This window comes from Oryctolagus cuniculus, chromosome 1 (assembly GCF_964237555.1).
Source record: "Oryctolagus cuniculus chromosome 1, mOryCun1.1, whole genome shotgun sequence".
Lineage (NCBI taxonomy): Eukaryota > Metazoa > Chordata > Mammalia > Lagomorpha > Leporidae > Oryctolagus > Oryctolagus cuniculus.
In genome coordinates, this window is record NC_091432.1 from 57,126,171 (window position 1) to 57,243,520 (window position 117,350).

A 117,350-nucleotide genomic window follows, 5' to 3' on the forward strand; every position below is an offset into this window, starting at 1 on the left:
GCGCCCGGCGAGGTGTGGGGCGGCGGGTGTGGCGCGGGGGCTGCGCAGGGCGCGGGCTGGACGCGGGGCACGGCCCGCCCCGCGGGGCTGACAGCGCCCTCGGGCCCAGCGGCCGCGCCCTCCGCCCGGCCTGGGAGGGGCGCGGGAGGGGGCCGAGAGGGGCGGCACTGCCCTCCGCGCCGCCCGCCCCGGCCCGGGGAGGACCGTGTGAAAATGAGGCCGGGGCTCCGGGGGCGGGCGGGGCCGGGCCGGGGGTGTCGGAGCGCGGCGGGCAGGGCGCCCGCACACCTCCCCGAGCCGCCGCCGCGCTCGCTGCCCGCACTCTGCCGCCGCCGCCGCCTCCGCGCCTGCCATGGGGGTCGCGGGCCGCGGCTGTCCGGGGCCCGCCCGGGCGCTGCTGCCGCTGCTGCTACCGCTGCTGCTGGCGGCCGCCGTCCCGCCCCGCCGGGGCCGCTCCGCGGGGCCGCCAGAGGGTGAGTGTCCGGCCCGGGGCGCACCTGGCGCGGCTCTGCGGTGCAGGGAAGGGGGTCCTGCGTCCGCTCGGTGTGGCCCCCGCGCCCTCGGAGCCCTCGCCCCCGCCGGCCAGGCCGAGGCGCCGCCACCGCTTGGGCCCGAGGCGCAGGGCCTGAGTCCCGCAGCCTGGCCTCGGACCCGGGCGGTTGACAGTTCCCGCCCCGGCCCCGCCTGCCCGTCCCGGTGTCCCGGGCTGAGCAGAGGTCGGCGGGGGGACCGAGGGCCTGGCGGGCGCTCCGCCTGAGGCCCCGCAGCTGCGCTCCTGGTTCCCCCGGGGCCGGGAAGTTTCTCCCGCGGGCTTCGCGGTCGGCCCCAGGGCTTCGCGATCCGCGGAGCGCGCGCAGCGGCCGTCTGAGGGTCTGGGAATGCCCGAGGCCGCCCGCGGTCTCCGGGTTCCGACTCGCACACACCCTGGAGTGGTGTCAGCCCGGGAATCCTAATGCCAGGGAGGGTTTCCAGGTTGAGAGGAGGGGTAGGCGGGGAGGGGGGGGGACCGTTGCCCCCGGAGCCTGGGGCCGGCTCTCCCTACCCTTGGGCCCTGGGAAGGCTGGCCGCTGCTGGCTTTGCGGAGCGTTTGCTCCCGTTAGCGGGCTTTCACACGGCTCCTCGTGCGCGGGGTCGCGCTCGCTTGGCGTCAGGGTCTGACTCAGTCTGCTGTCAAGACTCTGCCAGGTAGGAAAATAAGGCGAAAGCCCTGTGTGGTAAGTGCCCTGAGAGGGGGACTTCCTCCCTGTGCTGGAGGTCCTGGCAGGCTTCCTGGAGGAGGTAGACTAGAGCTGAGTCTGGAAGGCCAGTAGGTGATGGTGGGGGGAAGGCCTGAAAGTGGTATGGGTCAGCCTAGGGCTCCGTGTGAGGTGTGAAGTGCGGTGGGAGGGTGGGAGACAGGGCTGGGGAGGGCCGGAGGGCAGCTTGCACAAGGCGTGGGGCACCACTCCGGGGCTTGCTGCGTTCCCTTGCAGATGTGGATGAGTGTGCCCAAGGGCTGGATGACTGCCATGCGGACGCCCTGTGCCAGAACACACCCACCTCCTACAAGTGCTCCTGCAAGCCTGGCTACCAAGGGGAGGGTCGGCAGTGCCAGGGTGAGTGACGTGGGGACCAGGGTGGGTGGGCCGCAGGGCACATTCTACCTCCTTAGCTCTTTTATTTGAGATTTATTTATTTGTTTGATACAGAGAAGAGGGTGAGGGAGAGAGCCAGAGAGAAAGATCTTCCATCTGCTGGTTCACTCCCCAGATGGTGACAACTGCCAGGGCTGGGTCAGGCCAGAGCCAGGAGCCCAGAATTGCGTCTCGGTCTTGGGCCATCTTTGGCTGCTTCCCCAGCTGCATCAGCAGGGAGCTGGGTTGGGAGTGGAGCAACTTGGACCTGAACCAGCACTCATATAGGATGCCGGCGTCCCAGGCGGCGGCGTAACCTGCTGTGCCGCAGTGCCATCCCTGCTCCTTAGCTTTGGTTGGCAAAAGTGCCACTCGTGTTGGTGACAGTGCTGCCCTCCTGCCGAATCCCATCGCTTACTCTCTAAAATGCGTTTCAGGTCCTTAAAGCCGGCCGTGCTTTCTCGTCTGGCCGGGAAATGTCCTTTGTTGCGCTTCTGGAGGAGAGAGGTGTGCAAGTCTTTGGTCCCGTTGGTTTGGGGCAGAAAGTAAATAGCCACGTGTTCAGGAGAGTCCTGCAAGCGGGAGCAGCGCTGATGCTGGCCTCCCTGGGCAGTGCGCACTCTCCCCTGGGCCGGCTGCTCTCCGGCCCCTTCCTGGCTTCAGGCTGCTTGGCATTGGGATGTGCAAAGCTTTAGGGCTACACCAAGGGCTTGCCTCATTTGAGCTGGGTGTTTACACTGGAAAGATGTGGGTGAAGGGGGTATTTTAGCCCTCAGGGCTCCCTATCTGGGAGTCCAAAGTGTGGACTCCACCCAGTGGCGTGAACACTGGCGTTCAGAACTAGCCAGAGACTGGGCACGCACAGGGGGAGGCTGAACCGGGGAATGAAAATCGTGGCACCTGGTGCGAGTGCGGCTCGTCCGGGAATGCTGAGCCATCCTGCCACTCGTGGTACAGATGGCGGCACTGAGGCCCAGGGCACTTGGGACACCACGGTTGCAGTGAGCCTGCAGGTTGAGGAAGTCAGGTCTCCCCCTCCCCCCACCCCCCGGCTCTGTTCTACCCCCACGTCTCTCAGTCTCTTGGTGTCTATCTTTGGTTGGGTGAGAACTCCTACTATTGGTAGTTACCCAGTGCAGGAAGAAGCTTCTAGCTGATGGAGTGTGTTGAATTCATCTCTGTGACTGCCTCCTTGCCTCTGCACCTGACCTGCACAAGCGTGCTGGTGGCTCCTGTGGCTTGAGAGGTTTATAGCTCTGTAGCTTGGGCTCAACCATGAAGGGAACCGATCTGAAAATAGGCAGGACCCAAACCCACCTAGTGAGCAACCAAATTCCTTCCAAACACTTGGACTAACACATTAGCCTTTTTAGATTAGGAGGAGCATTTTTAATAAATACTTGGTTTGTTGCCACTTAATGACCTAGTCTTGAAACCCATCTGTTTTATCTTGTGGCTTCTGAGTAATAAAGATTCTTGGTATTGGAAGAGTGTATGCTATCCAGTGGTGCCTGGTATGTGGTAGTCACTCAAACATTCTTTTAATTTCATTTTTTAAAACTTATTTTTGTTTTAAAAGCAGAGAGAGATAGAGATAGAGAGATAGAGAGAGAGAGAGAGAGAGAGAGAGAGAGAGAAATCTTCCATCTGCTATTTCACTCCCCAGATGCCTGCAACAGCCAAGGCTGGCTCAGATTGGGTCAGCCCGAAACCAAGTGCCGGGAACTCGGTCTGGATCTCCCACTTCGGTGGAAGGGATCCAAATACTTGAGCCACTGCCTGCTGCCCTCCAGGGTCTGCATTAGCGTGCAGCTGCATTGGAAGTGGAGCCCGGATGTGAGCCCAGGCACTCCACTATGGGCTGTGTAATACCAAATGTCTGCTCGCATTCTTGCTTTTTAATAAATCACTATGAAAGATAGACTCAATCACTGGCACCCTGATACAAGATCTTTACCCACAGATGAGCTATCTAGATACGAAATGTGTAGATGACCAGATAGGTGGGTGCCTCTCAGATGCCTTTGTACTCTCGAGCAATGACCCAGTCCTCATCTTAGTACAGCTGAAACAAGCTGGGATTTTAAAAATTACTTGTTGAGTTAGTTAGTTAGAGAAGATGGCACTATTTTCTATCTTCTGGTTCACTCCCCAGATGCTCCCAATGGCTGGGATTGGGTCAATCAAAGGCTGAGGCGGGGGATCCAATCCAGGTCTCCCCTAGAGAGTAACGGTGTCCCTGTTAGGTTTGGATTTCTTGATAGGGGAGTTCAGAAATGGCCATTGGTGGCAGGGACTTAACTACTTGAGCCATCTTCTGTTGCCTCCTGGGGTCTGATTATCAGGAAGCTGGAATTGGGAGAAGAGCTGGGAATTAAACCCACGTGTTCTGATGTGGTTTGTGGGCATCCTAAGTGCTTAGCCAGACACCCGCCCCACACTGGGATTTTTGAATCTCACTTTGCTGAAAAGGAAAGGAGACCAAAAGACAATGTAGACGGCAAATTTGACTAACAGATGGGATTCTAACGGGCGAGTCTGTGTCTGGTGATACCCTTGGGAAGTCATTCCAGAAGCTCTCCTTTGTGTGTGGACAGCAGAGCCCCTGCCTGTCCTGTCCAAGGAGGTGCGCTCCCCGGCAGGTTCACAGCAGGCGGGCTTGGTGGTCCCTTCTGAAGACTGTGTCTCTCTGGGTTTAAACTTGCCCAGAGACAGTGTTTTCTTGCTCTTGCTTGCTAGCCATCCCCCCTCCCCCATGTTTCGGGAATCCAGAAAGTTCCCTCTTCTAGAATGATGTATTCCTGTGTCTCTTTGCTGATCCCTCCATGCAGGCTCTCTGGAGTATGGGGGCTCACACACGTGGGTAGCCTGCTTGGGGAGGTGCTCACTTCTTCCCCATCTGAGTGTTCTCTGTTCTCCAGTTGCTGTGCACTCCCAAAGGGCACAAATCACATACTGGATTCTTAAAGTATATCTTTAGTCAATGTTGTTGAATGATAAGTGCCAAGAGTTTCCTTACTTGTTTTTGGGTTTGATGTACTACAAGTGGAAATTAATTGCTATCAGTTTATGGGTGAAAACCATCTACTATTTAGTTTAATTATTTATTTATTTTTAGGATTTATTTATTTATTTGAAACTCAGAGTTACACAGGGGGAGAAAAAGAGACAAAGAGAGAAAGAGAGAGAGAGAGAGAGAGAGAGGTCTTCCATCCGCTGGTTCACTCCCTGACTGGCTGCAATGACTGGAGCTATGCTGATCCAAAGCCAGGAGCCAGAAGCTTCTTCCACGTCTTCCACATGAGTGCAGGGGCCCAAATCTTGAGGCATCTTCTATTGCTTTCCCAGACCATAGCAGAGAGCTGAATCAGAAGTGGAGCAGCTGGGACTTGAACTGGCGCCCATATGGGATGCCAGCACTGCAGGCCACAGCTTTACCCACTATGCAACAGTGCTGGTCCCAGTTTAATTTTTTAAAAATGATTTATTTACTTGAAAGGCAGAACATCAGAGAGAGAGAGAGGGAGTGAGAGAGCAAGAAGGAGAGAGAGGGAGGGGTGAGAGAGAGAAAGAGAGAGAAAGATCTTCCATCTCCTGGCTCTCCAAATGGCTGCAATAGCCAAGGTTGGGCCAGTCTGAGGCCAGGAGTCAGAAACTCCAGTCTCCCACATAAGTGGCAGGGACCCGAGTACCTGGGCCACCATTCTGTTGCTTTCCCAAGCGCACTCGCAAGGAGCTGAATTGAAAGCAGAGCAGGAGGACTCGATTTGGTGCTCTTCTTTGAGATGCCGCATTGCAAGCTGTGGGTTAACCTGTTGCTGCATCACAATACCAGTCCCTAGTATTTAGTTGGTATTATTCCTTTTATATATTTAAATTATTTAAAATAGTATTTGATTATTGCTACAAAAAGCCAAATAGTATAAAATAGAAAATTAAGCACCTCCGTGGGGCCTGCACTTGGTGCAGCTGGTTAAGCAGCTGCTTGCAATGCCAGTACCCAGATGAGTTCAAATCCCAGCTGTTCCACTTCCAGTCTGGCTACCTGGTAATGCGCCTGGGCAAGCAATGGAAGGTGGCCCAAGCACTTGGGCCCCTGCCATTAGGGGGATGAACCAGCAGATGTAAGATCTGTCTCTCCCTCTATCTCTCTCTGTAACTCTGCCTTTCAAATAAATAAATAATCTTTTTTTAAAGCACCACCATCACTATTAGTTGTGAACATATGTCATTTATACTGTCATTTCATCTTTAAAAATTTTTTGGATGTTCAGCTTGTGTTGGAGTATTTGTTTATTTGAAAGGCAGATAAGGCAAGGGGTGTGGGAGAGAGAGATGGAGATCTTATACCTGCTGAGTCACTCCTTAAATACCTACAATAGCAGGAGCTGGGCCAGGCCAAGGCCAGGAGCCAGGAGCTCAATCTGGGTCCCCATGTGGGTGGCAGGGGCTCACCCATTTGAGCCATCTGTTGCCTCTCGGGGTGTGTGTCAGCGGGAAGCCGGCGCTAGGAGGGAGCTAGGCCTGGCATACGGGGCCTCCGGCGAGGATGGGAGCACCCTCAGCAGCTTCGTCACCTCTGCAGCAAGTTCAAGTCCCTGGACCATCCTTTCAAGCTGAAACCCTGCAAGGACTTGATCTTTTGAGTGTTTATAGTGAGTATAAACCTAGAGAGTAACGGTGTCCCCGTTAGGTTTGGATTTCTTGATACGGGAGTTCAGAAAGGGGCATTTTCTCCTGAGAAGGAAAACGAGAGGCCAGGAAGACTGGCAGGATTCGGGGATGGAGTCCTTCTTCTGTGTTTCTCGGCTTCTTGAGTGTTGGCACTACTTGTGTTACAGGCATCGCCAGCTTCGCTGGATGTATTTAAATTCAAGGACGGGAACTGGGTTTGCCCAAAGTGGTCGCAATTTTATCCTCCACAAAGTTTGTCCTGCCAAAGCTGGAGAAATGAAAGCGTGGTCTCTGGATGAGTAGTTGTGGCAACACTGTGACTCAGAAGTGGCTTAGGTAATCGCCGCGGGCTTCCAGGCCTGGCCAGGTGAGGGGTGTCGCGGTCAGCACGCACGTGCTCCTTACTTCTCAGTTTAAGGAATGAGTCGAGCTTAACAGGGTTGAAGCTAAACTTGGCCTTTGTTTAGGGAACTTTATTTATTTTGGTTGTTAAAAATTTTTATCTTTTTTAAAGATTTTATTTATTTACTTGAGAGGTAGAGTCACAGACAGTGAGAGGGAGAGATAGAGAGAAAGGTCTTCCATCTGATGGTTCACTCCCCAAATGGCTGCAACAGCTGGAGCTGGGCCAATCTGAAGCCAGGAGCCAGGTGCTTCTTCCTGGTCTCCCATGTGGATCAGGGGCCCAAGGACTTGGACCATCTTCCCCTGCTTTCCCAGGCCATAGCTGGATCAGAAAAGGAGTAGCCGGGACTCGAACTGGCGCCCATATGGGATGCTGGTACCAGAGACGGAGGATTAACCTACTGCGCCACAGCACCAGCCCAAAAAACGTTATCTTTTGAAGTAATTTCAGACTTCTGAAAAGTTGCAGAAACAGTGCAGAATGCGCATGGGCTCGTCATTCACCTACCCTCTTGTCAGCAGCTTACGTAAGCACAGCAGGGTCAGCGCCCGGGAAAGTAACCTTGGCACAGGGTTGTTAGCTAAGCCGTAAGCGCGCTCACATGGCACCCGTTTTTCCTCCTGAGCTGTTTTTGTCCCAGAAGCCACTTCAGGATGCCACACTCTGCTTAGTGCTTGTGTCTCTTCCGTCTCTTCCGTCTCTGCCTTCCCTGTTGGTGACACTTGAGGAGGACTGCTCCGCCCACTTGTCTTGAGCTTTCTCGTGATGAGATTCGGTAGAAGAGGGTGCCTTGTGTTTTCTCTTGGTTAGATTGCCGCTGTGCGTTTTTGTCAAGGCCACCACAGACCTGCTGTTGTGTCCCTCTCAGTGTGTCACATCCGAGGGCACATGGCGCCACCGTGTCCCATTGCTGCTGGAGGTTAAGCTACTGAGCTTCCCCACTGCAGAGTGGCTGGTTTCCCTGTTTGCAATTAAACACGTGTTTTGGGGAAGATATTCTGAGCCCACGCCAAAATTCTGCTTCTCCTCAAGTCTTTGCCCACTCGTTAGCATCCAGCTGTAGACCTTGCCTGCATCAGTTACTACTGTGATGAGTGCCCATGGAGACGGTGCCTTTCCCTCATTCCTGTGTGTCTGTTGGGTGGTATTCTTTTGTAAGCCAGATCTGCCCCTTTTCAAAACCTCGCTTATTTATGCATTTGTTCATTTATTCCACTATGGATTCATGGGCATTGACTTTATTTTATTTATAATTGTTTACGTTTGGTTCAAATGCTTCCGTCTTGGGCCATTGGGAGATCCTTTCCATTGTTTCCTGTGTCATTTTGGCATCCTTTTTTAGAAGCTCCTGATTTTCTGACACCACAAGATGCTCCAAACTCATCTTGTTTTTTCTGCTCCCCAACCCTGGGAGTAACCACTTCTCCAAAAAGCTCTGGCTCCTTGGGTTGGAGGGTGGGACACAGAACCCAGAACCCTGAGGCTTGGTGTTCTCTTCGCTGCATGTGTGTGTGAGAGGGGGAGGCTGTTGTTCCTAAACCTTGTCAGCACAGAGCGAGGAAGCACGTGTGTCCACATCCACCTGTGTTTATTCTCTGCTTCCAATCCTCGGGGCAGGTTTTACAATGAGTTACTGATACTTTGCATTTTAAAGCAATGCCACAATATTTATTCCAGCCTCTCCCTTTGCATCTTTCTTCCCCAACAGAGAGAAACTTGGCTCTCATTGTCTGCGATTCCATGTACCTCTTTGGTTAGTCCTAGAATACACATAAAGTGTGTGTAGAATTGCTGTCCCCGGCCCTATCAGATTTGGGAACTAGAGCACAGTAGGCAGTATTTCTGTGTTCGGCTGGCAGCATCCAGTGGAGATATTGTTTTTCAGTGACTTAGGTTAGTGCTTTCCCTCCCCCTCCTTTTCACAGTGGTTGTGTTACTGATTTATAATACAGTTTTATTTCTTTTTGTATTCCATGTTTTTCTGTATCTTCTCCTGTCCCTTCCCACCCCGGCTTCCTGGTTGATTGTGTGTATGGATGTATGCACGAATGGATGTCGTAAGTTACTTGATTCTAAGAGGCAAATACAGAAAGGTATTCTCAGAGATGTGTTGTTCCCTCCGCAAGCCCGTCACCCACTCTCTGCACTCTCTTTCCTGTGGGTCACCTATGTCTAAAGTTTCTGGTTTATTCTTTTTATATGTCTTTGTACAAATAAGCAGATGTAGGTTTATTTTTTTCCCTTTAAGATTAGTTTATTTACTTGAAAGGTGGAGTGTCAGAGAGAGAGAGAAATCTTACAGCTGCTGGGTCACTCTCCAAGTAGTCATAACAGTCAGGGCTAGGCCAGGCTGGAGCAGGAACCAGGAACTCTATCTGGGTATCCCATGTGGGTGACAGGAACTGAGGCACTTGGGCCATCTTTCACTACTTTTCAGGTGCATTATCAGGGATCATGACTGGAAGTGGAGCAGTGGGGGCTTGAACTGGCGCTTGGATATAGGATGCTGCTGTCACAATTAGTGGCTTAACCCTCTGCACCACAATGCTGGCCCCTGTGTTTAATTTCTTTTTCTTTTTTAAAATTTATTTATTTGAAAGTCAGAGTTACACACAGAGAGAAGGAGAGGCAGAGAAAGAGAGGTCTTCATCTGCTGGTTCACTCTCCAGTTGGCCACATCAGCCAGAGCTGCGTCGATCCGAAGCCAGGAGCCAGGAGCTTCTTCCAGGTCTGCCATGCTTGTGCAGGGGCCCAAGGACTTGGGCCATTTTCTACTACTTTCCCAGGCCACAGCAGAGAGCTGGATCAGAAGTGGAGCAGCCAGGACTCAAACCTGTATCCATATGGGATGTTTGCACTGCAGACAGAGGCTTTACCCACTACGCCACAGCGCCGGCCCCAACCCTGTATTTAATTTCAAAGAAACTGCCAAACTGGTGATTTCTTGGATGTACATGACACCAAAGGCCCAGGCAACAAAAGAAAAAAGACCAACTGGACTTCATGAAAGCTTAAAAAATTGTGCAACAAAATATGATACCAATATAATATAACGGCCATTCGGGAACTGAGGGGAAAGGTTTGTAAATGATGTATCTGGTAAGGGATTAACATTTGGAATTTATAGAGAACTCCTAAACTCTAAAAATCAAACCCAATTCAAATATGGGCAAATAACTTGAATAGACATTCTTCTGAAAAGATACACGTGAAAAGATGCACAGCGTCACTAATAAGCAGGGAAATGTAAGTCAAAACTACTGTGGGTATTGGTCACCCTACTGGGATGGCTACCATCCAAAAACACAGACAATAATGAGAGGAGAGGAGAAATTAGAACCTTATAGACTTTGGGTGCGAACGTGAAGTGGAGGATCCACTATGAAAAACAGTATTGTGGTTCCTTAAAAAATTAAAAATCGAACTATCATATGACCCAGCAAATCCGCTTGTGGGTACATACCCAAAAGAATCGAAGGAAGTGTGGGGAGCAACTCGGACTAGACTAAGTTACTGGAATTAAGACTTATTCTATGCATCTGCTCTCCCACAATATGGCGCTGAGAAGGGAGCAACAACTTCTATGCAGCTGCCTCTCGCCAGCTTGATTGACTGAGCTGCAGGAGCTGATCTTGCTCCTGATTGGAGAAGAGCAGCGTACTCGGCGTGTGGGTAGCAGAGTTGGGATTGGTGAAAGAGGACTATAAAGGAGGAGAGAGACAACATGCACCAGAAACATCTAAGGGGAACATCTAAGAGGAACACCTGTGCAGCCCCCGAGAGAGCCGGCCGGAGGTGTGCCTCTCCCCCGCGGAAGTGGGGAATGTGGCAGGGGGAACCGCCCTTCCACGGAGGTGGAAGGGTCGGTAGCCAACCCGGGAAGAACCAGCAGCAAACCCGGGGAGGGCCGAGCAGACGAAAGAACAGCGCAGGGTCCTGTGTCGTTCCTCCACGAAGAGGGGGAGCGACATAATGGTGCTGTGACTTGGATATGAAGCCTAGGCAGGGTTTAGTGTCGTTCCTCCACGAAGAGGGGGAGCGACAGGAAGGGCCTTGAAGAAATATTTATATTTATATACCAGCAGTCACAGCATTATGCAACAGTCCCCAAAAAGCTGAAGCAGTCCAAGTGCCCACCTGATGATGAATGGAGAAGCAGAAGGCGGTACCTGCCTCACTGGGGTGTTACTCAGCCGTGGAGAAGACGGAGAGCCTGCTGCGTGGTGCATAGGCACGGCCCTTTGGAACGCTGTGTTAAGGGAAATAACAAACAGTGCGTGATTCCTCACATATGAGCACTGAAGTCCCACAGACAAGAAGCAGCTTGGTGGTTGCCAGAGTCTGGGGTTGGGAGATGAGGAGTTATTGTTTAATGAGTTATAGAATTACAGCTTCACAAGATGAAATACTCATGGAGCTGAAAGGTGGTGATGGTTGCATAACTAAGAATGCTTTAATAATACTGTGCACTTAGAAAAAGAAGTTTCCACACTGTTTCTGAAGTGGCTGTGTTATTTGTTCCCACCAGCAATGTCTGAGGGTTCCTGTTTCTCTACAGCCTTGCCAACATTTGTTACTGTCTGTCTTTTTTTTTTTTTTATGACCTTTGAGTGGGCACGAGATGCTGTCTCATGGTGTTAGTTTGCATTGCTCTAATCCCTTATGGATCTGAGCATTTTTTGGTGTTCTCATTAGCTGTTTGCAGTTCATCGTTGGTGAAATGCCCTTTTAGATCTTTGCACATTTTAAAAGTGAGTCAGTTGTCTTCTTATTGAGCTGTAAGAGCTCTTTGTACATCCTTCCTGAATTACATGATTTGCATTTTTTTCTACCAACCCATGGCTTTTTTCATTCTTCAAAATAATTTCTTTTGAAGTGCAAAAGTTTTTAATTTTAAGAAAGTTAAACTTACTGATTTTTAAACTTATGGATTATGTGTTCACTTTTGCTGCAAAGAGATCTGCCTGGACCAAGGTCTCAATGCTTTTTCTCATGTGTCTTCTCTTAGAAGCTTTCTGCCTCTGCCTCTGACATTTGGGTCTCTGGTCCACTTTGAGTGGATATTTTGTGTATGGTTTGAGGGAAAGGTCTAAAGTCATCTTTTTACGTATGGATATCCAGTTATCACAGAAGCATTTGTTGCAAAAGTTGTCATTTCTCTCAATGAAGTGTGTTAGCACTCTAGTGTGACATTGACTAGCCATAAATACAAGGGTTAATTCCACCACGCTCAGCCTTGTTCCATGGATCTGTCTGACTGTCTTTATGCCCATGCCACACTGTCTTGAAAACTATAGCTTTGGAGTACAAAGTCTCCAAAATTTGTTTTCCTTTTTCAAAATTGCTTTGACTTTTCTTAGTCTTTTGTGTTTCCATATAAGTGTTAGGAAACGTTTGTTGAGGTCTGCCAACACCTCCAACCTTATTTCTTTCAGGAAGGTAGCATACTATAGATACTCTTTTACATTTTAATGTTTCCATGTCCTAGAATGTCCTAGAAATCACTCCAAGATCTTTTTTACAGCTGTATAGTACTCCATCAAGCAAATATGCCATAATTAACTGCGTATGCAGATTTCATTAGTTTTCAGCATTATGTAACCACAGACAAACAATGCTGCTTTGAATAACGTCAGGTGCATTTATCTTCCTGCTGTTGGGGATGCATCTGCAGGGCAGTTTCCTGGAAGTGCGTGGCTCATTCAAAGGTAAAGGCTTGGGTCTGCACCGCAAAGAAATAGCGCCTGTCTGGTTTATTCCTCTTTTTTCCTCAGACATTGATGAGTGTGAAAATGAGCTCAACGGAGGCTGTGTCCACGACTGTTGGAATATGCCGGGCAACTACCGCTGCACTTGCTTTGATGGCTTCATGCTGGCTCATGACGGCCACAACTGTCTTGGTAAGGAGAGCAGGGAAGGGCAGTTCTTCACCCATCCCCCAGCACCCTCAGCCCTTTCTTGCCTTCAGTAGAAAACGTACTGGTGTGAAGGCAGAAGGAGGCCAGAGACTTGCCTTTCTGCTCCATGTCAGAGAAGTTTAGGCTTTTATGTGGTCCGTCCTGATGGAAATCCCTCAGTCCAAGGAGGAGGCTGAACACAGTCAGGACTCCTTGCTGATGTTCGAGCACCGATCTGTCACGTTGAGATCTTTGCTCTGGCATGGGAAGGTCCCTGACTCACAGCCGTTGTGAGTTCCCTGGGAGATGAGGCAGACTGCTTCCCCAGAAGGCTGCGGACGTGTGCCTGGGTCACAGTCAGGGCGGTGCCCACGTTGTTTCTTGAAAGAGAGAAAATCAAACGGAAAACTTCTGTGAGCACCCTGCTGGGGTTTCAGCCTGCGAGTGAGGGCTGCAGGGTGTGTTTGTGCTGGCTCCTTGTGCCAGCACTGGAAAGCGCTGCGTAGCAGCAGCGAGCTGTCGGAAGGGGCTGCGTTGGGTGGTTTCAGAGGGTGCAGCACACCCGGCCGGTAGGTATTTGGTGTAGGCGGTTGTGCAGGAGGCCAGCATGAGAGACGCCTTTGATGCTGGTGAGCCTACCTGTGGTTGAGCCTCCAGGTCCACGTGTGGGGACCACTCAGCCTTCCAAGCCTGCTGATGTCCCCCTGGCCAGCCAAGGGGCAGCCGGAATGGCCACTTGATCAAAGGCTTTGAGATGGCCATGAAAGATGCTAAAGTGCAGGCAAGGCCTGTGTTTTGAGTGTGGGGGTCTATAGTGCCTGAAGGGAGCAATTCCATTATGGACTCAACTCTGATGTAGCGTTGATGCCCGTCAGTGTCACCTGGGGCTCTACCCTGCCAGACTGGGTCCTTCCTCTCCTGCTTGTGCCCTGTGGAGGAGGTCGGGCTCCAGGTGCCCAGACCACTCAGCCATCAGCCAGGGGTGATGGGGGCTGCAGGGTCCGTGGCCCCCTCTGTATGCTCCCTGGGCAGCTGAGATCAAAAAACACACATCTGAGAGCAGGACTAGATGGAGAGGACTTCAACTCTCAGAAAAGGGAGATGGCTTTCCGCACGTAATTTGATGGCAAACAGACAGTACGGGGTTTTGTTTGTTTTCCATTTTCAGGGGGAAGCTCCCTCTGATTTGCCAGCAGGGGCATCTTGAGGACTCCCGGCTGGCAGCAGGACCACTCACTACCGTTGTGCTCTGATCCATGGCCAGGGCGGAGGTGGGCGGTGCGGGGAGTGTGCACTTCCAAAGAGCAAGCAGCAGAAGCCCCCAAGGGTTAGGACCGGGCCGGGTGAGTGGGGTGGGGCTGAGTCCTGCTCGTTGGAAATCTGGAGGCCTTTGCCTCGATTGCTCTGCAGGCATAGATGTTCAGTGGGAGCTCCCTGGACCCTCCTGGGGTCTCTCTGTGGTTGCCGGCATCTGCCCTGCGGAGCGACCCTGAGCATCCACTGTGCGTGTGTGCAGCGGCTATGGAGCCTGCGGAAGGAAGGGCCCAGGGAATCCAGCCACAGAACTCTCTGCCAGTCAGACTTGAGAGGGCGGTGGCACTCCTTCCTGCCTCTCGGGGAGGACCCCTCTCTTGGCTCGGCCCCCTGCCCCCACCACAGCCTCACTTACCTCTGCCCCCATAGCAGCCCTATGAGCACCGCTTAGCTCTGGCGCTGAGCCTTGCTCAATGCAAGACCCGCAATGCCTGCGAGCCTGACAAACCGGGCGCTGCCCTGCCGCACCTGCACCTGCCCTGTGTCCACTTCCTACTCACGGAGCACCTGGAGCTGCCCTAATTTACGCAGCTTTGTACCTTAGACGCACCTGTGCAGTTTCCCCACCACCATCGCCTAGGCCTCAGCCAGCACTGGCTGAATCCACAGGTCTGGAGGTGGCCTCCAGGCGCCAGGGGTCTCGCCTGCAGCCAGGCTGACAGCCATTGCCTTACAACCTTAGGGAACCCGCCCGCCTGGGATCTGTGCCTGTGCAGGTGGGCACACACATGGGCAGCGGTAGTCCTCCGCACAGAGGGCTAATGAAGCCCTGCCCGTGGCTGTGCAGAGAAGGAACAGAGGGTTAAGCCAGGGGTGGGGTGTGGCAGCGCAGAGAGGGGCACCCCTTGGCTCACAGCCAATCCAGGATGCGGCGCTCAGGGAACGGGCCTGTCCCGCTCACTGTGGGGCGCCCCCGCCAGGTGTGCTCCAGCTCACCCTCTGGAATGCGCTCCCTTGACTCTTTGGCACGGACCAGAGCCGGTTTGTTAGGCTTGGGGGGATGGCTTGAGTCCCATCAGTTTAGTCAGGCATCTGCTTGGTAGTGTGGGAGGACAGATGACTGCAAGATCTGAAGCTTGAAACCAGATAACAGATATTTAAATGTGAATTTTCTTGTTCCGAACCCGCCCGGGAGCTAGCGATAGGCACGTGAGAAATTAGGCTGGAGAACGCAAATGGCTTTGATATCAGCCTTCTCCGGGAGCCTTTGTTGTGTCTGAGAGTGTTCTTGAAGTTTCCAAGTCTTCAGCTCTGGCAGCGCTGAGCGTGCCTGACTGGGGGTGAGCACCCGCTGTGCTCTCTGTCCCCACAGACACTGCAGCCGGGTAACGTGTGCCAGCAGCCGAGCACAGGTGTCAGAGAGTGGGTGCGGGAGGACAGGTCAGGGAGGACCTGCTCTCTGCCTGCCTCTCTGCTGCCTCCTTCTCTGGGGTTCCTGGGGCTCCTGCTGTGTCCTCCACCCCCTCCCTGGCCAGGCATCCTCCAGGATTCCACCTCTGCCCACCCCCACACCCCTGCCTTTGGCACTGTCTGCATCCACCACTTCATTTGGCAACTCCAAGTGAGTGGTTTTCAAAGTCACCCTTACAAACCGGATTCTCTCCCTGTCGGTGGACCTAGCCCTGAGTCAGCATTGCAGACAAGCCCCCGCCTTCCTGGGGTGGGGGGACAACCACATCTCCATCCCTGTTTCTGTACCCAGCGCTGGATGTCAGCTTTCCATCTGACATGGTCTAGCAATGTCCCACCCCCGTCTCCTTCCACGCCTGCCTGCCCCAGTTCCGTCCCCTCCTGGTGTTGGCCCGGCCATTTCAGGGGCATGTGTGCAGTGGGCTCCCAGGATTTCCATTCCTCTCCTTCCCTTTGTCCTACCCACCCTCAGCTGCCTCCTTATTTTTCTCCCAAAGTGGGGCCTGCCCTTGTCTCCCCTGCCCCGGTGGCCCAAAGTCCCAGACAAATCAAGTAGGCTTCCCCTGGTCTCAGGATCCTTCGGCATGACCCCGGTCTGTCTTCCCAGCTGCATCTCCTGTAAGGTGCCTCCGTGAACCCCTGCTCAGCCAAGGTGAGCGACTCGCAGCTGGCGATCCCCTCTCTTCTGTAAGGGCGCATCGTTCATGAGCTTTCCCAGAGCACCCTAGCCACACGGCCAGGCTGGAAGTCGCCCACTCTCCTTATGCCACCTTCACCTGCTGTCGGAATCCTCTGTGTCTCGGCCTCTTTCCCTCCACAGAAGGGCAGGCTCCCAGAGGAAACAGCTTTTCTCCTTCTCTGCTCTGTTGCTGTGCCCTCCAGCACATGCTTAGGAAAGAGAAGGTGTCCCAATAATATTGACTGCACTGACCACCTTGCGTCCATGCCCCGGCCTGGTGAGTGTGGCCCGGGGCCAGGAGAGCTGGGCCAGTGTCTCTGGGCCCTGGGGTGTGAATTCTGAGCACTTCTGTGATGCCAGGACCACAGGAGAGCCCGTGTTGCTCTGCAGGGGTCTCTGCGATATGCGACTGGGCGGGGCTCTGAGACTGTCCCCAACGCAAAGCCTGACGACCCTCTCTCCTGCAGACGTGGATGAGTGCCTGCAGAACAATGGCGGCTGCCAGCACACCTGCCTCAACGTCCTGGGCAGCTACGAGTGCCTCTGCAAGGAGGGGTTCTTCCTGAGCGACAATCAGCACACGTGCATCCACCGCTCAGAAGGTACCACGGCCCCGCGGCCGGCCGGGGCACCCGGGAGGGGGTGCGGGGGTCAGAGCGGCATCTGGGAGTCCCCTCCCCACATGCGTACACACTGAAGCATGGGATAGGGAAGTAGTTAGTGCAGACTCTGCGGCGGGGCAGCCGCCGCCGGCGCCGCCAACATCGTCTCCTCACCCGGCGGACCCAGTGCGTTGGACTGGGAGTGCCCCGGGATCCTTCCCAACTCCAGCAGCCTCTGACTCTGGCCTTTTCATGGAGTATGTCCCACACGTGACCGCCGTCTCGGGAGGAACAGAATGATGGTCTGCCAAGGTTTTCAGAAAGGGACCACTGGGCAGTGGCGACCGCTCCTGGCCCCAGGTCCTTCCTGTAGACACTTCCTGTGCACACTGTTCTCAGCTCCTGGCCAGGTCTGGCCTCCCCTAGGGTTTTGCATTTTTGAAGCTGAGCCTGCGGGGCTCCAGGGGTCCGAGGACCCCTCCCTGCGCCAGGGCCGGGCTATTTCTCCATCAATTTGCAGGGACTCTTCCGTGGCCACCCTTCCATTCTCCAGGCTTTGACTTTACCCCTTCTCTTAATTCCTTTGTTATTTTAGTGGGTCCCTGGGATGGAGATAACGTGGCCAGTATTTTAGTTACTTTTAACTGAACGGCAGCCTTTCAATCCTTTCCTGCTCTTGCTTAAGCCCATGAGCCCTTCTAGGTGGCTGTAGCCGCCCAGGGCTGAAGCTGCCTGTTTTCAGGGAAGAGACCAAACACGGGCTTTTTAACTCCTTTAGGCATGCGCTGCTTACTCATTCCTGTAACTTAAGAATGAGACTGAGGCCGGCGTTGTGGCACAGAGGGTTAACCTGCCGCCTGTGATGCTGGCATCCCATATGGGTGCTGGTTCTTGTCCTAGCTGTTCCCCTGCCAGTTCACCTTCCTACTAATGTGCCTGCAAAAGCAACGGAAGATGGCCCAAGTACTGGGCCCCTGTCACCCACTAGGGAGACTTGGATGAAGCTTCTGGCTCCTGGATTCTGCCTGTCCCAGCCTTGGCTGTTTTGGCCATTTTGGGGTGAACCAGCAGATGGAAGCTCTTTCTCTCTCTGTGTCTTCCTCTGTCTCTGTAACTCTGACTTTCAAATGAGTAAATACATCTTTAAAAAATAAAATTCTTTTTTTAAAGAAGATTTATTTATTTATTTGTAAGTCAGAACTATATAGAGAGAAAGGGAGATAGGGAAAGTGATAGAGAAAAAGAGAGAGGTCCACTGGTTCATGCCTCAGATGGCCACAATGGCCATGGCTGGGCCAGGCAGAAGCCAGGAGCCAGGAGCTTCATCCAGGTCTCCAAGTGGGTGGGAGGGCCCAAGCACTTGGACCATCTTCTGCAGCTTTCCCAGGTGTGTTATCAAGGAGCTGGATCAGAAGTGGAGCAGCTGGGACTTGAACTGGCACCCATTTGAGACGCTGGTATTGCAGACAACGGCTTAACCTACTACTCCACAGTGAAATTCCCCATGAAATTCTTTTTTAAAGTTTTATTTACTTATTTTCACTTTATTTGAAAGACGGAGAGAGACAGACAGACAGACATCTTCCATCTGCTAGTTAAATTCTCAAATGCCCATACCAGCCAGGGCTGGGCCACGCTAAAGCCAGGAACCCGAATTCAGTTCAGGTCCCCTACAAATGTGACAGGAACCCAAGTACTTGAGTAACCACCTGCTTCCTCCCAGGGCATGCATTAGCAGGAAGCTAGATTGAAGCAGAGGAGCTGGGACTTGAACCAGGGGCTCAAAACAGGACACAGGAGTCCCCTTGGTATCTTAACCTCTGAGCCACAGGCCTACTCCTTGGAAGATGATTTTTGTCTCATTTTTCAAGAGTGATGTCTCATGCCTTATACCTCATTAGAATAAATGGTTTTTTGAGGACTAAGAAGAACTGGGAGAGAAATCAGGGTTGGTGGCTTCAATGGCTGTCACCTCCTGGAGTTTGTGCATTCTCAGTGTTAGGGGCCGGGGAGTGAAACCCACACTGCCGGCGAGCCCGTGGTTTCTCAGGCCGGCAGGCAGGGCCTTGATAGAGCGGCAGCCGGGTCTTACTTCCCTGCCAGGTTCCCTGGAGGCCGTGCTGTGGTGCTGTGTGCCGGGGTCTCACGCAGCCCGAGCTGTGCTTGATGGAGCTGGCGGTGAATTAAGATACCAGTGGCGCAGAGTGGGCCGAGTCTCAGGGCATCCCCTTTTCGCTTGCTCAAAGTTGCTGCTGGGGAAGCCCCTCTGCCCTTTTCTTCAGGTGCTGGGGGTTGGTTGGGGGGGGCACCTATAGGCAAAGCCAATGCTTGGACGTCCCCCGTGTGGATCCCCCACTCACAGAGCAGCATGGAGGATGGTCGCCCAGCCCAGCCCCTCCCCTCCTGCAGGCCCCAGCCCGGTGCGAGACGCAGGCTCCTTGTAGCAGAAGCAGACACCAAGGCAGCGCCTTTCCGCAGGCAGAGTTCTCCGAACTTTCCGCAGCTCAGACATTTTTGGATCCCCCAAAGAGTATTTAAAATGAGCATATTTGTCTGGAACTCAAACCACAGTCCAAGCATCTGCATCGTGGCCTGGAAGCGCTCGCTGTGATTTTTGGTTATGTTTCCACCTGATTGCTTGGCAAACTCCTGGCCACGGGAGCCAGCAGATCGTAGCGGTTTGTAAGGGGCACCTTCCCTTTTCCCAGCGGGCAGCCTCTGCCCACCATTCCTCCAGGGCTCCCCTGTGTGCTCCTCGTTAATCCTTTAGGAACCATAGTAACATAGGGTAAAGTGTTTAAAAGGAGGCCAGCGAGGCACTAGTATTTTCTAGTGCTGCTGCTGCTGTTGGTAATACTTACCTACTAAGTGCTTTTCCACACGGGGGTCCTGGCAGCCGGTTCTGAAGGAGAGCTGGGGCAGGGGATTGCATCTGTCCTGAGAGCCCTGAGCCCCGCTGGGGACCCCGTGTGCGGGTGGGGTGGGCTGGAGGGCAGCGGTCACCCCAGCCTGCCTCTGTTCTGTTCCCGGGTGCTCAGGCCGCCATGGTGAGCGCTCCTCCGCTAGTGTTTCGTCTGCTCTGAAATGTTTAGGCGGTGTCCTGCTGGCCGGGGAAGGTGGTGTCCCATCTTATGAAATGCCGCTCAGCCCCACCTTGAGGTGTATTTTTATTTCATTTTCGGTTTCCAGAAGCGTCCTTCAGTGGAAGCCGGGGCCTGGGGAGCGCCAGCGTGGGGTATTTCCAGTGTTTCTAGACGTGGCTGCCAAGCCGGTGTCTGGGACCTCTGCGGGGCTCCTCCCAGTCTGGAGCAGATCCACGTGCTTCCCCTCACGGGGGCCTCGTGTGGAGCTGGCCTTGCTTGGGGAGACGGGGGTCGCTCCTTGAGAAAGCAGCAGCATGCCAGAGCAGTGAAGCCTCCGTCGCCTCTTGGTAACCTCAAGTCTGGCTCCATCTGATAGGGCAGCAAAGGGGGGCGATTTGTCTCCGAATCCCTGTGGCATTGGATCTTCTTAGGAAATATCTGTTGCGTAAATAAATCGCTCTGAGGTGGTAAAGGTCACCCTGCAGATGTCTTAACAGACTCGGGACCAGAGTGAAACAGACGATGCTCAGGAAGCCGACCCGTCTAGGGAGCGCTCTTTGCTGGCGTGACTGCCGCCCTTTCTGGGGCCCTGTGGTATTTGCCCTAGCCTGTTCCTGCCCTGGTCATCTCAGTTGCTCTGCAGAGCCCAAGACAAGCACAGTGCACGCTGAGCCCTCCACAGGCCGCTCTCGCTGCCCCGGGGAGCAGATAATAACAGCTTCAGAAAGTTGGGCCAGAGAAAGCAGGAGAGCTTCCCACCAGTCTGCGAGCCTCTTTCTGTGTTTACTGGCAGCGGCCCTTGGCATGCGTGACCTCCAGCAGACTGAGTGCTGGAATGCACACGACTCATAATTGCCAGATAAAAAGCAAAATGGTTTCAAGAGAGACTCAGGGGAGCGCGGCACGTCTTAACCATTGGGCTGCCTGTTGGAACTGGAATGGCCACTGTGTCCGGACAACTCTCCTGGTTAAGCAGAGGTCAGTGACTCTGTGGTGAGAGGTGGGGAGAGGAGACTTCAGGGGACCCATACGGGACAGTGTTGGACTCTCATGCTCAGAGTGGCACAGCTTCCGGTGTTGGATGGGGTCTTGCTAGTAGAGAGCCAATGGGAACCGAGTCCCTGTTCTGGAGTTGCCTTGCACAAATGCGGACTGTGCAATACACGGACAGGCCCTGATACTGCGGCTCACATGCGGCAGGTGTCCCGAGGATCAGTTCCTTCAGAGCGCAGGCAGGCAGCAAGTTCCCAAAGGACGGGTTTCAGGGATGAGCATTCGGCCTCGCGGTTAAGGGGCCTCTGTCCTCTTGGGTACTTGGGTTTGACTAATGCATCTGCTTCTAACTGCAGCTTCCTGCTAAGGCAGACCTCAGGAGGCAGCAGTGACAGCTCAAGTGTAGAGACTCGGATTGAGTTCTTGGCTCCTGTCTTCGGCTCTGGGCCAGCCCTGGATGTGTTGTTCACTGGAAAGATATCACATGCAGGAGGCCCCTCCCTCAGGCACCCTCCCCTGCCCCCCGTTGTGTGCTGTGGTTGTGTGATGCTGTCAGTCAGAGCTTGTGCCAAGTCTGCAGAGGGAGAGGCGGAGGGACTCACTCAGGGCGGTCATGTGACAGAGGTCCCTGGCACCTCTCTGCCAAAATGCAGTTGTCACACTCACTTCCCAAGTATGGATTTGGTGGAGATGGAGAGAAGGGTTGGAATTCTTTTGAAAATTATCATCTCGAGTTAGACATTGGGTGTCATCATTGTGGCATAGCTGGTAAAGCTATCTCCTGCAGTGCCAGCATCCCATATGGGTGTCGGTTCACATCCGGGCTGCTCCACTTCCAATCCAGCTCCCTGCTAATGGCCTGGGAAAAGCAGTGGAAGACGGCCCAAGTGCTTGGGCCCCTGCTACCCACATGGGAGACTCAGATGAAGCTCCTTGCTCCTGGCTTTAGTCTGCCCCAGGGCTGGCCCTTGTGGCCATCTGGGGAGCAAACGAGCAGATGGAAGATCTCTCTCACTCTATCTCTCTCACTCTATCTGTCTCTGTCTGTCTCTCTCTCTCTGTAACTATGGTTTTCAAATAAATAAATAAACCTTAAAAAAAAAAGAGTTGGATGTTGTCGCTGTTATATCTGCACCTTTCTTTTAAAAATATTTTATCTATTTATTTGAAAGGCTGAGTGACAGAGAGATAGAGGGAGAGAGATAGTGAGCGAGAGCTCTTCTGTCTCCTGGTTCACTTCCAAAAGGGTGCCATGGCCAGGAGTGGATTGAAGTCAGGAGCCAGGAACTCCATCCAGGTCTCCCACATGGGTAGCAGGGGCCCACGCACTTGGTCCATCTTCCACTGCTTTTTCCAGGTGGATTGGAAGTAGAGCAGCCTGGATGTGGGCGTTACTAGCAGCAACTGGGCCACAACACTGGCCCCATCTGCATTCTTGGGAAGTCTCATGGCCTCTTTGCATTCTTAATTTTTTGAAAAAGATTTATTTATTTACTTATTTTGAAAGAATTAGAAAGAGGGAGAGACACAGAGAGAAAGAGATCTTCATTTGCTGGTTCACTCCCCAGATGGCCTCAAGGGCCAGTGCTGGGCCAGGCTGAATCCAGGAACCAGGAGCTTCATCTGGGTCTTCCATGTGAGTGACAGGGGCCCAAGCACTTGGGCCATCTTCCACTGCTTTCCCAGGCGCATTAGCAGGGAGCTGCATCAGAAGTGGAGCAGCCAGGACATAAACCGGCACCCATATGGGATGCTGGCACTGCAGTTGGTGGCTGTACCTGCTAACCACAACACTGGCCCTGCCCTTTGCATTCTTCATCAGCCAATGTATGAAGACGTGGCAGAGGTCAGAGTCTGAGTTCTGGTTCCTGGGGTCAGCACACGCAGGAGAGAGCTCCGGCTAGTTGCAAGGGCTTCTACCTCTTTAGGGAAATTGACGTCGTATCTCCTTCATGATATAAGAAATTTTCCACATCTCTGTTAATTAAGCCAGCTTGATTTTAATGACATTCTTTTCGGGGGCTGCCAGAAATGCCAGCGGCTGAGCCGCGACGTTGGGACTCGGGGTTTTCATCACAGCCTGGTCACCTGCTGCGTGCTGCTGTCTTGCAGAAGGCCTGAGCTGCATGAATAAGGATCATGGCTGCAGTCACATCTGCAAGGAGGCGCCGCGGGGCAGTGTCGCCTGCGAGTGTAGGCCTGGTTTTGAGCTGGCCAAGAACCAGAGAGACTGCATCTGTAAGTATGACCTTCCCTCCTGCTAGGAACACACCCGGACACTGCCTTCTGCAGCCTGGCTTCGGAAACACTGTGGCAGGGCCTGGGAGCAGCAGCAGCAACAGGGAGGCAGTGGCATGGAGACTGGCCACTGCACAAGTGAAGTTCCCCACAGGGAAGGCCAGAGATGCTTTAAAAGGGCCTCACCTGGAGGGAATGAAATCCGGGAGTCAGGCGTGTGAATGCTGGGGGCAGGGCCCCGCGTGCCCTCTGAATAAAGTCACGTTGTCGCATCTGGCCAATCACAGCTCTTGGTCCTTGGTCCCTGTGTCCTTTCACAGCCCCGCTGCCTCCCTTCTCCAGAGGTTAAAATCTTCGCCTCTCCCATTCTTTGATGCCTCCGATCCTTTTCCGAGCCCTCCTGCCCCCCTGGCTTGGTGAACCTCACCTCAAATCCAGGATAAAGTCTTTCCCCAAAGGCCACGTTATGCGCACAGGCCTGTCTCAAGATGCTCCATGTCCCAGTAAATTCTTGCAGGAACCACCCCACCTGCTATGGATTGCCCTTCTCATTTTGAGCAGAACAGGCACAGTTTTGTAGTCACAGCAGCAGGCAGTGGCCACGAGGTCTTCACACCGAGTTAGCCGCCTGCCTGACCACCACGCTGTAGCGCCCACAGTGCCTGCCCAGGCAACCTCACACAGGGCAGCTGTTTGGTATTTTGGCTCCCACATCACTTTGTTTAACTCCTCAATTACAGTGCGTGACACTCCAGGTTGAATTGTGTCTCCCAGGCAGGAGCTACCCCCTGGCAGGGGCCTTGTGCCACTTTTGCCTCTCAGTCTCCCCCTGGAGTCCAGCATGGGATGTGCCCCCCGTGCACTGGCTCCATGAACAAGTGGACGCATGGCAGACACCAGCTGGATGCCGCTATCACGCAATGCTTATATCACGGAACTCCGAAGTGTAGCGAGTGGTGTTCCGAAACCAGTGTTTACGCGGAAAAAAATACTGGAGGTTTCCCTTGAGCAATCCAAAGGTATGGACAGTCTGCCAGCCATCGTGGTTCACAGCCAAGAGTTAAGAGAGGAGGAGACCACTGGGCAGCCGGAGGTCCTCCCTATTGTTTCCAGGCCTGGGCGGAGGGCAGCCGAAAGCCTGGCTGCCCAGGGCTGCTGCTCAGGTCGCTCAGTGTGCATTGCTGGAGGTGGAACACCTGCCCGCTGACTTCTAAAAATGTAAAATGTTTTAGAGATGTCGCTACTCAAATGATATGGTTATTAAAAAATGATAAAAATGATAATAAAGAAGGAACCGCACCCGTGACCAGCTGTTGGGGTCCTCTGGCATTCCTGTTTGGTTGCTGTGCCCAGGCACCTGCAGTTTTTGCATAGCTATCGCCACAGACCACTTTCTCACATCCCCAATATGTAATTAGGTTTTCTTCTTAATTAGAAAAACTACAAAGGCTTGTGGAAGAATTCAAACGCTCCAAAGTGTACAAAGCAAACGTGTGGTTTCCTCACTCCCAGTTCCATTGCCAGAGGTAACCACTGTTCACTGTTTGATGAGTAGATAGTTTTGTAGTCGGCTTTTTCATTTTTTTGGCCTGTCATCAATGCGTTCGTATGTGGTCTTCATAATTATTGGTTAAGGTAGCATTAATTGTGGGCGAAGAGTCATCGTTTCTTCTGATTATCTTCCCTTCAAACTCATCCAGGTGGGATCCGGTGCGAGAAACCCGGATGTGTCAGTGAACGGATGACTTCAATATGGTCTGTTTATTCCAAACATAAGGCACTGTGGTGTTTCCCAAAGCCCCAGTGCAGCTGGATTATAGGAAAACTTCTCTAGGGTAGAGCAAGGCAGTAGTTGGAATCTCAGTTTAATTCCCCTGAAACTGTGAAAATCTCCCTCGCTGCTCCCGTCTCTGTCTCCTGTACAGCTCTGCTTAGCCAGACATGGCGGGGTCTGAATCCGCGTTGTCTGTTTTATGTACAGCGCCTGGCACGGACTAGGTGCTCAGATTCTCGCAAGATGAAAATCCAAGTTCCAGTTCCTCTGGAGCAAGCACAGCCCTGATCGCGGAAAGCTCCGAGCTTTATGTATTGATCCCTTTTGCTCTCAGTGACCTGTAACCATGGAAACGGTGGGTGCCAGCACTCCTGTGAAGACACAGCTGAAGGCCCAGAGTGTAGCTGCCATCCGCAGTACAAGATGCACACAGATGGGAGGAGCTGTCTTGGTGAGTGGTCACCACCATACTGGGCAGGCCTGCCCCAGCCTGCCCATCCCCAACCCCAATCCCAGCCCCAACCCCAACCTCCACACCAACATGCACCCCAACGCTAGCCCTAACCCTTAATGGTGTGTAGCATCAAATGCTGGTGATTCTGGTGCGTTTGCGCCCAGACAGGCCCCATGCTGGCTTACCTGTTGCCGTGGGCGTGGTCTTAGCCTTGGGGTGGAGGCCCCCTCCCTGTGCAACCTTGGAAAGCCCTGCCTTCCTTCCTGAAGCAGGTGCTCTTGAAATGGGGACAGTGCGTCCCAGGGCCCAGGGTGGCGTGGGGTTGGAGTTAGCCGTGGGAGGCCCGTCCTGCCCTTCGCGGGTGCCCCCTGCTAGCTCCACCGTGGGAGCTCCTAGGGCCACGGCTCTCTTTGTCCTGGACTAGGGGCTCGGAGCGAATCTGAAGCTGGCATGCCCTGATGTCTCTTTGGTTGGTAGCGGGTACTTCACAACCTCTTGCCATATTTTATGTTTCTAAGGATCTGCGGCATTGAATGTGCTACATTTTCCCGCAGATTCTTGTGACAGCACCCATTGATTGAGTGAAGAGAGTCAAATAGTCTACCTTGTTCTCACGGCTGGGATTTGTGTAGGGGGTAAATAGCCCGGCTCATTCGGTCCGAGCCCTGTGGTCTTTGGCTTCTGTTGTAGAGCGAGAGGACGCAGCGCTGGAGGGGATGGAGAGCAACGCCACGTCTGTGGCCGACGGGGATAAGCGAGTGAAGCGACGGCTGCTCATGGGTAGGCGCCGCTCCCCTGCCCCGCTCACTGCAAATGGCTTGAACGTGGGGCACCTGTGCCCTCAGATCAGCCCCACGGGGCGAGCAGAGCCAGGGTGTGTCTGTTTTTCACCCACGGCTGCTGCCTAATCACCATCCAAGACCCCAGCCAGGCTGTCAGAATAAGCAGGTTAAAGACCGCGGGCTGCCCAGCTACCTGTGACACTTGGCAGACTGCCCTGCGCCTCTGTCTCTTGGTCTTTCTTTAAAAATCTACCTCCTAGGATTATTAGGAAGCTCAGTTCAGACAGGGAAACGGCCAAGGGGTGGGGGTCCAGCACCTGGGACTTGGTGGGTGGGCTGTGAGCGTCAGTTCCCACCTTCCAGGTGACCGGAGCGCGGGAGGCGCTCTGGGGAGCCCAGGCTCAGCCTGGCTGGCTGTCTGGGGCTGTGCCCATCCAGCCTTCTATTTCTGGCCCAGCTGATCGTCATGGCACCAGAGCTGACTGGAGGGGAGCAGCTGCTGGCTGAGGGCCTGGGGAGGCCGGAGGGCGGGTCCAGCAATGGGGCCGGGGACAGGAGCAGCAGTAGAGGCAGTGGCCGCGGGGTGGGAACCAGACAGAGCCCTTGACACACTGTTATTCTGGAACAAGACGGGCTGGACCAGAGCAAACCTGTCTCTTGTCAGCTTCTGGATTTAATAGTCAAGTTGGATGTGGGACCATCTGTGGTTACCAAGCAGGTAACTTTCCGGAGCCTTTTCAAAGTTATTATGTTTAATTGTATTAAATCAAAATCATACATATGAATACTTCAAAAAGCGAATTATCGCTCATAATGAAGTACATCAGTGTCTCATAACTTTCAGTTACGGTTTGCCAGAGGCTCCCTTCCCCCAACTTGCTGAAAAGCGAAGTGCGTGCAGTGGTCTCCTGTGTGTCAGTCCCGGAGAGTAGCCTGTGACTCCCAGCCAGGGATGACCAGGTTTGACCTTTCCCAGCTCCGCCTACCCTGGTGCACACACACAGGCATCCTCGCTGCCATACCCCGGATGCAGTTGCATCACAACTCAAATCCATCCTGTGTGTTCACGCTATTGTCGCTGTGAATACCTACCTATGACTCGCCTTGCGTCATAGCATATGCTACTCTTGTATTTTCTGTGTCTTCTTAGTTTCTTAGTTTTCATTCATGCTTTTGCACACTTCTGACAGAGCTCTCAAACCCACTTGATTATGTTTAAATATGGCAGGTAACATATTAATGCATTTTTCTGCTTTTAAGAGCCTCTGCTGAGGCTTCTACCCAGCTCCAGTTGGCCTGACCTGTTGGCTGGAGGCAGGCCCTGCAGAGCAGCCGAGGACTTGTTTCGTGCACCCTAAAACCTGTGCACGCTTGGAAACGCCCTCATCTTCTGCCCTCGCCGTTCACGCAGAGCCCTGCTCGGTGTGGCCGTCGGAGCTAGGAAGAATGTTCCAGCAGAGTTTTGTTAGCACACCGTCATTTCCAGGCATGCCGTGTTGTTTTGAAGGGTCTCAAGTCGTGTTTATTCTCGATGCGTCGTGTGACCCTGTGAAAGCTTCTCTCTGGAGGTTTTCAGGTCTCCTCGTCCCTGGTGACCTGGAGCTCCACGCTCGCACTCTCACTGCGGGACTCCGCCCGCCCGTGGTGCTGAGTACCTTCGTGGGGCCAGTCAGGTTCCTCGGCTTTTGGAAATTTCCTTGTACTTTTTCTTTGACAGATTTCTTCACTTTATCTTCCCTGCTGCTTCTCTCTGGCGTGCCTGTCAGTGGCCGTTGTAATTCCTGGATTTACTCTCTCTTTCCCTCCTTTTCTCTGTATTTTTGTTCTTTCTAGAAGGTCCTTCATTTCTCTCTCTCTCTTTTTTTTTTTTGACAGGCAGAGTGGACAGCGAGAGAGAGAGACAGAGAGAAAGGTCTTCCTTTGCCGTTGGTTCACCCTCCAATGGCCGCCGCGGCCGGCACGCTGCGCTGATCCGATGGCAGGAGCCAGGAGCCAGGTGCTTCTCCTGGTCTCCCATGGGGTGCAGGGCCCAAGCACTTGGGCCATCCTCCACTGCACTCCCTGGCCACAGCAGAGAGCTGGCCTGGAAGAGGGGCAACCGGGACAGAATCCGGTGCCCCGACCGGGACTAGAACCCGGTGTGCCGGTGCCGCTAGGTGGAGGATTAGCCTAGTGAGCCGCGGCGCCAGCCCATTTTTCTCTTCTAATCTTTCTACAGGATTCTTTGTTCATATCTGTTTTCAAATCCTATTTTTTTTAATCTGACTTTCAGTCTTTTGCGTTGAGAACTTGTTCTTATTTCCTGGGTGCTTCTCTTCCCTCCCTGAGGAAATTAGTTGCAAGAGTTTAACTTCTCGTTTGTAGTGTTTACTGTTTCCTCCAGGTTTCTTTCCCCCTGTTTGATTTGCTGTGTCTGTTCCACATCAGAGGCTTTCCTAAAACACCTGATGACTCCTGACTGCTTTTTCGTGTTCACTGCCGAGCTAGTGAGATGTTCTCCTGCCTGGTGGAGGTGGGACTTCCTGTTTGGATGACTAGACAGCGACTCACCATTCGTCTGGAGAGCCTCTAAACCAGTACCTATGGGTCTTTTCTCTCGGGCAGGGTGGTTTAGCTGGCGGGAATCCTTCGGGAGAACAGGAGGTGCCCAGATCTCTCGGGCCGTGGACTGCACCTCCCTCTCCTGCTCTGCTGTTCTGGTGCACCCGAGGCCGGCACCCCATCTGGTCCAGCTTCTCCAGTGGGTGTGCTCCTTTGCAGCAGCAGCCGGCATGGGGAAGGGAGAAGCTTGGGGGTTTGTTTCTTACCCAGACTCTCAATCCGTCTTCCTCTTTTTAACTCCGTCCTCAGGGCTGCCTCTCAGGTAGCTGGCTCCTCCATCCCTGGGCATGTCCGGGTTCTGTGGCTCTCACGAGCTTGCCGCCTGGAGCACCCCTTCTGAAGACTCCTAGGATTCAGCTCTCTGCTCGTCAGCTGCCGTTCCCTCACTCACGTGAATGGGTCACATCCTCCAGCTACTGTATTTTCCGTTTTCTCTGTCCTTAAGGATTTATCCTTTAAAAAGTCTCTCATTTTAGTGAGGTTTGGAGAGGAAACATACTAAGTTGCAACCAAGCTTGTTTCCCCCAGCTGTCAAATGAGCCAGCCTCGGAAGTGAATTCACACGTCTGAGTACCCAGGTGCTAGTGATTGAATGGCTCTGCGTGGCGCTTGTCCGTTGCGGGAAGGCCATTTGCTCCTGTTCCTTGTCTCCAGACCCTGGCTTAGTGTCCCGGTAGCTTTGATGGGGCTCCTCCGTTCAGGGAAAGGTGAGCTCTCACCTGAGTCAGTTGGCTGCTGTGAGGATGACGGCCCTAGTCTGCAACTAGAGCAATGCTTGGCCAATTGCTCGGATTGAAAGAAGGTTCATGGCTGAGGACTGGGAAAGGGACATGTCCCCTTGCCTGTTCTGCACTCACATCTCACCTGCTGGGTGTGACTGTTGTCAGCAGGTGGCTGTCTGTGGACCGGCTGAAACTTGTAGTGGCTTGAAATCTGCCAGCAGCGGGGAATGGCTCTGCAGGCCGGGTGACATCTTGACCCCTGTGGTCACCCTGACCAGCTGCCTCATTGAGGGCAGGTGCAGAGCCTCCCGCCCTCCCTCTATCTCACCTGCAGGTGGCAGAGATTTGGGGTGTGACTGTGAGTACCCCTGCGAGTGTCTTGGCGTTCATGGACTTTGGCAAATATTAACAGCAGTATCAGCACTTCTTTAAGAAGCTAACTGCCTTTCTTCCCGCTTGTCAGAGACGTGCGCCGTCAACAATGGAGGCTGTGATCGCACCTGTAAGGATACTTCGACAGGTGTGCACTGCAGCTGTCCCGTTGGATTCACTCTCCAGTCGGATGGGAAGACTTGTAAAGGTAGCCTTCGCCTCTCCGGGGAGGCTGGGGGCGGGGGGCGGCTTCAGAGGGAAGCCCCGTGCTGCTGTGGCTAAAGGGATGAAGGCAGCTCTTCCCCTCGCACTCCCTGAGTAACTCGAGGTTTGCTCACGATTCGTACTGAGCGAAGCTTTTCTTTCCTGGGCCACTGGACGGTTATAACTGAGTAAGCTCCATTAGAACCAGCTTAATTATACTCCCTGTTGACGAGGTCAGCCTCTGTGAGCATTAAGTAATTCATTTCAGGCAGTGGCCTTGTTAGAAAAAGGCAGTGCAGCGAACATTCATTTGCAGGAGATAATATCAACATATCATAAATAATAGCCTAGAGATTATTATGTAAATAACAGCCAAGATTATTATCCGGAGAACTTAATTAATAACTGAAATATTAACTTTTACTGATGAAGAGAGACCCCAGTGACTGCTAGTATGTAGTGGGCAAGAGTACAAAGGATTGGTTCTTCAGCGTGATAAAGGGAGATAACCGGTTACCAGATGAAACTGAGAGGAGATAAGATTGAGAATCAGCAATCATTTAAAAGCATTGGAGCTATTTGATCATTGTGTAATTCTCCAAAAGGAATGCTCTAATCCCTCAGAGATTTAATCATTAAACTAGAATAGAAAATATACGACAGGGAACCATCTTATCTGGAGAGAGTAACACCAGGATGAGGACATGAGGACGGGACATTGCCACCCTTTCCCGTTTGCTTGCTTCCTGCGAGTCAGGGGCACCCTAGCCACAGTTCTCAGGAGGCTGAGGCACTTGTCTTTCAAGACTGGCTCAGTCAACAGGGAAACGTGTAGCTTCAAGATATCAGTAAAGGGTCTTGAACGCTGGCCTGGGTCTGTCTGCCTTCCTGAGGGGCGTGGGGGAACCGGGAGAGTGCTGCTCTCTGATTGGCCGATGCTTGCCTGTTCCAGATGTTGACGAGTGCCAGACCCGCAATGGGGGTTGCGATCATTTCTGCAAAAACACCGTGGGCAGCTTTGACTGCAGCTGCAGAAAAGGATTTAAATTATTAACAGATGAGAAGTCTTGCCAAGGTATGTGCTGAAAGCATGCTGTGCTGTGTGGGGGCTCACACACGGGAGCAGAGACGCTCAGAGACGATGCAGCCAGCCCCTCGCAGAGCCCAGCTCGTGGGGCGTCCCCGTCCAGCCTCCAACTCGGGCTTCACTTCCCTGGGACACACACACGGATGTCGCTGGCCGATGTATGTTAGAAGTCAGCCGGTGCCGCGGCTCACTAGACTAATCCTCCGCCTTGCAGCGCCGGCACACCGGGTTCTAGTCCCGGTCGGGGCGCCGGATTCTGTCCCTGTTGCCCCTCTTCCAGGCCAGCTCTCTGCTGTGGCCCGGGAGTGCAGTGGAGGATGGCCCAGGTGCTTGGGCCCTGCACCCCATGGGAGACCAGGAGAAGCACCTGGCTCCTGCCATCGGATCAGCGCGGTGCACCGGCGGCAGCGTGCCGGCCGTGGCGGCCATTGGAGAGTGAACCAACGGCAAAGGAAGACCTTTCTCTCTGTCTCTCTCTCTCGCTGTCCACTCTGCCTGTCAAAAAAAAAAAAAAAAAAAAAAAAAAAAAGAAAGAAAAGAAAAGAAGTTGAGCTGTCAGCCATCAGAGAACCCCTGGAAGCACGCGTCTGGCGTGATTATCACAGAGCGCATGGCTGGAAGGGAGCGTGGCAGGCAGCCCAGCCTTGGCGGGGGCTGCGGAGGAGGTGATGAATGATTTTCCTCTTCTGAAATTTCTTTTAATGTTATTAAAACTGCAACAAAAGCTGATGGAAAAAATCTGTAGATTTACCTTCTTAGCAAAAGGCAGGGATCAATTCATAACCAAGACCAGGTCCCCTTTGGTCTCATCCTGGTCCTTGTTTTGAATGACCTGTTGATGCCGGGGGAGAGGGAGGCAGGGGTGGTGAAGAGATGCTAACTCATTCTTAGGTAGTTTGACAGCCCCTTCTCAGACGCATCCTCCCCATGTACAGGGGTCGAGAGGTTTCCTCTGGACAGCCATTGGTGTAGTAGTTGCTGTGAGTGGTGGGAGGCATCACTTATTTTTAGATAAGCACCTTTTATGTCCTATCGATATACGGCAAGAAGCTCTCAGGGAAAGCATACTGTCCCGCGTAATTGCTCCATTTCTGGGAAAAAGGACTGCCTTATTACTATTATATTAGGAATATCAGAACTAAATCCAAAGCAATATAACATCTGATTTTACTTCAGATAACAAAGATGAAACATTACATCTTTTTAACTTCACAGCATGAATTATGTCTGTCTGCTTTCTGGGTTTGTCCTTCAAATGTAATTTGTAGATTCGCCTCTAAATTCAGTGAGTTAATTCTGCATGATGATTGTGTGGTTTCTGCAGTTTGACTTGGAAAGCAAATTTGCCGTTACACATAATGTTTCATAATGTATAGGGCAAGCAATCCTGTTTAAGCTGTGTAAACACATTAAAAAGGAATTAGAAAAGTGATCTCATTATTTTTGGCAAACCAAAAACCCCAAGTGAGCCGCCAAAATCAGCTACCGAATGAGTCCATTTTCTCAACAAGTGGCTGATATTAAAAACAGATTTCATAGAATGGCATCGATTGCTAGGAAAGAAATTGAATTTTTCTCATTTTTCACTGATCAGTCTTGGGAAAACAAATATTTGCACAGAACAAGTTTACTGAAGAGATCGCCAGGATTTCTGGGAAAAGCTAGGGTTGAAGACGTTTTGTAAGAATTGCCCTTTTTCATTCCTCCTATTCCACCCAAATGTTTGCTTTTTTATTAGTGCAGTTTCTCATGGCACATTCAGTGTTGAAAGAATGGGCTGGCACTGGACTAGTTGGCTGCAGCCGAGAGCTGTCCTGGGCCCTCTTTGTCTGTTTGCAGACACGAGTTGTAGCTCTGTTAAAACCTTCCCAAAGAGCTGGGTGAGTGAGGCGCCAGGATTCTGGTCTGCAGGAAAGATGTGCGGGCCAGGCCAGGGAAGAAGAGGTGGCCAGATGGACACAGCAGCCTCCTGAGGCTCGTTCGCTTGACCCTAGCAGCAGCCAAGGACGTGTCCATACCAAACCAGGAAGATAGGGACACGTGGGACCCCAGGGGAGGAGCGAAACAAGATGCTGGCCAAGAGGATCCAGTCTAAAGCTTGATCACCTGTTTCTGTGTTCATGGTGGAAAATGACTAAGGATATTAACTAAAAGAATGCTCATTCTTTTGGCGCAGAGGACATTAAAACTCATAATTCACTAGCCTATTGAGGACAGAAGACTAATTTTGGGAAAGATCTGAAAGCAATGGGAACCAGATTTAGCTCCAACCCAAGTGTTTTTGTCTTTCAGTTGTTTATAGCTTATAAAAGTGTTGTTGTTTTACCAATAGTAACACTCATAGCTAACATTGTTTTTAAAGATTTATTTATTTATTTGATAAGTATAGTTACAGAGAGAGAGGGAGAGATCAATCTTTCTTCTGTTGGTTCACTTCCCAAATGGCCCTAATATCCAGGGCCCGGCCGAACCCAGGAGTCAGGAACTTCATCCAGGTCTCCTACATGGGGGCAGGGGTCCAAGCACTTGCAGGGAGCTGAATCGGCAGTGGAGCAGCTGGGACTCAAACTGGTGCCCACATGGGATGCTGGTACTGCAGGTGGTGGCTTACCCCACTGCACCACAGCGCCAGCCCCTAGCATCGTTATTTATAATAAAGTTTATAAAGCCCTTCTTAAGTATATTAGCTCATTTGCCTTCATGTAAATGTTGTAAAAATTTTTATTTATTTGAGAGGCAGAGAGAAACAGAGAGTGAGCACTCCCATGTTCTGGTTCACTCCCCTCCAAAGCCAGGAGGCCAAATCCCAGGAGCTGGGAACTCACGTCAGGTCTCCCTGTGGATGACAGGAGCCCAGTTACTTGATCCACCATTGTTGCCTCCTGGGGTCTGCATTAGTAGGAAGCTGAAGTCAGGAGTCAGAGGTAGGTGTTGAGCCCAAGCATTCCAGTATGGGACACGAGTATTCTGACTGGCATGTTAGCTACTAGTCCAAATGCTGGCTCCATTTAAGTATTTTAAACTACTCAGCCCTGCAAATAAGCAAGAATGAGAGAGACCAACTGCGCTTTGAGGCAGGTGCAGTTGCAACAGAATTTGGAAATAAGGGCCCCGGCAGTGAGGGTACTCTGTCGGTGCTCAATACCTTCTTGAACACAAGTTAGCAAGGAGAGTGGATAATCTCTCACCCTGTGTGTGTGGCTTTGGGCGCTGGTCAGCAGTTGTGTGTTATAAACCTCTTCTCCCCAAGCGTCCAGCACAGCTGGTTTCAGCTCTGCTCTTCCTGTGACACTTACAGATGTGGATGAGTGCTCTCTGGACAGGACCTGTGACCACAGCTGCATCAACTACCCTGGCACGTTTGCTTGTGCTTGCAACAAAGGGTACACCCTGTACGGCTTTACCCACTGTGGAGGTGAGGAGATGGGGGCGAGCAGGGCCTGAGTTCACTGTCCTACACTGGGTGGGGGGTGAAGGGTACACTCTCAGCCCTGTGCAATGGGGCATCAGGAAAGCAGTTGCTGAAGAAAATCTCCCCACCGCTGTCCCTGTAACACAGCTGCTGTGAAAGGGAACACGGGGAGGAGCCGAGCCCTTTTAGCCGGGACTCCTTAATGGGCTTTGGCGATGGGAGAGTCTCCCGGGAGCCGGTACCCTACCCCCTCCAAACTTCTCAGCAGATGGTAAAGTTGCAGTCTTCAGAGAGGCTTGGCCCAGCCCCAGCCAAGTGGCAGCCCTGCGGTGCGTAGGAACTGGCTGCAGAGCCTTGGTTGGAGCTCCGCAGTTAGGGCTTTGAGCTGGAAGTGGAACCGTTGTGTGACTCTCTCTGTTCTGTGCCCATTTAGGAACACATTCTCCTGTCTCAGAACCTTATGGTCAGGCAGGCACTGGCATGACTCAGACCTGATGCCAGCTGACTCACGCTCTGCTCCCTCCGTCATCACATTCCCCCGCAAGCTTTGAGAACACAGATTCCAACCCAGAATGTCTAGGATCTCAAGGAGATCCCAAGGATTTGGAAGATTTCTGCAGCCCTGGCTGGTATACTTCCTGCCCAGTCCCGTGAGAGTGGTGATTGGCTATAGCTAATGTTGTCTCCCTTCTTTCAAAATTAACATATTTTTATTTACTTGAGAGGCAAGGAGAAAGAGAGAGACATAGAGGGTTCTGGCTCAACCCCTCCAATGTCCACAATAGCCATGGCTGGGCCAGGCTGAAACCAGGAACCTGGAACTCCACACAGGTCTCCCATGTGGGTAGAAGGGACCCAAGTACCTGAGCCATTACCTGCTGCCTCCCAGGTGTGCATTAGCGGGAAGCTGGATGGGAAGCAGAGCAGGAACCCAAGGCCAGGCACTCCGGTACGGGATGCAGGGGCCTGCATAACGGCATCCAATGCCTGCTCCCCCTTCTCCCTTTCGACCCGTTCTTGGAACTGCTGAAAACAAACCCTTTACAGTCTAAAAGAGACCCAAACCCTAAGGGAAAGCACACCTGTGTGTCTGGCCTCTGTCAGAGGTGGCCGGGGATCGGGGCGCATCGCTCCCTTCTCTGTGCCGTGTCAACAGCCGACGGGGAGTCCTGCCTGCCGCCTCCCTGGTGTGTGGCCCGGGAGGATGGTGCCGTTGACATTTGAAGCCTGTGCAGTGGCTAAGGCTGACCAGCTGAAAGTACAGTGCTGTCCTTTCTGAGGTTGAGAATGCAACTTGAACTTGAGACTGCCAAGTGAGGCTCTTACAAGGAAATCTGCTGAGTGGGGAGCGGGGCCAGCAGGTGCCAAGGGCACAGCCTCAAGGCAGTCAGCACCTCCCCTTTGCTTGGTGAGTTCCCATCAGGCGACTCCCCTGCTGCCCCTCCCTCAGGGGAGGGCTGGTGCCCATGACTGGCCGCCGGCTGCCGTGACAAGGGAGTGTTTTGTCCCGCAGACACCGACGAGTGTAGCGTCAACAACGGCGGCTGTGAGCAGGTCTGCGTGAACACAGCAGGCAGCTACGAGTGCCAGTGCCACCCGGGGTACAAGCTCCACTGGAATCAGAAAGACTGCGTGGGTAAGGGGCACGGCGGCGCTGGCGCTGCCACCCACCACCCACTTCTGCTCCCCTGGGCAGCAGCCGTTTTTTTTAAAAAAAAAAAAAAAAAAAGAGTTCAAAAACAGGAGATACTTTGCAGGCTCTTTGGTGTTTCTGTCTGTGCTTCTGCATAGGTTGGGCCTTACTTCTGTTTTCCTGGTTGCTTTCCTGCATGGAAAACTTGCCTCCCTGGGCTGCTCTCCCTGGGTGGGACGTAAGGCCTGGAGTGGTGTTCTGTGCGGGGCGCCAGCCCTCCTTTGTTTTCTCGGGGCCTGTGGTGCGTGGGCTCTGCCGGCCTCGTGACCCTCGGGGGAAATGCCCTTCTCTCTCTCCGTAAGTGTCTGTGTTTTGTCCTGTCTAGAAGTGAAGGGGCTTCTGCCCACTAGTGCGTCAGCCCCCGTGTCCCTGCGTTGCGGTAAGAGTGGCGGAGGAGACAGGTGCTTCCTAAGATGTCACTCTGGCATTCACCTCTCTTCAGGTGAGTGGGGCCCAGGACCCAGGGCAGGTCCTCATGCCGGAGCCAGGTCTTCCTGGCCCCTAGGTGTCAGCTACCCTCAAAGCGCTCCCAGGTCCCGGACCACGTGCCTGCTGGCCACCGGAGGCCCATGTTTTGAGACCCTATAAGCTGGGCATTTTCCTGGAAGCTCATGCAGAGCAAGGGTGGGGGAGACTGAGCTGCCGCGGGGGGACCTTGCTTCCGTGGTTGACGACCCATGTTCTGTCTGTTAGGACTGCAAGAGGCCTACTCTGTCGCCTGCGGCTCTCCCTCTCCTCTCAGGAGCAAACAGCAAAAATCCAATGACTCTGCCTTTAGGGGTAATGACCACATCTGCGTGTTCTCTGCGGGGGCTCGCTATGCCCACAGGGCTGTGTGTGTGGGGTGCTGTTCTTGGGCACTGGCTCTGTTTTCATTTTTCTGACGCTCGATGCCGTGAGCACATGATAGGGTGTCCTTGGCTGCAGCTTTGCATCCTGAAACCCCCTCCCCTGGGACAGACACTGAATGAGCACTGTGTGCTGAGAGGTGCCAGCCTTGTGTCCAGCCTTGGTGGGCCGTCATAATGGGCAGAGGCCCGCAGAGCTCAGACATGAGGAGGTGTGGGGGTCCCTGTGCCCCTGAGCCCCTGCAAGCCCCAGCAGGAAATGTGCCAGGAGCACGTGGCACTGATGGAGATCAGCCTGCACAGAGCAGGAGGAACAGGGGCTGTTCTGGTTCTCATCAAACCCATCTGGCTTATTGAAAGGCTAAGAATGAAATCCACAGTTCTCAGGAGGTCCCAGTATGGACACCTTTGGCACCGTGTTGTGAGAACACCCGGATGAGGACCGTAGTACATGTTGATGCCCGTGTTACAAAGATGAGCAAAGCAAGACGGTCATGGCTCACCAGCATTGACTGAGCCGTGAAATATGCTAGCCCTTGTGTTAGGTGTGTTAGCTGGTTTCTCCCGCACTACAGCCCCCTGCAGCAGCATCAGTGCAAGTGCTACCCTCCTTAACCGCAGGCAGGAGCTGGGCTCAGAGAGGTGACTCAGAAGAGCCAGAGGAGAGGAGCGGCATCTGAGGCCAGGCGGCCCGGGGCCCAGAGGCCCAAGTACTGTCGTTCCCTGCCCCTTTTGCCAGATGCTTGGACTCAGCCAGAGCGGACATCACTGTCTGTGTCACCCAATCCCTCTGTGATGGTTCCTTGGTGATTTCAGCCACCCCACGGGTGAGCAAGTACAGAGCTGATAGGTATTCTTGCTTATAGAGCTTATTGCATACCAGGCTATAGACTGGACATGTCCCATGGTGGGGCCGGGGGGAGGGCATCATCTCATTTACTTCTCACAGCAGCCTGGTAATGGAGGAACTGTAATGATGTCCGTTTTGCAGACGAGGAAACTGAGGCTTAGTAAGATTGAATAACTTGCTCAAATTCTCACCATGAGTTCAAGAGCTGGAATTGGAATTGGGGCATGGATTCCGGAGCCTAACATGGTTAAGGCTGACTAGACGAGGAGAACAGAATTTTGCTCATCAGGCGCTCGCAGTGGGACCCTGGCTGCTCCCACACCCTGGCAGCCCCAGCCATGCTTAGTGGGCACCACGTTGGTCTGGAGTGGCAGCTCCCTCTGCCCTGTCCTCCCAGGAGGGTCTGTGCCAGCCTCCACGGTTTCCCTCAACACTGCTACCCAAATCTGGACTGTGGAGTTACCTGGCCTTCTCCCTTAAGAAGGCACACAAAGCACGCCACCTTTCATCTTCCTGTTGGGGCTGTTTGGGGGCCCTCTCTTTGTTATGCACCAACACGAGGGCTTGAGTGTGATGCTGAGGAAGCGGCTGGTGTCCAGAGTAATGGGCGCTCCATGATCCGAAACTTTCTTGGTCTCAGGCGGAGAGAGGGCTCAGGGTGTGTAGCATGTGGTGTGGGACCCAGCCGGGGGTAGCTCGCTGTCACCCACCGGGTGCCTCTGAAGGTAACCTCTCTCGCTTGTTTCTTTCTGAAGATGTCGCCACCATCAGGACAAGTGTAACGTTTAAGCTAAATGAAGGCAAGTGTAGTTTGACAAAGGCTGAGCTGTTTGCCGGGGGTCCGCGACCTGCGCTACCAGGTATGGAGTCAGCGAGCTGGCCTGCATGGTGGGAGAGGGCCCCAGAGCAGAGCCGGAGCTCCGTGGGAGGGCCGTGTGTGGTCCAGCTGCCGCAGGAGTGTGGCAGGCGGGGTGGGACTGCTCAGAGCCGCTAGGGCCTGTCGTCCCTGGGGAGCAGAGCCTAGCCTAGCACCCCTGGATAGCCAGCGGCTGAATGGCAGGGCCGCCTGTGGGAGGCAGGTGCAGGTCATGGAGCTCTGGGCAAGCCTGTGGATTCACAGGAGTCAATGAGGGCTCACAATGAATTAGCATTTGTGACCACATTGGATTACATTTTCTAGATCTTAGACTTTGCTTGAAATATAAGCAAAAAAAGAAAAGAGGTTTGGCCGAGAAAGGATAATTTTGACGAACAAAGATGTCATAGCCAGCTTTCCTGCTGGGTCTGGTTTTGGGAAGCAGGGATTCCATTGGCTTCAGCAGAACAAATGCCATCCAAGTAGAACTGGCCTAGTGAAACAAGCAGAATCCACCCCTCCTCTTTCTTTCCCAGCTCACATTTCCACTATTACTTCATAGGACACTTGTGAAGATTAAAAAAAAGAGATCAGGATTCCTCTATTGGACTTCTTTCTTGATTCTATCTTTAAAAAAGTCATACAAACAAATGAACCTAAAGCTTATACCTAGTTGCTTTTGATTGCATTTTTAAAAGATGTATTTGAAAGGCAGGGAGACAGAGAGAGACACACATACAGAGAGTTAGAGAGAGATCTTCCATCTGCTTGTTCACTCCCCAAATGCCCAGAAGAGCTAGGGCTGGCTCAGGCTGAAGCCAGGAGCCAGGAGCTCAGTTTCGGTCTCCCATGTGGGCGGCAGGGACCCACGTATTTGAGTTATCCTGTGCTGCCTCCCAGAGTGTGCATTAGCAGGAAGCTGGGATGGAGAATAGAGTAGGGACTCGAATGTAGGAACTGCTTCTTTTAAGTAACTAACCAGGGTCAACTTTGGTGCCTCCATTTATAGAAATACTATGCAGCTATTAACTATATGAGGGTACTTCAGTGAGTCCATGAAATGAAATTGAGTTTATTGTGAGGTGGGTGTTTAGCCCAGTGGTTGAGATTCCTGCATCCTACATCTGAGTACCTGAGCTTATTACCTGCCTCCGGCTCCTGATTCCAGCTTCCTGCTAACGCAGACCTTGGGACACGGTGGTGATGACTCAAGAAATTGGGTTCCTGTCACCCCAGGGGAGACCTCAGTTGAGTCAGGGCTCCTGGCGTTGGCCTGACCCAGCCTTGACTGTTGGGGACATTTGGGGAGTAAATCAGCAAATGAGAGCTCTCTCTCTCTTTCTGCCCCCAAATAAATACAAATAGTAATTAGTAATAATAGTAAATAAGAGATGTTTGTTTTGGTACAAAACATTTTTAAATCTGTGCAGTTTTTCATAATATGCATCTGCCATGAATGTGTTGAAGTCTGTTCATATGCACAGATGTCAGAGGGGTTTTTTTTGCACCAAAACAAACTTATCTTTGAACTCCATTTTTCATGAACTTCTTGCATATTGTCAAAGAATGTTTAATGACATGGGAAAATGTTCTTGTTATAACGCTGAGGTGGAAAGGGGGAAAATAACATATTGCGTTCCAGTATAATCCAAATTATGTGAGTCAAAGTATGGCACAGGGGAGAAAAAAGGAGGCTCACCATGTCATTACTAGTGATTGCATCTGGGTGAGAGGAGGGTGAATGATTCTGTTTTCTGTGTTTTCCAAATTCTCCACAGTGAGCATTTACACTTCTCAGTCAGGGGTGGGAGAAGCATGAGTTACAAGTAGATGCGACCTGTGGTTTCCTTAGTGGGGTTTTCTCAGGCTGATTTCTTGGCTTTGACAGCTGCACGATGGTAGCCCATGACGTTAACCTTGGGGGAAATGGTGTGAAGGTGCAGGAGACTCTACATTCTCTTAGCAAGTCTTCTATAGATCAGAATTCATTTCAAAATAAATAGTCTTTTAAAAATAGATGTGGGGTGATTGAAAGGGAAAATTTTCAAAATGAGAATCTGCTTAGTTTACGAGAAGTTAGCCTTTTGAAAAGGCAAGATTGATCTTTTGGGGAAAATAGAGAAATTGGTTTGCCTCTTTCCTTTGGTCACCGATGACCTGTGGCTGTGGACATCCTTGAAATGTTAGAGAAGAATGTGATACAGATAATATGAGGGTTTTTTTTTTTTAAGTGCATGGAAAATGAGTATTACGAAAGAATGATACCTGGGTTTCGAAGTATTATTTTTTATGTTTTAATTCCATGAACTGTTTGAAATGGCCTGGTACTTTAGTTCAATAAAGTAAGGTTTTCTAGTTGAGACAGATTGTGTGGGTGATATGTGGGCCTTGTCTTTGTTTGGGGTTCACAGTCACTGGTTGAATCCACTGGAAGAGAGGGGAGACAGCCAAGTTCAGGAACGGAGATGTGTCACACGTGTGTCACAGTCCGCTCGCCTCCTGGATGCCTCCAGGACACTGTATCCTTCTTTGTGCCATTCACTGCTCCCAGTTATTTAAAAGTGAGAGATCAGTGTTGATGTTCTTTCCAGCATTTCTTTCGGGCTGGAGTCACTCCAAGGTCAGTTTGCCCGAGAGCAGGAATGAGTTTCCTCTTTCCCCTGGGGCCCCTGCTCCATCCCTCACAGCCTGGCTTTCAGAAAGCAGTGAGCACAGAGCACACCCACATCACAGCCTGCACGACACCCCCCACCCTACCCCAGGCTGGTCTTCCACGTCTGTCGCTGATCAGACGGAAGCATCCAGCACTGGCCCACCAAGAGAATTAAGAGCTAAACCATGAAGTTATGAAGGAGGCAATACTGGCTCTTCACAGTGAAGATGTCATCGTGCTCCGGGCTGAGGGCTTGCAACGTCTTGGCGTGTGGAGTGGACCGTTGAGTCCCGTGGGAGTCGTGTTCATGGAATGTTTACTGAGCTCCAGCGAATGTGCAGCTGAGTGCTTGGCCGGGACTTGGCTTCCGACCGTTGTGTTTCTTCATACAGAGAAGCGCAGCTCGGTAACAGAGAGCTTCCGCTACGCAAACCTTACATGCAGCTCCGGCCAGCGCGTCCCGGCAGCCCCTGGCCCACCCAGCGCCCCTCAGGAAATGTTGGTCACTGTTGAGTTTGAGCTTGAAACTAGCCTGCGGGAGGCGACAGGTTGGTGTGCAAACAGTGGGCGGTGCCAGGGGCTCACCGCTTGCTCCTGTCTGTCTCCTGGCCTTTCTCTTTCCGTCATTCTTGGGGGAAGAATCACGCAAACACTGAAGTATCTCCTGTTTTGTTTTGTTTTGCTTGTTCACCCTCAAACTAAACCCAATTGGTTCGGAACCTGGTGATTTTCTCTGCTTCCTAAAATCTTGAAGTTACCATTTTGGTCAACAAATTCCCATTAGAATCAAATGCTGCCCAGCCTGCCAGGTGGCCCCTCTGGGGTACCCCCCCCCCACAAGTCCACAGGGAACTCGGGGTGTTGGTGGGTCCAGACGTCCTCACAGCCTGACACCTCCCGGCCCCCTGCCCTTGTTTCCGTAGCTTCCTGTGACCTGAACTGCCTCGTAAAGCGAGCAGAGAAGCGGCTGAGGAAAGCCGTGCGCACGCTCAGGAAGGCTGCCCACGGGGAGCAGTTCCACCTCCAGCTCTCGGGCCTGGACTTCAACGTGGCTAAAAAGTCACCCCGAACGTCAGAACACCGGGCGGAGCCCTGTGGAGTGGGCCAGAGCCATGTGGAAAGCCAGTGTGGTGAGTAGCCCAAGACTTTCCTGCTACAGAACTGCCTTGAGCTCCGTGAACACCACAGGCAGCCAGCAGCGGTCTGGGCAGAGGACACCGGGGACGCCGTCCCTTATCTGCTCACGGTCTTGCTGGCATCTGTCCTGCCTTCTGGACCGGGAACTGCCCGGGGGGGCGGCCTCCAGTCTCACTCACCTCTCTTTGCCCACACCTGGCACTGTGCCTGGCTTGCAGTGGCCAGGGACCCAAGGGACAGAAAGCAGGAAGCAGCCTGAGGGGAAGGGAGGGTTGCCCTTTTAGCACCTGAAGGCTGGTGGTCCTCCCGGCTCGGTGTTCCCCCGCGGGGGAGGACTGGGGCCTTCTGCACACCCCATTGTGCAGCTCCTGTTGTTGCCTCAATGACCGATGGTAGCACTAAGTAAACTCCCATCGGCCCAGAGTTTTGTGTAGAGGCCACACTAGGGGGCCGTCAGCTGCCAGAGCTTCAGCCCGCGGCGCCTCCTAGCGTCTGTTCCATGGCATGTTCTTGGTCCCTGTGTGTGTGTAAGAATTAGAGACTCGGCACTTGAGCAGTATTAACTCTATTCCTCTGATAAATCAGGTAAGAAGTCCCAGGGCGGTCAGTTTTGAGATTTGCTTGTCATAAGAGATAATTCTGGGCAATTGTAGGACACACTGCCTGGAAAGTCCTAGATGAGGAAAATGGAGGGGGGGGTCATTTTACAGTAATTATGGTAGTTTATCAAATTTGCATTGTCACAAGCACAACACTAAGCCCTCATTCTGCATTTTCTCATTAAACCCAAACAGTGAACTCACCAGGTTACCTCCACTTACCAGATGAACAAACTGAAGCTCAGAGCCTTTGTTCTCTTGCTCAACATCTCCCTGACTGTCCAATTCCAAAGCCTGAATTCTGGTCCCAAGTAGGATGAATTCCAGTACCGGGACCCCTCGGGGGCGAGTTGCTGTCCTTTCTGAGGTGTCAGTGGAGTCACAAGACTTGAGAAATGAAGCTTAGCTAAGGAGCAGTAAATCAGCACTGCTGAACGAGTAAAGCAGAACTCAGGGCCACTTGTTCTGGAGAATTCTCAGCAATAGCCAGAAAGCTCAAATCTGGTGCATTGCCAAGATTTACTGAAAATTGAGTGCAGCTGTCCACACACAAGGGGCAGTTCCCAGATAGGCTGGACTTTTGTTCCAGCTGATGCTCTTTAAAAGAAAGAAGAAAACAGAAGAACAATCCAGCTGTTTAGCATGTTCCCGTGAACACTTAGAAGAGCTCCCATCCCCGACCAAAGCGATGGTGAGCGCTGGCTCTTGCCGCCCCTTAGCTGGGCAGGTGCAGAAGCCGGCAGGGCAGGCAGGATTCGGAGTGCTGACCCTACAGAAGGCTTGTGTAGGTGTCCTGGTGGGTGACTGTGTCCCTGCGATGCTTGCCATGCTAAATTAGGTTAAATTTGGTTCAGGAGAAGCAGCGTGTCTTGTCTCTAGAGCTCCCTGTAACCCTGGATGAACTTTGAGGCCTCCATGGGACCACATCAGGCCCACCTTGCCTGAGAGCAAGGAGGGGACAGCATGCAGGGAACTACCGGTGGCGTTCCTTCCCTCGGCTGGAGGGAGGGGACAACGTAAGGAAAGGTTGGGAGTGTGGCTGAGAAAGGGTTTTTACCCAGTGGGTACATGACATGAGCCTGAGCAAGAGTGTGTGTGTGTGTGCGCGCGCGCGTGTGTCTTACATTTTTGGGTTATTTGATGGTGTTAGAACTTCATAAAGACCAGGCTGACTGGTGTTCTCTGGATTTCAAATGGCGCATACAGTGGAGACAAGTCTAGATAGTTCTTTATGCAAATTATTTTTCATGTCTGCAGAAAGGAGTGCCCCCCCCCAGTATTGAGTGACCTAGAAAAAGAGATGGAACCATTGTGTTTAATTTAAATAATTCAGCTTTAATATAATCCAAAAATTAAATTCATTAATTTAATTAAGTTCAATTTAAATTTTTAAAGTTTATTTAATTTATTTAAAAGGCAGAGCAGGGGCCAGCATTGTGGAGCAGTGGGTTAAGCCACTGCTTGTGACACCAGCATCCTATATCAGTGTCAGTTTGAGCCTGGCTACTCCCCTTCCAATCCAGCTCCCTGCTAATGTGCCTGGAAAGGTGGCAGAAGATGGCCCAAGTGCTTGGACCCCTGCAATCCATGTGGGAGACCCAGCTGGAGTTCCAGGCTCCTGGCTTCTGTCTGGCCCATCCCTGGCCATTGCAGCTATTTGGGGAGAAAAACAATGGATGAAAGATCAGTTTGTTGTGGGACACACAGATTAAAACACAGCAAGACTTCTGAAGTCAAATTAGGAGTCTTTATTAGCCAGCTGGCGACTGCCCTCTCACAGAGCAAATCCGGAGAAGACAGCCCCGAGTTGCAGTGGTGGGGGCTTTTTAAAGGCAGAATCTACTTTTTATCAGACATTTGATTATGTATGAGAGCTTTGTGTGAGCAGAAAGCAGGCATACAGAAGCGAGAAGCAGTTAGCTAATTAGCCAGGTTTTTTTGTAACCTTGATGCCACCTGTGCTATCCTGTGTCTGCAGCTGGGAGTGGACAGGAGAAACCACAGTCTAGCGGCCTTGGCCATTATCAAGCAAGCAGAGGTACAGAAGCTAGAAATGGGCCAGGTACAAACTAACATTTAATTATATGAAGAACAGGCCTTGTTTTAAAACAAGCAAGCAAAATAACCTATTGAACTTTGAATCCCTTGTCACAAATTTATTTCTAACTGACTTTCAAATTAATTAATTTTTAAAAAAGGCAGAATAATAAAGAGAGAGAGAGAGAATCTTCTAATTGTTTATTTTCCACATGTTTGCAACAGCCAGGGCTGGCCAGGCTGAAGCCAGGAGCCTGGAATTCAATCCAGGTCTCCTGTGTGGTGGTAGAGGCCCAAGTACTTGAGCCATCACCTGCTGCTTCCCAGGGCGCAAATTAGTAAGCTGGATGGGCAGTGGTAGTGGGACTTGATGCCAGGCACTTTAATATGGGCTGTGGGCATCCCAAGTGGCGGCTTAACCTATACCACCTTCAAATATTTTTTTAAAAAGATTGCTTTAGTATTTATTTGAAAGTCAGAGTTACACACAGAGAGAAGGGGAGAGAGAGAGAGAGCAAGGGAGAGATCTTCCATTCGCTGGCTCACTCCCCAGATGGCCATAATGGCTGGAGCTGTGCCAATTCGAAGCCAGGAGCTTCTTCAGGGTCTCCCACATGGGTGCAGGCCCCCAAGGACTTGGGCCGTCTTCTACTGCTTTTCCAGGCCATAGCAGAGAGCTGGATCGGAAGAGGAGCAGCCGGGACTAGAACTGGTGCCCATATGGGATGCCAGCACTTCAGGCCAGGACTTTAACCCACTGCGCCACAGCGCTGGCCCTCAAATATTTTTAGTTTAGTTTTTAATTTTAAAAATGGTGCATGTTTCAGAGGTCAGAAATGCATCCAGTCCAGGGGATGTTCTCCTCACAGCTCCCCAATCCCACTTCCCTGCAGTCACTGCCTTTATAGTGTGCACAGCATTTTCCCACATCTTTTTCTGTACATATAAAAATGGAATTTTATTCATGGAATAAGTATTTATTGAGCTGTTCTGCATGCCAGGTATCATTCTATGTTCTGGGGATGCAGCAATAAAACATGTAAAACCCTCGGCCCCTGGAAGTTTAAAATTCTAGAGGAAGGAGACAGACAACTAGCCCACAAAGGAGGGAGCAGACCAGGTAGAAGAGTGGGCGTGGTACGCAGAGCAGGTCAGCAGGCAAGTGGAATGAAAGGTGCCATGGCCAGGAGTGGGCCGAGGAGGAGCACATGCCCCCAGAGCGTCGTCTCTGGTCAGGGGCTCTGTGGAAAGTGTCATTTGGGCAGAGACGAAGGCCTCGGGGAGGCAAGCCTTGGAGCTCATACGGGGAACAGGCGTGCAGGCCAAGGGAAGGGCAAGTATGAGAGGCAGCTGTCGGGAGGAAGGTGAGGCGGTGGCGGCGGGGGGGCGGGGCACAATGGTTCGGAGCAGCTGCAGGGGCCCAGGGGATGCAGGGGACTGGAAATCAGTGAGGACCCTGACTTTGAACCTGAGTGAGAAAGAGAGCTTATGTGAGCAGACGACTAACAGTTCTGACTCAACATTTGGAGAGAATAACTTTGGCTACTGGGTTGAAAACAGACTATAGGTTTACATGTGAATAAATGTATTGATTGTAAAAATATATATTGGAGGCTGGTATTGTGGTACAGCAGGTTAAGCCGCTGCTTGGGACACCCACATCCCATACCAGGGTGTGGGTTTGGGTCCAGGCTCCTCAGCTTCCTGCTAATGCATCTTGGGAAACCTGGATGATGGATCAGGTGCTTGCACCCCTGCCACTCATGTGGGAGACCTAGTTGGAGTTCTGGGCTCCTGCATTAGGCCTGGCTCAGCCCCAGTTCTTGTGAACATTTGGGTAGTGAACCAGCAGAAGGAAGATTCTCACTCTGGCTTTCACTCTGACTTTCAAGTAGATGAGGATAAATAAACAAACAGCATACATATCAATACAATCTGCCTAACTGTGTGTTGCCTTTAACTCTAGAGCACAGCACAGCCCTGCTAACAGAAGAGCCACCTCATTTCTGTGAAAAGTTCCTGGTCTGTATTTGATGTAAGACACCAGTATTTATTATGCCTACTGGTAGACATTGGAGTTATTCTCAGTTTTCCATCACAAACGGTGCTGTAGTGAGTAGTCTGCTTTGTGCAGATGGCCAGTATTTCTGAGGCCCACTTATTATTATTATTATTTTTTATTTGACAAGTAGAGTTACAGACAGTGAAAGAGAGAGACAGGTCTTCCTTCTGTTGGTTCACTCCCCAGATGGCCGCTACAGCCGCCGATCCAAAGCCAGGAGCCAGGTGCTTCTTCCTGGTCTCCCATGCAGGTACAGAGGCCCAAGCACCTGGGCCATCCTCCACTGCCTTCCTGGGCCACAGCTGGAAGAGGAGCAACCGGACTAGAACCCGGCGCCCACATGGGATGCCGGCACCTCAGGCAGAGTATTAACCAAGTGAGCCACAGCACTGGCCCCAAGATGGCCCACCTATTTGCGGCCCTACCATCCATGTGGGAGACCTGGATGGAGTTCCAGGCTGTTGCCGTTGTAACCATTTGGGGAGTCAACCAGTGGATGGAAAATCTCTTTTTTTCTCTCTCCCTCTCTCTCTGTCACTCTGCCTTTCAAATAAATAAAACAAATATTTAAAGAAAGGAGAATAAGGGCTCTAAATTAAAAAAAAAAAAAAAAGAGGTATGATTGTCAGGTCAGAGGATTTGCATATTTAAAACTTCAATGGGTATTGCCACATTTCCTACCAAAGCCCCATACCAATGTCCACTCCCGCTAACATTTTTTTAAAAGATTTATTTTATTTATTTTAAGACAGAGTTACAGAGAGAGGTAGAGATAGACAGAGAGGTAATCCATCCACTGGTTCACTCCCTAGATGGCTACAACAGCTGGAGCTGTGCCAATCCAAAGCCAGGAGCCAGGAGCTTCTTCCGGGTTTCCCACGTGGGTGCAGGAGCCCAAGCACTTGGGCCATCTTCTACTGCTTTCCCAGGCCATACCAGAGAGCTGGATCAGAAGAGGAGCAGCCTGGACTAGAACCAGCACCCGTATGGGATGCCAGCACTTCAGGCCAGGGTATTAACCCACTGCACCACAGCGCCAGCCCCAACTGCCAACATTTTGAAAATAAACATGTGTTTGTTGCCCCACAACTTTCTTACCATGGATTATTTATCACTCATCCTTTTAATTTTGCAAATATGATGAGCAAGAAATAATTAAGTCATTTAAACTTGTTTTTCTCTGATTATTATCAGACTGAGCCTGCAGTCTGATGCCTGCAGGTACGTGAATGCCTTCTGCTGAGGACAACCCCGTTCCCTGTCTGTCTGTCTGTCTGTAGAGCTGTCTGGCTTTCCAATGTCATTTTTATTTACTTATTTTAAAAACATAACTGATTTCTTCTTTTGCAGCATATTTTCTTATTAATTCATTTGAAAGGCAGGGTGACAGAGAAAGAGCGTCAGAGAAAGATCTTCCATCTGCTGATTCATTCCCCAGTTGGCTGCAAATGCTGGTGCGGGCAGGCTGGCACCAGGAGCCGGGAGCTCCCTCCAGGTCTCCCACGTGGGTCTTGAAGCGCATGAACCGTCGTCTGCTGCTTCTCAGGCGCATGAGCAGGGAGGTGGATCAGAGGCAGAGCAGCCGGGACGTGCACCTGCACTCTGACACGGGATGCAGGTGTCACAACGCCCTTCCCTCCAATATCACTTTTAAAAAGTAGATTTTAAAGTCCCAAGTTACACCAAACCAAGTAATTGCTTCTGGCCAATTGACTTTGTTCTTTCTTATTGTCATCTTTACATAGTAAAGTCTCATTAACTTGGCATTTGGGGACAATCTGCTATGCAAGTTGTACCATCTGTGATGAATTTCAGCAAGATGGCAAAAAAAAAAAAAAAGGCAGTTATATTCTCCAAGAAACAGATTGCTTGAGTAGTACTTACTAATGTCCTTCATGTTTAAGGAAAAATTAAATATGACATGAATTTCTAGCTGTTGTACTTTTATAATACCAGTGAGAGGATAACTCATTTAAGAAATAGACATGATAACATAAGTGATTTTGCATTTGGTCGTGCTTGGAACTTACTGAGATTTTTGAAAAGATACAATCCAGACAGACTCGGAAGTATGTCGGTGCCTGGGTTCCTAGGTGAACAGGAACGTTTAATTCAGTTTTTAACAGCAGTGGCGTGCCTGCACAGCAATCAAAAAAGTTAACTCATCCAGTATTTATTGGGGTACCACTCTGTCCCTTCTATGTGCTGGGGATGAGGCAGTACGAACATAATGAGCAAGGGACCTGTTCTTAAGAATTTCACGTGTAACAGAGGGAGCTGGAAATAAAAAAAGAAAAGGCACTTTCAGAAGTTAATTGCTAGGAAGATAATAAAACAGAACATTGGGGGCAGGATGGGGTAGGGAGGGCTGCTCTCCACAAGGTGGCCAGGGAGGGCCGTCAGGGCAAGTGACATTTGAGTTAGCCCTGAGTGAGGAGAAGCAGCCAGCCTGCGCAGCTCTGAGGTGGGTGGGTGGGTGGGTGGGCAGGCACAGGGGGGTCAGCAGGTGCCAAGGACCTGGGGCAGAAAAGAACTGGGCTTTCTCTTCTTAATTCTTTCATGATTAAGAAATTATTTGGAACTGATCAGGCAGAAATGTTCTGTTTAAACTGAATAAAATATAATGTCTATGTTAGCAATATAGATCAATATTAGGCAAGTATTTGTCACATGGATTATATAGGAATTCTCTTAATTAAAAAAGTTTAACTTAGAAAAATGGACACTTTTGGAACACTTACAATGTGTTCGGAGCACTGTTCTCATTACTGTACAAGAATGTCTCACTTGGCCTCACCACGATTCTATATTACACTGTGCCCTTTTTATAGACAAAGAGACTGAGGCATAGGGAGGTGAGAGCGTTTTTCCCAGGGTTACCCAGCAAGTGAGTGGTAGAGGTGACATTCAAATCCAGGTCTCGTTCAAGAGCCTCTGTTCCTTACCCTCTCAGTTTGATCCTCTCACCTCTCCTGGGCACAGCCTTGCCCTGTGACTATCATACTCAGACTGGACTCATCCGGGAAACTCCTGGGGCCCACTCTGCGGCAGGCACTGAGGCATCCTGGGTAAATAAGACACCACCCTTCAACTCACCCTCAGCCCTCCCAGGCAAGAACAAGAGCAGCCTTCCCTAAAGAGAATACTTAAGCTGAGTTACTTTAAAAAGTTCGTTTATTGTATTTGAGAGACTGCTGGCACTCCCATTTGCTAGTTCTGCTCCCTAAATGCCCCTATGGCCAGGGCTGAGCCAGGCCAAAGTCAGAAGCCAAGAATTTGGTCCCATGTGAGTGGCAGGGACTCATCACGGCAGCATCACCGCTGTCTCCCAGGGCACACATCAGCGGGAAGTTGGGATCGGGAGCCAGGCCCTCCAACATGGATGCGGGCATCCCAACCAGCATTTTAACCACTAGGCCAGAAGCCTGCCCCCTAAGCTGAGTTTGACGGATGTACAGACGATGAATCAGTGAGAGGGGTGTTCAGGCAGAGGCCCAGCTTTGGGATATAAGGAAAAGCAAGGGATGCACAGGGGATGACTCATGTCAGCAGTATATTAGGACACCTGCAGAGCCACGCAGGGCATGGTAGGCAGCCAGACTCGTCAGAAGACGCGACCAAGTCATGGGGACCTGGAATCTGTTCCTGATGAACATATTCTCCAGGTAGCATGGCGCCCTTAGAGGGTTTAATCAGGAAGCGTCCCAGAATACACAGGCAGGTGTGTTCTGGGAAGCCCTAGCTGGCTGTATCAGAGGGTGCAGGACAAGAGGCAGAGAGACTAACTTGGGGGCTTTTGAATGTGTCGCATACGAAGATAGGGAGGGGGCGGCACTGAGGTGCAGTGGATTAAAGCCCTGGCCCGAAGTGCCGGCATCCCATATGGGCACCAGTTCTAGTCCTGGCTGCTTGTCTTCCAATCCCGCTCTCTGCTATGGCCTGGGAAAGCAGCAGAAGATGGCCCAAGTCCTTGGGCCCCTGCACCCATGTGCGAGACCTGCAAGAAGCTCCTGGTTTCGAATTGGCACAGCTCTGGCCATTGCAGCCAACTGGGAAGTGAACCAGCAGATAGAAGACCTCTCTGTCTGTCTCTACCTCTCTCTGTGTAACTCTTTCAAATAAATAAAATAAATCTTAAACAAACAAACAAAAAAACAAAGGGAGAACATGGAGGTTCTAGCTGGAGTGGAGAAGCACTGGGTTAGAGAAACTTTTAGGGTGACAGTGAGCAGCATCGGGTGCAAGCATAGATTGGGCAGAGTTGGGCTGAACCCAAGGGTGTCTGACTTGGCCTCTGATCGGGCTCTCGCCTCCCATATGTCTCTCATCTCCCCCAAGCCCTGTTTCATATGCAAGAGGGACTGAGAAAAAGCGAGTGGTTTGGCTGAATGGTTAGATGAATGTGATCACTGGGGAAGAAATAATCAGAAGAGAGTTATATGAGAAGCAGGAAGAAAGTGGACTCTTGGGAGAGAATGAGAGAAGATGAAAATTGAGATACGGAAAAGGAGACTGAGGAGCGAATAGGGAATCAGAGAAGCAGGAGAGGTGTGAGGAGGCAGGAGTGAAGCCTTGGGAGAAATGCTGGAGGAGATGAGGCTGATGGCAGGATGTGAAGAGCCGAGCAGGGCAGGACGGAAAGCGAGGGAGATGGCTGCAAGGTTCCTGCAGTGATCCAAACGGGAGGCAGCGGGGCTCTAAAGGACACCAGTGCGTGAGCTTGAAGAGGAGGGGAGAAACAACACCGACCGGCCGGGAAGTCGGCATGGCTCTGGTTTGGAGGCTGGCAGCTAGGGGAGTGGGGATTCTGTTTATAAAGAAGAGTCGTGCCAGGAGCCAGAGAAGCAGTGCCCTCGGGCTAGTTAGGTTTGGGTTGCAACAGGATTTCCAGGCAGAGGTGTTGGAGGGCACCCAAGCCCAGACCCCCTTCCTACGTGTGTTTTCCAGCCCATGCTGACGTGCCAGCAGCGCTGCTCGCGCCTCTCCCTGTCTCGGGGATGCTGCCCCTGCTGCTGTCCCTCCAGCCCTGGCTCCACCAGCACCTTTCAAACGGCTCAAAAACCCGTCCCCCAGCTCTGAACCCAAACCCAGGGCTGCTGGCTCCAGGCGTCTCTCCAGACTCCGCCTTATTTCTTTGGCCTCCTGTGGAAAGAGAATCCCTTACCTCCTGTCCCTCTCCCCCAGTCTGGTTTCTGTTCCCACCTTCTCCACCGAAGCTTTTTTCTAAGATTTCTGATGACATCCAAGTGCCACATCACTCCTCTCTGATGCTGTCGGTCACCCCTCCCCGGGAGCCCCCACTTCTGCTTCTCTGTCTACTCTGCCTTTCTGACCTCTGAACACCAGCTATCCCAGGGCTCAGTTCCCCTCCTCTGTCTCCACACACTCATCCAGGGCCACAGCTTTAATGCTACCAGACGCTGGGCACTTCCACTGCTGCCCTCTCCACCTCTACTTCTGCTGGGAATTATGCAAATGTACTTGAATTTATGATTATTCACTTATTTATAGATTATATGCTTGTACCGTTGACTAATATACCCATCATAAAGGACAGAACAGGGGTAGATGTGTGGTGGAGCTGTTAGATGCCTCTAGGGATGCCTGGGTTCAGGTCCCAGCTCCACAACTGATTCCAGTTTCCAATTTCCTGCTAATGCGGATCCTGGTAGGCGAGTGATGGTGCAAGTTCCTGCCACCTACGGGGGAGACCCAGAACTGAATTCACGATTCCTGGCTTCAGCCTGGTTCAGCTCTAGCCAATGTGGGCATATGGGGAGTGCACCAGTGATAGGAGATCTCTGTTTATCTCTCTGTCTCTCTGCTTTTCAAATCAATTAAACAAAATCTTTAAAATAGCATTTTTAAAAAGACAGAAAAATGGAATGGAGTTCAAATACACAAAAATTTTAAACAACTGGCTTAGCATCCTAGGTACAATTTGGCAGGGCTCATTGTTAACAGCAGTGCTTGTAAATCTATTTTTCTTCTTGTTCCCTGCTGGAGCTCGGGGTGAACTCCTGTCAGGTCTAATTGAATCATTATGGTTCGTGTCTCTTGATGTGGTTGGACAAGGAGCTCGTGCTTGGAGAAGTGTGAGCCCTGGTGCTTCCCTCTTGGGCTCATGTACATGCTTCATTGTATAAACATCAGTCCAGCTGTGCTTTGTAGAATCATCCAAATCTGCTATTTGTTGTGTTTGATTTAGTTGAAACTGGATAGTTTAATCAGAAAGTCTATTTAATCAGGTACAGCTAAACTGTAGTTCCTCTCAGTGTGTTGCAAAAAGCAAATCATCAGTATCTGCACAAGCCCAGACGTATGGAATGTTACACCTTTGTTTTCTTGGAGATCTGGTATCCTCATGTCTGTGTCTTGGAGACTTGGACTGACTAAGAGGCCAGCCTTGTACTGCTTACTAAACCAGTGACATTTGTTTCTTACGGATTTGGTAAAAATTAAGAAACACGTGTCTGACCGTGTTTTTCCCATACCAGTAGATCATCTTGTAAACTCCTGACATGTGGTTGCCACCTCAGAGCCCACCAGCTTAGCTGATACTTTCTCAGTGCAACCCATAGATGGCCAGCAAGCATCTCATATTTAGTGTTTCCAAAGAAAGTGCTTTTTGTTTCTTTTTTTTTTTAAGAAAATATTTACTATATTTGTTTTCACTTCAGTTGAGAGCCAGAGAGACAGAGACAGATCTTCCATCCACTGGTTCACTCCCGAAATGCCCACAATAGCAAGGGTTGGGTCAGGGAGAAGCCAGGAGCTAGGAACTCCATCTGGGTCTCCCACATGAGTAACAGATCCAACTACTTGAACCTGTTGCCTCCCAGAAATGCGCATTAGCAGGGAGATAGATAAGAAGCAGAGGAGCTGGGCACCAGTATGAGGTGCTGGTGTCCCAAGCAGAGACCTAACCTCCAAGCCAAATGCCTGTCCCTTAAACAGCCTACTCTTTCCCTCCCAAATCCACCTGTTTCTCTCTGACCTCAGTAAATGGCGCCCCTCATCACCCACTGCTCCAGCTGAAAACCTGGGAGTCGTCTTGCTCTCTGTCTTTCTGGCATGTTCTTCATCCGGTCCACCAGCAAATCCTGTCAGTTCAGCCTCCACGTGGGATCCTGAAACCAGCTAGTTTTCCCTTCTCCCTCACCATTTCTCTGTTGCCAGCCACCTTCCTGTCTTGTGCATCTGTGGCAATCGGCTGTGAGCTGCTCTCCTGACCCTTGCCCACCTGCAGCCTGTTCTCCACACAGCAGCCCAGCCAAGAGATAGTTACAGACACCCAGTGGGTCATTCAGCACCCCCAGATCCCCGCCCAGTGAAGTCTGATTTCCGTACCAGAGCCTGCAAGCACTTGTGTGATCTGGCCTTTGCTGGCTTTTTAAGACTCATCTCCATCACTATGCCCGCTCCAGTAGGTCCCTGACCTTTTGGCTCTCAGGCCATCCCATTGTCAGGCCATCTCTCTAGTTTCATTCTGACCTCTGCTCAGAGAGGCCTTTGGTGGGCACGCTTCTAAAAGGGCACAACGCAGACTCAGCTTCTGTCCCTCCCCATGCCTGCGCTCTGTGCACGTTGCTTCAATCTACCAACACATGGTGTCCTGCTACACGCATGCATTGATGTTTTTGCTCGTGTGTTGTCCATGCTCAGCTCTGTAAGGATTGTGCACCATCAGGGCAGGGCCATGTCTGTGTATCTCCAGCACCCAGAACAGTGCTCAGCACGTGCTCAGTTGAGTGAATGAGTGGCTCTTCTCAGGGACAACACAAGAAACCCCAGCAGAGTCAACAGGCTGAAGAGCCGAGAGGGCGAAAGGCCTCTTTCTGGCAATATCTAGGTGGACGGCCAAAAAAGCACTCAAAGGAAGTGAAATTTCAGCTCTGGTTAACTGGGTGTGGAGAGACCACGTGGGTGTGCATTTAGGGACCCAGCAAGGAAGGCATCAAGCTGGGCTCATTTCCCTGCCCCAACCATAAGGATGTTTGGAAATAACAAATCAGAGTGCTTAGACAATGAAAAGGATAATCTCTCAGCCCCTGCAGGCATGGTCCTCTGCTCTAATTTAAGGGGGGCACTCATTTAAAGGGAGTTCTGCCCAGGATCCAGAGGCCCCAGCACTGCCTCTGAGCAGGGACAAAGCCTGGCCCCAGGGCGCCCTGGGATGCGGCTGGGTCTGTGGCTCTCCTTCAGAAGTCAGGCGGTTCTGGGGACAGCAGTCAGACACTCGCTCGCTGGAGAGCCACCCCTTTTATTAGGTTCACCACTGTAGCCACAGAGAGACCGCAGTGTTTGTCCATAGCCTGAAATACTCAGAAGCCAGGGTGCTGGAAAGAGAGCGAGCCATTAATCCTCGGCCCTGCTGCTCGGCCCTTTTGCATCAGAAAAGCTGTCTCTGTGTTTTGTTCTGCAAACAGCTGTGCAGGATTTGCGGATGGGATTTTAATGGTCACTGAAGACACACAAAAGCTGTGCTGGGGTAGTGCAGTGCTCCCGGGGCAATCAGCCCTTTGTCTGGGGCATCGAGACAAGCTGGCAGCTCAGGAAGGGAGAAGCAAGCTGATGGGTGAGGGGGCCTCTGCAGGTGGGGGCCTCGGGCCTCGCACACTAGCAAAGAGCTGTGTTCCGATTCAGGAGCCGCGTTTCAGGGCTTGGCTCGTTTTTCGCCTCTTGTGAAAGAGACACATCCCCCTGGAAGGTGCTGCGGGCACTTGCTTCTGTAGGTCTTCACTCAGGAAGGGAAATGGAAAGGTGATTGACAACAGATGGTTCTTGTGAAGCCAGCCTTTCCCTGTGCAGAGAAAGAAGGGGTGCCCTCTTGCCGTGGGGCGGCCCCAAGGCCGTTTCTCAGCCCTTTGATCAGCTAAGACATCTCAACAGGTGTGGGAGACCAGGAGGCCTCTCAGAATGCCACATTGACAGGGCAGCCGTTGGTTCACCCTCCAATGGCCACCGTGGCTGGCACGCTGCGGCCGGTGCACCGTGCCTATCCGAAGGCAGGAGCCAGGTGCTTCTCCTGGTCTCCCATGGGGTGCAGGGCCCAAGCACTTGGGCCATCCTCCACTGCACTCCCGGGCCACAGCAGAGAGCTGGCCTGGAAGAGGGGCAACCGGGACAGAACCCGGTGCCCCAACCGGGACTAGAACCCGGTGTGCCGGCGCTGCAAGGCGGAAGATTAGCCTAGTGAGCCGCGGTGCCAGCCAGAGCTGCTGTCTTATTCACTGACGGTAGCAGTCCCTGGAGCAGCCAGGTGCGCCTCAGGCCTTGGAGAACGTAGTGCAGCCCAGCCCCTCCTGGAAGCTGGGCTGGAACAGAGTGACAGTGGGAGCCGTTATCCAGGAGGACTGCGTTTGGGGCGTACGTCTAGAATTCCAGACTCTGTCTGCTGCAGATTCATACATCATGCTCATTAAAATCTCGTCTGCCACGAGTGCCAGAATGTGGTTGGCTTTTTCATTTTTAAATTTAACATGAGTCATCAAATCATATTAAAATGATACATGAAAATTATAAAAGAAAATCTAAACAGTTTTAAAAGACATAAAGATTCAGATATTAGGGTAGGCTTTATGGGTTGTCTACATTTAACTGTAGAAGTAATATTTGCAATATGGCATATTTTGGTTTGTTTTACGATTATGGTGTGATTAATGAAAAGACATTTTCGTTGCTGGCGACAGAGCACACTGCTGCGTTTAACCCTTAGAATGCATCTACACCTCGCATCTGTGGGGTCATATGACAGTCGAGGTCCCTCTGAAAAACCTCCGGGAGACTGAGAGCAGCCATTCTTGGGTGTGCTTCCCCCTACTTCTTGGCAGGTTCTGCAGAACACAGAGTGTGTTTGTGCGAGCCCTGCTAACCCCGTAGAGAATCCCTGGCAACGTGCAGAGCACGTTTGTTAAGTAACCGTGTTCCCCTGAAAGCCGAAGCTCTGGGTCTTCCTGTAGGGGTATTTCACAAGCTGGCCGAGGGACCTTGGCCAGATGCATTAACCTGCCGAAGTCTGTTTCTGTGACATGGGCTTCAGGCTAGCACCTGGCCGCTCAGGGTCATGCTGAGGAGGAAATGAGGTCATGCGTGTGGCTTTGCGCAGCTGTGTAGCTGTGGAAGGCTGCAACACGTGGTAGCCGTTAGAAAGGCTGGCTTGACGGCTATGATGGTGAAGTTTGAACTTTATAATAGGGAGCCAAATTGGATACGTTTCCTTCACTTTCATATCCTAAAATAAAGCATAAATCCACATTTAGCTAATGACACCAAAAACTCAAGCAGAGCCCAGTTGATGAATTTCCTGATTGTTTTGTTCTTCCAGGAAACATTTGCCAGGGTTGATTCTGGGTCATATTAGTTTAGTTAAAAATCCCAAGTGGCCTGTTTTATAAGATTATCCAGATCTCCCCCCCTCCCCGCCCCCACAAGGATGAGCTTTTCAGCACACAGTCTCTGGTCTGATTTCCCTCCTTTGAGCGGCTCCTTCCGTGTGCAGAATGAAATCCAAATGCCAGGCATTCAGGAATGTTTCCTAGAGCAGGCGCTTGGCCCTGGCTGCTTAGCTGCCCAGGTCTAACCCAGGGGTGCCTGGGCTTGAGTCTCGCTCTGCTTCTGACTCCCGCTTCCTGCCACTGCACACCTGGAGGCAGCGCGGACGGCTCAGGAGCTGAGTGTCTGCCACTCACGTGGAAGACGTGGTTGAGGCCCTGGCTCTTGGATTCAGCTGGGGCTGTGGGCTTGTAGGAAGTGAACCAGCAGATGGGAGATGTCTCTTTCTGTCTGCATCTCTCTCTCTCTCTCTCTCTCTCTCTCTCTTTCTCTCTCTCTCTCTCTGTCTCTGTTTTTCTCTCTGCATTTCAAAAAAGTCAATACATAATAATCATCATCTTCCAAGCAATGTCTGGAAGCATAGCTTTTTTTTAAAGATTTATTTATTTATTTGAAAGAGTTATATAGAGGCAGAGAGAGAGAGAGAGAGAGAGAGGTCTTCCATCCACTAGTTCACTCCCCAGATAGCCGCAATAGCTGGCTACACCAATCCGAAGCCAGGAGCCAGAAGCTTCTTCTGGTTCTCCCACACAGGTGCAGGGGCCCAAGGACTAGGGCCATCTTCTACTGCTTTCCCAGGCCATAGCAGGGAGCTGGATTGGAAGTGGAGCGGCCGAGACTTGAACCAGCGCTCATATGGGATGCCAGCACTGTAGGCGGCTGCTTTACCTGTTACGCTACAGTGTCAACCCCACAGCTTTTTTTTTTTTAATGAATTTTCCAATCCATCTTGAACCTTTCTTTCTTCCCTTTCTCCTGTATGTCAAGCATTAATCTTTACAACTTCCCCCTTTTCCAACTAGGAAGATCCTATTCATCCTTCAAAGCCCAACACAATAGTGGCCTCCTCTAGGAAACCTTCCAGGATGCCATGAGCCAAAATCAACAGCACCCTCCTCACTGTTCTTTCAGCACTGGATTTATGCCCACTGAATGATTTTTACCTTTACAATCTTCTGACGGCCCTTTGAAGTAGAGCGATATGGATTTTTTAATATCTGTCAATCATCAATTGCTTGTGCTATAAAAATATTAGGACCCCTGTGATCCTTGCATGGCCTTGGGAGAGACATAAACACCTCTAACAGGGTCGCCAGTGGTCACGGGAGAGAGGGTGGGCAGGGTACCAAGAGGGGTGCACATTCTGTATTGCGGTGGTTTGCATGCGAGGTTGTGTGGTCAGGTCATGTAGTCTTTCCTTGGCCTATGCCCCTGCACTGACCAGGCTGTCTCCCCCTTTGGCCAGTCAGTTGCAGGGCTGGGACGTATTACGACGGAGCCCAAGAACGCTGCGTTTTGTGTCCAAACGGAACCTTCCAAAACGAGGAGGGACAAATCACCTGTGAACCGTGCCCAAGACCAGATAATCCTGAGGCCCTGAAGAGCCCAGAAGCGTGGAACGTGTCTGAATGCGGAGGTGAGGAAGCCCTGTGCTTGCTGCTCCTGTCTCCGCTGCCACTGCTTGGGCAGGAAGCAGCCGTGGTGGGCTCGTTGCTGGCTCGCTGGTGCTGGGGTCAGTGCCTGACACACACCAGGCAGACAGAGGACAGAGGACACTGGGGGAACAGAGACCATGCTGCCGTGTGCGTCTGGGACTCGCAGGACCTCCCCGTCTGTGGGGACTGCCCAGAAGTGCTAAATGGAGGAAGTTACGTTGGACTTTTTTTTTTTTCCTCCCAGATTTGGTCTAAAATTCATAGCTCTTTCATTTCAAACTAATAAATCCATCTGGATATTTTATTAAAACCGGGACCTCCCATGTGAAGAGGTTTGAATCATGTCTTAGGAAATGTTAACTTTGAAGCCAGGCTCTGGTAGGTTCTGCGGGCAAGCCTCCTGGTTATTTTCTGATTCAGTGTGTTCCTTTTGCTAAGAGGGGCTGGCTCTCTCCACACCGGGGGTGTGATCTGAGCGGCCATCCGTACCTGGTGGACACAGTGGAGGGCGCTGGCTCCTGTCCACCTCCCAGTGACCCCTCCCCATGACTCCTGGCCCCACCTTTCCTTCCCACTCCATGGCCGGACTGCTTCTGGCTCCAAGACCACTTCCTCACCTTGCGCATGTGGCTTGCTCATCCTCGTATATGACCTTCTTATATATTTATAGCAAAAAGAACATTAGTGACAATAGCTAACCTCATGAGTGCTGGGCACTCTACTAAGTATATTACATGAATTATTCATGAGGTTGCCTGTATCATTACATCAGCGTTGTGAGGCTAAAGTGACTCATTCAAGGTCACACAGCCAAGGAGCAGAGGGGCCAGAGTGAGTCCCACCAGACTCTTGCCTTGAGATTGCGCTCTCCAATGCTGTTGTGTCCACGGCTTACGGGTGAAAGGAAGGCCATTAAAATTAGCAGGGGAGAGACGGTTGGGAGTCCAAGCAGATTTTTATAGCATCTTGCCAGAGGTAAGCCAGTCCCTGAGGAGCGTGTGCTGTTAGAAACATGCAGTAGGCCGGCGCCGCGGCTCACTAGGCTAATCCTCCGCCTGGCGCCGCCGGCACACCGGGTTCTAGTCCCGGTCGGGGCGCCGGATTCTGTCCCGGTTGCCCCTCTTCCAGGCCAGCTCTCTGCTATGGCCAGGGAGTGCAGTGGAGGATGGCCCAGGTGCTTGGGCCCTGCACCCCATGGGAGACCAGGAAAAGCACCTGGCTCCTGGCTCCTGCCATCGGATCAGCGCGGTGCGCCGGCTGCAGCGGCGGCCATTGGAGGGTGAACCAACGGCAAAGGAAGACCTTTCTCTCTGTCTCTCTCTCACTGTCCACTCTGCCCGTCAAAAAAAAAAAAAAAAGAAAAAAAAAAAAGAAAAAAAAAACATGCAGTTTACAGCTGTGCTTCTTGTGCTAACCTTTAAAAACAAAATTTGCTGCTTAAAGTAAATGCTATGGGCCACTCTGTGGGCATGGCCTGGACTGGCTGGGTTTAGAGGACCACTTGGGGGATGCCTGGACAGCAGTGTGACTTAGTGAGGGGACTTGGCAAGGCGGGGCCTCTCCAGGCCACTCTTCACATCGCCACGATGCAGTCTGTTGTCGGATCACCAAAGAGAGTCCAGAACAGAGAGCTCTCAGCAGAGACGTGGGGCTGCGTGTAGGCCGGGGCCTGAGACACTCACGCCTCTCCTATCCGTGGGAAGCAGTTGGCCCCACGGTTTCCATCTTTGCACTGTGCTGGGTAAACGTCAGGCGCCCACTTGCCACCTGACCCAGGCTGGGCGGTGGGCCGGGGTTGTGTGTGTCTGTCACTGAGGCGGGAGCTGGGGCCTGACCCACGGCCGGCCTCACCCGCAGAGAGCAGGGGCAGGGTCTGCCCGGGCAGCCTCGCTCACCTGCAGCCATTGCTCCCCCTAGGTCTGTGCCAGCCCGGTGAGTACTCCTCCGACGGCTTCGCTCCCTGCCAGCTCTGTGCCCTGGGCACGTTCCAGCCGGAAGCCGGCCGTACTTCCTGCTTCTCCTGTGGGGGGGGCCTCCCCACCAAACAGCTGGGAGCCACTTCCTTCCAGGACTGTGAAACCAGAGGTGAGCCCTGGGCAGCTTGTCTATTTTGAGAACTGAATTTATTTATGTATTTACTTGAGTTCTATGGCAGTGTGGGGAGGCTGTGATGAAACCCAGCTTGGGGGTGCCCTGGGTCTCCCCGCCACCATGGCCCCTTTGGACAAGGCTGACAAAGGACGATCAGGGCGAGATAAGGGGGTTTTGTTCTCAGCTGCCCCGGCTCCTTCCCTCCAGCCTCCCCCACCTCAGCTCTCTGAGCCAGAGCTTCCCCTCCGACAAGGGCCCGGCCGCTTCTCCATGACCCTCTGCCTGGTACTGGGGCGCGCTGTACCGCCGCACGCGGCTGGCTGTGCTCAGCCTGAAGACTTGAAATGTGATCGCTGATGCCTCCGCGTGGGAAGACACACACGCGAGGCTTCTTTGCATTTTTCTCAGTGGCCTGGGTCCCACAAAAGCAGACTGTGTAGGGAACAGAGTGTTGATTATTGGCCCCCGACTGTGGGAAAGCGCAATTGCCTGGGGTGTAAAAGTTGATCTCACCAAGGGCAGGCTTTTGCATTGCACTTGATAAATCCAGCCTTCTTGTTTCTCGCCGCGGCCCCCAGTTCAGTGTTCACCCGGACACTTCTACAACACCACCACTCACCGCTGCATCCGGTGCCCCATGGGCACGTACCAGCCTGAATTCGGAAATAACTACTGTGCTTCCTGCCCAGGAAATACGACAACAGACTTTGATGGCTCCACAAACATTACCCAGTGCAAAAGTAGGTCTCTCTCTCTGAGCCTTTTCACTGTCCTGATCGAGAGGGCAAGAGCCCGGGCTCAGCCCAGCGCGGGGAGGACCCAGGATTCATCCAGAACTGTGTGGCTGCGGATGGCCATCGCACAGCCACGCGGGTCACTGCAGAGGGCGGGTGGGCCTGAGCCCCGGACTTAGCGATCCTGGTCGTGGCTGCTTCCCCAGGCCCTCACCTAAGCTCCACCTGCCTTGCCTTTCTTTCTTTCTTTCTTTCTTTCTTTCTTTCTTTCTTTCTTTCTTTCTTTCTTTCTTTCTTTCTTTCTTCCAAGATTTATTTATTTATTTGAAAATTAGGATTACACAGAGAGAGGAGAGGCAGAGAGAGAGAGAGGTCTTCCATCCGATGGTTCATTCCTCAGATGGCCGCAATGGCCGGAGCTGCGCCGATCTGAAGCCAGGGGCCAGGAGCTTCTTCCGGGTCTCCCATGTGGGTGCAGCCAAGGACTTCGGCCATCTTCTACTGCTTTCCCAGGCTGTAGCAGAGAGCTGGGTTGGAATAGGAGCAGCTGGGACTAGAACTGGTGCCCATATGGGATGTCGGCACTTCAGGTCAGGGGATTAACCTGCTGTGCCACAGCGCCGGTCCTCTGCCTTGCTTTCCTCCCAGGGACCTAATGTCGGCTCAGCCTTGCCCAGCAGGCACTGTTGTGTGACTGTGTTGGTGCCGGCAGAGAATGCCATCATAGCTGAGCTGCAGGGCACCCCAACTGTGGGTTGCAGATGAGGAGAGGCTTCCAGAGGGCGAGAGGAGGTTCTGATGGGGGCAGTGGCCAGGCACAAGAAAGAGCTTTATGTCCAGGAGCAGCTAGGGCCAAGAGCAGATGCAGGAATGGGGACGGACTTTGGGCAGAGACGCCCAGACCTGAGCAGAGAATGTATTGGTGGGATCCCCTGGTGGACCAGGAAGGGAAGCCTTGAATGCCGTCCTAAGGAGTTTGACTTGTATTTTCTAGAAAGAGGGAATCAAACGACTTGAAGTCTTACTGTTTGGGGTTGTAACCATTATGTAAAACTCTCCACTGAAGGCCAAAAGGAAATCTGCACTACTTCCGTGTCATTAAGGCAGCAATCCAGGGGAGCGAGGAGGCCGCCCCAAACTGGGGAAGCTCAAGACTGAGGGGCAGTGAGTTTGATTTTTATGGCTGAGTGGTTACCTATCCTAGTGAAGGCCTTGGACCCGCATCCTTGGCAGTTTGCATCTGCTTTCTTGTGAGCACCTGCTGTGATGGGCAGCTCGCTCCTCTCATGATTCTCTAGCCCAGGGGCGGGGAGCGTACAGAGCCCACGGAACCATTGGTTTTGTCATCAGGGCAACCAAGGGCAGGACCTGAAAATCAATAAGTCTATAGCGGGCTGATTTTTAAGTGGTCATTTTGTATGGCCTGGGAATGATGGCATACATGTCTGGATGTGCCCTGGGAGATGAGACTTTGGGGAGCTGCAGCGTTAGAAGGTTCTTCCTGGAGCCAGCATGACTGTGCAACCTTATCTGCTGTGCCCTGGGGTGTGGTCCTCCCAGTGTGAGGGCGCTCTCCACCTCGCCTGGCGCCCCCAAGCCCTCTTCTCTCCTGAGAGGAAGAACCTGTTTTCTACTGGCAATGGTAACTCCCAATTACTGTTGGAGAGGAGAAAACGTATCCCTTCAACATCTTCCCCTGCACGGGTCTCCCTGACAGCGGTAGGCAATAAGCTCCCAGAGGCAAGGACTTGTCTCTCCTGCTTCTGTGAGAGAGGTGGGTCATGTGTGTGTGCATGCATGTGTGTATGGGTGTGTGTGTGTGTGTGCCTGCATGTGTTTGTGTATATGGGTATGTGTGCACCTGTGTGTATGTGTGTATATGTGCATGTATGTGTGTGCATGCGTGTGTGCACCTGTGTGTATGCATGGGTGCATGGGTACTCTTTGCCTCTGACACCAGAGCTAAATAGCCACCATGCTCCATACCAACTAATAGCTCAGTGGAGCTCTGTTTCCCACCAAAAGTGTGAACTTACGCGGAGAGAAAAGTGGGAAAAACACAGCTGTCTTGTCTTCAGCAAAGGTCTCTCAGAGTCCAGTATTCTCTCCTGCGCAGTGAGCTCTGCTCTGCCTGTGCTGACCCACCTGGAAGCCTAAGTCAGGGCTCCCCTACAACTTGGACTTCGTAAACAAAATTTGAAAGCCCAGTTTGTCCTCTCGCTCACAAGTGCCTGCCCTTGACCTTGAGCATCTTCAGGCTACTGAGAAAGCAGGGCCTCAGGGAACTCAGAGGGCTGGACCCTTGGGGGGAGTTCTTGGGGGTGGCTCCTAAAGGGTCCCAGGGCGTTGAGGGACAGGCTCATTCCTGTCCTTGGGACCACGACAGAGAGGCAGTGTCCTGTCTCCCTAATTCACCGCGTTTCCTTTTCCAGACAGGAGGTGTGGAGGGGAGCTGGGCGAGTTCACGGGATACATCGAATCCCCAAACTACCCGGGCAACTACCCCGCCAACACCGAGTGCACCTGGACCATCAACCCGCCCCCGAAGCGGCGCATCTTGATCGTGGTCCCCGAGATCTTCCTGCCCATCGAGGACGACTGTGGCGACTACCTGGTGATGCGGAAGACCTGTGCGTCTCTGCCCGCTTCCCTCCCCTCCCGAGGCCGGCCGGGAAGCCGGTGGCCTGCTCCCCAGACTTTCAACGTGAGGAGTGGCCCTAGACGGGCACATGGGCTGACAGAGTTTGCCAGGAAACACAACCTAGAATAACACCACACCCTGGGGCCTCTCCTGCGCCCCCAGCGGTGGCTCGGTACTGCCCTCTGCAGTTCAGTCTTGTCCTCTGCACTCTCTGGCGCCTGTGGCACCTTTCCATAGAGCACAGCCTGCCAGTGAGCCTCAGGCAGTGCTGGCCCTAGACGTGGCCTCCCCCTCAGTAGCAGCTCATGGCTGGGGGCTGACAAGGCCAAGGGCACGGTCTAGCCAGGAGGGGCCCCTCCTCCTATCCTGACTCGTGCCCCTGTGTCCATAAAGGGATGCCACTGTCAGCACAGCCCAGAGGCAGTACAGTACAGTGAGTGGGCTCTGTGGCCAGTCCGCCTGGTTCTCAGTCCCGGCTCCATCTGTTATTAGTCCTGGGACATTGGACCTTCATTCCAAATCTCCCCACATCTCAGTCTCCTCATTGTGTCCGTGGGGGGTCACAGCAGCTGCTACCCCATGAGGTGACCATGAGAACTAAAGAAGGTCCGATCTGCAAGGCACTTCCAACAGCAGTGGCGCACGGAGCCCCTGTGTTAGTGCTGGGTGTTGTTGTCAGGGCTGACATGCCTGAGGCCAGGTGTAGGTTTGGTTCTGATTTTGCCACATACTGGCTGGGTAGCCCTGGGCAAGTGCTTAACCTCTCTGTGAAAGAAGGAAGCATTGCAACAACGTGTGTGGCTTTCAGAGGGTTAAAGATGACGCAGCCCATGGAGCGCTTAGCACAGCCTGGTCTTAGGAAGCGGGCAGCAGGCACTGGCGATTGGCACAGGTTAACCGTGGGTCAGCTCTGCAATGTGCAGGCCCTCGCCCCAGCTCCGATAAGGAATGCTACAGCCTGGGCTGCTGCCGGCTGCCCAACCACGCCCTTTCAGGCTGAGCGCCATCACCAGCAGAGGTGACTCTGGTTCCAGGACTTCGGCTTAAGTGATGGCTCGCCTGGTTCTGGAGAGCTCCTGAGTGTGACTTGATTTGTAGCTTGTGTGTCTGCCTGCTCAGTGATGAGTCCTGAATCCCTCCCCTCCCACTTCCCTCGCAGCCTCCTCCAATTCCGTGACAACCTACGAGACCTGCCAGACCTATGAGCGCCCCATCGCCTTCACCTCCAGGTCAAAGAAGCTGTGGATTCAGTTCAAGTCCAATGAAGGGAACAGTGCCAGAGGGTTCCAGGTCCCGTACGTGACGTACGACGGTAAGCGCTGGCAGCTCAGGCTGAGGCACGTGGGAGGGGCTTCTCTGCTGTGGCCAGAGCCGACTTCGGAGCCAGCTGGCACACTGCTGACAAGCACACGTGCTGGCAGCGTGAGGGGAAGGCGCACTGCTGACTCCCCATGCTGGATTCTAAGCAGGCATTCGGGGACGGCGGCGGCAGGGATGCAAAGATGCTTTAGGGAATACATCAAAAGTGAGCCTAGCTTGGTGGGTAAGGCCCTGGGCGCTGGGGTTGGGCTGCCTGGCTACAGTCTCTGCTGTGACTGTGTGTGCCACTGTGTCTGTGTTTCCCTTCTGTAACCTCATTTTCTTAATGCGTAAGTGAGGTTAATCATTGGACTTAAAGTGAGAGTTTAAGGAGCATTCCTAAAGGACCTGATGTAGTGACCAGCACATAGTAATTGCTCAATAAATACGAACTTGTGATTGTGGCGTTTATCACATGGAATCCTGGGAAAGGGAAAAAGACCCAATTCTGGTCCTGGCTCTGGCACTGATTTTCTGTATGATCTTGGGCAAGTCAGACGACTTGTCTGGTTTCATCTTGTTCATATTAAATGCAGACGCGGCCCCTCTGAGCCATGGGACCCTAATTAGATGGGAGAGACTTGTTCAACAAATATTTATTAGGGGCATAAGATGAGTTGGGCCTTGTCCTTGGGGGATCTCACAGTCTAGTGGGAAAGGCTGTCTGTTAATTCTTGAACTTAGCCATTCATCCATCCAACAAATATTCAGTGAGCATCTACTATGCCAGCCATTGGCTAACAACCTGCTCAGTCACAGAGATGCAGCCACGGGTGGGGAGCCTTTTTTCTGCCAAGGGCCATTTGGGTGTTTTTTTTTTTTTTTTTTTTTTTTGACAGGCAGAGTGGATAGTGAGAGAGAGAGACAGAGAGAAAGGTCTTCCTTTTGCCGTTGGTTCACCCTCCAATGGCCGCCGCGGCCGGCGCGCTGCGGCCGGCGCACCGCGCTGATCCGATGGCAGGAGCCAGGAGCCAGGTGCTTTTCCTGGTCTCCCATGGGGTGCAGGGCCCAAGCACCTGGGCCATCCTCCACTGCACTCCCTGGCCACAGCAGAGGGCTGGCCTGGAAGAGGGGCAACCGGGACAGAATCCGGCGCCCCGACCGGGACTAGAACCCGGTGTGCCGGCGCCGCTAGGCGGAGGATTAGCCTATTGAGCCGCGGCGCCGGCCCATTTGGGTGTTTGTAACATCATTTGTTGGCTACACAAAATTATCAGCCTAACAGCCTGCTGTCAATTTATTGAACTTTGAGTCCCACCTACAGTTGCCTGGGCAGGGCCAGACCAAATGGTTTTGTGGGCTTCAAATGGGTGAGGCTGGATGTCCTGCACCCTCAGTGAGATGCTACAGCAGGGCATGGGCAGGGTACTGTAGGAGCAAAGGACAACAGGGAGCAGTTCATTTTCCACGGGCTTTTGGAAGAAATAGAACAACGTCTTGAGGGATTTAGATCTTGAAAGAATTCATAAATTTGGGGAACATAAACAAAGAGGAAAAACATTCAGGAAGAGAGAAAGGCCGAGGCCAAAGCAAGAAGGATGGACGACCTGGCATGGGTGGGACAGATGAATAGTCTGATCTGCCGGTGGGTAGGATGCCTGGGGGCTACCGTGGGAGAGGAGACTAGAAGGGATGAAGACAGCCATGAAGAGCCTTGAGAGCCAGGCCTGGAAGGATAGACATCATCTTACGTGGCACCATTGAGTGTTTTCAGGCAGACAAGAGACACAGATGTCTGGGAAGACAGTACTCTAAAAATGCTTCACGTGGATCTGTGTCACATGTGGCAGAGGCTAAGGTCAGCATTCCTGCTCTGCTGTTGCCTGAAGGGGAGTCAAGCCCCGCTGTGAAGGCTCTGAGTGTCCAATGCCTGGGGTGGACACAGGGGCCTCCCACATGGCTCCAGGGAGGGCCACAGAGAGCCCCATCTACCTGCAAGCAGGCAGCCAGCAACCTCCTCTGTGGAATTAGGAAGGAAGCAAAAGAGACACTGAGATTGCAGAATAAATATCACGGAAGTGCACGCTGTAGCGTGGCTGTTTCCCTTTTCTTTTTTCTTATTTATTTATTTATTTATTGACAGGCAGAGTTAGACGGTGAGAGAGAGAGAGACAGAAAGGAATTCCTTCTGTTGGTTCCTCCCCCCCCCCCCCAAAATGGCTGCTACGGCCAGCGCTGTGCCAATCTGAAGCCAGGAGCCAGGTGCTTCCTCCTGGTCTCCCATGCGGGTGCAGGGCCCAAGCACTTGGGCCATCCTCCACTGCCCTCCCGGGTCACAGTAGAGAGCTGGACTGGAAGAGGAGCAACCAGGACAGAATCCGGCGCCCTAACCGGGACTAGAACCTGGGGTGCCGGCACTGCAGGCAGAGGATTAGCCAAGTGAGCTGCGGCACCAGCCTTCCTTTTCTTTTTTAAATGATTTATTTATTTGAAAGAGTTGAGAGAGAGAGGGAATCTCCCACCTGCTAGTTCAGTCCCCAGGTGGCTACAATGGCCAGGAACCAGGATCTTCATCCAAGTCTCCCACATGGGTGGCAGGGGACCACACACTTAGGCCCTCTTCCACTGCTTTTCCCAGGCCATTATCAGGGAGTTGGATCAGAAGTGGGGCAGCTGAGGCTCAGACCAGCATCCATATGGGATGCCGGCGTCGCAGGCGGCATCTTTACCGGCCGTGCCCGTGTCAGCCCATTATGGCTGTTTTCAACTCTGCTCTTGTGACACAGCAAAATGTTCTTGGTTGGTTCTTTTTAAAATTATTTTAAAATGTGCCTTTTTTAAAAAATAAAATATTTACCTATTTATTTGAAATGCAGAATTACAGAGACAGGGAGGGAGTGAGGGAGAGAGAGAGAGAGAGAGAGAAACAGAGAAACTGAGAAACTTCTATCTGCTGGTTTACTCCCCAAATGGCCACAACAACCTAAGCTAGGCCAAGCTGAAACCAAGAACTCCATTTGTTTCTCCCACATAGGTGCAGGGGCCCAAGCACTTGGGCCATCCTCTGCTGCTTCCCCAGGTGCATTAGCAGGGAGCTGGCTCAGAAGCGGAGCATCTGGAACTTGAACCAGTGCTCATATGGGATGCCAGCATAGCAGGTAGCTGCTTAACCAGCCCCTTCCTCCTTTTATTTATTTATTTTTTTAAAAAGAGGAATAGCTTGAACTGGGGAAGTAACACATAACCCTGGTTAGACCCATGAAAGTATATCTTGTATGTGTCAAAATAGTTGCAAGCTGCTTCTTTAGCCATTTAGAAACCTCCTAGGTCTTGCTGAGAGTCTGTTTTTTAAAACGTGTATCACATCAGCTGTCCACTCCCAGAAGTACAGCTAGCACACGGGGAAGGTGCCGCTGAGGCCACTGGAGGCCTTCCTGCTAGCCACTGCAGAGCGATGAGGACTGCAGTGGTGGTGAGCATGCCTCACCCATCCCTGGGGACCAGGCGCGTGCTCCAGTGCCTCTGACAGGGCACATTCCTCACGACCACCCCATGAAACCGTCACAGATGAGCCACTCGGGCTCAGAGATCTAAGTCAAGGTCACGGCGTGACGGAGATGCAGAGCTGGGATGGACACAGGTCTGTGGGAGCCCAGTGCCTGAGTGCTGAGCGTCAGCCCTGCACTGCTTTTCTACAGACTTGAGCAAGTGGGGAGACACAGTGGCTCTTCAAAGCAGAGGAAGTGGATGTGAAAGGACAGCAGTCTGTAAGCGTGCGGGATAGTGACAAACGGCTGCCCAACACAGTGACAACACAGCAAGCAACCTTGCCAGTGGGAAACCCCAGCATCAGAAAGCGCCATTTCTCCAAGGCAGAGATGTTGCAGCGAGGGATTCCAGGTTAAAAGTGCTTGTATTCTGATTCACGTTTTGTACGCGCTGAAATAAAAGGCTAGGAAGAACAGTATCACAGTAAGAGCACCGGCTCTGTTGCACACACAGCAGATGAGCCACTGTGAACCTTGCGCTGTTAATTTCCATTTGCCATCTCCTGGAGAGACGCTGTTCAAGGGCTCCTCCCACACAATTTCCGTCATGTTCTTATCATCTGTTTGGCTCTGTGGCACATGATACGCATACAAAGAGGCATATTTTTTTTTAATGTGTCTGGAATTTGGAAAAGATTGTGCTTTAGTTACAGCTTGATTTGAATTACAAGTGCAGGAGATAGGCTAGACTGTAGAGGGGGAGAATTTACATTTAGAGAAGGATTACCATGTGCGTTGCATTTAATGGGTATGCCAAGACAGAAAATGATTAATGAGAGAGAGGACATGGCTGTCTTCCTCCTGAACCAGCCTCATTCTCTAACCGCAAGCCCATTCAAATGGGGAGCATTGCTTGGTGGGCAGGAAGCTGGATTATTTTACATAATCCAAAAGCAGAGAGGAAGAGAAGTGCGGTGGGGAGTGGAAAGGGAAAGAAAAGCCTGGATGAAGTCACCGTGGAATGAGTACAGAGATCCAGGACTGAGCCCTAGACCCCTACAGAAAAAGATGGGGGAGAGGAGGCCACGCAGGGAGCTGAGGGAAGGAGGGGATCGAGGAGGAATATGGGGGGGGCGGCTGGTCTAGGCTATTCAGCAATGCGAAGGGTCACTGTAGACCTCAACAAGCAGTTCTAGAGGGGTAGCAGGGGGCACAGCTGCTTAGACTGTGGGCGGCAGAGAAGGAAAGATGGCGACACGGAGAGACAGGGCGCCGGCATTGTTTCCAGGGCTTCTGCAGCAAGGGGAGCTGAGAGGCTGGGTGAAAGAGGGAGGAGGGTTTTTAAGCTCAGAGACATAAACAATATGTTTGCGTGCTGATGACAGAGGTCAGTTGAGAGAGGAAACCTTATCACAGAGGAAGGTGGGAGCCAGGACCACTGGAACAGGTCCTTCATTTGGCGAGGGAAGATGGACCCGGTGTGGAGGGATCACAGAGGGTTCAGCTGAGGGAAGAGGCAGCACGAAAAAGGGGTGCTCAGGACTGCCACCTGCAGTGCTGGCATCTCATATGAACGCCGGTTTGAGTCCCTGCTACTCCACTTCCAGTCCAGCTCTCTGCTAGGGCCTAGGAAGGCAGTAGAGGATGGCCCAAGTGCTTGGGCCCCTGCACCCCTGTGGGAGACCAGGAGAAGCTCCTGGCTTCAGATGGGCACAGCTCTGGCTGTTGTGGCCATCTGGGGGAGTGAACCAGAGGATGGAAGACTTCTCTATCTGTCTCCCTCTGCCTCTCTGTAACTCTTTCAAGTAAATTAAATAAATCTTTAAAAAAAAAAAAAAAAGAAGAAAGAAGGGTGTAGACATGGCTGGTGGGGAGAGGAGGCGTGGGAGTCGACGCCTAATTGCCTTCTTGGGGTCAGAGCAGTAGGGGTTCTGGAGGCAGCTACAGAAGGGGTGTTGCTCAGTTGTTCAGAACCTTCCCCAAAATGACAGAGCAAGCTGGCACAGAGCTAAACCTTAAGAATGCTAAATATGGGCTGGCGCCATGGCTCACTTGGCTAATCCTCTGCCTGTGGCGCTGGCACCCCGGGTTCTAGTCCCGGTTGGGGCGCCGGATTCTGTCCTGGTTGCTCCTCTTCCAGTCCAGCTCTCTGCTGTGGCCCGGGAGGGCAGTGGAGGATGGCCCAAGTGCTTGGGCCCTGCACCTACATGGGAGACCAGGAGGAAGCACCTGGCTCCTGGCTTCGGATCAGCGTGGTGTGCTGGCCGCAGTGGCCATTTTGGGGGTGAACCAACAGAAGGAATTCCTTTCTGTCTCTCTCTCTCACTGTCTAACTCTGCCTGTAAAAAAAAAATGCTAAATATGTCCTTTATTGCAACAGAGGACTACCAGGAGCTCATCGAAGACATAGTCCGGGATGGCAGGCTCTATGCATCTGAGAACCACCAGGAAATACTGAAGGTGAGTGCGTGCAGCAGGCGGACATGGCGGGCGGCAGCGGGGCTGCTGCCCCGCCCACCCAGGCCTGCCCCGGCCGACATGGCTCACACCTGTGCCAGACTGCACTTTGCTTAAAAAAGAAAAAAAGAAAAAAAAAGTTCTTGTCTTCAGTGTTTTCAAGTGCAGTTGTGCTGTTCACTTTGGATATCTGTGGAAGGATCAAGGAAAACTTGCTAATACATCCAGGCTGGTGGCAGATTAGCGCTTCCCAGTGAATTCTAAATAGTTGAGGATTGTTGGTTCCTTGTTCGTCCTACTTTAAGCCTAAAGTTTACAAAAGCTTGGATGCTTATACGCAACTGGCAATGGACGCTTGTCATGCCATGGGCCCCATACACGTCCCCCAGATCCCAGCCTCGCAGCTCGTCTGGGCGAGAAAAAGAAAAAAAAAAGCTTTTTGTACATTGAATTTTCTTTTATAGCAGTAACATGTATGTCTTGTAGATAAGAAAAAATTAAAATGGCTACATACTGGGTCATTGTGGTTCCGCTTGCAAAATGACAGAGTGTTTCAACGTTCTGGCCTGATAACGAATTCTCTTCTCCCTAGGATAAGAAACTGATCAAGGCCCTGTTTGATGTCCTGGCCCACCCCCAGAGCTATTTCAAGTACACAGCCCAGGAGTCCCGAGAGATGTTCCCAAGATCTTTCATCCGGTTGCTGCGTTCCAAAGTGTCCAGGTTTCTGAGGCCTTACAAATGACTGTGCCCACAGCAGCTCTCAGCGTGAATGTCCCACTGTGGGCTTGGTGGGACAGTGCCGCCTGCCTCCTGCGTGCCAGCACATGGTCAGACATCACTGCCTTCACTCCCAGTGACTCATCACAGTTCAGTTTGTATAGATAATACAAATATTTTGGTAAATCGAACTTGGTCTTTCTTTCCGGGCATGGCGGATGTGGACGGAGAATGGCCTGAGTGGCGCTGACTTCTCACTGCTGCAGGCAGGTGTCCCGGACGCAGCAGGGCTGGCTGAGCGGGACTGCAGCCAGCGCAGGTGAGACTCACCTGTCCTCTTGGCTCTTGCTCCTCCCCCAGGAGTCTGGAATGGAAAAGAGGACCTAGAAGGGGCTGCCCTGTGTGAAACTTCAGCTTCCTCTAGCCTGGCTGGCTGTCAGGGAGCCCCCAGGGCTCACATGCAGGCCCCGACCGGGTAGAACAGACGAGGAGGAAGGGAGGGTGAGCCCTGCATGTGCCCTCTGCCACCCTGGCACCCGGGAGGACCCTTTCTCCTCTGTCTTCTCCTAACTGTGTGATTGAAGTTTGCTCCCAGGAGCTTGCGTTCTTACAGTATTAAAGCAGAAAGAATCACAACTAAAAAGATAACCAAGCACATCCCGATGTTCACCCACAGGCAGCCCCCCTGGTTGCCAGCTCCCACCCACAGCAAATCCACAGCCTTCCACTGTGTCCTTAGGTGAATACTGCGTTTGGCTTGGAGGGTTCCGGTGGGAGTGAACTCCTAGGTGGATGAACACCTGCAGTCGTGGGAAGATTCTGTCAGCCCTGAGTCGCTCCTGCCCAGGGCCCTCCTCTCACAGTGGGCTTCCCACCAGAGAAGTTCTGGGGTCACCTTCGCCTTCCTTCCCCACTCTCCGAGGGCAGAGGCCGACTGCTCGGAGGACAGCCGCGGGGCTGCTAAGGGTGCTCTGGTTTTCTCATGGTGCCACCCGGCCTCTCCGTGCCTCGGTCATCTCACTCTGGGTCAGCTGCCGGGACCCCACAGTCACTTTCCCCACATGAACTTGGGTTTTCAAGATTACTGATTTTTCAAACATTTGAACAATGGCCCGTACACAAGCGATTCTCTGCACCGAAGTACTAACACGGGTTTAACAAGTGCTTTTGAAGAAAAAGATTACTACATCATTGTTGAACTTGCTTTTCACCTGTTGGGCTTTTTTTTTTTAAACCTATTAATAACATTGCTTTAAAAAAACCTAATCAAACTTCTTTTTTTGGGTGGGTCCTAAAAACCAATTTTCACATTTCTTTCCAAAAATTTAAACATCTTCATTTTAAAAAAAAAAAGATTGAAATGAGCACTTGGAATTTGTTACCCTGGAACTTGCCCTACATTGCTGAGTCTAACCGCAAGGTGGAAAATCAAATGTGACACACGCTGAGTCAGAGAGGGGACTGCTTGGAGGGGAGGGAAGGGAGGCTGCGCCTTTCCTCCAGCGCCTTAGTAGCTCTGTGCACGTGACTTCTGTTCCGTCTTGCGATCTCACAAGACTGCAAAGGAGAGGAGTCCTCTGGGGTTGGGGAGGAGACTGTGAAAGCCTGGCTGCTGGGACGCATCCTCGGGGAGCCGCCGGAACTGTGCCCCGGACCCGCATAATGCTTCCTCTCTGTGCCTGTTGGCCACCTTAGCAGATGCTGTCTTCCTGTTTTGTTTTGTGTTTTTTTTTTTTTTTTTAAGATTTATTTATTTATTTGAAAGGTGGAGTTACTGAGAGGTAGAGAGAGAGAGAGAGGTCTTCCATCTGCTGGTTCTCTCCCCAAATGGCTGCGGTGGGCAGAGCTATGCCGATCTGAAGCCAGGAGCAGGAGCTTCTTCTGGGTCTCCCATGTGGGTGCAGGGGCCCAAGGACTTGGACCATCTTCTACTGCTTTCCCAGGCCATAACAGAGAGCTGGATTGGAAGTGGAGCAGCTGGGTCTCGAACCAGCGCCCATATGGGATGCCGGCACTGCAGACAGTGGCTTTATCTGCTATGTCACAGCACCAACCCCTGCATTCTTGTTGAAAGGCTGGCTGGCTGGGGCTGCTGTCACCAGCTGCTAAGTCAGTAAATACGGTCAAACACCTGCCTTGTGCCAGAATTGCACATTGGAAAGACAGACCACATCCACACCCTCACAGAGCTTACAAGTTAGAGGGGCAGAGATAACCACTGCACAAATAAATCTATGCAAAAATATCAGCTAATGGAAAATTAAAATAGGTTAATGTAACAAATGACTGCCTGGCTTTGCAGGCTAGGGACCTACGGACTGTAGATGGCCTCTATGGGGATGACTGAGCTGAAGGCCAAGAAGGAGCCAGCCTTGGAGAAACCAGGGCCAGGGGAAAAGCATTCCAGAAAGAGGGAAGCCGGGTGCGAAGGCTGCCAGGCAGGAGCAAGCCTGCGTGGATCTCAGTCCAGTGAGAAGGTGAGGACAGGTGTTTGGCCTACTGGGTTAGATACCTGGGTCCCATATTGGAGTACTTGGCTCTGTTGTGAATTCCAGCTTCCTGCTAATGCTCACCACCCTGGGAGGCAGCAGGGTAATGGCTCAAATTATTAAGGTCCTGCCACCAAGCAGGGAGACCTGGATAGAGTTCCCAGCTCCAGACTTAGACGCTGGGACCCAGAGTTGTGGGCATCTGGGGACTGAACTGGTGCATGGGAGCTGTCTCTTTGCTAAACTAAGAATGGCAACAGCTGCCGAGAACCAGGCAGGCTGGATCACATCAGGCCTGGGGTCTAATGCCACATACGTTGTGACACCTTTGAGCTTAAGCAGAAGAGTGACATGATTATTTTATATATGTAGAAGTTCACTCTGGCTACATTGTGAATGGGTTTTGGGAAGCAGACACAGAGACAGAGCAGTTAGTAGCCACAGAGCAAGCAGTCATCCAGCGGGAGATAAAGTTCGGGTGTCTGGACTGGGATAGCTGTAGTGGCCACAACAGAAGCAGAAGGATTCTGGGGCTGCGGGCAGGCTCAGCAGAACTTGCTGGATGAGGAGTGCATGGGAGGGGCTGACTGGAGGAGGGGCAGGACTGGGACATGTGTGTCCACCCATTCTTTGATGCTCCATCTATGGAAAGCTGGAGTTGATGTCCCCTTTCTTTGAATCTGGGTTCTGTGACTGCTTGCCACTGTTACAAGGCAGAAGTCGTGGCTGCCAGGTTCCACTCAAGACGCCGGCAGCTTCTACTTGGTCTCCTTGGGGTCCTCTCACTTAGAGCTCAGTCACCTTAGCTCGGGGAAGCCAGAGCAGTGTGTGGGAGGCCACGTTGGGAGGGACTGAGCCCTCCTCCCAGGGGCCAGGCTGAGCTCCCAGGAGACGGGAGCTAAACCTGCCAGCTAGGCGGGCCTCTGGGGCCACGCTGGAAGTGGATCATCCAGTCCACATTGAACTGCTCCAGCTGTGGCTTCCTGCAGCCCAAAACCCACAACCCAGTGAGAAAAAAGTAATGGTTATTGATTTAAGTTACCAAGTGTTTGGGTTACTTTTTTATTTGAAAGACACACACGGGGGGGGGGGGGGGAATGCTCTCCTCCACTGGTTCACACCCCAACAGCCAGGGTTGGGCTAGGCCGTATCCAGGAACCAAAACTCATCTGGGTCTCCACATGGGTAGCAGGGACCCAACAGCTTGAGCTTCCATCTGCGGCCTCTGCACACTAGCAGGAAGCCAGAATAGAGAGAAACGCAGGCGGCCCAAGGGGCAGCTGAACCCCCGGCCAATGCCTGCCCTGGGGGGAGTGCTTATGCAGTATATGACACTGGAAAAGGGGAGGGGACTTTTGGCCATTCTAGATTCAAAGTGAAGAGTTCAAATAGGCAATTGATTATATGAAGCTCCGGGGAAGGTGAGTGCTGGAATATAAATTCTAATGACACAGGATACAGAAATGAGACTTTTCCCAAGTGAAGGCCACCTGGAAAAGTACACTAGTGCCCCTTATCCACAGTTCCCATGGCTCTGGTTACTCCGTCAACCGTAGTTCTAATTAAATGGAAAACTCCAGAAGTAAGTATTAGTGTTTTAAATAACTTACTATAGCATATTGTTATTATTATTGTTAATCTCTTACTGTGACTAATTTTTTTCCAAAAGAAATCTTTTATTTAAGGAATACAAACTTCATGCATTTCCTAAGTACAACTTTAGGAATATAGTGATTCTTCCCACCATATCTGCCCTCCCATCCACACTCCCCCCACTCCTCTTCCCATTCCCAGTCCCATTCTCCACTAAGATCCATTTTCAATCGACTTTATACACAGAAGCCCAACTCTATACTAAGTAAACAGTTCAACAATTTCTGTGCCTAATTTGTAAATTAAACTTTAGCACAGGTATATGTAAGAAAAAACCCAGTATGGGGCACCTGCTAACTGTCTTGGAACACATTCCTGTGGCTGCTTCCCATATCTCCTGTATGTGGGGAAAAGACCACCAGGGGTCTCTGAGTTCTGGGATTCCCTGTGTGCACACAGGAACAGGATTCGGAGGAGCTGCGAGCTGAGCTCCCTGTTCCCCCGGACAGCCGGGCCTGTGGGAGGACGCGGAGTGGGAGCAGAAGCCGGAGCCCGCTCGGGTCCTTCCTCCCAGCTGCAGACATTGTTCTGCAGCCGCGCGCTGCCGCGCTGCCTCTGTGGGTTTAGCAATGCTTCCCTTGAGTTTCAAGGCTAATAAAAGAGTGCTTGCCTTTGCGCACCAGCACCCTGGAAAATTGCTTCCGCTGAGTCATTCTCCGCGCTGGTAACTGCGGCGTGTGTAGGCACTCAGTGGATGGAGGCATGCAGGTGACTTTCCAATGTCATGTGGCAACGTGGGAAAGGCGGTGCTGCGGGACTCCCTCGCCCAGTGGCAGGTCTCGGGCTGGAAGAGGTGGCAAGACTGTTGGGTGCGGCGGCCCATCGCGGCTGGAACCCCCAGGGTTCCCAGGCCAGGCCCAGCTGCAATCTTCCCAACCCAGAAGAAACGCCTGTTACGGGGCTGTCAGCGGCTCTGTGGCCTTTCGCACAGCATGATGGGCCCTGAGAGCCTTCTCCAGGTCTCTGCTGTTTCTAGCCAGCATTTAGGCAGTAAAGGAGTAGCTGAGGCTGGAGGGAAAGCTGGTTCTCATCAAGTCAACGGAGGCAGGTTACACACAGGCCTCCTGCAAGGCACGGCTGCCTCCGAACCCAGGTCCTGGGAGCGGCCGGGAGCGATCCAGCCACAGGAAATGAGAGGCTTCTGTTCTGCAGCCTCCATTCTGTGACTCTCTCCTCCAGAGCTGCTGAGCCTGGCTCAGAGGTGTGCTCCCATCTGTGGTACCCTGCCTCCTCCCTTCAGGCGGTCCTGACCAGCCTGTGGGAGACCATTTTCAGGGGGCTGCCGGCCCAGCACGGTGCTACTGTGACAGGTACCAGTGATGACAGCCACAGCTCGTGACTGCTCAGCAGGGACCACTTTCCGGAAATCACAGGAGGAACAAAACATTTAGAAAATGAAACTCCTCTAAATCGCAGGCAGGTTTCTCTAGGTGAATAAGATAAATACAAATTAAGCCCACCTACAACAGTGATAGCAACTCAGTGGTGCTTGGTTTTCAGGGTATTATAAGGGGACACAGCTACCTAGTACCCTAGGTACTGGGAACTCCTTGGTGTGCTGTTCATTCACTTCTGCAATGTTTGTTTACTAGTAGTAGGGCCTACTGATTGCTAGGCATTGCAGAAGCCGGGGACACTGCAGTCCAAAAAAGGGAGCCCTTGCCCTTGCGGAATTTAGATTACTGTGGAGGAAGACAGACAACAACCCAGTGAGCAGACACTGAGAGTAGCAGTAAGTAGTGGAGAAAATGAAGAAGAGCTGAATGATCACTAATGAGAAGGTGGTGGGAGAGAGCCGCTGTTCTGGACGGGGTGAGCTCATGACCGGAGTCATGAACCCTGGCCCCTCCCAGGGCATCGGCTCCTCAAGCCAAGCCTGGCAGCGCTGGCCCTGGCCAACTCCTTTGCCCACCCAGCAAGAATTTAGCATTTCCTCCCACACTGGGCTGACCAAAGCTCCAAGCTGTGAACAAGCCATTCTGCAATTACTAGAACAGGCGCCACCCAGTGGTTGTAAAGTCGAGTTGATCCTTGTTTCAGTCCCTGTTTTCTGCTTTGGAGTTTAAACACCCATAATTCAAGAAAAAAATGCTTCCAGTGGGCCTCAGGGAGTAGAGCTGGTGTTGGACAACTGATTGGTTGCATGTTGCTTTATATGGCCCCCAGAGTGAATGTGTTTAGATCTTTTCCTCTCCTCTGCCTTGCAACTGGTGAATGATCAGTGGGAAGTTCACTGATTTAAGTCATTTCAAACCCTCAACGATGCTCTAAATCACACAAACACACACACACATGCATATTTACATACACAGAGAATATTCACTCATTGTCATGGTCTAGACACCAGGGGAGGCTGGATATATATATACAGCCAAGATAGGGGGAAAACAATAAAGGGTAAGGGGAGAAATCAACCCCCAAGCTGAAGTCTTGTTGGGACACACAGTCCGAGGGGCTACCACATCCCCTGGCCTCGGGTTATTCTCTGACCCTACGTGCTATGCTAAGACTGATGGGGACCAGCGGTGTGGCGTAGCAGTGGGTAAAGCTGCCACCTGGGGGGCTGGCATTCCATATGGGCACTGGTTCAAGTCCTGGCTACTCCACTTCTGATCCCGCTCCCTGCTTATACACCTGGGAAAGCAATGGAAGACAGCCCAAGTCCTTGGGTCCCTGCATCCACGTGGGATCCCAGAAGAAACTTCTGGCTCCTGGCTTTGGCCTGGCCCAACCTTGGCCATTGCAGCCATTTGGGAAGTGAACCAGCAGATGGAATAACTCTGTTGCTCTCTTCTGTCTCTCCCTCTCTCTCTCTGTAGCTCTGCCTTTCAAATAAATCTTTAAGAAAAAAAAAAAGACTGAAGACTCCCTGTAAGGCATGGGTGTCTTTTCCCTACAGAATGCTAAGTGTGGAAATACAAACCTCCCTCATGTTTGAGCTTTGGTGCAGGCCTTGCCTTACACATGACTTGCTGTTGAAAATAACTTAATAGCTGCTGGGCAGGAACTGGAACTGTTGCCTCGGGGAGGACAGATTGTGGTCATGTGTGACACAACCACGCACAGCAGGAGAGCTTGGCAGTGAGCAGTGTGAGCTCATGCTCACCCAGCCAGGCCCGTGCTCACCCTCTGAGGCCTCGGGGTCACCCACGGCGTGGGCCACAAGTTCATCCCCATCACAGGGTGCCAACCCACCCTTGTGAATGCTATACCTAGTGTGGCGTAAGACTGTGGACAATGTAACAAGACGGCAAAGCAGGAATACAAGGAGACTTAGGGAAGCACATGGAAAAGAGGGATTAGAAGAGTGTTTTGGTGCAGTGGAAAATGCATATTATGAAAAAGCTTTATTTATTTACTTGAGAGGCAGAGTTACAGACAGAGGTAGAGACAGATAGAGAGGTCTTCCATCCTCTGGTTCACTCCCCAGATGGCCACAACAGCCAGAGCTGCGCCGATCCGAAGCCAGGAGCCAGGAGCTTCTTCTGGGTCTCCCACGTGGGTGCAGGGGCCCAAGCACTTGGGCCATCCTCTACTGCCTTCCCAGGCCATAGCAGGGAGCTGGATCGGAAGTGGAGCAGCTGGGACTCAATCCGGTGCCCATTTGGGATGCCGGCACTGCAGGCAGATGCTTAACCTACTACACCACAGTGCCGGCCTGTTCACAAATTTTTTGAGGTGCCCATGTGTTGGCCTGGAACCGGATGTCACCTCCAGACTCCTTGACTTTAGGAAGGTGGTGTTCAGCAGTCCCCTCAGTGCCGGAGCTGGAGTACCACATAACACAGGCTCACGAGGCTTGGCGAACCTGCACTCAGGGCTCCCCATGAGGAAGTGGGTGACTCGAGCCGCAGCCCTGGCCCAGCGTGCCCCTCGCAGCGTCTGAACGTGGTTTTTCTGAGAACGCCGTCTCTCTGATAACTGCAGGGACAGGCACCTTCTCTAAGACTCACGGTGCATCACGCTCATTTTCTCCAGCTCCTTTTCTGTCCTCCTAGTCTCCGCAGTTGTGTCCCAGTTCTGCCACTTCTCACCTGTGTGACCATGAACAAGTTACTTAACTTCTCTGTGCCTCGGCTTCCTCATAGGCTGAATGAAGAGTGACAACACCTACCAGAGAGGGCGCTCGTGAGAACTGAGTGCCTGCAAGGGGAACTCTGGGCACCCTGCCTGGTACAGTAAGGGCTCAGAGGGTGTTAACTCGCTGTCACCACCATTACGGCTTTCCGCTTCTTGAGACTTGAATGTCAAGGCAGAAACATGTTGTTTAGCAAGGCTCAGACTTCGACGGCTTCCCCGGTTTCCCTGGCACAGACAGTCCATTAGGAGCGAGTTCTCTCCTGGAATGTTCCAGCAACACAGAGGTTCCTGAAGCAGGCAGCAAAGGCCACAGTGCCCGGCCTGTGTTCTCACACCAGAGCTCCCACAGCCCCCACCTCCTGAGCTGGGAAGGAAGCGAGGTCTTCCCAGTCTCCTAAGATGTCTCCAAGGACGGCGCACACACACAGGCCTGTCAGTCCTTCATCTTCACTTATTTCAAACCCCAAGGCCCCCGGTGCGGGAGGATGGCAATCCTAAAATGGTCCAGAAAAAAAGAAAGGGGTGTGTGTGTGTGTATGTTGGGGGGAATAAATGATACAGCAAACACAGTAAAATGCTAGTACAGGTAACCTGGGTAAAGGATATACAGGTATTCTTTGTTCTGTTTTTGTGTTTGCGATTTGTTATAAATTTGCAATGGTTTCCAAATAAAGAGCTATAAAATAATCAGGAATGACGTTGCTCTCTGGGAATACACAGCTGTTTGGAAACAGATCAGAGTGGCTGCTAAGGGCATAACTGTGAGTGTGTGTGTGTGTGTGCGTGTGTGTGACGTGTGCTGGCGTGGGAGTCCACACACATCCCACGGGGGGCGTCCCTCTCTGCTGCCATTTGCCGCCTGACTCTGTGACCCGCCCAGCAGGGGCCACGCACCTGCCCCAGCCACACCAAGCTGCACGCTTAGTTGCTCTGAGGGTAGCTCTGGGCGCTGCTGAGGTAGACAGCGGGCCCCAGCGTGAGTGTCCACGCCCGGTGACAGAGCGCGCGGGTCACTCCGGGGCTGCCACCCACAGACCTCTCCTTTCCCCACAGCAGCTTGCTCCCCTGGTCTCAGGGCCCCTCTTCTTCCAGGCTCTCTACCAACATCAGAGGGAGGGAAACGAGAGCACAAGCCATGGTTTTTGAGGGCCCGCGTTGTGTGGGGTGCTGTTTCTCATGTTATCTTATGTAAGCCACAGAGCCCTGCCACGTGGGTAAACTGAGGTGCAGAGAGCGTCAGCAGCTTGGCCAAGTCAGGGACAGAGCTGGATTCAAGGACAAACCTCGTCTCCTCCCTCCCCAGCTTCCTCCAGACGCTCCTGCCTCAGAATGCTTTCCCATTCCTCTTTTGCTGTCGGACACGAGGTCAAAGCTTGCCCTCATCCCAGGAAGTGGAGCTAAACCACTGCTGACAGTGATGGCGCCAAAGACCCAGCCAGCTTTGGGAAGCAGCAGCAGGGCTGCCACCCGCCCCACCGTTGGAGGCCTCGGTGGGGCTGGGAACCACGGCTCCTCGCTCTGCTTGGATCTGCCAGAGCAGACAGCCCTGAGGGCTGGGCACCGTGCAGCCAGAGAGCCTGGCACACATCTGGCACCTGCAGTGGACAACTGTCTGAAGGATCTTCCTGCCAAAGGGAGTCGAGGGAGTAGGTACGCTGGAGGAGCAAGAGGGCTCTGTAGCTATAAGGAAGGGGGCAGTGAGCAAAGAAGGCCTGGGGAGTGGCCGTCTAACTTCCAGGGTATGGCCAGGGCAAAAGGCCTTGGTGGGGAAGGAGAGGGGAAGATAGCCTTGTGGCAGCCTCTCCCTCCCACTGCCCCCTGTTATGCTCTGTCTTTTTTACTCTTCTGGCCTCCTAGCCTCACAGCCCAATCCTAAAGGTCTCTGTGGTAGCTGAAGACCCAAAGGAGTGTTGTTGGGAGAACAGGCTATAAACCTGGAGCTGCTGACAGCCAGCAGACAGAGCGAGCCTGCCCACAGGGCATCCGTGCTGACCCACTGTGACAATGTCATTTGAGTTCCTGGATCCAGCTGTGCCTGGAGCCCCCACACTTCTAAATTAAGCAGACCAAAATTTTGCATTTTCACTTAAAGAATTTCCAGTAGGGTTTCTGTCACTCCTAGGAAGAGTAACATGAACAAACTCCTAACAGAGAAGGCACTGGCTTGTCTAGTATGGTTTTCAAGCACAGATACTCTACAACAGCCAAGGTGGGATGCAGAGAACTTCAGCAAGGAGCCACTTGACACGGTAAATCCAGGATTAAATCCAGGATCCAGAGACATCAGGGAGAGGGAGAAAGCTGGCCAGCCCCTGCCTCAGGAGGCCTAAGCCGGAGCGAACACGAAGATGCCCACACCCTAGCTGTCTGGGAGACTTGGAGAAGCTCAGGCCGAGCCCACTCTGAGGGCACAGCAACCTGCAGGTTTTCCCGAGGCTGTCCCAGATAAGGAGCCCATGCTGCAGGCACCCACACAGTGCACTCTGGGTATGACTCCGTGTAATCCTCACAGCAGTCCTGAGGTAGAGATGTCACTTGTACTGTTTTCTAGACAAGGAACTGACAGCTCACAGTGCTGAAGGGACTTACTAGCTACGTGGCTACTAAGTGGCACAGCAGGGATTCAAGCCTTGTGTACTGGACTCCAGAGCCTGTGCATTTAATACATCTATTATGTTTCCTCCAAGAAGGATCACTGGGACAGGGGAGGTCGGTCAGACAGAGAATGAATAATAATCTTTTCTGTTGGTGTAGCCCTTCAGAGTTTACAAAGCCCAGTCGTATATACAGTCTCACTGCACCCATTTTACAGATGTGAAAACTGAGGCACAATGCAACTTGCTCAAGGTCATTTGGGTGAACTGGATAAACCACCCTGGGTGACCCTCTTTGAACAGGGCAGCTAGCTGCAGTCTGCAGAAACTCAGTGTGTGTGTGGTTGGGGGGGGGGGGGCCGCACCACACTGTCCCATGCTTAGGGGCGGCGATGGTACCAGTCTGGTAGAAGGTGCCTGACGGGTGAGGGAACCAGCTGGTATTCTGGCCACAGATCCAATTGCAGAACACAAACCCCACTGCAGTAAAGGGCTCTGAATTCACAAAAAGAATCCCAGTGCCAGGCAGGCCCCGTTTGATTTTTCAGCAACACTTGATATGGCCAAATTCCAGTTCAGCCAGACAGACTCCGTGTGCTGGTGTTCCCAGAGGGATCTAGCTGTGCAAAGAGCCCCTTTCTTCTGTTGGGACATCCTCAGCCAGAAGAATGAATGGGAGCCGCCCGGGGAATGGGCATTTCAGCTACTCCTTCCCAGAGCCTCCAGCTGCCTGGCTTCCTCCCTGCGGAAAGTAGCTGTCCCAGCCCAAGCCCCAGGGGCCTGCACTGCTGGGCCTGTCCTGACGCTCTGCCAAGTTCAGAGCACTTGTCCTTGAGAGACAAGGCAAAACTGTCTTTCACCGTCCCCTTAGCGGCCCATGCCTGGAGGAGTGACCAGGCAGGGATCCAGGCAAGAGGCCAGGGAGGCCACATTTGTTCACTGCTGGAAGCGCCAGGAGACTGGAAGGTGAGCAGCAATCCCACCGCCTCCCGGGGCCCCTGCCCTCCGTGTGGGGGGGAGGGCACAGGGTGGGGAGCAGAGAGGAATCCAGCCCTGGGGTGTCCTTGAAGCCAGAAGCGAGAGCTGCAGGGTTTCCCACCAGCAGTCTGTGCCCTCTGAAACTGGGGCACTGCCGAAGGCAGAATACAGGAAAAGAAGCAGGTGCGTGAGGTTCAGGCCAGCCCTTTCCGGCTGTGGGAAACCCACAGATTCCAGGAGCAGACCCTAGCTCTGCCTCTTGACTTCCTCGGGCACAGCCTTAATTTCTTGCTGTGCTTATACTAGTATTTATAGAGAAGCTTCTACATATTAGGGATTCAACGGTGAGCATAAAAGGGTCTCAGTCAACCTTCTTGGGCTTTGTAATCAGTGAAGGGGACAAATGGCCAGTGCCCCTCCACCAGAGTGAAATGTCTAGGACAAGTAGGGAGAACGGACCCATTCTGGAAGCTCAGAGAAGACTTGCCTGAAGAAATGATGGCGGAGCTGAGGTCTGGAAGAGGGTAGGTGGGGGCACTCCATGCAGAGGGAGCAGGGTATGCAAGGGCAGGCCATTTGGCCAGAGGGACCACGGCTCGCCCAGGGAACTAGAAGGCTCATGAGGCTAAGTACAGAGAGGAGGGGTAGGTGAGGCCACATCAAGCAAGAACGCGGGTCTTTCTCACCGTGGCCACCAAAGCCTTTGGAGGTGGTTGCTTGAGATGACTCTGGCAGAGAACAGGAGCCAAGCCCAGCCAGGGAGTCCTCAGGAAGCCCTCGAGCAGGTCTCAGCCATTCACCTGTAGACATGATAATGATAACAGTTCCTTCCTGAGCTGTCACCAGAGAGCAGAGAGCAGAGAGCAGAGGCTCCGAGCGTGTCCTCTGGTCCTCCTCGGAGTGCAGATCTCTCTGGCTCAAGCTGCTCCTGTGACGCGGGGTGGAGAGGGTACTTGCCATGTGTCCCCCAGGTGGAAACGTACCCTGGCTTGTATCCAGTCACAACGATGAGGTCAGAACCCATAAGAATGGCTTGAAAGTATGAGATCGATTCACGAAGAAATACGGGGGTCCAAATGCTCCCACAAGGATGCCGGGGAGACCGGTGGCAGACCCTCCGGAAGGTACGCCCTAGCGCTGGCTGAGAAACACTAGTGCTTCTCTGTGGATGCTCCCGGGAGGTGCAGGGCTCCGATCGCGTGCGTTCCGTGGAGGCGGGGACCCTCCCCAACACTGGGCCTCGCAGGGGTCCTGCTGAGGGCACAGGGTGTCAGGAAGAGGAGGGTCCCGAGAAAGCCGGCTCTGGCCAGTCCACACGAGCTGCCCTCTCTCCAGTCACGTGGTCCAGTGGGAGGGGACCGATCTGAAGTTGAAGAAATCCGAGCCCTCCCACCTTCGGAGCTTGCCGCTGGCCTTCCCGTGCCCTGGGCAGAGGGCGCCGGGAGCCCGGGAGGGGACGCGAAGGCCGAGGAGAGCCGCGGCGCGCGCGGCGGGGCGCCAGCATGGCCCAACTGTCCGTGGTCCCCGGGTCGGTCACAGTGTGGACAGGTGAGCGGGGGACCCCGGGGGGGGGGCGGTTAGCGTGGGAGAGGCTGCTCGCACCTTGGGTCCCACAGCCTGACCCCGTTCAGGTGATGCGGGGCACCCACCCGGAAAGGGGCGGTTGGGTGGCGCTTAGCACCTCAGGCAGCCTGAGCCGTCCCCTCCTAGCTCGCTTGACTCCGGGGCCGGCCGGCTCGGGACCCGACAAGCGGACGCTGGACTCCGGACAAGGCGGCGCGCCGGGCGGGGGCGCTGTGCCAGCTCCGCCCCTCCGGCGCGCGCACTGGCTGCTCCCCGTGACGTCACGCTCGGCTACAAAAAGCGCGGCGCGCGGCTCTCGCCTGCGCTGGAAGGAGCTCGAGGCTGAGGGCGCGGGGATCCGAGCGCGCCGGGGCCCCGGGGCCGCGGCGCCTCAACGATGTTTTACTCAGGGCTCCTCACCGAGGGTGGCCGCAAGGAGACCGACATGCGGGAGGCGGCGCCGCTGCGACAGCAGCGCCGGATGAAGCAGGCGGTGCAGTTCATCCACAAGGACTCGGCCGACCTGCTGCCGCTGGACGGCCTGAAGAAGCTGGGCTCGTCTAAGGACACGGTGAGCCCCCGCGGCCGCGCCCGCCTCGGGACCCCCGCTGCTGCCGTCCGCCGCGCGCCGTGCGGCCTCCCGGGTCCGAGCCTTGCCGCTTTCACTGAGTCAGCGGCCCGGCCCGCCGCTGCCCGCCGCCCCTGTGTCGCCCGGTCACGGCTCCTCTGCGTCCCGCACCCCCTGCTTGGGTCTCCCTCGGATCTCGTCGTGGTTTTCTTGGCTTACCCTAGCTCCCGCACCGCCTCTGCCCTGCCTGTCTCGCTCGGGTTGGAAAGGAGACCTTACCCTGCCCTCTTGCCCTCGGCTCTCCTTTCTTCCGATTTATTCTTAGCGCCTAATTGGGTTCCTCGCCGCAGACAGAGGCAGCTCCCCTCACCCAGACAGAGGCGACTCGTTATGGGCGTCTGAGGACGGGAGAGAAGTGGAAAGGGAGGCTTCACCTCCAGATGAGTGCGTGTTTGTTGGGTCTGTTGTCTCCCTATGCAAAATCTACTGTCTGGTTTTGGTCTGTCTGCCCTTGACCTTCCATTCTAAGCGAGGAGAAAGGAAAGGACGGATGAGGAGGTTTCCTGACTTCCAAACACCTCTTCAACACCCTCTTCTCTCCTCCGCCAGCCCCACCCACAAGGAGCAGGGACAGGGGAGGAAACCGGGCTACTCCGTCTGCCTGACCAGCTAGGAGATGGCGTTGGCGCTGGGGCTGGTGCAGTCTTGTTTTTTCTAGCATAATGGTTCTTAGCTTTAATTAGGAAGAACCCAGGACTTGGAGGGCCTGGATTCGAAGACCATACTGTCCTCTGCTATGGAATGCTCAGGAGAGATGCCCAAGGGCTACCAGAATAAAGACCTGTATCCGACTCGCATCTTTCTAGTCGCTGAAGTGGAGCTGGGCCAAATTGAAGTCCAGCATTGTAGTTAGATCTGGAGTTTCCTTGTGCTTTGATTGTTTTCTTGAATTTCACAGTCGCTTTATTCATCTGGGCAGCAATATATGAAACATTAATTACATGTCTTTTACAATTGAAATAAATGCTCTGCACACTTTTTCTAGTATTTTTTATTTAGAGCTTTTGGAATGTTTGATTTGGATATGGTTCACTGAAATTGCCATCCTGTCATCAGGATGTCCATTTTTTTTTTTTGATAGTTCCAATGGCATAGATACTAATATCAGATTTCCCCTCCCTGACATTACTTACACATGTGGGGGAGATAACTACTCCAGTTATCTTATTATGATTTTAAAAAATTACTTTTTTCTGCATAAGTCATAGTATAGTAGATCTGATTCATGCTACCCCACAGTGATGAATAATTGAAATGTATTCCTACAAAAGAGATGACTTTCTTTTCTCTCACTTTAAAGCAGTCCAAAGTCACTTGGAAAATCAGATCAAGTCTTCCCTTCTGTCCAAAATAATCCTATTTCCCGGGGTCTCAGGAATCAATAAAGAGGGAAGTATTAGGAGAATAATTAAAATGTGAACTTTTTTCATGCTAGATTTAAGATAGGGGCATTTGGTTGTCCTGGGTTGTTTAGGTGTTCCCTGGCCCTGAAGAGCTACTTCTCTATCCTTCTGCTTAGATACTTCAGGGGAGTTTATGCTGTGTAAGAATTCCATCTGCTTTTATGATCCCAGTCTGTCTCAGCTGAGCCACCAGGCTCTGATAGCATGGAGCGCAGGAGCAGTCTTCAGAAAGGAAGCATCTTCCAGATGTGGGCTATCACCATGAGAGTGACACACAGTAGTTGATTGTGAAAGACTGAACCCTGGTTTGCACTTTCTGTACCTCATTGGCATGGAGTTGATTTCCCTCTCTCACTGAGCCAGAATAGGTCACAGAAACCAAGGCAGACGGAGGTAGGGCTGGGAGAAGTACGAATGCTGGCGTGACGTAGTATGCTTTAAGCTCTCTTACAGCGGATATTGCAGCCTCAGTGCAATCTTAGAAATGACCTTGGAAGTACATTCTTAGCACTTCACTTTGTAAATCCATCTGGTATGATAGAGTAGTGTTGAATCCATTTTGTCTCACTAGAAGGGAAATTTAGAGGATGCTAAAATTGAGTAACTCCAAATAGTTTATAGTACAGTCTCAATAGAAGGGGGACAAGAAAAGAGAGGGGATGGGGGGAGAATAAGTTACTTTTAATTGACTCCTGGGGGCTGAGCCAATATGAAGCCCTGGGTTGTTTTTCCTCATACTAGTAGCCTGTATTTGAATTATACTGTTGCGTTTTCTGAATCAACTGCCTCATGCCATTCTGTTTCTACCATGTTCCCTGCTTGATGCCAGCCCGTCGGTCCTTTTTAGATGGGCAGGGGGCACTGGTAAGCAATCCAAGGTAGTCGTGTTCTCTTGGCCATTGTAAAGCACTTTTGCCCTATTCCCGTGTGTATAGAGTTGACTGCACAAAGTTTGGTGTAGAAATTAACCTTATTTTGTATAGCTGCCTCTCTTACTGTGTTTATCCTTTCATCTTATGTTTATGTTTATTCTATAAGATTAAGAACTTAACCAGAAATATGAGTAATATTGTATTTGATTTATTATTTTGTTAAACATGATGAAGCTGGAGAAAAATATCTCCATTCTTGGATTTTTCTTGTGGTAATTTCTGTTGTTTTAGTTACCAAGCTTATAAAAATTCTTCTCATTGTACTAAGAACTTTTCAGTTTTTAAAAAGTCTTGTCATGTGATTGTTTGCTGCATGATGTTATTGCTGACCTATATGCATCAGAACATACCCTTATTGTTTTGGCAGTAGAGAGTATTTTTCTTGACTACCTATGATTGGTTCTGCTTTATAACCAAATGCTTTAGCAAAACTGACTAGAATAGGAATGAAGGCCTGGCTGGGAGAAGGATGGAAGAACGCAGTGTAGCAAACTGACCATCAAATACTTGTTCAGAATCTCTGTCAATCAGAGCAGCCTTGTCCATTATAGGTCCCCTATAGATGAACTATTATGCCACAAGACAGCCATAATGCTACTAGTCTTGGGCTGGAGAACTTTGAAACCTTAGAAGATCATGAAATACCAGAATCTGGCACAAAGTGAAGAGTTCCAAAGCCGTGATTGCATCCTAGTTACAGCAAACATTTTCTGAACGCTTGCTCTGTTCAAGACATACAGCAAGGACTAGGTGCTAGGACCACAAGGATGAACTTACATAACTTCCATAAGGGATTTATAGGTTATCAGGAAGGATAGGACAGATTAATTTGTTACACAGATATTTATAGAGCATCTACTAGATATCAGACACTAGTCTAAGCACTGGAGAGACAATAGCAAACCATACCTGCTTTCACAGAACTTGTAGTCTTATGAGAGGAAGAGGTAGAAAAATAAAAGCAAGTAAATATATAATATATCAAGTAATAATCAGTGCTATGGAGAAAATAAATCAGGGTAAAGGGAATAGGGAGGGCAGTGCTGGGTGGGCTGGAACCTTGCTGTTTGAACAGAGCAGTCTGGGAAGGCTCCTCAGAGGAGATTACCTTTGAGGAGTCACTGAAGGAAACGAGGGAGCAAAGTATGCTGGGCTTGGAGTGTTCTGGACAGCAGGAAAAGCAAATGGAAGGGCCCGAGGTATCAGTGTGCTTGACCTGCTTAAAGAGCAGCAGAAGTTCAGTATGGCTAGAGCGAAGGGACAGGGTCGCTGGAAATAACATCAGAGACATACGGGGGCCCAGACTACTTAGGGATTTATAGGCCTCTGTTCAGGCATTTGGCTTTCAATTTGAGATCCATGGGAAACCAGTGGAAGATTTTGAACAGGGCAGTGTTGTGACATTACTCACTTTAGAAAAATATTACTCAGGCTATTGTGTAGATTAGACTTGTAGAGGGAGACTGAATAGGAGGCTGTTGTACAGTAATCCAGATGAGAGATGATGGTGCTGAGAGCAGTGTGATAGCTGTGAGTGGGACAAGAAAAGATCAAGTTCTGGGTATATTTTGAAGTCAAAGCTGACAAAGTTAGTTGATGGCTTGAATGAAAAGTCTAAAATAAAAAGTAGTCAAGCATGACCTCAAGAGTTTTGACCTAACTATTGGAAGATTAGAGTTATCATTTACTGGAATGGTGAAGGCTACAGAAGGAGCAGGTTGGAGCTAGAGAGAGAATAAGAATCAGGAGTTTTATTTTTGAACAAGGTAAGTTTGAAATCTCTATTAGTTATTCAAATGTAGCTCTTGAATAGACAGTTTCCTTGAGTAAATAAGTACCAACACCAGGCAGCCTTCCTAGTTGCCAAATGTTACTGTCAATAAGTGCTTGAGGAGTTCAGTGGAAGAAGTGATTAGATGTGATGATGGGGATGGAGACCAGTGATTGATTACATCATGATCCCTCCCTGTGAGCCAGCTGAGTGTAAGATGCCATGTAGGTAGGCTGCCTCAGGGTGTGCTCTGTAGAACCTCGGAGTAAGAAGACTTTTGTCTTTCTGGCCCAATTCCTCAATCCATGTGTGAATCCTTTTTAACACAACTTCATTCTCCATGGAAAGGTGACAAACCACCATCTCAGACCAATCCACTGTTAGAGTCCGAAAATGCCCACCGCCCAAGGAACGTCTCCAAAAGACCTCTCTCATGCAAATTGCAAAGGTTTTTTTTTTTTTTTTAATTTTTCCAGCATGCTGGGGCTCTCTGATCAGACCAGAACAGAGCAACCCCGAGGAACTAAAGTATAGGGTTTATAAAGGCAAAAACCGCAAGATCAGGAGGGGGGGAGATACACGGTTGCTATACACAGTTGCTAAGATCAAAAAGAGAGTACATAAAATCAAAAGAGAGTACATAGTTACTGGGGTCAACATAACCTAAGACCTAGGTGAAATTAATATCCATCATAATCTTGACAATACCAGTTACAATCATACAATTATCATTTATGATCTTGACATTAATCCAAATTATATGTAAGACATAGACAAATCACATCTTTATTATTAACCCAGGTACAACCTTTCTACTTTCAAGCTTGAGCAATCATGCTAGGGGGTTTCTGTGCTCTGCCAAGGGTGATGTAGTGCACTGCTATTGTCTATTTGAGATCATAGTTTCAGACCAGAGTCTCACGGTGAGGGGGTTACTTTCCCAGAATGCAGTCTCAAGTGCTCCAAAATGGAGTCCCTACTGTCAAGGTGCTACTTCACCACAAAGTAGATAATAATCAAGAATAAGGTTGTCTGCTTAGAAATAACATGTTTGTTAGGTCATATGGTAAAGGCAGAGAAACAGAACACAGAAGGCCTGGGGCAGGTGTGACAGCCTGCCTTCGATAGGTTCCCATCTGTTTTTAAACAGCTACAAACCCAAGGACAACCTGTGTTCCCATGGTGTAGAATGGGTCGTGTGTTATATATTCAGTTAGTAAGCTAAGAAGAGAAGGTGCAAACATTAGTGCCCTTTAGATTTCCAGGATCAGAGATAGAGACATGTATATCAGGAATTCATGTTTAGCTACAGTGTATAAGGACTAAAATAGAATAGGATGATTTGGGGTCCTTTTAGGAAAAATAATGGTATCAAGCTTCAATTTTAGGCCGTGCATGGGAATTTAAAATGTGTGTATATACATGTGTATACTTATTAACAGTTGAGTACTTACTCCATATGTGACATGCTGTTATATGCTTTGAATGGGACATCTCAGTGAGCACTGAGATACTTACTAGGTCACTCAAACTCAGCTCTGTTTGACTTTAAACTATATGCTTTTTTAAAAAAAGATTTATTTTTATTTATTTGAAAGGCAGAGTTACAGCAAGAGAGAGGGAGAGACAGAGAGAGATCTTCCATCTGCTGGCTCACTCTCCAAATGGCTGCAACAGCTGGAGCTGGGGCAATCCAAAGCCAGGAACCAAGAGCTTCTTCTGGGTCTCCCACATGAGTGCAGGGCCCAAGTACTTGGGCTGTTTTCTGTTGATTTCCCAGGCACATCAGCAAGGAGTTGGATAGGAAGTGGAGCAGCCAGGACTCAAACCAATGCCCCTATGGGATGCCGGTGATGCAAGTGGCAGCTTAACTTGCTATGCCACAGCACCAGCCCCAAAGCATAAGCTTTTAAACACTACTCTGAGTCAAGACTTGGCATACTTTTCCTGTAAACAACTAGGTAGTATTTTGGCTTTGCAGGCTGAACAGTCCCTTCTTCCACTACTCAACTCTGCTATTGTAAAGCAAAAGCAGACAATGACAGTCGATGAGCAGGGTTGGTCATGTTCCAATAAAGCTATAAAAACAAGCAGCAGGCTGGATTTGGCAGGTAGGAAATATTTGTCGACCCCTGTCCTAAGTAGCTCTAATTGTGATTCTAGCTAAATAGAGACCTTGGATTTTTCTTCTGGGAATAAATGCTACAAAGAAAGCAGACCTCTGCCATTTCCTGTTTGCCAGTGTAGTCCATTCTGTGGACCACAGAAATCCATAGAGAGAAAGCCAGTTTCTGTCTGTTGATTGTGGCATGAATAATGAAGTAACAAAGTGACATTAGAAGCTGTTGTTCACATCATGAATCTGTGGCATTCCTTAGTATAGTTTGTTACTCACACCTCAGTTTTCTTTCCACTCTACAACTGGTTAGAATAGATGTTTAGGGGCCAGTGTTGTGGCATAGTATGTAAAGCTACCACCTGTGACACCAGTATCCCATTTGGTGCCAGTTTGAGTCCTGGATGCTGCTCCACTTCTGGTCTAACTCCCTGCTAATGATCTGGGAAAAGCAGCAGGAGATGGCCCAAGTAATTGGGCTCCTGCCACCCACATGGCATACCTGGATGAAGTGACTGGTTTTGGTCTGGCCTAGCACTGGCCATTGCAGCAATCTGGGGAGTGAACCAGCAGATGGTTCTCTCTCTCTCTCTCTCTCTCTCTCTCTCTGTAACTCTGACTTTCAAAATAAATAAATCTTTAAATAGAGAGAGATGTAGGGGCCGACGCTGTGGCATAGTGGGTAAAGCCACTGCCTGCAGTGCCAGCATCCCATATGGGCGCTGGTTCGACACCCCGCTGCTCCACTTCTGATCTGGCTCTCTTCTGTGGTCTGGGAGGGCAGTGGAGGATGGCCTGGGTCCTAGGGCCCCTGCACCAGGGTGGGAGACCTGGAAGAAGCTCCTGGCTCCTGGCTTCAGATTGGCGCAGCTCCAGCTGTTGCCGCCAACTGGGGAGTGGACCGGTGGATGGAGGACCTCTCTCTCTCTCTCTCTCTCTCTCTCTCTCTCTCTTTCTCTCTGTGTGTAACTCTGACTTTCAAATAAATGGATAAATCTTTTTATTTTTTTGACAGGCAGAGTGGACAGTGAGAGACAGAGAGACAGAGAGACAGAGAGAAAGGTCTTCCTTTTGCCGTTGGTTCACCCTCCAATGGCCGCCGCGGCCGGCATATCATGCTGATCCGAAGCCAGAAGCCAGGTGCTTCTCCTGGTCTCCATGCAGGTGCAGGGCCCAAGGACCTGGGCCATCCTCCACTGCACTCCCGGGCCATAGCAGAGAGCTGGCCTGGAAGAGGGGCAACCAGGACAGAATCCGGCGCCCTGACCGGGACTAGAACCCGGTGTGCTGGTGCCGCAGGCGGAGGATTAGCCTATTGAGCTGCTGCGCCGGCCGATAAATCTTTGAGAGAGATGTTTAGGGTTCCAGACTGAGGAACATCATCTGTTTCCAACCAGAATACAGAACTGCCCACAGTACCTGTTTTCTTCAGAAGCTCCTGATGGTGATGGAGGAAGTACATTTGAACTTACCTTGTTAGGACTTAGATGCCTCTAGTAGTCACATTTCAGAAACAGTAGAGAACCAGGGACTGCGTAGGTTGAGTTTTAGCATAATGCAGAATCCATATCAGGATTACTTGAGAAATATGTTCAGAAGGCTACAGAGTATCTGCAGTATCCATCTAGATAACTAGTGCTTGGATATCTTGAACAATATCATGATAGCACTTAGAAAGCCAGTATTTCTGTCAACATCAATAAAAAACACTTGAGTAGATTTACAAAGCAAAAGTCAAGGAATGGACAGATTTCTTAAAATACTACTATTGAAGAGATTCTGAAAGAAAGAATTAGATGATGTTAATCAGGAAAGGCTCTTTGAAAAAATAAGGGAGAGGTTTATTCTTTCAGTACTGCGTCAAGAGCTGGGGATGTAACTGTGATCAAGACAGTCAAGATTCCTGCCCTTGTGGAGTCGGCATGTGTGTGTGTGTGTGTGTGTGTGTGGTTACAAAATAAATAAGCAAAATAATTCTGGGTGTATACTTATGATGAAAGAAATAGTGGGATATATTAGTGACTAAAGAAGTGGCCAGTGTATGGCCAGTGAAGATATCTGAGGAAGTGACACTTGAGCTGAGACCTAAAAGATAAAAAGGTGCTATTTGAAGTGTTAAGGGAAGAACATTTTAGGCAGAGGGGACACCAGCTACAAAGGCCTTGGAGTAGGAAAGGGCTTTTGAGCAAGGAAGTGTGAATGGAGCAGAATGAATAAAGGGGAGTGGTATGTATTTGGAAGCTGGAGAGAAGCAGGGGCCGAATGGTTCAGATCCCCATAGATTTTGGTAAGAAGTTTGAATTTTGTTTGAACAGTGTCAAGCCATCAAAAAATTGTAAGTAAGGGAGTGTTATTATCTGACTTAAGATTTTAAAAGCGAACTCTGGTTGCTGTGCAGAGAGTGAATTAGAGAAGCATAAAAGAAAAGGCAGAAAACAAGCTAGGAGGCTGTTAGAGTACCGATAAGAAATGAAAATGGCTTAGATTAGATTGGAGGTAGTGAAGGTGAGAAGTAGATTGATGACAGATACACTTTGGAAGAAGCAACAACAGTACTTTATATGAGAGGTTAGGAAGAGAAAAGAATCAACGAGTGTTGGTGGTGCCATTTACCAAGGTTGCTAGAAAGGATGTAACCCAGAGTGCTAAAAGTGAACAGGATTTGGAGCTCAAACTGTTTTATTACTGATGAAGAAAGTGAGGCTTAGAGAAAAGTAATGCTTAGAGAGATAAGTGATTTATCCAAGGTAACATGTGACAAATGGCAATTTACTGAAAGTAGGAAACTTTCTTGGAGGAATTAAAAAGATGAGGTTGGTAAAGATGATGAGTGTAGTTACTGAAAGATTTTGAATGCTAAGTTGAGTAGTTTTGTTTTATGCAGTTGGCAAGTGAACCTCTATAGGGGAAGGAGAACATGAAAGTAATGTTTTAGGAGATTGATTGGATTTAGCAGTAACAGTAGAAACAAAGAAGGAAATAATGAGGGCTTAGGGAAGCACAATTTCACTCACTGAGATAGGGACTAAGAGAAAATATGTTTTATGGGAAAGATCAGTGGGACAAATTTGAAGTGCCTGTGAAGTGTCTAGGTAGAGAAGTTCAAAAAGACCGTGGATGTATGTGTTTAAAACTCATGAGTGAGGTCTGAGCCTGAGAAAAGAGTCATTATTACAAAGGTAGTAATTTGTGCACTGAGAACTGATAAAATTGTCTTAAGAGGCTATGTAGAGTGGGGAAAGGACCAAAGACAGAGCAATGAGGAATACTGACATTTAAGAAATGACCAAAGGCAAAGGAACCCTTGAAAAAGACAGAATAAAGATAAAGGTGGTTTTAGAGGCCAGTAGAGGAGTTTAAGGAAAAATTAATGTAGAGTTCATTATAGCATTGTTTCTAATGACAACCATGTGGAAACAATTTCCAAGTCCATTAGTAGTTAAATAGCTAAATCAAGGAATGTTTATGCCACAAGCTCAGATGTCTGTAGACGGTGTGCTATTTTAAAATACAGAAAATAGGGCAGATATAAGGAAGTTAGTGCCAAGCTGGTTTTAGGGTAATCTGGCACTATACATGCCTAAATTAATTGTTGGCATATGTGTATATACATGCCTTAGTTTTTGCATGATTTGGCCAACATTGTTAGTTGGCTAATTCCATTCATTCTCAGCCCTTTCCTATCTGCCTGACTCCTCTATGGAGATTAGAAAAACTAAATTCTCTCCCAATATCCCTTGTAGGTAGCAGTGGCTGTGTGAATTTTAACCAAGAAAATACAGGCAAAAAGCTGCTAAGGAAACTTCTGAGAAATCCATTGCTTCCCTGATAAAAGGGACAGATGGCACTAGAAGAATCTCTTTCTTTTCTACCTTATTTCTTGAATGTGGATGTAATGTCTGGAGCTCAGGCACCCACCTTATGACCATAAAGGCATGTGCAAGAGAATTTCAGAGACAGGAGACCTATAGTTTCTAAGTTGCTGAGTTAATTATCAGCTGCTGTGTATCTTCAGACTTCTTGTTATGTGAGAAAAATAACCTCTGTTAATTGGCTTTTCTTGTGGCAGAACCCTTTCAAACTAATGAGGTCTATTTTTGAACTTTGATTTTGATTGAAAAAAATTATATAATTTAAAACTTAAGAAATGTTTGAACTATTGCTTGAGTAAGAGAGAGATCTCTATATAAATGGAGATACTGGTATTTTTTATTTATTCATTTTACCATTATCTATTGATTTTCCTATTATAAAGGATAAGGATTTCTCTTTGACTTACTTATCATATCCCTTTCCTATTATACTGTTATTCTGTTAAATAACTATTTTGGATCAATTAACATTTATTACTTAGATTATTATTATTATGTTCATTTTATTCACACTGAGTCAAATGTACTATGATTGCTTCATTTCCCATACCCTGCTACACCACAGCTCTGGCCCCAGCCCCTTCAAGTACCATAAAACTAAGCTGGTCTAGGCCGGCGCCATGGCTCATTAGGCTAATCCTCCACCTTGCGGCGCCGGCACACCAGGTTCTAGTCCCGGTCAGGGCGCCGGATTCTGTCCCGGTTGCCCCTCTTCCAGGCCAGCTCTCTGCTGTGGCCAGGGAGTGCAGTGGAGGATGGCCCAGGTGCTTGGGCCCTGCACCCCATGGGAGACCAGGAAAAGCACCTGGCTCCTGGCTCCTGCCATCGGATCAGCGTGGTGTGCCAGCTGCAGCGCGCTGGCCACGGCGGCCATTGGAGGGTGAACCAACGGCAAAGGAAGACCTTTCTCTCTGTCTCTCTCTCTCACTATCCACTCTGCCTGTCAAAAAATAAAAATAAAAAAAAAAACTAAAATGGTCTAGCAAGCCCACATTTTTTTTCGGAGCACACTACCTTCCAGAAACCTAGTATCCTCTCATATCATTTTGAACTGGTTGATCTTAAGGTGGACAGCTTGTATCCTGGATTTTTCCTTCAGCACTATTCTTGAAATTTCCTTTGCTTTATTTCTTGGGTTCCGTGCTTTTCTCTGTTTATTTTCCTCACTGTACTAGAGCATATCTTTCAGTCACTTCTTGAGGATGCATGAGAAATAACTCTTTTGAGTCTTGACTGATGGTTTGGCTAGGTTTAGAAACTGTATACTGTCAGATTTTTGAAGGCATCATTCCACTGTCTTTTAAACTTCCATTGTTACTATTGAGTATCCATAGCCATTCTGGTTCATGATCCTCTGCATTTGGATTATTTTTTTTTTTTCTTCAGAAGCTTTTGGAGTCTTTGTCATCCCTGATACTTTGATATTTCCAAATTTTTCAGTGATGAGAAACTTTGATGTGGATCTTTTTTCCTTGATTATGCAGGGTCCATTTAGGCCCTTTTCATCTTTAAACTCATGTCCTTCAGTTCTGGCTTGGTGTGGCACCCACACTGACATTTAGCTATTGTAGAAATCTGAAAACCTAGCCAAACTATTGACTAATCAATCTTTTTTTTTTTTTTTTTTTTTGACAGGCAGAGTTAGTGAGAGAGAGAGAGACAGAGTTACAGATAGAAAGAAAGGTCTTCCTTCCGTTGGTTCACTCCCCTAATGGCCACCGCTGTGCCGATCCGAAGCCAGGAGCTGGGTGCTTCCTCCTGGTCTCCCATGCGGGTGCAGTGACCCAAGCACTTGGGTCATCCTCCACTGCCCTCCCGGGCCACAGCAGAGAGCTGGACTGGAAGAGAAGCAACTGGGACTAGTACCCGGCGCCCCAACCGGGACTAGAACCCAGGGTGCCGGCGCCACAGGCAGAGGATTAGCCAAGTGAGTCACAGCACCAGCCCAGACTAATCAGTCTTTTGATCTAGTCTTACATAAAAGAATAAACTTTGGCATTTTTTCCAGTTATCTAGGTCAAGTGGGAGTCTTAGGAAAACTTCAAATGAATCTATTTTCAAATCACATTGCACCCTTTCTCAGTAGAGGTTCCAATACTTGTAATTACTATTAGCTCAAACATAATAGACTGTTTTAAATCTTTTATTAAGGAATAGGATGAGTGGGAAAGTCTGAAAGATAGCTCTGTTCCCTGAGGCCAGTGCTGTGGCACAGATCAATCCTCCACCTGTGGTGCCAGCATCCCATACAGGCACTGACTGGTTCTAGTCCTGGATGCTCCTCTTCTGATCCAGCTCTTTGCCATGGCCTGGGAAAGCAGTGGAAGATGGCTCAAGTACTTGGGTCTCTGACTCGTGTGGGAGACCTGAAAGAAGCTGCTGGCTCCTGGCTCTGGATTGGCCCAGGTCCAGCCATTATGGCCATTTGGGGAGTAAACCAGCAGATGGGTGACCTTTCTATCTCTCCCTCTCACTATCTGTAACTCTACCAGTCAAATAGATAAATAAAAAATCTTAAAAGATAGCCCTGTTCCTTATAGTTACTTAGGGACTCAGGCTATCTATGGCACATTCATCTTCAACATGTGACCTCTAAGAAGGTACCCCAAGATTCATTTCCGGTCCAGCCAATCAGAAGAGGAAAAGAGAGGCCAGCATTGTGGTGTAGCAGGTTAAGCCTCCACTTACATCACCAGCATCCAAGATGGGTACTGGTTTGGGTCCCTGATACTCTGCTTCTTGATCCAGCTCCCTGCTAATGCACCTGGGAAAGCAATGGAGGATGGCCCAAGTGCTTGGGCCCCTGTACCCATGTGGGAGACCCAGAAGAAGCTCCTGGTTCCTGGCTTCAACCTGGCCCAGCTCTGGCCATTACAGTCATTTGGGGAGTGAACTGGTGGATGGAAGACCTCTCTCTCTTTCTCTCTTTTTCTCTCCCTCTCTCTTGTCGCTCCCCCTCTTCGTGGAGGAACGACACAAGACCCTGCGCTGTTCTTTTGTCTGCTCGGCCCTCCCCGGGTTTGCTGCTGGTTCTTCCCGGGTTGGCTACTGTCCCTTCCACCTCCGTGGAAGGGTGGTTCCCCCTGGCCACTTTCCCCACTTCCGCAGGGGAGCGGCACACCGCCGGCCGGCTCTCTCGGGGGCTGCACAGGTGTTCCCCTTAGATGTTCCTGGTGCATGCCGTCTCTCTCCTCCTTTATAGTCCTCCTCTGCCAATCCTAACTCGGCTGCCCACACGCCGAGTACGCTGCTCTCCTCCAATCAGGAGCAAGTCCTACAGTTTATTGGCTGAACTGGAGGCAGCTGTGTAGAAGCTGTTTTCTTCTCTCCCAGCGCCATATTGTGGGAGAGCAGATGCATAGAATAAGTCTTAATTCCAGTAACTTAGTCTAGTCCGAGTCGCTCCCCACACTCTCTGTAATTCTGACTTTCAAATAAATAACTAAATCTTAAAAAAAAAAAAATGAAAAGAATATGGAGTATGCACAGGAGATTTTCATGGGCCAGGCATGGGAGGAGTATATAACACTCCTCACATCCATATCTCTAGAATCCACTCATATGGACGAGCATAACTACAAAGAAAGCTAGAAAATATAGTTTAGGAATCTTCCCACATAGATGAAGAGAACAAGGGTTTTAACAAGCAACTGGCAGATTCTTGCCAATCAAGCATTCTGGGAAGTAAAATGGTGCAAAGCACTTAAACTGTCTAGTTTTGCTGAGTTACTGCTTTTCTACCTACTGTTTAGATTCCAGAATTTTGGCAATATCTACCATTTTTTCTTATATTCTTTACTATTATCTTTGTTTTTATGAGTTTAGGCCTTTTTACTCCTTTACTGTCATTTTTATAGAATTTAGTTGGGAGCAGAAATAAATGTGCAGCTACATTGTCACTTAAAATATGTAAATATAATAATGACCCAAAGGAAATATAATTGAGGTTCATATGGGTTTCTGGCTGTGAATTTTCTGTTTTCTTTTTCTCAACTATACTATGAATATGTCTTAGTTGTGAAAATCAGAATCATGTGTATTGACGTAGAAACATATGTTTAATTCATTAAACCAAAATGAGAAATTTCAGCACAATATTATAATTTGATTCTATTTTATATATGTTTATAAATATCTTACTAATTTTGGAAAGATAGACCTCTGAACTTGAAGGTCATAATTTGCAGGGAGTGGGACTGAAAAGAAATTGAGGAGTTTGGGGGAGGCCTTCACTTTTAATTTTATAGACTTAATTGATATTTGAGTATTTCACATGGTGCTGTTTGACTGTTATTTGGTCACTGAAGAAGAGAACTGGAGCCAGCTTGTGGTATAGCAGGTTAAGCTGCTACCTGCAACACCGGGTGCTGGTTCATGTTCCGGCTGCTCCACTTCCAATCCAGCTCCCTGCCACCCATGGGAGAGACCAAGATGAAGCCGCTGGCCCAGCCCTGGCCGTTGCAGCCATCTGGGGAGTGAACCAGTGGATGGAAGATCTCTTTCTCTCTTTTCTCTCTGTATCTCTCCTTCTCTCTTTGTAACTCTGAATTTCAAATAAATAAATAAATCTTTAAGACAAGAAAAGAACCAGTAAGGGAATAGTTAGCAGGACCAAATGCACTAGAAAAGTACAATTAATACTGAAAAGTATCTACTAGATTTGAAAATTAGGAGATCATTATTGGTGTTGTGGGATCAAAAGTGATCTCGGCTGGCGCCGCGGTTCACTAGGCTAATCCTCCGCCTTGCGGCGCCGGCACACCGGGTTCTAGTCCCGGTCGGGGCGCTGGATTCTGTCCCGGTTGCCCCTCTTCCAGGTCAGCTCTCTGCTGTGGCCAGGGAGTGCAGTGGAGGATGGCCCAAGTGCTTGGGCCCTGCACCCCATGGGAGACCAGGAGAAGCACCTGGCTCCTGCCTTCGGATCAGCGTGGTGCGCTGGCCGCAGCAGCCATTGGAGGGTGAACCAAAGGCAAAGGAAGACTTTTCTCTCTGTCTCTCTCTCTCACTGTCCACTCTGCCTGTCCAAAAAAAAAAAAAAAAAAAAGAGAGAAAGAGAGAGAGAACTTGACTAGATGGGCTTTGAAGCCTCTTCCAATCTTCAGTTCTACAAATACAATTTATTTGGGTTGGTCCTGCTAAGAACAGAGCTCACAGAAACAAAAGCTCTGCTTTAATATGGCTTGAGCTGGGAATGCAGGTTTATTAGTGAAAGAGATTAGAATGAAGAATTTCTATTTCTTTTGAGAAGCAAAGCATTCTTCCAGTGTTGCATCACAAAATCTGATAGTCAGCACTTCCACTAATCTCTTATCAAGCTAGAGGCTCTCATTTTCTTTGTAAGTGCCCTTCCTTTTTCCCAAGGATAATAATTTAGAAACTGCTCTGCCAAGAATCAGTATATTTTGGGAATCCGTTTCTTCACCTCACCAGGGTTACATTACAGTGAGTCATGGCTCTGACTTCATTCCTCCTTAGAAATCTATAAGGTAGAAAATAATGAGTATCTCTAGTGCTACCCTCGTCCCCAGAAGATTCTAGGCTCAGCGCTTCCCAGAGTGACTCCCTCCCCCCTAGAACCAGAATTCCATGCTAGATAGAAACTTGGTACTTAACTACACTTTGAAAGGTTTTAAATGTTACCATAAAGAGGGCATAAAGTGCTTGTGTACAGAAACTTCTCAAGTGAAGTGGCTTCTTTTCAGTATCTTTATCTTTCTGGAGGCCACTTTAAGTAGGAATAGCAGACCATGAATGTCTTCCCTAGGGACTCTATCAAAGGACAGACTTGAATTTACACTCCTCATTCTGCTTCCTAGGATTAGGTATGCTGGCACACATATAAAGTCTAATCAAGTCCCCTGCTTCTTGGTCAGTGTCAGCCTCTTCTGTACTCCCACTTTTTGGTCCATTAAAGGAATAAGAAGATAGGACAAGAGTTTGAGTCTAAATGATGTCAGTTAGGATGATTCCTCTGGGTTCTGCCAGGTTCCAAAGTGTCCGCTGAAGAGCTTGCTAAGCAGGTGTGAATTTTGTCTTCTCACTCCACCTACCCCATATATGACTCAGCCCATAGGAGAGCCAGGCCATCAAAGCATCAGCAGACTAGGTTAAGAAACTGAACTGTGAGGGAATGAGATTTGAAACAGAAGCAAGCAGAGCTTCTGACTAGCAATCCAGGTAGGTTTCTTCAGACTATGAGAATGAGCTACCCTTTCTGTAAGACACTGACTTACAGTCACCTGTGAAGATACAGAGGTCACTTATTCCAAACTAAAACTACTTCTACCCTGAATTCCCTTATAAGCAGAGAGAAGGTACCAGGCTGAGGTTAGTCCAAATCACAAAGATCCCTCAGTTCTCTTGAGCCATATTCACTGGCCCTATCCACATTTTCCAGTGTTCTTGCTCTTTTATTAATTCAGGGTGGCCTACTACAATTTGGTTTTTATGTGTTTTTTTTTTTTTTTTTTTTTTGACAGGCAGAGTGGACAGTGAGAGAGAGAGAGACAGAGAGAAACGTCTTCCTTTGCTGTTGGTTCACCCTCCAATGGCTGCAGCGGCCAGTGCGCTGCGGCCGGCGCACCGCGCTGATCCGATGGCAGGAGCCAGGTACTTCTCCTGGTCTCCCATGGGGTGCAGGGCCCAAGCACTTGGGTCATCCTCCACTGCACTCCAGGGCCACAGCAGAGAGCTGGCCTGGAAGAGGGGCAACCAGGACAGAATCCGGCGCCCCGACCGTGACTAGAACTCAGTGTGCCAGCGCTGCAAGGCAGAGGATTAGCCTAGTGAGCCACAGCGCCGGCCCTACAATTTGGTTTTTAGTACCTTGCTGTGAAAACAGCAATAAAGTCCCTACTTACAGGAAGGATAAGTAAGTAAAGGTAAAGCTCAGTTGTGTGAGTCTCCTTCATTATTTCTGTGACACCTGGGGAACAGTTGGAGAAAGGTGAAGTGGTCTGTCACTAAGACACCTCTGCTTTGTGTTCCTCAAGCAACCTCATAACATTCTGCAGAGGCGCCTCATGGAAACCAACCTGTCCAAGCTCCGGAGCAGTCGTATCCCCTGGGGCTCCAAGACCAACAAACTCAACCAAGCAAAGTCTGAGGGCCTAAAGAAGTCTGAGGAGGATGATATGATTTTGGTCTCTTGCCAGGTAATATTCTGAAAACAACTTCTCCAGGGCTTTCTGGAAAATAGGATTTACAGCCCTTTATAATCCCAGTAGTGGAGCCCCTTCTCCAGGCTTTATGGAGTATGGGTCTTATCATGGAATTCATAAATGAACTTTAAAATATATGCAATGTTGTGTACGATGTGCATCTTTATGGGAAGAAGGATCAAAGCTTTCATCTGATTTTCAAAGGGGTATTGATTAAAAATTTTAAAAGTAAGAGCTTCTGGATAATGTATAGAATTAAATACTCAAAGTCCTTCTGTCAGTCCTGGGTTCAGCAGGAAAAAGATCCAACTAAAGACAGACTTAGCAATGGTTAAAGATAGGACAATTCTAACCCATAATTGGGGAGAATGTGCACCAGCCCTGCCTTTCATATGACATCTGCTGCCTACTCCCTACATCTCCCATCCCTTGTGCTTCTCTGGCTCCTGCTGAACAGTACATTTCCTCTCCACAGTGTGCTGGAAAGGATGTGAAAGCCTTGGTTGACACCGGCTGTCAGTATAATCTCATCTCCTCAGCCTGTGTGGACAGATTGGGGTAAGTAGCCCTTGTGCTGCATGGAAGTCAGATGTGAATACACTCTTTGCTTGAGTCTATTTTGATGTTAGAGACCATCTTTAAGGGTCTAAATGGCTGCTCAAAGAGAAATTTGGAGAGCTCAGATTGCAGATAGAAACAGAGGCCTGCAGCTGGCGCCGTGACGCAGTAGGTTAATCCTCCACCTGCAGGTGCTGGCATCCCATATGAGCGCCGGTTCTAGTCCCAGCTGCTCCTCTTCCAATCCAGCTCTCTGCTGTAGCCTGGGAAGGCAGTGGAGGATGGCCCAAGTCCTTGGGCCCCTGCACCCATGTGGGAGGCCAGGGGGAAGCACCCGGCTTCTGGCTTCGGATCAGCGCAGCTCCGGCCGTTGCGGCCATTTGGGGAGTGAACTAATGGAAGGAAGACCTTTCTCTCTGTCTCTCTCTCTCTCACTGTCTGTAACTCTACTTGTCAAATAAATAATTAAAATCTTAAAAAAAAAAATTGCCTCCTCAAAAAAAAAAAAAAAAAGAAAGAAAGAAAAAGAAACAGAGTCCTTTGTAGAGGGGAAGAGTGGTGGATTGTCAGTAAGCCAGGAGAAATCAATGATCCAGGGAAGCCTTGGGCTTTTCAGTAACTCCCACTTGCTAAGTTTTGAGGAAAGTCCTCTGGGTTCTGGAATGAGAGTGTTTGAAACATCTGGCTCATTGTGTGCCCTTAAGAAGCTGTCCTATTAGTGGACCCCCATATAAGTAAAAACAGGAATGTAGTTGGCCTTAGCTTATTCAGGATCCTCCTAGAGGATATACTTCCTGTCCCCAAGGAACAGATCATAACTGAGAATAGAACTGCTGTTGCTGCTGGACCTGGCCCATCATAGAGGTGATTAACCGTTAGTTATTTAGTACCTTTCTCTTTTGTGAAGAACCTGTGTAATCAAATCCTACTGTTGCCCTTCCTGGGGACTGGGTGTGAAACAGACATCTGGTACATTGTCTTCAGTTCTCTAGCAGTTGGAATTGGGTTCTGGTTTAGTCAGAGAAAGCCAATCTCTGCCTTACCTCCTTTTAACTCAACCTCTACTGTTCTTTCTTTTAAAAAAAAAATTTATTTTTTTATTTATTTGAAAGAGTTACACAGAGAGAGACGAGAGGCAGTGAGAGAGACAGAGGGAGGTCTTCCATCCAATGGTTCACTCCCCAGATGGCCGCAACGGCCAGAGCTGTGCCAATCTGAAGCCAGGAGCCAGGAGCTTCTTCCAGGTCTCTCACACAGGTGCAGGGGCCAAGGACTTGGGCCATCTTCTACTGCTTTCCTGGGCCATAGCTGAGAGCTGGACAGGAAGTGGAGCAGCTGGCCGGGGATGCTGGCATTTCAGGCCAGGACGTTAACCCACTGCGCCACAGCGCCAGCCCCATACTGTTCTTTCTTTCTCCCTACTGTTTCCTCCAAAGTACCAAATGAGCTCTGAGGACTGTCCTACAATCAGTGGAATCAACCCAATATCATTTTCCATTTCTCTAGTCCTAAGTACAACAAACCATCTCCCAACCCAGATCTCTGTAATGAAGCAATCACTAATGTAGATTTGGTGGCTATATTCCAGACATTCAAGACATGTTCTTAGGAAGAGCTTATGCAGGGCTTTATTTCTATAGCTGGTGACCCCTGCCATGTGATTATTCCTTCTTATGTCTGCCCTGTCCCACCCCTCATCACCGCTGTGACTCTCTGAAATTGGCCCTGTGAGTTTTGTATATTGCTATTTAGGGTGGGGAAGGAGGGAGCCTAGAATCCAGAGCTCTTGTGGGAAGAATCCTGAGCTTCTTTATGAGAAATAGTGCAACATGATGGTTCCAGAAAGACTAATAATGCCCTGGTGCATAATTAGGCAGCTGACTGCCATGATTCCAGAGGAATTAATAACTGTCTGTAAAACTGCAATTATTTTTTTTTCTTTTGGATAGGCTATAACACCATAAGAGAGGAAATGAAGGAAAACAGAAGTATTGGCACAGAAAATCCGTAATTAAGTATTTATCCACCAACCCATAATAGCTCAGTGCTAGCTATTCCAATCAGCTTTACATAACTGTGTAAAGCCCCGGTGCTGTGCCTTTCCTTCCTCCTCTGCACAAATTAATGAGGACTTTCCCCATGATATTCCTTGCTGTTACCAATATCAATGCACTTACCAAAAGAGTGCTTGACCCTCTTTAACCTCATAGCCTAAGACAAACTGATGAGAATTGATGGAAAGTTATATGACAAAGAGGAAATTCGACATTAAGAATCTTCTAAAGTTAGGATTAACATGCCCACTCTGATATCTATTACCCACAGATGGGTAAAATGACATGTTAACTGCCTCACACATAGGTAGGGAATGTTATGATACAAAGTAAGATTCTCTGAATGTGACAGTTCCCTCCTTCACCAATGCAGGTAGTGATGTAAACATTTTGAGAACAGGAAAGGAATGTTTAGCCTTTTTATGTCCCTGATGATAGTTTAGGACAAAGTATAGAAATTTGTAGACTAGATAGTCCTTTTCTGATTATTAACCACACAAAAAAAATTCTCTAGAGAATTGTAACTGTGGTTAGGCAGTGCCAGAGTCTACTCTGAACCCCTGCGAAGGGAATTCTGATGTCTTCCTCTCTGGTGCAGACTCAAGGAACATGTCCGATCTCATAAGCATGAAGGAGAAAAGCTTTCCCTACCCCGGCATCTCAAAGTAGTGGGCCAGATTGAGCACCTGGTGATCACACTGGGCTCTCTCCGCCTCGACTGCCCAGCAGCTGTGGTTGGTGAGTAGAATTGGAGACTGGTCCTGTGAACCCTAATATAAACCTCCCCTCTATTTCCACAAAACCCTCATGAGATCTCTCGCCTGTAAATATTGACTTCTTCAAAATCCCTGGTCCCCAATGTTCCGGTATTCTAGACCTTGTTCCCATTTTTCCCTCCAAAGTACTAGATGGACCTTGAGCTTCATTCAGGCCCTGCTGAGAATCAATCAGAAAAAGGAGTGTGAAACTCAGATAAAGAAATTCAAGGAGCAAGAAAACATTTTTGTGTTCAGGTGACAATGTCCCCTGCGAGCTTTCCATGAACTAATTAGTAGCAAAGGGCAAGATCTTCCTCCTTTGCCATAAATACACAGCACCTCCTACACCTCCTTACACTTTCTAGTCTACTGTAAGTTCTTGGTTTTAGTGTACAAACTCTGAGTTTGAATCTTGACTCAATCACCTTTTAACTGTGGGAAAATTACTTTAATAAAACAGTTGTTCAACAAGTGTTTATTAGAACAGACAGACGGATGGATGGATGAAATCATCCCAACACAAAGTGAAATATACTGTTTGAGTACTCATTATAGCATTAAGTCTCAATGTACAGCACATTAAGGACAGAGATCCTACATGAGGAGTAAGTGCACAGTGACTCCTGTTGTTGACTTAACAAATTGACACTCTTGTTTATGGCATCAGTAATCTCCCTATGCTCCAGTCATGAGTTTCCAAGGCTATGGGAGCCCCTTGAGTTCTCCGACTCTTATCTTGTTTAGACAAGGTCATAGTCAAAGTGGAGGTTCTCCTTGTGTTTCTATGGGGGTGCAAACTGTTGAAAGCTTTACTTAATGTATACTAAACTGATCTTCTGTAAAAAAAAAAAAAGAATTATCAATTCCCAACTTGACTCTCACTGGGATTAAACATGACAATAGGTCTGATCTGATTTCATCATCATTTAAAAAATCATCTATTATTTTTCACTTTATGTTTCTGTGTGGGAGCAAACTGTTGAAATCTTTACTTAATGTATGTTAAACTGATCTTCTGTATATAAAGAGAATCGAAAATGAATCTTGATATGAATGGAAGGGGAGAGGGAGTGGGAGAGGGGAGGGTTGCGGGTGGGAGGGACGTTATGGGGGGGAAGCCATTGTAATCCATAAGCCGTACTTTGGAAATTTATATTCATTAAATAAAAGTTAAAAAAAAAAAAACTTAAAAAAAAAAAAAAAGAAATCATCCCAACAGTGATATGGCTGACTTCTAAACCAGTTTGGAAATGGCTGAATCTTAATTTTGTTTTTTTGTTTTCATTAGAGGACAATGAGAAAAACTTGTCCCTTGGTCTCCAAACTCTCCGGTCCCTGAAGGTAGGATTGATTCCACCTTCCTTCTTTTCTGCAGTGGGGATTGTCTTAAATGGGGACCTGTAGTGAGGTCATTGACAGAGATTAGTGATTCTTCTTTGTTTTCAGTGTGTCATAAACTTGGATAAGCATCGGCTGATCATGGGAAAGACAGACAAGGAAGAAATCCCTTTTGTGGAGACCATTTCTTTGAATGAAGACAAGTAAGTACCCAAATGGGTCAGGTCAAGTCAAATGCATTGTCATGAGCTGGGGGAGGTGGAGGTTCTCAGACAGGATATGAGATTATATCCTGCCTTTGACTTTCAATCATACCACAAGTCCCTCCTCACCCACAGAGTTCACTGTCCCTCAAAATTCTGTAGCCCACATTTCAGAACGAGTAACAATTGTGCCACCCAAATGAATGATGGGGAAAATGAGTAGCTTTTAAACCACATTTTTTTTTACTTACCTTCAACCTAACTTTTTAAAATTTGATATAATTTCTTCTGATATTTCTTTCTCATTTCAGCACTTCAGAAGCATAACTGCAGCCTGCAGTGTATCTGCACATGTGCACACATACCAGGTTGACAGATTGAGAAAACTAGGTTTGAACCAAATGCAGTAGCAAGCTTCTGTGGACCAAGTGATTCTCTCTCATAGAAGCCCCAGGGGCTCCTTCCCACCCAGACCTCTCTAGACTATAGTCTGTGCTTAGAGAACTTGTCTGGTTATAGCCATTGTTTTTTACTCCTTGGATCACTTAATTTATAGACCCTTTTTGACACTGCCAGGTCTTACTTGTGGCCTATTTCTCTGCTTCTTTCAGGAGTTTGCTTTTATTAGTCAAATATAGGAGTTACGTGGTTCTATTCCTCCCTAGATACACCTGGTTCTTTTCCTGTAGCTAAATGTATAATAAACAGGAACTGACCTTTACCTCCTTTTAGCTGTTTCAAAGAGGTACCTGATGTCTACGTCTTGGAATTTAAATGTCTTCTAATTAATTCATTGATTTCTCAAGTATGAGTGGATCTGAAAGAAAGAGCACATAGAGATGATCTATCCCAGCTCTTCCATTTAAAGGCCCATAGAAGCAAATGAATTGTCCAAGCTTATATATTAAGTCAGTGGCAGAAGGACCTAGAACTCAGACCTGACTGCCAAGTTAAGGTTCCTGTGTTGCCTCATTCATCTTCAAGCCTTAACAGGAGGGCAAAGAGGCAAGGGTGTGAAAAAAGGCAGGGTAGGGGAAGAATATGCTTTGGAGGTAGATATTAGGAGGATAACATCCTTCCTGAATGGCCTTCCCTCCTGTGTGCCAAGTTCACTAAAAATTCATTGCCCCAAATGTTTAGGCTCTTTTCTTCATGCCTAAAACCTGAGGGTACAAAGAGGAATAAGAGGATCTGTCCTTAGAGGAGAGGACCCACAGAGATCCACAAAGAAGGAACTGAAAAATTCAGTAATAATCTGAGCATTGTTGTGATTGCCCCCAAGATCCAGACAGTACCTCTGCCTCGCCTTTTATTTGTTGTCAAGGATGCATCTAGCTGGGGACAGTGGTAGTAAAGGAGATGAAAAAACTCAGATTAGGGCCAGACTAGGAGTGCCAAATAGAATGAATGGGCTGGGGGGCCCAGCTGGGAAAGCCTTTCTGGGATGGAGGTGGGGAGTGAGACTTCTAGGCAGGGAACTGGGAGGTTGGAAAACTCTGAGCTCTGCCCAAATCCAAGGAAGCAGGGCAGGGCTAGCAGTGTTAAGGATGACCTTTTATAACTGCCCGGTATTTCCTGGCCCTTCTCAAAGAGTTGGGGAAACACAAGGGTTTTTTGAAACATTTTTTGCTAGGGGATCAGTTTAGGCACACAGCACCTGTAATAGAATCTCTGCTTCAGTTCAGAAGTGTTCATAAATCAGAAAAACAGCCAGCTATGAATATGCTGGTAAGAGATTCCTGAGTTCACCCTTAGCTTATAGCAGTTCTCAGAGTGTTTAATGGATCCTACTTTGAATTTTGTCAAGTACCACCAACTATCTTGTTTGACATTCAGCTTACTGTGCCTACCAAACAACTCTTTGGAACTCTGAATGTTTTTGGCCTCAAAGGAGCTTCCTAAGGACTTAGGATTTGATGAGCCTCTTGTAAACAACTAGGCAGCCATACTGCATTCAGTTGTCACTAGGTCGGTCATTCCCTTGGCTCCCTTTCCATCATCCTCTACAAAGGAAGCTGGATGGAAACCCAAGCACAGCCACAGTAGGGAGGCCACATCTGAAGCTCATCAAGGGTGATCCTAAGGTTACTAGCCTTTTGCACCCCTCCAGCTACAACCTATTCTCTTACCTAGGGACACTTGCACCTTTCTGCTGAGGCTGTGCCACACTCCTCCCCTACCTGTAACACTAACACTTTGGCCTGCTTCGTAGCCTGGTGCTGAGCTGAAAGACTTCATCCCTTAATTCCCTACCTGAAAGTACCACTCTGAGCCTTGACTCTTGGCCACAAGTGAGGCATACTGCAGGCTTCTCCTGGTTTTTCCTTATTTGGATTCCCTATGAACCAAGTGAGGCCAAAAACTTTCAGGTTCTAAAATGATGCAACTGACTTTGTCCATTTGAGCTCAAGAGAATATGACCTCAGAGGGATGCTCAAATGGCCTTTTAGTGATCCTTCTAGCTTCTGAAAATTAGTCAGTGATTTTCCAGCTTGGGAATAGGAACAGTTTAGGTAAATTGAGTTTAGGACATCATAATCTCACTCAGTGCAATTAAATCATTTGAATTCTCTAACAAAATAATTGTATTTTAAACTCCAGGCTTCATAGAGGCACCTAAAAACTCTAAAGACACCAAAATATTTATGGTTTTCTGTAGACTTTGTAATTCCACATCTTCTCTGTCTTCCACGAAATAAACTTTTTGACTGTTAAAAAAGTATAAAAATAATTTTGAGAAGTCTTACACTTTCATTAACCTTCTTTAAATGCTGCCTAATTAAGTTTTCTGATAGCCTGTATCTCCTTGATGTTCATGAAGAATAGCAGGTCTACTTTTGGGGGGGCTGGCAAGGAAGAAGGTGAGGTGAGTTCTTCCCAGAGTCCTAGAAAATTCTGGTGCCTCTAACTGAGGACGTGGGAGAAAGAGTCTCCAACTGGGTCACAGTTCTGAATGTGGGCAGTAGCAGAAGTACCAGACCTATCTCACTGTATATTAGATGACCATCTCAAGTACAGGAAGTTTACAAAATATTATTTTTATTGTTTGGCATTTCTATGTCTGACTCGTTTGGGGAACGAATGTTTTCTGACTTTTCTATTTCCTTGCCCTGCACAGACCCTACCTGGTATGATTTTCTATTCCTTAGTGTCTGTAGAATGGATTGCCTGGTGTGTCAGCTGCCCTCACTCTTGTGTAATAGAAATATCTTTCCAGGCTGGGGACGTGGAGGAGATGAACTGGATTCCTCCTCCTGTTGCCAGACCGTTCTGCATTGGCACTTTATTCGCTCAGTGTTTCTGGCTGTCTTAGGTATATTTGAGAGACCAATGTAACAATAAAGTGAAATCTGCCTCTCTCTCTGTTTGTCTGACTGTCTGTGTGTTGGGGAGGAGGTCCATATGCAGCCTAATTCCATCAGTGTTTTTCTCCAAGGATCTTTTGACATCAAGGCCTTGTGGTCCTTGGGTTCTCCATTGCTATTGTCCCTTCCTCTCTCCATTTCTGGCCGAATGTCCTTGGAAAAATTAGTGAACCACACTTAGCTTAGTTTTATAATCCATAATGCATGCTTCACAGTGTCAAATTAGATAATCTGAGTGGTTGCCATTCAAATCTTTATACACAAGAACACTGTTTTGGGGCTGGTGCTGTGGCGTAGCAAGTAAAGCTGCTGCCTGCAGTGCTAACATCCCATCTGGGCAGTAGTTTGAGTCCTGGCTGCTGCAGTTCTGATCCAGCTCTCTGCTATGGCCTGGGAAAACAGTAGAAGATGGCCCAAGTCCTTGGGCCCCGTACCCACTTGGGATACCCAGAAGAAGCTCCTGGCTGCTGGCTGCTGGCTCCTGGCTTTGGATTGGCGCAGCTCTGGCCATTGAGCCATCTAGGGAGTGAACCAGTAGATAGAAAATCTCTTTTTCTCTCTCTCTGCCTCTCTGTATCTCTGCCTTTCAAACAAATAAATAAGTCTTAAAAAAAAAAAATAATTTTAACCCAGCACTGTGGCACAGTGGGTTAAAGCCCTGGCCTGAAGCGCTGGCATCCCATACGGGTACCACTTCTAGTCGCAGCTGCTCCTCTTCTGATCCAGCTCTCTGCTATGGCCTGGGAAAGTAGTGGAAGAAGGCCCAGGTCCTTGGGCCCCTGCATCCACGTGGGAGACTCGGAGGAAACGTGGCTCCTGGCTTCGGATTGGTGCAGATCCGGCCGTTGTGGCCATCTGGGGAGTGAACCAGCAGATGGAAGACCTCTCTGTCTGTCTCTCTGTAACTCTGTCTTTCAAATAAATAAAAATAAATCTTTAAAAAAATTGTTTTATGATGGGTTGATCAGCAGTGTTTGGGAGAACACTTCTAGAAAGGGAAATAAATATCTAGTTCAAACAGCTAGGAGAGTTTTGGGAAGGGAAAGGGTTGAATGACAGTATATAATTAAAGTCATTGTCTAAATGACATCCCAAATAAATGTATTTTACAAATGATGGTATTTAAGTGTTAATATTTTAAATATTTATTTTAAATATTTAAGTAGTCTGCAAAAAATATGCTTTGATTATCATAGTCTGGAATTACACTTCTACTCAAGATACTGCTATTCCACTTCAAAAGGTTTTGTCTTTTTTTGTCCATGTAATCTAACTATGAAAAGTGTCCAATTAAGAAAAATGTCCCCCCAGAACAGGCTCTTAAGCAGTGAGTGCTCACTCATCTCAAAAAACAAAAACTAAAAAAATCAAGTTTTAACATTAAAAACTGTAACTTTCATTTCTAAAAAATACTGTATTTGCATAACAAGAACTTGGATTAACAAATTTATATCAAGATTATATTGATGTCTTAGTTGATTACACATAGGTACACATGAGGGTTCTGTGTGCAGGAAATGCCATTTGCAAGACAGAAATGTGTAGCCTAAGTAAAGGGCAATGGTAACATAATGATTGTCTTCACAGCTATCATGTGCAAAGTGTTCTTTCTGGTACCAGAAGCCAAGCACCTCCAATAGGTAGAGGTGTCAAGAAGCATAGCCTGACTCAGTTGGTGGGAAGCATCCACTATAAACCAGGGACTCCGCTAACCCCCACAAAGAAGGTTATACTCTGTAATTTTGCAGTAGAGAAAGCTGAAGTACCGAATAGTATCTGTATACAGCTAGCACAGGGAAGTCTTTGGTGCAGCAGTTGAACTTCTGCATGTGATGCACCTGCACTCCATGTCAGGGTGCCTGGGTCTAAGTCCCGCCTCTGCTACTGATTCCAGTTTTCTGCTAACGCATACCCTGGGAAGCAGCAGGTTGTGGCTCGATGCTTGGGCCTCTGCTACCTGTGTAAGAGACCTGCATTGAGTTCTGAGCTAAGGGGAAGCATTCCACTGAAAATGGGGATTTAGAGTTCAGCATTTTGAAGTAAAAAATGTCTTTCCCTGGCTTGGATCCCAGAACTCTGGAACTTGGCTGTTAACTCGGGATAGTGCTTCTGCTGCCACCCTCTCAAGGTGGGTTCTTTCTCACACAGTCCTGTTACTGGTCTGAAAGAAGAGGTGGATGCTGTCCTTTACCCATTCCTGCTTCCAGACATTTCTTCTATCTGCTTTTAAAACTTTTTCAGCTTTGATTCTAATGACATCAAATTATATCACTTCCTTCCCTGTGTTGCTGCTGTCATCTACAAAATATATAAACCCTTGATCATTCCATTTCTCAATAAGTTTAGCTCTTGGCTCATTTCACTCCCCATTGCCCCCAGCACTACTCTTTGGCTTAACTCTATTGAATTAGATACCTGGACGACCCTTTTAATACCCTGACATATCAGTTCCTTTAATTGCCTGTTTTCCACTGATTTTTTCCTCTACTTTTCTTATCCATTCACTTGCATGGACACACCTTAGATCTTGTTATTTATTACCAAAAATTATAAGCCCTCAATCTCAGATTCATATATCTCACTGTCTGACCACCACCATCTATCTTCCGGATATCTTCTGGGAACATAACTCCAACATTCCTTTGATTACCACCTTTTAACTATCGCTAACCTCTTAGTTTCTCTTTTCCTTCAAAATTGACTTCAATCCCAGATTTCAGTCATTATAATCACTTCCGTAATATATACTTTTAATTTAGTTTGCTTTCCTTTTTGTCTTGTTCCCTGCAAAAAACCACAGCTTCAGTTAAACCAGGTCTTTGCCTACCCCTGTACCTGTACAGTATCCATGCTAACTGGCCTCACTTTAAATTCATGTACATAAACCTCAGGCCCTTAACGCTGGCTGACAGTCATTTCCCCCTAATCCATTTTCCTTCCCATTCATCTAAATCAGGGATCAGCCAACTTTTTCTGAAAAGGGCCACATAATGTATTTTTGGCTTTGGAGGTCATGGCCTCTTTTGTAGCTACTCATTGTGATCAACAATATGTAAATTTATGAAATTTGAATTTCATGACTTTTACATGTCATGATACACTAGCATCTCTAGATCCCCCCCCCCCTTAACCATTTAAATGTATAAAAACTATCCTAGGGGCTGGCGCTGTGGTGCAGCGGGTTAAAGCCCTGGCCTGAAGTACCAGCATCCCATATGGGCGCTGGTTCTGGTCCCAGCTACTCCTCTTCCAGTCCAGCTCTCTGCTATGGTCTGGGAAAGCAGAAAAGGATGGCCCAAGTCCTTGGGCCCCTGCACTCACATGGGAGACCTGGAAGAGGCTCCTGGCTCCTGGCTTCGGATTGGTGCAGCTCCGGCCATTTTGGCCATCTGGGGAGTGAACCAATGGATGGAAGACCCCCCCCCCCCGCCTCTCTCTCTGTATAACTCTGACTTTCAAATAAATAAATCTTTAAAAAAACAAAACTATCCTAATCTTATAGACCGTACAAAAACAGGATTTGGCCAAAGCTAGAGTTTGCTAAGCTATGTTATAATTTACTTCCTGTCTTTTTTTCTCCTGAAACTTCCAGCACCTTCTTCCCCATTCTCATTCTCAAATGATGACCTTGCTTTATACTTCATGAAGGAATCAGAATATCCATCACTCCTACCACATCTACCATGTTGCACATGTGTGTGCATATATTCCACTTTTCCTCTGTTACCATAGTATCATAGCATATTACCTAAATATTGTATAATTTATCCTCTCCATCCCGAGTAGAATGTTAGTTCCAAAAGGGAAAACAGTGTTGTCTGTTTTGTTCCTTGGTGTATGCTCAGCACCCAGAACAGTGTTAGCATGTAGTAAGTGTTCAACAAATATTAAAACGAATATATACTGACTCCCACAGGTAGAAGTTTAGAGAATTTTTCTCCAGAGAAACCTACCTCCCTTTCCAAGAGAAAAGACATAGCTGTCTTGACAGCTGGAGATCTTCATCACGTAATTGGTACTTTTCAAATTTCTTCGAAAAAATGCATAAGAAATTCCCATTTTATCGGATCAGTCCAGTACATAACATGTACATATGGGGGAGGGGTAATAAGAAACCAACATTTCTCAAAATAATTCCCTTTTTGTGTGGGATGCATTCCTACATAGTCTTGTATTCTGTGATTTTGGGACGGGTGTGAGGAACGTTAGTTGCAAGTCATCAAATTGCACAAACCACTGAAGTGTCTGCAGAACCAGACATTTGAAAAACACTGCAGTTTGTCCTAATTATAAGGTTTGAATCAGCTTGCTAATACCTACCTCACTCTTATGTGTGAATGGATAGCCAAGGATCTCCAGACATTTGAGAAGCTTCCAAGACAAAAAACAAAAACAGATTGAAAAACTCAACACAGACAATTCAAGAAGCAAAAGAGGCCCGCACCGCGGCTCACTAGGCTAATCCTCCACCTTGCGGCGCCGGCACACCGGGTTCTAGTCCCGGTTGGGGCTCCAGATTCTGTCCCGGTCACTCTTCCTGTCCAGCTCTCTGCTGTGGCCAGGGAGTGCAGTGGAGGATGGCCCAAGTGCTTGGGCCCTGTACCCGCATGGGAAACCAGGAGAAGCACCTGGCTCCTGGCTTCGGATCAGCACAGTGTGCCGGCTGTAGCGCAGTGGCCGCAGTGGTCACTGGGGGGTGAACCAACGGAAAAGGAAGACCTTTCTGTCTCTCTCTCTCACTGTCCACTCTGCCTGTCAAAAAAAAAAAAAAAAAGAGAGAGAGAGAAGCAAAAGAAAACGAGAGGGGCTGGCGCCGTGGCTCACTTGGTTGGTTCTCCGCCTGCGGTGCCCCATATGGGCCCCGAGTTCTAGTCCAGTTGCTCCTGTTCCAGTCCAGCTCTCTGCTGTGGCCCAGGAGGGCAGTGGAGGATGGCCCAAGTGCTTGGGCCCTGCACCCCACGGGAGACCAGGAGAAGCACCTGGCTCCTGGCTTCAGATCAGCACAGCGCCGGCTGTAGCGGCCATTTGGGGGGTGAACCAACAGAAGGAAGACCTTTCTCTCTGTTTCTTTCTCACTGTCTATAACTCTACCTGTCAAATTAAAAAATTTTTTTTCAAAAAAAAAAAAACATGAGAACTATTCTCAGAGAAATGAAAATTAAACAGAACCCTATCTTTTTTATATAAAGATTTATTTATTTATTTGAAAGTCAGAGTTACACAGAAAGAGGAGAGGCAGAGAGAGGGAGAGGTCTTCCATCTGCTGGTTCATTTCCCAATTGGCCACAAGGGCCGGGGCTGCACTGATCCAAAGTCAGGAGCCAGGAGCTTCTTCTGGGTCTCCCACGTGGGTGCAGGGGCCC

The 117,350-nt window shown here is 50.1% G+C and overlaps 2 protein-coding genes and 1 long non-coding RNA gene across 5 annotated transcripts; 2 read left to right on the top strand and 1 right to left on the bottom strand.

The window, feature by feature from the left end:
- Window positions 1-250: 250 nt before the first annotated feature.
- Window positions 251-72,663, top strand: SCUBE2 (signal peptide, CUB domain and EGF like domain containing 2). 3 transcript variants are annotated; one of them, XM_051824145.2, is made up of 23 exons: window positions 251-473; window positions 1,473-1,595; window positions 12,468-12,593; window positions 16,461-16,595; window positions 22,784-22,909; window positions 25,018-25,134; window positions 25,828-25,917; window positions 29,706-29,822; window positions 30,771-30,893; window positions 34,204-34,320; window positions 35,831-35,953; window positions 36,336-36,452; window positions 36,704-36,790; window positions 38,464-38,568; window positions 41,610-41,765; window positions 42,141-42,347; window positions 58,853-59,023; window positions 60,960-61,127; window positions 61,712-61,873; window positions 64,300-64,497; window positions 65,668-65,820; window positions 71,676-71,755; window positions 72,345-72,663. In XM_051824145.2, the coding sequence occupies exons 1-23, from the start codon at window positions 353-355 to the stop codon at window positions 72,495-72,497; spliced, it is 3,075 nt and encodes a 1,024-aa protein (XP_051680105.1). In that variant the 5' UTR covers window positions 251-352; the 3' UTR covers window positions 72,498-72,663. The 3 variants fall into 3 exon arrangements, with proteins under 3 accessions (XP_051680105.1, XP_051680107.1, XP_051680114.1); XM_051824147.2 differs by lacking the exon at window positions 41,610-41,765; XM_051824154.2 differs by lacking the exons at window positions 36,336-36,452; window positions 36,704-36,790; window positions 38,464-38,568; window positions 41,610-41,765 and having other exon boundaries at window positions 254-473.
- An 8,422-nt stretch (window positions 72,664-81,085) lies between these two features.
- LOC108177449 (uncharacterized) lies at window positions 81,086-85,387 on the bottom strand. Its single transcript, XR_001794261.3, has 3 exons — window positions 85,250-85,387; window positions 84,953-85,066; window positions 81,086-81,188 (listed from the first exon to the last, which is right to left on the bottom strand). It is a non-coding gene; the product is annotated as an uncharacterized lncRNA (long non-coding RNA).
- Window positions 85,388-86,127: 740 nt separating this feature from the next.
- Window positions 86,128-111,983, top strand: NRIP3 (nuclear receptor interacting protein 3). The gene is made up of 7 exons (XM_070073649.1): window positions 86,128-86,400; window positions 103,544-103,705; window positions 104,187-104,269; window positions 106,922-107,061; window positions 108,370-108,422; window positions 108,528-108,622; window positions 108,934-111,983. The coding sequence occupies exons 1-7, from the start codon at window positions 86,227-86,229 to the stop codon at window positions 108,947-108,949; spliced, it is 723 nt and encodes a 240-aa protein (XP_069929750.1). The 5' UTR covers window positions 86,128-86,226; the 3' UTR covers window positions 108,950-111,983.
- The last annotated feature ends 5,367 nt before the right edge of the window (window positions 111,984-117,350 follow it).

Excerpts from the sequence above, each read along its gene's own strand:
- SCUBE2 (XM_051824145.2), top strand. The coding sequence starts at position 353 with ATGGGGGTCGCGGGCCGCGGCTGTCCGGGGCCCGCCCGGGCGCTGCTG. Across the intron at positions 38,569-41,609 it reads TCCGCGACCTGCGCTACCAG|AGAAGCGCAGCTCGGTAACA; the intron begins GTATGGAGTCAG and ends TTCTTCATACAG. Across the intron at positions 61,874-64,299 it reads AAACATTACCCAGTGCAAAA|ACAGGAGGTGTGGAGGGGAG; the intron begins GTAGGTCTCTCT and ends TTCCTTTTCCAG.
- NRIP3 (XM_070073649.1), top strand. The coding sequence starts at position 86,227 with ATGTTTTACTCAGGGCTCCTCACCGAGGGTGGCCGCAAGGAGACCGAC. Across the intron at positions 86,401-103,543 it reads TGGGCTCGTCTAAGGACACG|CAACCTCATAACATTCTGCA; the intron begins GTGAGCCCCCGC and ends GTGTTCCTCAAG. Across the intron at positions 107,062-108,369 it reads CTGCCCAGCAGCTGTGGTTG|AGGACAATGAGAAAAACTTG; the intron begins GTGAGTAGAATT and ends TGTTTTCATTAG.